At 42.4% G+C, this 144,179-nt stretch overlaps 1 protein-coding gene, 1 long non-coding RNA gene and 1 pseudogene across 4 annotated transcripts; 1 reads left to right on the top strand and 2 right to left on the bottom strand.

The window, feature by feature from the left end:
- The first annotated feature begins 32,155 nt into the window (after window positions 1-32,155).
- Window positions 32,156-37,810, top strand: LOC147452599 (uncharacterized). The gene is made up of 3 exons (XR_015188910.1): window positions 32,156-32,981; window positions 33,089-33,181; window positions 37,212-37,810. It is a non-coding gene; the product is annotated as an uncharacterized LOC147452599 (long non-coding RNA).
- LOC147452600 (uncharacterized) lies at window positions 33,208-37,199 on the bottom strand (annotated as a pseudogene).
- Window positions 37,811-52,711: 14,901 nt separating the features above from the next.
- LOC147452598 (carbon catabolite repressor protein 4 homolog 5-like) lies at window positions 52,712-110,206 on the bottom strand. Of its 3 annotated transcripts, none has more exons than XM_086518232.1 (17): window positions 110,074-110,206; window positions 109,797-109,947; window positions 109,549-109,721; window positions 59,793-59,959; window positions 59,647-59,712; window positions 59,514-59,566; window positions 59,356-59,437; window positions 59,238-59,281; window positions 59,000-59,081; window positions 56,709-56,807; window positions 55,188-55,220; window positions 55,034-55,116; window positions 54,868-54,954; window positions 54,646-54,775; window positions 54,452-54,537; window positions 53,429-53,513; window positions 52,712-53,126 (listed from the first exon to the last, which is right to left on the bottom strand). In XM_086518232.1, the coding sequence occupies exons 2-17, from the start codon at window positions 109,889-109,891 to the stop codon at window positions 53,073-53,075; spliced, it is 1,419 nt and encodes a 472-aa protein (XP_086374358.1). In that variant the 5' UTR covers window positions 109,892-109,947; window positions 110,074-110,206; the 3' UTR covers window positions 52,712-53,072. The 3 variants fall into 3 exon arrangements, with proteins under 3 accessions (XP_086374358.1, XP_086374360.1, XP_086374359.1); XM_086518234.1 differs by having other exon boundaries at window positions 54,452-54,528; XM_086518233.1 differs by having other exon boundaries at window positions 56,709-56,801.
- Between the last annotated feature and the right edge of the window lie 33,973 nt (window positions 110,207-144,179).

Genomic DNA, 144,179 nt, shown 5'->3' with positions numbered 1-144,179 from the left:
TCTTACCATGTCGTAGTACCTTGTCTTCATGCCGAAGGATAGCTTCGGGTTGTAGCACCTCTTCTTGGTCTTCAACTTCGGGAGGGTCTTCAATAATTGGTTCACTTGGTGGCTCGACTTTGTAGGGCTTAAGTAGGCTTACATGAAAGGCATTGTGTATGAGCCAATGGTTGGGCAACTTGAGTTGATAAGCTGGGCTTGAAGATTTGGAAAGGACCATAGTATCTTTTTGCTAGTTTAGCATAATACTTTTGATGGCCCGTAAAATTTTTGCCCGTCGTTTGCCTTAATCGAGCCTTAAGAAACTTGAGTAAGACCCAATCATTTTCTTTGAACATTAAGGCTCTTCTGTGCTTATCAGCAGCAACTTTTTGCCTTTGTAGAGAGATGGATATAGTCACGGCTATACTCATCGGCGGCGAAGATCTTCCCATGTACTTTGAGTAAAAAGGGACTTTTAGGTCTTCCCTCAATGATCTCAAAAGGTGCTTTTCCCGTAGAAGTATGTACAATATTCTTGTAGGCATACTCTACAAGAGGTAAGTACTTTTCCCATTGTGAGCATTGATCTACTTCGGTAACATAAGTCTTGAGTAGATCGAGTATTGTAAGATTGGCTATTTCACTTTGGCCATCCGTTTGTGGGTGATAGGCCGAAGAGAAATTCAATCTTGTTCCTATATTTTCAAAGAGACCTTTCCAGAAATTACTGGTCATTCTAGGATCTCTATCTAACACGATGGATGTGGGTAATCCATGGTGCTTGAAAATCTAAGATATGAAGAGAGTTTCCATTTGATGTGCCTTAAAAGTCTTTTTGATAGGAATAAAATGTGCTTGCTTGCTAAACCTGTCGACTATTGTCCATATTCTTGTATTCCCATGGATAGACTTGGGTACTCCAAAGATGAAATCCATGGATATACTCTCCCATGGTGAATTTGGGATAGGCAATGGCTGGAGTAATCCAGGTTGCTTCCCTCTATCATACTTGGTCTTTTGGCATACTACACATTTTGAAACATACTCTTGTATGTCCACTTTCATGGTAGGCCAATAGAAGTACGTCCCTACTCCTCGGAGAGTAGGTTGATTACCTCTATGCCCCGCATATGGAGGAGCATGAGATTCATACATAACTTTCTCATGAAGGGAATGGGTAACGCGTAACCTATTGCCGTGGAGAAGATAACCATCCTGCACTTTCTTCCCCAAAGCAAGGGCTGACATTATGTCTTTAAAGTCAGGGTCAGTAGCATACTCATCTATCATAGAGGATAGATCATTGTGAGTAGCTATAGACACCGCATTAACTCTTGGTCGTCATGAGAGTGCCTCGGCACTTGATTGTACTTACCAGCTATGTGAGAAATATGGAAATTAAATTGCGAAAGAAAATTTGCCCACCTCATTTGTTTGTCGGAAAGCTTGGTTTGCATCAAGAAATACTTGAGACTTTGGTGGTCAGTTCGTAGGATAAATGGAGTCCCCAATAGGTAGTGCTTCCATGTGTCTAGGGCATGTAGAACAGCTAAAATCTCTTTCACATAATGTCCAAGACTCGTTCATCAGTATTGAGCCTTCGCTCTCATATGCTATGGCATGCCCTTCTTGAAGCAAAACTGCTCCAAGGCAATCACCACAAGCATCACATTGGACCTCAAATGGCTTTGAAAGATCCGGAAGCACGAGGATTGGTTGGGAAGTAAGCTTCTCTTTGAGCTTATCAAAATCATTTTGCTCCTTAGCAGCCCATACATACTTAACGTTCTTCTTAGTTAAGTCGTGTAGTGGTCCTGGTACTTCAGAGAATTTTTCTATGAAGCGTCTGTAGTATGCGCACATACCAATAAAGCTTCTTAGCTCATGTAGATTTCTTGGGTTAGGCCATGATTTTATTACCTCTAACTTTTATGGATCCATACGGATACCATCGTGAGAGATGATATGACCTAGGTATTGAATCTCTTGAAGGAAGAATTCGCTTTTCTTTTGGTTGAGAAAAAGCTTGTTCTCCCTCAATTCTTGAAAAATCACTTGGAGATGTTGCTTATGTTCTTCCAAAGACTTGGAGTAGATGATGATATCATCAAAGAACACTCCAGTGAATTTGCGATAAGGTCTAAAAATTTTCTCCATCATACGATTGAACGTAGCTGGTGCATTAGTCAAGCCAAAAGGCATGACTAGATATTCATAAAGACCAAATGTTGTGCGAAACGCGGTCTTTAAGATATCTTCATCCACTATCCTTATCTGATGATAGCCACTTTTAAGGTCAGTCCTACTGAAGTAGGTAGAGCCTTGTAGCTTATCAAACAGATCTTCTACCCGAGGTACGGGAAATCTATTTTTGATAGTGATATGGTTTAGTGCTCGATAGTCCACACACATACAGTATGTACCATCTTTCTTTTGCACTAAAAGGACTAGAGAACAAAAGGGAGAGGAACTAGGCCTCACCATCCCTTTGTCTACCAGCTCTTGTACTTGCCTATTGATCTCCTCTTGTTGAGTTTGTGAGACTCGATAAGGAGGCTTGTTAGGTGGTGAGCTTCCAGGAAGGAGCTCAATGCGATGGTCATCATCTCCTCTTTTTGGAGGTAAGTCCATAGGGATATCATCGATGAACACATCTTGGAATCTTTTTAGAAAATTAGACAAGTCTAACTCTTCTTGATTCCTACCATTTACATTTGATGAAACATTAGTATCTTTTAAAGACTCTTTGACAAAAATCATGTACGCAGAAACTGATCTCTTCATTGATTTATCAAAAGCAAGAGGATTTACAAGTGGAATAGTGCGACCACGCTCAATAGCATCTATATACATGTTCTTTCCCCTGTAGGTGAAGTAGATTCTCCTTTCAGGGAACTTCATGTTGGCAGCCATGCGATCAAACCATGGCGCCCCTAGGATAGCATCCTCATGTTGGAGAGGAGAGATGAAGAAGTTTTCTTTGTCGACATAGCTTTGGACATGAAGCCTCAACTTTCCAATCAAGGGAGTATCAGAGGCTTGTTATCCCTTGAAAGATGCATCAGCCATTACCATATCTCCCATCTCAAAAGCTTGAATGCCCAACTTGGTGGCCAACTCCATTGATATGAAGTTCAGAGTAGAGCCAGGGTCAAACAAGATGAAGGCATCATGCTCTCTTACCTTTCCCCAAGCATAGGAAAGTGATGATCCTTTGCAATGAGCATCCTCTTTTGGAGCTTCGATGGTGGAAGCCCTAGGAGTCTCATTGCGAGTATTCTTCTTGGGGCAAGAATGATAGCCATGTCCTTGCTCCCCGCACTTGAAACACTTATGGTCCTTGCGAAAAGCTTCAAGCTCTTCAGGAGAGAGTTTGTTTTTACTGACTTGGGAAGTATTTTGAACATTGGTTTCCCCTTTGCATCATTTTTGTCTTTGTTTTCCATGGGCTTGAGATTATGTCTAGCCCCTTGATGGAAATTGATGCGTGAAGCAACCATGGTGTGATGGATTACTTCGCTAATAGTACCAGGCCGTTGAGATTTGATGTATTCAGCCATCTCTTCAAGTAATCCCGCACAGAATTGCTACCTTTGCTCAGCAAAGTCTATCTTTTGAAAGACGGTAGTCTTGAGATGTAAATTCCAAAAATTGTATACGTACTTGTGGATAGACTCATGAGAGAGAAGCTTCAAGCTGCGCCATTCGGTAAGCACTTTGTCTTTTGCATCACTTGCAAGGAATTGCTTCATGATGGAAACTCATAGAGTTTTTGATGTCTTTGGGGCTTCACCATTGCCATGAAGGCTAGCCCATCATTGAAGAGCTGATTTTTAGAGCCCTCATCTCCAAAGGCCGCATCAAATTGTTGGATGAAGGCCAACACTTTGTCGGTAGCACCAAAGGTTCCATCATAGGTGAGAAAAGAGATACTCTTTCCTCCCTCCTTGAACTTCTTTAGCTTTTGTGACCTCCGCCTTGCAGGAAATGATTTCTTGTATTCTCTAGGAGAATAGCCATAACTTTTGTCGGAAGAGGAATAAGGTGAAGAAGAAGGAGAAGAGGGTGACCTCTTCCTAGGCCTTTTCTTCCTTTGTTTCCTCTCTTGCCTTTCAGAGTGATGAGGAGAAGGACTATGTGTTGATCTTTTCCTCTTGGGAGGAGTGGGCGATCGTCTAGACCGCCGTCTTCTTGGAGCCACATCTTTAGAGGAACTTAAACTTTTATTGCTTTCTTGCTCTTTGGATTCCTCCTCTCGAATGGGAGAGGATCTTCTTTTTGGGGTCTCTTCAAGAGACCTCCTAAGCTCTCTCTCCTCTTGGAGAGGAAGGGAAATTCCATAAGCACGAAGTTGTTGAGTAACTTCAGCTTGCAAAGTAGGGTTGTCCATAGCTTGTTGCTGCAACCTAGTGACGAGATAATTCACAAAGATGGGAGCATCATCATTAGCATCTTCATGTGCAAAATCAAAGCTATCAATGTTCATTCTACTCTCTTGATTATTGTCAGCCATGTTAACAAAATTTATGTAAGTACTTAGTGTATGCTTGGCAATTCAAAACCTTAGTTGCCACTCCTCTTAGCCTTTGAAAATCGGCTCTTAAGTATCTACACCCACAGCTCGAAGTGGTTAATTATAGAGAGTAGAGGAGTAGGTATAACATAGCAGAGTTTCCCCGGGCTGGCTGCTTTCGGACTTCTTATGGCTCAATAATGGTAAAGCCATAGGCAAGTCTAAAAAGACTCCAATATTAAGTCCAAAGCTCCCGAGGTGTGCACCATCCCCCACATAGTGGGCTCAACAAAACCGATAATAGATCCCAGCTCCACTTACCCTAATATAATTACAACATCAACCATTTATAGGATACTTAAGGAACTCTCTTCTTAACACTAGTTTGGTACCAAAAAAGACACTTTAGTGTCCTTTTTTCGCGAATTTAAATAAAATGGTACATGAAATCTAGAGCACATCTCAAGAAATGCTTTTGCAAACTTATAAAATGTTATTCAAAGTACTCATAGAAATCATAATCCCTCACTTTTGATCATAACCTCAATAGTAACTACACTCATGAAAAGAACCTACACAAACAGCATTCAATGTTTCATTAAAACTCATACTCTAGCCTAAGAAAAAAATGAGCAGGGTGCATGTAATAATCCGTGGTAACTACTTATATATGTGTTTGATACTTTTGCAATTGTCATGTGAGAAAAAAATCCTTTGTGACTAGAATTAAATATAGAAAGTCCTGTAAGTCAAATATGCAACGTTCACAAATTCAATTAACAATCACAAAAAACATATAGTTCATCTAAATTTACAATGTCTTATGATGCATATATACTAGATCTATGACTCCATTACATAAAGTGATAATTTTTAATGGTTATGCAAGCCACATTTGGTGATTTATGGCATATTCAGAAAACTGTGCATGTTGTAATTATGATTTTTATTTATTAAAAATAAGCCTTAAAATAAAGTCCACTTTTGGATTTTTCCATTCATCTCACTTATTTGTATACAAATACCTCATATGGACACAATTGGGGATTTCATATACACACTTTCATTAGTTTTTCATAGCAATGTTTTTTTTGCAAGAAATTATACACCACAATTTTTTTTAAATGAGCTTAAATTACAAGATTCCTATGAGTTTGAACCCATGAAAAATGCTTAGTTGATGGGTATTGACGTATAGATACATTATACACCTTAGGTTCTGTCCCATGACCTCATTATGTTAATGAAAGAGGCCTTGAAAGACCAAAATTTCCCTCTTTGTCAGCATTTTCAAGATTTTGGTCTTTTGATTATTAAAAAAATCTAGTCCCATAACTAGGTTACGAAGCTCAATTTCTTGCTATAATAAGTTTTTTCCTATTTGTACACCTTGAAATCTATGCAAAATCATATTTTGATGAGAAGTTATGTTCAATTTAAGAAAATTTTGTTAAAACTGCACTAAATTTCTATGATTTTTAATCTTAAAACTTATCAGTATAATCTTAATTTGGTATTAATTTTGATAAAAGTAAAATTTGGCTATGTTCTTCACCTCATAGCTGACCTAAGATATGAACGTGACCTATTATCTTTTTTTCTAGATTCACCAAATAATTATGATAAGTTGCTAAAAAAGCAGGACACTTTAGTGTCTCAGGACATTTGAGTGTCCGATTACAGAACTAGTGTTAAGCAAGAAAAGAGAAACCAAATGCTCTGATACCAATGTAATGGAATTGGCCTATTTAACTTGAGAGTAGCGGAAATTAATGAGAGTACTTTTGAGAAATGACTTTGTGAGCATATCAGGTGAACATAATTGAAGATAGCAACATAATCATATCAATTAGTTAACTTGGCATGAACAATACTTTTGCAAGAGAGAGAATTTAGAGAACATGACAACAATTAAGGACCGGATTTATGTGGAGCCGGTCCCCCCTCCAATAGGCATTTGTATTATGGTTTCTCCCATTAAGAGAGACTTGTTACAATACAATCTTTGTGTTCCTTGTGACCTAGGTAATGCAATGAAGATGGAAAGCTTCATGCATCACAAACATAACATAAACTTGAAGAAAGCTTTAACTATCCCAAGCCTCAGTCCCAAGACCTCAAACACCTTCGAAGGTGGAGAGAGCTAGCAGTGAATGAGGGTAGGGAAGAGGAAGAAGAAACATTTCGTAGGAGAAAGAATTAGTTCCTCACTTATCATAACTCTTGTTGCTAGCATACATAATAGAATTAGTAATGAATAAGAAGGAGATGGCAAGCTTAAGCATTGAAGCATGGCTCTTGGTTGGATTTGCACTCCATAGCCAAGAGTGTTGGTGTAGGCTCTCAACCTCTACTTGCTTGGAGAAGGAGAGGGAGCTCTTGCACTTTGCATAGCACACAATGAGAGTGTTTGTGAGTGTGTGTGGGTGAGTATACCCCCTAAGCAACCCCCTAGCTTGCTTGGGTCGACCCCCTCTTGTAGCTGATGCTTGAAGCTCATTGGACCCCTCCAGGCCTAGCCAGTCACAAGCAGGAGGCATTACAAGCAGCAAGGGTAGACTTGAGACAAGTGTCCCCCTTTCCCCTTTGAGAGAGAGGACTTGATAAATGCAAAATCAATTAATTAAATATCCTAAATTATCATTGGACCTCTTGGGTGACAAACCAATAGGCTTCAAGCACACCATGAGGGCAACATGAGGAGGAACTTGACAAGTTTCCCATTTGCTTTCTTTTTGCCATGCATGCCTTGTGTGAGTGTGTGGGTGTTCTCTCTCTCATCCCCCCTCATGTAGGGCTCGCCCCCTCCTTGTAGGGATTGAATATTTGACTTTTTTTCACCTCAAGCCCCTCATACATAGGCCCAATTCCCACCACAAGCTTGGCCCTTAAGCACTTTAAGCTTGGGCTGGGTTCTCACCTCAAGTGCAACTTAGCATCTCAAGCATGCCAAGCACCTCAAGAATCGCAATCATCAAGCACCTCAATCATCAAGCACCTCAAGCACCTTAGTCATCAAGCAGGACAAGCAGGACAAGAACCTCGAGCTGGGTCGGGTTCTCGCGTCTCTAGGTCATCCCTAGCTTACCTAAGGTCAAAGGACTTTTACACACATTATTGGAGGTCTTCAATGAAGCTAACGCTAAGGTATTATGCTCCATTGGTTAGCCTTGCTCTTTTATAGACCATCTCTCATTTGGGCCCCTTTACCATTGGCCCCGTGTTGAGATAGATCTATAAGCACATGTCTATATCTTAACCCTTGTTCCCGTTTATTCTCCCACATTAAGTGATCAATTTAATATGAGAGAATCATTTGGGTTGGTTAGATATTAGATATTAAATTTTATGACAAAAGAAAAGCGATGAAATATGTGAGAAATTAGTTCAAAAATCTTACAAATTTATGATAGTATTTTTGGTTCGCTTCTTTGTGATGAGGAGGAGATTCGGCCAACGGTCGATTAATAAAAAATGCTTTCTCGAATATTGATTAGAATTAATTTATGGAATGCAAGAAAAGTTAAGCCATGTGAGGCTGTGAAATATAATGTGAAATGAAAAGAACTCATCAATGTGTGTGTGTGTGTGTGTGTGTGTGTGTGTGTGTGTGTACACAGTGTATCTATAGAATTTACTAGAATTATGCAAAGATGAAGCTTCACTTTAACATTCTAAAACAATAGAATGAAAGAAAATTCAAGACCTAGCGAGATGTGAAATGAAAGGTGAAATAAAAAGATTCATGTACGATTTTAAAGCTGAAATAATATTCAAGGTATGTCTCAATTATCACATTTAAGGTATGTTTCAATCACCACTAAAAACAATGAAAGTATGCCTAACCCAACACTACTCTAAAGCTTCTTTTAGAAGCCAAAAGAAGTCCCTAAGCCTCCACATGTATGGCAAAAACAAATATCAATTGTCCTTCTATTGTTTTGAGTGGTTTCTCCTCAAATCATGCAAATGTTTCATCCTTGAGTCCTAGTACGGTCACGACCCTCCTAATAGGTCTACCGATGTAGCCAATATTTTGAGGGGGTGCACTATATAATCATGTTAATGTACCACTTGAGTTCAATAAGAAAGATTTTTTAGTGTAAAGTTTTTTGGCAAATCAATAAAAATTTATTGAAATTTTATTTTTGGGTATAAGATCCTCTGGCTTGACAAATTTCTTTTTCTTGTGAGGAGAGAAGACGGAATTCAGGGTTTCTAATCTTCTTCGTGCCGCTAGTTGAATGATTTTTTTACATATGAACACCAGAGTTTGTGCTGATTTATCTAGTCCACATATAAAATATTATAAAATATATGTAATTTCATCCATCAAGTCTGTGTTCTTATACTTGCTAAGCTCTTTTATTATTGACTTAGGGTTTACAGGTACTAATGGTATGTGGTTTAAACCTTTCCTGATAAATTCTTGGAAAATTTTTGTCTAGCTGCTAGGGTCCGTGGTGATTACATGTTTTTTGAAGGGTTTTAAGTCTATTAAAAAATTAGAGAACCGCCTATGAGTTAAACATCCACATGGTTGTGTTTCATTTTATTAGAGTTTAAACGAAAAGATTATTTTATTCATTCAAATATAGTAAAAAATGAGTTTTTTAATTATGTTACGAGCACACGTTATATAAAGGGGTTTTGGATAGTGCACCCCTTGAGCCAAATTTATTAAAATCATAGACCTAAATAGCTTGGTACATTGGTGTGAGCATATTCATTCTAAATGCCCTAATGTTCCATATGCAAGCTGTCTCAAATCCGTTTTGTGGAGAGAGAGAGAGAGAGAGAGAGAGAGAGAGAGAGAGGAGAGGAGGGAAAAAGAATTCAAGAGTGCATTCACATAGGCATAATATAGTGGCAATGTTTTTTGAACATAAGTAAGCTTTTATCGTCTTCTGAAATCGTTGCTTTCAGTCCTCCACTCTGCCAATTTTGGCAGTGTTGGAAAAACACTACCCCTCTCTCTCTACTCTCTCATGCAAAGTCCAAAAAATTAGACAAATACCTGCAGAACCCTTTACTCGTAGCGACCAAGACTGTTGCGCTCACCCAAAATACTGGCTTTTCAGCGTTTGAATGTGTCCTAAGATAAGAGATAACTTCGAATACTTTGTCTTTTCCTACTCTATCTTATCCTCTTACTGGCTCTACTCAATTCATTACATGGAATCTCGCAAGATTTCTTCTAGAGCTGGACTCTCTTAGAGGTGTATTAAAATTCCTATACAGGCGGCCGTATTCGAACTTAAAACCTCACAAATAGACTCAAACCACTGGTGTGAGCTAGATCATTGCAGTGGACTCTATGCTGACTATGTGACGAGGACTACATATTAAAAAAACCCTATTGTTATCTTATGATTGTTGTTGGTTGCCATTCCAACCTCGCCCTAGGGAGTTCACTAAACTTTAAAGTATATGTAGCATAGCAAGTGAACAGAAGGGATTTTAATTTTTGTAAATTTACGCATTCACCTGTAGAAGAGGGGTATAAGGGGTAGTTAAAATCCATTTTGGTGAATGCACATGATATAAGAAAATTTTTCTTAGCGAACGCCCCAAGAACCTACTGCACAAATAGCGGCTCTTGTGGCCCCTTGACTTGTCGCCCACCACCACCCCTCACGTCCACCGGGCGCTGCATTCCCACAACCTTTGTGCAGCATTTCCCTTTCATTTTGGTTTGCTAGACAATATCCTCCTAGATACCCGCTAATAAAACATTTGTGCCAACCTATTAATACTATTGGGTCAATTCATTCATTATACGGAATCTCATGAGTGCCAATCTTTCGCTCGATTTGTTTATCTCTACCCCCTCTACTATGTCCATGTTCCACCCACGTCCCCTTTTGGTTTGTGCTATTGTAGTGGGGCTACAGGGCTACACATGGCTCAGCGTGCATGGCCACCTTGGTGGATGCACTCCAAAGGATATTCTCTTCGAGTAAGACCATACATGGTCCGGGCGACCTAGCACTCTTGGACTGTCTGCATGGCAGGTTCCTAGTGTGGACACACTAATCAGTCAGGGTGGGTCTCAGGTCACCTTGGCTAGAGAGGTAGCATTCATCATTCAGAGTGTGTCCAGCCTATGTCAACCCTTTTGAGAGCACTGAGGAGCTACCATACAACACATCTTTAGTAGTCAGGGTGATTGTGGACCAAGCCGGGCTTGGATCGTCTAGTAGTGTCCAGCCAGGTGACTAGTGGGTAGACTCACAATGGCTTCACCAGGCCATTAGTAGTAGATATTTTCAGTTTCCAAGAGTTTCCTTGGCCATATATTTCCATTAGCACCGAATATGTGGTGGTCGTGCAGTGGCCTTGGCTCGTGGATATATACGTGGGTTAATCTTGAGAGTCTAGCCAATGTTTTTGAGTCTTTCCATAGTCTTGTCATTTCCTTACCACCATCCCGAGCACTTGCCTTGCATTCTTGGAATTGGCCTTTGGGTACCTCATTTTGGTAGTCTGCAATCTAGCCTAGTGCCCTTGTAGTCCTGTCATCTAGTTACATTGTGGTTTTCAGTGGTGTTGCACCCACTTCACTCTCCATTGCACCTCAGCCTCTACATCCATCTGCTACCTTGTTGTGTAGTCGTGGACTGGGTAGAGGTGGCCAAAGCTAGACTAGTCTTGTATGCCGGTCCTTTGGTTATGTACAGGGTGTTGCCTTGGAGGGCTTATGGTTGTCTGCTATATTGTTTCAATTCAGTTTATTGTTTAATTTTATTTTTGATTTTTTTCCATTTTTTGTCAGTTTTGAGCTAGCTTGTGCGTCCTCATGCATACTACATCCACAACACCTCACTACTAGAGAGAGCACTATGCACCATTTCGATCTACAATTGCTCTCATTGTTTACAAGCCCGTTGAGACAGCTCTATCGGGTATTGCAAGCTAGCCAAGTCACTTGGGAGTTACAATAAGGCAAGCCAGTAGTGTGGCACATTCTAGGATGATATAGGCATGTGCAGTGGCTCCGACCACCTATCCTATTTTTTTGTGTAAAGTTTAGGAAACCTCATTTTCGCATCTATGCATCCTGTTACTTGCTCTAAGTCAAGTGGAGCACGTCAAAGAAGTTCCGTGAAGGTTTAGCATCATCATCACTTGTACTCGCCGTCTAACACCTTGCCTGCGCCATTGCCTCTACCTTCACCCAAGCCTTGCCATCAGCCATAGAGGTCACCTTCAACATATCCACCATCATCACCCTCTCCAAACTCTTCTCTAAAACCACCTTCCACCTCTTTCATCAAGCCTGCCATGGCAGAGGAATTGACAACCCTTCTCTCAAGAGTCAATATCAAGTTTAATCCTACTTTTAAGGGATTGTCTCACGAGGATGCAATCAACCATGTGAGGTAGGTCTCGTCACTTTGCCAAATCCGTGTGCTAGACCGGGAAGATGCCTATATGGTGGTTTTCTCCTCCACCCTGGAGGAGCTGGCCAACAAGTGGTATAGTCAATTTGCAAATCAGGGCCACTTTGCCAACTAGAATGCCCTCAAAGAGGCCTTCACTACTGAGTTTCAACCAAGGAGACTATAGGGACAAGACCTTGGACCAACTGGAAAGCTTAGAGTTGGAACCTCAGTAGAACTTTGTCAAATTGATGACACGGGCTAGATCTACCCCAAGAACCAGGAGATTTCATGATTAAGAAGTGGGTAGAGAAGGCCTTGCCTACTTGGACTCAACGGAAGCTTCAAGAAACCAACTTGCGGGCTGAAGCTACCATGGATGATTTTGTTGCAGCTTCCACAAGAAATAAAAATTCCAGATGACAATTAGCCAGCTCACCAGGTAACTCTTTGCCCACTATTCTTATGAATGACCCTACTGCTGACACCCTCTCTCAAATAGAGTTAGAAACCCTTAATCTACTGAGGGCACTACCTTAATCTACAGAGGGCACTACATTAAAAGACATCATTAGCAAAATCGTTTTGGTCGTCTCAGTAGACAGATATGCTCGGGGGGTGCACCTTTATGAAACTATTCATATAACATACGTTTAAAGGGTATTAAAAAAAAACCCTTTACTTACATACTTAAGGTAATAAAATGACCCCTTTTTCTTCAAAAAACTTACGGATTTTCTCCAGAATGAATTTTAAAACCCTTTCTATTGATATAATCCTGTTAAAATTTTAAAAATTGGTAATTATAAACTCCATTAATTTGAACTCGCATGGTAACTTACATGTCTAGGAGGTGAACCCCCCTCGTAGATATTGTGGCACAACTCAAAAGGGAGCTAGAAGAACTCAAAGCATAGTAAGAGGCCAGGGCCCAAGTATGATGCAGAAACTGCAACAACCCCAACCACTCCCCTCATGAATGCCTTATGATGGCCACTATCAATTTGGTGGTAAATAAGGTTATGATGCTAATGATTGCTACCATATGAAGGGTGTCCCTCATCTGCACCAAAACTTGGTCTCGGCCATGCACATGAGCACTGCTCTTATGGTGCCCTCTGCTAGTTCACCTTGGGCTACCCACTTAGGCCCTAGTACATCCCCATTGTTATTACCATCCCCCTCTATACCTACAGTGTCCCCCTATGGTGGTCCTTTGATATAGAGCTTCTATACCACCCCTAGCCCAGAACAAGTTCTTGCTCCTATGACACCTCGCACTCCATGCCCCACCCACCTAGGCTAGTCAACCGACCTGCGATGTGCTATAGGTGTGTGGAATATGTTCATTACCAAACCAAATGCTTTCTACCAAAAGGATCTCCACCATGCAGACATTGTCCAGATGCCAAAGATCACTACACAAGAGACTGTCCAAAGCAACGCTAAGTTCTTTGCTTTTCTTCAAAGGAGCCCACTGTGATCAGTTTTCCCCCACCATCCACTCATGTCCTCACTCATCACCCTTCCCCTTCACCTGCTACATCTTTGGCTCAAGAAATCTTATGCACCACTAGAGTACTCACAAGAGCTCAAAGAATAGTGCACAACCTCCCCTTGCCCATAGAAAATACTTTTCCTACACGACAACCTAAGAAGTCAACTCGATTGTAGTCGATAGTGGAAGGAGAAACAGAGACCCAGAAAGTAATGTCGTCGGCATTAGAGCAAGCCTATACTAAAGCCCTACACGGCATGGAATCCCAAGCTCTACCACAAGGAAATTGCACAAGTTGACATCGTTTCCAACTGAGGAGATTCTAAAGACCGTTTACAAAATTGTCTCCTTGTACGAACTTCTCCAAATAGACCCTACTTCTAGGGGTGACCTTCTCAGGAAAATCGAGGCTATCTACCCCTCATGCCCAGATAGTGGGGGGCACTTGCTTACACTTTCCTTGAAAGAGTCCTACATTATTTTCTACCCATCGGCACCCCTCACTAACTACAAGAGTCCTCGCCTCATAGTGTGCATATATGGCCAACAATTTATAGGTGTCATTATGGATGGTGGCTCAAGCATTAACCTCATGTGAGAGTTCATCATGCGACAGCTTGGCTTGGTGTCCACCAAGACGGCCACTTTTATTGTCACTTTGGTCAACCAACGCAAAGTCTGCCCAATAGAGTAGTGGAACAAGTCCCAATGGTAGTAGAAGACTTCACTTTTTGGCTCAATTTTGTGGTGGTCCACCTACCAAAAGTGGATGGCGGTTTCCCTTTACTAATTGGTAGGCCTTGTCTATGACATACACGTGCACTTCATGACTAGGGTAATGATCAATGTGGATCACCACGCTAAGCACAGGGCATAGGAAGATCCAGCAGGAAAGTGGAGCCTCCCAATGGTGATCTTTGTACTCTTTTCTGCTCTCTCTAGTATGTATGAACCACAACAAGAGGGGCATTCTTTGATTTCACTTCAAATCCCTGGATATGGTACCAAACACTATTCATGCTTTTGCCTTGCAAGCTGCATCAACTCTAGAGATTTGTTTTGCCAAGGTGCAACCTCCACTCAACAGCTCACAGTTGCATGCAACATGCTCAACCATAGCTACCCTACAACGCCTCCAAACTTCATACAAAATTTTCCCTTTGCAAATGAGAGGTTTGAGACATGGCCAAGCATGACTTGAGGTCTTGAATTGAAAGGTTCTTCCTACTCTGCACTATCCATAAGAAGAAATGAGTACATCAAACACAAGTTAGATCAAGTAGAAACTCTCTATAGACGAATTTACAATATTTTTCTCACTATATGTACACATGATGATGAGAGGAGCCGAGCAACTAGAAGAAGGGAGGCAGCTTTCTCTTCCCTCTCTCACATGTGTTTATTGCTTTAGAAGTTTCGAATGCCAGTGCTTCTTTTATGATGCTAATTTGGACAAGAATGCATGAAGCACCCTACCCTACAAGGCTCTTCTCTTCAAGGTTGGCACTTGCCAGCCCCACTCATCATTGCTACCTTCATCGTGTGTATGTCCTCCTTAGTAGCAATCTACGGTGGAGTTTTGGTATTACGTCGTCGTGCTGTGACACGTACATAGTGGGAACGCATCCTACAAGAGTGATCTTGTAACTTTTTAGATACATAGTTATATTTTCTGTAATGTACATATGCATATTTAAGCATAATAATATGCTTTCTATCTCATCCTATTAATTATCTCAAGGGTAATCTATTCTTACTTTACCATCAAAAAAAACTATGGAAAAAGCGTCAATAGCTCCGCCTCTTTAACTTGGGGCAAAAAGCATTGATTCTTTATTTCTACTATCTCATTATCATCTCACACCTTAGCTAGATCCTATATCTAGGGTAAACTCCAATATATATATATTCTATGTATTTTTCTTATATTTCTTTTTAAATAGCTACTAGGAGGAAATCAAATCCTAGTGGGACACTAGGTGGCATGATTTCAAAGATACTCTTATTTTAATGTATTATTGCAAGCATGATTACAAAACTTTGTCAAGGAGCAATGTCATGCTTTCATATGGCATGAGGTGTCCATTGGAATCAAATGAAAGTCTAGGCTAAGGGGACCACAGGAAGACTTTTGCTGCCATAAATGGACCCTATTTTGATGAATTTTTTACACAAGGTTCCAATCCGAATTGGAAAATGATTTTAAAATGAAAATCGTAGCTAATGAGCTGAAGTTTTTGCTCATATTTTTACTTTTTTATTTGGAGCCAAGGTTGAGGAGATATGATCAAAATACTGGACCCCAATCTGCCCACATCATGCAGGTACAGCTCATTTCCAACTTTTCCAGTTTCTGTTCACACTGGCTCTTCTCTTCTTGTGTAAACCCTTGGGGGTTCTCTTCACCTATAAAAGGGAACCTCTTCTTTCTTGAAAGGAACTCAAGCATTCAAGCCATTTATGAGAGGAATTCTTGAGGGAGTGAGTAGTAATGCCTAATTGTACTTAGCCATTAACATAAGCCCAAGCCTACACTTTCTCCTAGAGGGAGACTAGCCATTCTTGCAACAAGCTAACCTTGGAAGATCAACTCTAATCAAAGAAGGTCTTGCACTTGGTGTATCAATCAAAGTGGAATTATCCACTCTTCTTCTCTTTCCATCAATAATGGTGCCGAAGGGTTTGTCAAGTAAGATGTGTTCTACATTGATGTTTTCTTGATTTCTTGTTGTTTTCTTTTTCATCCCTAATCTGACATATATATATATATATATATATATATATATATATATATATATATATATATATATATATATATATATATATATATATCTAATCTCATCTCCTTAACCAAACCTATCTCTCTCATTCTTAGTAATTCATCCTCTCTGCAAATTCTAGGTTCTCTTTTCTACAGGTACATCTCTCCCCGCAGTATCCTTATTGCCTAAGGGCAAGAATAGGGCTTGGGAGGGAAACTTCTCATCTCTTCACTTCTCTCATATCTACATTTCTCACATACTATCTTAGATGAATAACCCACATGATGATCATTTCTATCGCTTTCACTCTGTACGATCTATTAGAATTAACGTATGGATTAGCCGAAAAATACACTTTCAACAACGTATAGTGTTTCTCTTTGGCCCAGAAAGGCTTAATGAAATACTTCTATCACCGGATCCCATTATACTACCTCTCATAGACTATAACTTTTCTTTTGACGTAAGCGTAGTTATCTTGCTATGAACCAAGAGGTTTTGTACACACAATTAATCCCAATCACTAGACAAAATATATATATTATGGTAAGCACAAAACTACAATTCCAAAGAACAATTCGTAGCCTATTTGGTCAGCCAAGATTAAATGCCATTAACTCATCTATTAACCCTTTCATACTACCCATGATACGATATGACCATAGCCTTGATGTTTTCATCTTTGTGTTATTTTGACATTCTCTTTTGTGTTCTTTCTATGTGTGTGTGAGTGCAAGAGAGAAAGAGTGGGGCTTCTTTGATTGCACTGCTTTCCAAATCCTAGTCTTCATGGCATCTATGGTTTAACTCCTTCATATAGTTTTTGTTGAGTTCTCTCACAAACTCTCACAGCCATAAGCCCGGTGCTTTCCTGGCAAGACTGCAAATTTCTCGACAACGTATTATGCATCCTCTACCCTCCTTTCAGAAAAAAAAGATTTTGGGTTGACGAAGTAAGTTTGACCGTCAACGTGGCTCACATTAGGCTTACCACGTAAAAACTTATCCTTCACACCAAACTAGTATGTCACCCGCATGTTGCAATGGCTAGTTGTAAGCTTCCATGCACATCACATTGCGCACATTATGGGCCTCCATGCCCAGATTTTGCATCACACCATGCACAGGTTTTGAGAGGGGATGTTACTATCTGTCACATCCTTGAGAGCCAAGTGGAAGCCTTGAAGTGCTTAGATGGCAGCAAGTGACGCGTAGACGGCCTTATCATTAACATTGTCATAGCAAGGGTCCTCATGTTTTTAAAGTATATTTTTCCCTCATCTACTATGAGTAACTACTTGTAAGAGCACTAAAAATAGAATTGACAACATCTTGGCAATGCCCTCCTATTGAACCCATTGAAAGTAGTCCAAAAATGTCTCGCTGTTCTCTGGGAAATTGAAGGCATCAAATCAGAGAGAGAGAGAGAGAGAGAGAGAGAGAGAGAGAGAGAGAGAGAGAGAGAGAGAGAGCGGGGGGGGGGGGGGAATGCAAGTAGAGTTAATGCATTGGAAGAGATCATATCCAGGAGATGAAGCACATATGAAGCTCATCCACAAATGGTTTGTCCATTTGTTCATAAATTCTACCTTCTTGCATACTATCAAATGTCTTCAAGATGCAAGAATAGGCAATCACATTTAGAGAGTGGCCCTCACCTTGCATCTGATTAAAACAACTTAGATCTCCTTTGTTATTCCCATGTGTTGTCCATGCTAGACATACCTTGCAATAAATGGAGTTCAAGAAAACAGCTCATCTAGAGACCTAGTTGCCCTCATTCTGTAAACATGAGCAACACATGCTTTTAACACAATAAACAAAAGCGATTGTATATGAATGAATCCTGTCATCCCACAAAAACAACCTAGAGCCTCCTTAGATGGATTTTTCTTGTAGCTCCTCCCATATGTACATTCAAGGAGACTAATATTCTTAGCATCCCTTGATCTACATCGTTCAAAAGAGTAAACCTTCCTCACCCGCAGACCCAGTTGCTCTATATCACTAGAAATAGAGATTCCTAGGTCAGACATTCCCTAAAATAAGTAGAGTCCAAAGAGGCCACTTCCTAGATAAGAAGCTTGATGAGTACTTTTTCGTTCAACTATACATCACTCTTGGCATACATGTCTACAAAAGCATTGTCAAGCAGGACAATGTTTTTCAACAACCCTTGACTACATATGTCTACATGAATTTGTGTTTTCCCATGTCTATATCCTACATAATGCAACACGCCTTCAAAATGCAAGCAGAGATGATCACATTTGAAGAGTCATCTGCATTTTTTGAAATGGCCAAGATCTTCTTGGACTCTTCAAATTGCAATCATAAATGAACCAAGGTCAATGTCTTCAGTGATGCCACATGCCTCATATAGACATTTGATCACACAAAAGGAGTTGCTTGTAGATTCTCTACACTTTGTGCCTTGCTCCACCTTTGTAGTCTAACAAAGTGCAAGCCGTTGCATGTAGGTGATATAGTTGACTCTCTCTCTCTCTCTCTCTCTCTCTCTCTCTCTCTCTCTCTCTCTCTCTCTCTCTCTCTCTCTCTCTCCCCCCCCCCCCCCCCAAGAGGTTGTGCCTCTTGCCTCCCACCCATAGGCTCTTCAACTTCCATAGGTCACCCAAGCTCCCCTCTCACCAACCCCATCACTTCTTGAGTCCACCAACTATTTTGTGCCACGTGGACAGATTTTTCTAGTGCTATGTGGCAAGCTTGAAAAGGGCTTGCCATTATGAGAACTGATAGATGTGACGAGAAGAGTACAGAGGAAAAATTAGCTATGATTTTGTACAATCTTTGTTGGTTTTGAGCTTTGAAGGTGTGGGTTCCCGAAAAAGGAAGCCACTAAACTCGACGTTTGTTCACATCGCATGCTGACTTGGTGGGGGTAGAGCGCAAATCAGCAAGCATGCTCCTAGTGGACACCTAGCAATTGGAATCACAACTCTAGTTGACACCTAGCAATTGGAATCACAACTCCAAGTCTTCTATTACCATATTTTCTATGTGGAGAGCTATTGTGGACCTAATGCTTTCAACCCCACTTGATCTCCGTAGCCTCCTCGACCATTTGAACTCTAAGTGTGTATCTGATTTGTGACTTGACAAAAGATTGGGAGAGAAGAAGAAGAATCAATTAACTTAATTTAGCATCAATCAAACAATGCCAAGAGACCTCAAAGATTTACCACACACACACCCACATATATTAGCCTATCAATTTATTCACTCTAGGTTCGAGAAAGTATCGAAAATGAATTCAACTCCATCAAAGAAATTGAATCTTATTTCCAATCTAAGATAAGGTGGAAAATTACTAAGTGACTATAGTCTGGTAGAGTTACCATTTCCTTGTGCAACTGAAGGGGAGAGAGAGAGAGAGAGAGAGAGAGAGAGAGAGAGAGAGAGAGAGAGAGAGAGAGAGAGAGAGATTAGGCGATAGCAAGGGGTCGCTATTCTCCAATTATTTTTTTCACTCTTCAGATGGAATTGTATTAGTAGGGAGCGATCATGGTGGTAGCAGTTGGACTTGGAGCTTTCATTGCTGCATCACCCTCAGATCTCGAGCGCCCCACAACTCCATAGATAAGTATATGTGTGTGTGTGTGTGTGTGTGTGAGAGAGAGAGAGAGAGAGAGAGAGAGAGATTGAGTTTGTGGGCTGATATCTACAATAGAGAAAGAGTGCTCCGGTGATCCGGTCCTGTGTAAGCTTCACGTGCCTCTTTTCCTTCCACCCAAAGGCTCTTTTGATTTTTTTCTCAGATGGTCTCTCATTCCACCAATGTCATGCGAGATGGCTCCATCCTCCACGTGGACTCCATGAATCCACTTGAATAAATAGATGGTTAGCCTAGCCCTATTTCAACATAAAAGAAATCTTTCTACACACTTTAGGTGAAAGGCATGCTTGCGTTTGGGAGGAATTTGGAGGATATTTTGGATGCCAGAGATCCAAACAACACATTCAAGTCCTTCCATGACCCCATGAAGGGATGCAAACGGGAAAGTGGGAGAATGTTAGTGATGGCACCAAAATCATGTCCTGGACATACATCTAAGGAAACAACAAAAAATGAGACCCAAACCTACATTAATCTATAAACAATATATTGTTTGTAAATATAAAGGTGCCATACATGGGGGAGGGGGGGATTGGGGGGGGGAGAGAGACGCGGGACTAAGAGTGCTTGATTTTTTTTAAAACCATTGAGCACGGTGGCGGTAGTAGGGAGAAACTTTAGACATATCATGTATTTACAATTGTACATTGTTGTATGTTACACCCTCGAGGGGGGCGACGATGGGAACAACATCCCCAATAGGGAAGGAGAATACACCCAGGAATTCTTGCTTTAGTTGCACCTGGTAGCTTGCGTACATTAATGCCCAGCTAAAAGCTAGCATCATTGCCTTAGAAACGGAACTCAAGTTTAACACTAGGTTGGTAACCTAACAGGACATAAAAGTGTCCTTTCAGGGTTTTGAAAAAAACCTCCAAAACCATAGTAGATCCACTCATTTTGTAAAATCCTTTCATGAGGTTATACTTCAAGGCCTACTACACATGGAAAAAATAAGAAACTTGTAAAATTTCTCATCTTTTGGTCACACCAAGCCTCCAAACTTGATGGACCAGTACATTTTCATCAAAACAGTCATTTCTTACGTTTTGTTACATAAAAATAAGATTAGGGATTTTTGTAGGACTTGAGATAAATTCCCTGGTTAACTTCAACGGGTTGGTGATCAGAACATATGATTTATTCTCACTCACTATTGTTTGTTTTGCCAAAAGAAATAGGTACAAAAAAGTTGATTTTTTTCCATTCTGCAAACCTATCATCAAAGTTTCTATAGCCACGCTCAATACAAATAATATATGCATGTTTTCTTAGTTCTTTGTTTTCCTTTAGGTTCATAAGGAGCCATGGAGCATGTCAAAAGAATAATACATCTCTTACCAAGGGGAATCATGGGGACAAAGATGAAGTGCTAAATACGGCAAACATGAAAAAACTGGGTTCAACATTATGAGTTGTAGAATCCCATAGAAATTATTCAATATCTAGCCAAATTTGATGCTTATGACTAGATATGGTTACTACCTACAAAATGCATATAGTTCTCACAAGAAAATAGTAATATTGAAAAAGCTATACTTGATATACTAGAATGTTTTGTTTTCTTTTATAATTGAAAAAATCAACCATCATTGTGTACTATGCAAAATAGGGTATTAGGTGCCCCAAAACTCAAGGAATATTAGTTTTATGTTACAATATGCAACATACAAAATCAAAACTGCATTTGGATATCATGAAAGCCACCAAAAAAATCATAGAAGAGCTAAAATTGGCTAAAAGACAGGATTTGACAATTTTTGTATTTTAGTCATAACTTACAACTTTAACATTTATTTCTCCCTAGAAACATGAGGACATGTTGAGGACTACTAAGATAGTTTTCTAGCATTATAGACCTCACAAACATGAATTCTAGAGTGGTATAGTTGCAAAAAGTTGGAAAAAGCCAAAAAACAGGACTCGTTTTTTCACACAGTTTAGGTTGTGAAATGTTGTGCAAGGACAAGGTTAAAGATGGAATTGATATTTCAAAAAAATGTCAAGCTTTTTTATGCTCATGAGACAACTTTCTGGATATATCGCACCTCAAAATTCATTTTGAAACTCTTGACATAATTCAAGGAAAATCGTCACTTAACAGGACATAAAAGTGTCCCATTACCAACTTAGTGTTAAAAGACCTCCCATTGCCTGCAATGCTAGATGGCATTCATGTGAGTGCGGCAAAAGAGAAAGATCCAAATTGAGAGCTACAATTTGACCATGGCTAGTAGCTGTGGCACACATGAGGGAGTTGCAGTAGTAGGAAACCCTTATGCTTTAGACAGTGAGGGGCTAGTCTAGACTCCATTTAGAGATAGACAATCGGAGGCTCTCTCTCTCTCTCTCTCTCTCTCTCTCTCTCTCTCTCTCTCTCTCTCTGTGTGTGTGTGTGTGTGTGTGTGTGTGTGTGTGTGTGTGCGTGCACGCACACACACATACGTGTGCAATAACCAACTTTTCACCATATTTTTAGAGCACAATATATACTAATCATGTAATACGTAAATCCATATGTGTTTTTGACTGCAAAATGCTCCATAATAAGCACCTTGCTACCCAAAACAACTTAAAAGGCGTATCAATAGTCTTGGCAATGACTTGCATCCATCTGGAAGTCAAGAAAGTGATTTAAAAAATTGTAAACCACTTCAAGATTGTAACAGTAATGTTTTCAAAAGTTAAACAAAATCTATAGATCATTATAGAAGTTATAAGGTATGATCGTCAATGTTTTTGCTTACTAAGTACTATTTAGTGACTAGGTTTGTGTAAATTGTGATATGTTGCTCACTACATCGACTTCTAAGTGGCCTCTAGGTAACTGCATGGACAGTGGGTGCTATTTCTGTATTCAATCTCTGGCAAACACTCTTCACTCTTCGCACTTTTTCGCTCCGAAAAGCTTTCTATTTTCGGCTTCAAACTGATCATATAGTGTGTTGTTGTGAGCCTTATCTGCTTTAGACTGGTCAAGACTTTCCATGAGCTCCCACTCCAAACACATTACCCTTAACCTTAATACACATATCATGGCACATATTCTTGTCAATCTTCTGCAGCTTGAGAGATACCATTGTCCTGCATTCTTATAAAACCTTGGTGAGGTGAGGGCTATCCTCTCTCTCTCTCTCCTCTCTCTCTCTCTCTCTCTCTCTCTCTCTCTCTCTCTCTCTCTCTCTCTCTCTCTCTCTCTCTTCGTTAACCCTTTGTATTGATGCATCTGTTTCTTTTTGGTCAACCAAGTTGACCAGTTCTTGCACCTAATGCTTAAACGGTGTCTGAAAGAGTGCAGAGAACTTAGAAGAGTGAAGAAAGAGGAGGGGCTTCTCACAAATTGGCACAGTGAGAAGCTAAGATCCTAAATTTCTAATTCGACAGAAAAGTGGAGTTTATTGAGTCCCTCTCTGTGCTAGAGGCTCTTTAGCTCCCCCGTGATTCCTCGCATGTTCACCTCCTACCCACGGAGGGGCTGGTCTACCACGCGAGTCCAAGCCCCACATCTCTTGCCATGACATGGCTTTTGCCCATATCAACATATCAACAGGTGTTGGTGTATGTGATTTCATTTGGAGGCATGCCCTCTCTCTGCATTTGTTGAAAACATCTGAGATCTTTATAACCCGTTGGTGGACACATCTTGCAATTAATGCACTCTTGCGAGTATCCATCGCAACAGAAAATAGCCAGAGCTTCCTGACCTTGCTGCTGGACATATCTTGCAAATAATGCACTCTTGTGAGTCCCCATCGATGGAAGCAAATGAATAAGAGGCTCAATGGCACGCACGTACGGTGTGCAACCAGTTGTGATGGAATGGCAAAAAGGCCCAAATCTGTGACTCTGAGAAAGAGGTGAGGCCAATGGCGGGCTAGGACTTGAGGGTTGTGCGAAAAGCTGACGCCCCGGGGCGGTCACTTTTTAGAATGTGTTGGATATCACGTGAGTTAACCGGAGAGGATTATTAAAAGACCAAAATGTATAAAATACAGAGGGGGGTGGGGGTTTTTTAAATAGGCTCACAGTGTAAAAATAGTATGTATATTGGGGTATTATTAATTACCTCTTGAACGCACGTGATATAGGGGTCTTTTGATAAGGGACTGCCCCGGGGCTGAGGCAGACAACTGGCGGGCTAGGAATCGAGAGCTGTGCAAAAAACTAACTATCGTACTAGACAACAAAGGAGCAGCGGCAAAGACAGCATGAGGTAGCAATGGGTGCATCGCTCATACAACATGCAAGTCGTCGTGGTGGTAGAGCACCGTGTTGTGACGTCGATACCTCTTCGACGTCCCTACAAAGGCTCTTCAGCTTCTCACCCGCCACAGGCCGAAGACATCCCATCCACCTCAGATGAGTGCACGTTTGTTTCCTCTTAGTAAGGATGGTAAGGTCCCTTGTGGCTAGTGGAGGATGTCGACCAATTGTGCCAGCTCAACACATACTGGAGGAGGAGGAGAAGAAAAAGAACAAGAAGAGAATTTTAACGTCATGCTAGAGAAGAAGAAGGAGAGAGAAGGAGTGGGCCCACGGTTGGAATGGGGGAAACGAATGATATTTGCTAAGTAGGTGTAGGCAAGGCCTCCATGGAAGCTGCAGTTGAAGCGACAACATTTGTAATCTCTTCATTGGCAAATGATCCCTCTAAGGATGTTGACAGGTATCAGTGCAAGGCACTCACAACTCCCACGTTAGACATGCAATCTGAGCTACTCATAGCCACGGAAGCTTAAAATGTAGAATTTGTTTCAGCAGTCCCATCAAAGATCACCAGCTAGCAATTGTGTGGTCTCTTGCTCCCATCTTGTCCATCTCCTACCTATTTTTTTCCCAGCTCAGCTCCCGCTCGTCAAATCCCCTCAATCCTTGATGTGTGTGCTCCTCTCTCTCTCTCTCTCTCTCTCTCTCTCTCTCTCTCTCTCTCTCTCTCTCTCTCTCATATGCATACACACAGTGGTCAGTCACAGCCTCAATCACACAGGGTCTAGAGTCTCTCTCTCTCTCTCTCTCTCTCTCTCTCTCTCTCTCTCTCTCTCTCTCTCTCTCTCTCTCTCTCATATGCATACACACAGTGGTCAGTCACAGCCTCAATCACACAGGGTCTAGAGTCTCTCTCTCTCTCTCTCTCTCTCTCTCTCTCTCTCTCTCTCTCACACACACACACACACACACACACACATACATACATACATACCTGCATACACACTAATAGAGTAGGCATACTCCATCCCACTCTCTCTCCTTCTGGTGTTCTCTCTCTCTCTCTCTCTCTCTCTCTCTCTCTCTCTCTCTCTCTCTCTCTCTCTCTCACACACACACACACACACACACATATACACACACAAAATGTGCATGCACTCAAGCAACTGCTGTAGATTGTGGGAAAAGAATGGTGAATGACGAGCAATGTTTGGGAAAAATCATTTTTTCAAACATACAAAATTCCTTTCCTTGAATTAGCCAAGAGGAAATTTTAGAAAATTAAGTTTATTTTTCAGGTTTCTACACTACTTTCTCTATTTTGGGACGGAATTTCTCGCATTTTTGAAATTGAAAATGGCACGATATTAAGCTGAGACCTCGGGGGGTTCACTATGTGTAAAACTACCATATCACGTGCGTTCAAGACATGTTGTAAAACCCCTTATCTGTGAATTTTGATAAAAAAATATAATGTATTTGAAAATCTGTAAGTTTTTTTCAAATTTGAAAAAATAATGCCCTTCTGTATATATATTTATGTAAGTTTCAAGAACTTTAAATAGCATTCTGTTGAACTCACGTGATAGGTTACATTTTTATTAGGTGACCTCCTCGGGGCTGAGACACATTTTTTCCCGAACACTAGCAAGGAGCATCAAGGCAGTGTTCGGAAAATTTATTTTTCCAAACATACAAAATTCCTTTTCGTGATTTTGTCAAGAGGAGATTTTTAAAAATTAGGTCATTTTTTGGATATTTACACTATTTTTCTCTCTAAATTTTGGGCCAAAATTCTCCTTTTCCCCTTGCCCTCAACCGGCATTTTTAAAATTGAAAACGGCACGATATTAAGCTGAGACACATTTCTCTCGAACACTGCATCAAGGTCGTCGAGATGCATTTATGTGATGGAAGCTAGTTTCAACTTTCAATGCTCAAGGTCCTTACATTGCACATTGCTTCAATTGAGAACATCCACTTTATGTGATGGAAACCCATTTCAGCTTTCAAGGCTAAGGTCTCCATCATATATAGTATAGAATAGAAGTATAGATGTTTTTTTTCCCTTCCTAGGCAGAACTCACTCAGAGTGAGATTTGACTTTATCAATTTATTTATTTTTGTTACGAAAGGTTCTCTCTCTCTCTTTATCTTATTTTTGAGTTGAAAGGCCTTTATTGGAGTTGAAAGCCCTTGGAGAAGTAATGATGGAGCAACATGTGGAGGGGCTCTTTGAGCTTGAAAAATAATTGTTGCAAATTGCGAGAAAAGAATGGTGAGCGACGAACAGTGTTCAGGAAAAGTCATTTTTCCAAACATACAAAATTCCTTTCCTTGAATTTTCCAAGAGAAACTTTTAGAAAACTAAGTTTATTTTTCTGGTTTTTACACTATTTTCTCTTTTTTGAGACGAAAATTCTCCTTTTTCCCTTGCCCTCAATTGTCATTTTTGAAATTGAAAACGGCACGATATTAAGCTAAGACACGTCAAGCCTCAAGGTCATCGAGATACATTTATGTGATGGAAGCCCATTTCACCTTTCAAGGCTCAAGGTCCTTACACTGCAAAGTGTTATAATTGAGGACATCCACTTCATGTGATCGAAACCATTTCAACTTTCAAGGCTAAGGTCTCCATTATGTATAGTATAGAATAGCAGTATAGATGTTTTTTTGGCCTTCAGAAGGCCATAGGAGAGTGGGTGGAGATTTGGTGCACTTTTTCGACCGTTGATTAAGAATCACGGATTGGCGACACATGTCAGGTGAGCTTGTTTTATAATATATATGGGTTTTTCCATCATTTCAACTTGGTCCCTTCTTTTAATGCTCAATTGACTTCTTTGTTTAATAAAAGTTATGTTTTTTTTTTAATGTAAATGGATCTTTCCATCATTATAATTTGGTCCCTTTATTAAATGCTCACTTGAAAAAAAAAAAATTGTTTAGTTTATAAGTTTTATAAAGCTTATATTTTTCTTTTATAATGTAAGTGTCTCTTTTCATCATTGTAATTGGGTCCCTTTATTTAATGCTCACTTGAATTTTTTAAAATCTTTGTTTAGTTTATAAATGCCTCTCTTCATTTAAGGATCTAATTACTTTCTTGTTAGCTTTTTTATTTTAAACATACTTTTTTCTTTTAAATTTCCTTTTCATTTACAGACAATTTCTAACTAGAAATTTATAAATTGTCCTTAAATGAAACAACCTTTTTTACCTATACTAAGATTTTTTTTCCAGCTTTTGGTTTTGATATGAAAATGTCTCCTTATTACTTTAGTGCATGTATTATTATTAGGGATTAGCTTTTAAAAAAATCATAACTAAGATTTTTTTTCAACTTTTTGTTTTGATATGTAAATGTCACTTTGTTACTTTAGTGCATGTATTGTTATTAGGGATTAGGTTTAGACATTTTCAATATTTATTTATATCCTAAAGATATTATGTATTTATTTCATTTAATAGCATGCATCATTTTATTGTGTAATTTGATATATTTATACAAGAATTAGATCAATTCCTAAACTCTCACTAATATTTTATATGCTTTATGTTTTCATGAGGTCAATTAATATAACACTCATACATAAGGGCACAAGGAAAAACAAAGATTTTTGGTGCAATTCCTCTATCATTGAATTGAATTGTTGGATGGTCTCCATGTGGCATTTGAATGTTTTTGGATTTTAATGTGTGCATATGGGAGTGCCCCCCCACTCTCTCACTTCATTGGAGTCGAGATATCTCTCTCTCTCTTCCTTTTGTAGGCCGTCGTAAAGCTTTACCTTGTTTTCTTCCTAAGCAGAACTCAGCATGAGATTTGACTTTATCAATTTATTTATTTTTGTTATGAAAGGTTCTCTCTCTCTTTACCTTTTTTTTTATTTGAAAGGCCTTTATTGGAGTTGAAAGCCCTTAGAGAAGTAAGGAGGGAGCGACATGTTGAGGGGCTCTTCGAGCTTGAAAAATTTAAGCTCCATTATAAAGAGTATAGATTTGATGGGTAAGCCGCTCATTGACAACTTGCTCTCTCTGAATTCTTGCAACTGCACTCTTTCTCGTAAATTTGTGCTGCTTTTTCTTGTCACTTCTTCTTTTAATGATGCTAGTCGGTTCCTCTTTGGCTACGTGTGGACAAATTTTTCTCCTCCCAAAATATGCTCGCACGATGCCTTTTTCCACTGCCGCTGCCTACTATTTTTCCCCCTCGATGCTCTTCAATTCCCCTTTGAATCTTCTCTTCTCTTGCTCGGCCTTTCTTTCTCTTTCAGATGGACCCTACTGTTGCAGACCAACCTGCTTTTCTTTCCCTGAACGTTCATCGATGGCGCCCCCTTCTTCATGCTGCTTTAATGCCAGCTTTCTTTTTGGCTTTCCAAAAGAAACCCTTAGTGTTGTGTTGGGTTAGGGAGACTTTCATTGTTTTCAGTGCATGATGGAGACTTAAGTACCTTTCATTTCACATCCTGGTTTTTTTTTTTTTGCAAAACTCACAATTGTGAGTGGATAGTATTAAGAACATCAGAAATATACACCAACCTTGAGCTCAGACCAAGCCTTGAGGGTCAAAGAATTACAAGTTTTCTACTTGACAGAGAAACCACAACTACTCCTAGGCTTTACTTATTACAAGATGTCATCATGACATGTATTATTCTAGACCAGTCCTCTGAGGCTTCTTTGCCTCTGATCTTGTGGATCGTCACTCTGCTCTCTTGTATGATTTCACAAAATCTTTCCACAACCAGATCCCCCTCAAACATGGTGTAGGTCATGCTTGCCAAATATGGTGAAAGAAGTAGTACGTGATTATTTGAGTACAGACAAGAAGAGCAGGACTTCCCAACCTGTTACTACCAAAGAATAGATCAGTCTTGAAGAACTTAATTTGCCATGTCCTTTGAATCCACTTGCATATTTTCCCAGCCATGCCACTGATTGCCTGGCATCCCATGAAAGGGTGGGCTAGGTCTTCACTGGCTATTCTGCACCCCGAGCAACGATCGGACCACCCGATTTCTCTTTCTTGTATCTTTACGCCCGTCAAAAATATCTTCATATACTGAGGCCACCTTGGCTTCTAGATGTTCTCCATGACTCTCTCCCATCGTTTTTCCGTCTAGTGCCTCTTCCAAAATTTGTTGAGGGGGCTACACCAATTAGCCTCGTGCATTAATGCATGGTAAATGCCTTTAGAATGTGGTTTCCAAAAGAGGCTACTCCCGGGCCCTCTCCAAGAGTCCCATTCAAAGTTGGATTCACAAATTGGCATCACCACCTTATCAAGCTCTTTCATCACTCTGTAGACTAGTAAGATCTCAAAGCCATTCAATTGAAATTGGATGGCTAAAGAGTCAGCAGTTTTCCAGCATTTCATGTTGCCAACCCAGAATTGCTCTAGTCGAGCGAGCCCCTTATTATTCACATTCCTGGCCATCTCTATCCAATAGGGGCTTTGCGGCGGCCCCAATATTTTAGAGATCCAAGGGGACATTGCAAAATGGAGTTCTTAAAGTATCTGGTTGCTTTCCCCCATTCCAAAACCTCAGCTGCTCTTTTGCAATTCCTCATTAGCTCCCTAGAGAGTCCACTAGATTTAAGATAAGACCACTTCGGGGCGAGAAGTTTGTCGTGCATCACAACCCCTTCCACTTTTCCCTTTCAATCTCAGTTTTATTGCCTCAAGAATTTCCTTGGTCATGATAGCCCAAGCTGGGTCCTGTTTAGCCGATGAGACCATAAATTTGGCACAAAGGGCCTCAGCGTGGGATACAGGGCTAAGAATGGCGAGCCCTCCTTGATCTACCGGGCGAGCAACTACCTCCCATCTAGCCCACTGCCATGGCCGGGAGGTTTTCGTGTTGTCCTTCCAAAGAAACCTTTTCACAGGTTTTAAGGATTCTTTCTAGTTACACTTAGCCATCTTGAGCACGGGGCTTAGGAAAGTAATATACGGCATCATAAAAGCATTTCACATCCTCACATGTCTTTACTTTTCTTGCATTCTATTGTTTAGAATGCTAAAGTGAAGCTTCACCTTTCATAATTTTAGTAAGTTTTACACACACACACATATATATGTTTTTTTTTTTTGCATTCTATTGTTTTAGAATGCTAAAGTGAAGCTTCACCTTGCATAATTCTTTTTTTTTAAGAAACTCACAATAGTGAGTATAATGTATTAAATAGAAACAAAAAATTACAATAGAAGCCCTGCTCCAACATCCGAGCCAGGGCACCAGCCTTACAACAACCACAACCAATAGATACATCAAAAAGAAACATAAGGAAACCGGCTGACAAGGGAGCCACCCAACAGATCCATCGAAAGAAGGGAGCAAGCTCACCTCAGCTGCCACGGAAGTAACCCCAACTGCCACTTGAAGCACTTCCTCCGACGACAGCCACACCAATAGAACTACAATGTGCAGAGAAGAACGAGAAGACAGTAGAGCCGCAAGGGCGGGGCCCAAAGTGCCCATGACCAGAAGATCACCCAGGGGAGATGCCAATGCCATTGACACCCATGAACCCCAAGTGAGCCGAGCAACATCGCCAAGAAACAAACCATCGAACCATCATGGATGAAAGACCACCCGAACATGCTGAAATAGGGAGCCATGCCCTAGCATAGGTCGCCGCCTGCTGCCACAGATGGCCCCTCAAACTGCCACTTGCAGAAGCCCTCGCAAATGGCATCAAATGGATCCGGCCGCCGATTGTCCTCTCCAAGAGTAGGCAAGAGGGGCGACAGCTCCTCGCCATCCAAAAAGAAAGGGTCTCTAGCATAGGAGGAGCCAAGGCGAGAGAGAAGACACCACCCGACAGAGCATCCCAGATCTACCGTTCTCTGCATCCTCGCACCGCACTCCCCAGCGGCCCATGCCACCTGCCTCGCTCTACCGCAGCGTCCCCTTGCATAATTCTAATAAATTCTATACACACACACACACACATATATTAATTAGTTCTTTTTATTTCACCTTTCATTTCACAACTTCACATGGCTTTACATTTCTTGCATTTTATAGCTTGATTCCAGTCAGTGTTACTGTTCGAGAAAGTCTCTTTTATTAAGCGGCTATTGATCGAGTTTCCTCCTCACAAAGAAGAAAACCGAAAATACTAGCAGAAATTTTGAGATTTGCAAAATTTTTGGACGACGACTTTCTCACATATTTCATCAGTTTTTCTTTTGGTTACCATGGTTTGTAGCTAGCTAGTCTCGATTTTCAATCAGCTCACTAGACTAAGATGAGACAATCCTTTCCCAAACACTGATACCAATTCAATTCAACCTAACAATTTTATCACTTTCTTATTGTTTTTGAAAGCCGTCGTGATCCTTTCACTTTTTTTTAATAGCTCCTCAAACTTCTTAAAAAATTCCTTAGCTTGATTTTATTTTTAGCTATGGTAGTCCTTGGGTGGTTCATCTTCAAATACATTATATTTAGCTTACATGATATCAACAAAAGCATTTTGACAGAACCAAAAGCAATCTCTTAATTAATTCTCTCTTGCCTATGTAGAAGGCATTTGCTAGACCACTTGCCACGTTGGACATGATGTCACAATCAATATGTCCTGGGCAATAAGCTCCTAAACTCCTCATGCTTTCCGAGAGGCACCACATTCGGCTTTTCTATCAACCAAAGCATCGCTAACCACAATATTCTTTCCAAGCTGTTGTTAAAAAAGGCCCATCCCAAAACTCTGATCTCTAGGCATACTTATAGATCAAAATGCCCTTAGAAGCTTGATGTGCTCCTTGAAATGTACCTCATTCGGCATCCAGGATAATAAAAGACTCAAGCACACATTGTCTTGTGAACTTTCCCGCTTCTAGCATACACGTTGACTAGGGTAGAGGAGCCAATATAGAGACGATCAAATTGGGAGCTAAAAAACAGGTTAAAATTGTTGGATGATTTCATATCTGAGGTGTCAGGTAGGATTGCCATATGTTGGTGAACATGTGGAGGTAAGATGATGATTTGGCACTATTCATTAGAGGTTTTTTAAAGCTGTTTTTTATTTTCTTTGTAACTAAATTGGGGGTGAGAAGTGAGCCGGACCCGCCCCTCTCAGATGGTCACTAAATCTCCAAAACGTTTTTGGGCAGGTACCATTATACGGCTATTGCATTTCTTAAAGAACCCTCACCAACTGCCTTTTACGAGCAGTTGCTGACCGAATTATGCACGCTCCTACGAGAAGAAAGCAGCGGCGGCATTCCTTGGTGGCAAACCTGTCGACTCTGCGCCAGCTACACCCCTGGTACTACCGCATCCCTTGCACCATCCTGAGCTTCAACATCCCTTTAGCTTCACCTTGACCGATCAGGTCATCTACCAAGCGGGGTGGATGGACAAGAGCCTCATTGTCATCGTCGATGGTGGGCCAGAATGGTGAGTGAATGGGCAACATGCTGGCCAATTCTTCCTACTAGGCTGGAATGGGATCATCAGGGAATGGTGTGCTTCACATTTGAGTGGGCGCTATCAATTATTACACCCAACCCTTAGCATCATCTTCCAGGCGGAAACATCAGAGGCTTCTCCACTTTGGTTTTCTGCCAGCTTTGTGTCTTCTCCAACCAACAACCCACTTTGGGAGTCTCACACTACATTGCAAATGAAGTTACTGACCATCACTGAAGATTCTTGAGACTTTTTGTAACACATAGTGCAGAAAGAAGGTAAAAACGCAAATGCTCTCTTCTCATAAGGCCTTTTCACAGATCCCATTGTCGCAATAATGGTGCAAATATGCAATTCCTTTCGTGGCATCAAAGGCTGGAGCTTCAGCTTCAGCTGAGAAGTAGGCCTACAATCATGGTGCAAATACGCAAATGCTCTCCATGACACCCCAAAATCATTCATCGATGAAGCTCATGTCGGAGACTTCGGTCTTGCCAAACATGTGGATGCATCGAGGGTTACACAATCAGCTTCAATGGGTTTTGGAAGCTCATATGGCTACATTGCACCTGGTAAGTGAATAACCCTCACAAATTTGCCTAATTTTACACATTTTAGTCTCATTTTTGCATAATTTTCACTTGAGGATAGTCTAATTTGCACTTCTCTGTGCATACAGAGGTAGATGGTAATCAGTTTCGCCGATGCACTCAAAAGAGGAAGATGGTGCAAAACTGACCTCCATGACATGCCTTTGCAATACTGTTTCCAGGTGAGGCTTTGCATTATAGTAGCCTCACTCAGTACTCGTACATGCTAATAGTACATTATACAATATACAACAATATGGCAACTCAAGCTACATGGATTGAGCAGCGATACATGTCTTGGACATTATGTAAATGATTTTTTGATTCATCATAAAAAAGAATAAAACAAGAGAGGAAAGAAGATGTAAACTTTCTTAATTTCATAGTTAGTATATGTGGATAAATTAACCTCCTAAAAGATTACTCAAAATGGAACTTCTTACATGAGGGGTTGTATCGTTTACAATTTGATTTGTTAATGGGATAAAACAAAAAGTAATTCTTGCATACATGTGGGGCTGAAGGAAGACAAAAAACTGAGCCTGTAATGTCATATTGTTGATGAGCTTGCCGAAATCTTCTCCACTTCTCCATGCAGTTCGCTTTGCTAAAGGAGATAAGACAAAAAGGGTTTTTTGCATACATGGGCGTTGAATCAAGACAAAAATTCAGGCTTTACTGACTTCTTTGTTGATGAGCTTGTCAAAATCTTCTCAGCTTCTCCATACGGTGCTTGCGGGAAAAAGCATGATATGGCATATCTATGTGTAGTGGTCTTAGTTGCAAACCCTCTTGGGAACCTTGCTCCCGTAGAATGGAACGCATTCTACCTTGAAATAAGGTCTGTTGTGCTTCCCATTCTTTCCTTGCATGCTTGTCTTGTTGAGCATCCACCCTTCGTTGTCGTGCTACTTCCTTCTCAACAAGCGAGTTGAGTTTTTTCTTCTCCTTTTCCAATATCTTCTCCTCTTTAATCACTTTGGCAACTTCTTCTTTCTTAGCATTCTTTGCTCTCATACTTTCAATGTACTAAGAAGATGTAAAAATAAGGCTATTGGTGTAGTCTATGAATGCTTCTCAATTTTCTTGCCTGACACACACTTCTCTCATTGGTACTTGTAGTATATCAATAATCCAGTTGTGTTCTTCGGAAGCCTTTTGTTGTATGGTTAATGATGGAGGTTGATTCTCATCCCCAAACTCTTTCTGAGGTTGCACTTCTGATGTTGGAGGCATATTTTCTAGTCTACTTTTTTGCACTTCTGGTCTTGCTCTGACTGATAGCTGAGCACCTCCAATGTGTTGGTGAAAGTGTCCCCCCATAAGCTTAGATTGCGGCATATTCTCACCTCCACTTTCATGCGCTTCTGGTCTTGCTCTGGCTGATAGCTAAGCACCTCCAATGTGTTGGTGAAAGTGTCCCCCCATGAGCTCAGATTGCGGCATATTCTCACCTCCACTTCGATGCGCTTCTGGTCTTGCTCTGGCTGATAGTTGAGCCCCTCCAATGTGTTGGTGAAAGTGTCCCTCCATGAGCTCAGATTGCGGCATATTCTCACCTCCACTTCGATGCGCTTCTGGTCTTGCTTTGGCTGATAGCCGAGCACCTCCAATGTGTTGGTGAAAGTGTCTCTCCATGAGCTCAGATTGGGGCATATTCTCACCTCCACTTCGATGCGCTTCTGGTCTTTCTCCAGCCGATAGCTGATCACCTCCAATGTGTCGGTGAAAGTGTCCACCCATGAGCTCAGATTGTGGATCATCCATGCCTCTACTTCGATGCGCTTCTGGTCTTCTCCAGTTTATACCTCAGCACCAGCTTGTAGTAATTGAGTGAAGCTCAGGGAATTGGCTAGCTCCTCTTCTAGAGGCATGGTTGCTCCATCTTCTTCTAGGATTTCATTGCCATGGATTTTAGGGCAAGAATAGTGTTTTCTTCAATGGTTCCTTGCATGGGTGTGCTAGGAACTTGAGATAAGTCATCATCCATTTCTATTGTTCCCTCTTGCATAATGTTGATGTGATTACACGGCATTCTGTCAAACTTTACTGTTGATGCATTAAGTGGCCATATACCTGTTGCACAGAACCCAGCCATGATGTTGGCCGGGGTTAAGGATGAGTTTAGAGCTTTTGAGACAATCGAGGCCAACTCTGACTTGCTGGCATGAGATGAGGCTGTCCTATGCTGCCAAATAGCTCTCTCCTTGCGGAAATGAACCTTCAATGATTTGAAAACAAAAACATCTAGGGGCTACAACTTATGTGAGGTATGTCCTGGTAACGTTATGATATCTATGCCTGCTTCGTGTGCTTTGGCCACAACCTCCAAAGAGACATGACTCCCATGTCCATCAAGAATGAGTAGATGTCTATTTTGTTTACCCATTTGTTGAGAAATAGCATCGTCAAAATGTTGAAGCCAAGCTTGGAAGAGTTCTCCTGTCATCCATGCCTTCCTTTGAACGGCCATTGCTGCCCCATCTTCACAGTGTTGAATGTAATTTCCATTAATCCGACTGCCCTTAAATATGTAATATCCTGGAATAGCACTCCCAGCTGCATTGACACAACATAAAACGGTCATCCACTCGCGAGAATCGCAAGTGATGCCATAGATAGATTTGGTCCCTCTTCTTGCAAGTATCTTCATTCCTTTGTCTCGAGAACCCTGAAACCCAGTCTCATCTGCATTCCAAATATGTGAGGGAGGATAGTGATTTTGATTATACAACTCTTGAAGGTTTTCATGCAATGTTTTGACTATCTCCGGCCAAAATCTAGTTGCTCTTGACTAATCCAAGCTTTCAGAGACTCGAAAGACCAGCTTTGGGTGTCTTCTTCTGAATCCTTCCCACCAACTTCTTTCAGGAATGCCGTTTGTAAACAATGTTTCCTTGGTTTGGCAAATCTCCGCTACTTTTAGCTTCACATCCATGATTGAGACTCCATGCCCGGAATCACACTTCAAAAAGATCCATTGTAGTAATGCTTCCTCCTCTTCCATGGAGAGTACCATTGATGGTCCTTTCTTCTTTTTTTGCATCCTGCCCTCTTCCCAATTGGATATGGCAGCTCTGCTTATGCCGAATTGCATTGAGCATTTGTGTAAGGAGAGCCCATTTTCACGTGCTTGAAGAGCATTCGCCATATCGTGTGTTGTCCACGTTAGGTTGGGACGATTCTTTGGCTTCTTGGGTGTCCTTGCCGTGTCTTCACTTTGCTTCCTGAACTTGTAGGGTGGGGATGGAAATGTTTGCAATGGTGGCTTTTGGGAAAGCCGCTTTGGCTTGGCGTGCAAGAGGAGGACTTCTTTTTGCTACTTTGCTGGGTCTTTTTCCTTTGTTTTTATCAATCTGCCTAGCTGATGAAAAAACATTGGTGGGCTGATTTGCTGAAGCGTTTTGCTTGCTAGCCCTTGTGCTTCTTCCATTGCTTTTTGCCATAGCTAACCTACACATAAAAGAAGTGGTTTGAACTTTGAAGAAAGACGTTGGCAGGCATTAACAAGATCTAGACAAGAAAGAGGACTTCCCATGTCCAACAAAATGACTAATCAAGTTTGCCTTGAAGAAGATGTGACTATTTCTTCATGGAGAACTTTCTCTTTGGGGCAGGTGGAGCGATTGCTTTAGGACTTGGACTCCTCTTTTGGGGTTGTGAGGTAGAATCTACAAGCTTTGGACTAATGAAAGGAGGCTTCTTCGTGGGAATCTTGCATGTAAAGGTAGGCATCACATGAACTTTTCCACAGCAGCAAACACGTCCACCATTCCTACGTAGAAGAAGTGATGTACATAATAAATCAGCAAGTTGGGGATGCCTTTCTATCAAGCAAGTCTTACATTCGCAAGGAGCTACACCAGGATTAAAAATGTGAAATGTCTCCTGTTAGTTATACCTGGAGTGGCCTATGATGGTGCAACTGTAGGTTCGATTTGGCATGAGAAAATCTGGACATTGGATTGAACCCTTTGCTTGGTTTAGGGTGGCTGAATGTTGTATTGAATCGTCTGTTTGATAGTGACTGGCTGAACTTGTGTTCTGTGTTTTATGAAAATCTGGAAGCCTTGAAAGAAATGGGGTGTCACGTTTGATAATGAGAATTTGTTTAGTTAATGAGCTGATCGTGTTTTCTTTCATAAATGTTCTGAACTGAGAGGAGAGTGAAGTGTGTACGAGTACTGAGAATCTCTCTCTTTTTGTGTGCAGGTGGAGAGCCGATTATGAGACGTGCCAGTAGGAAGACTCAACTATTTGCCCTGTTGAGTTTCTAACTACTATTGGAACACACTCATATTATTTTAAGGGTAGTAGTGTCTCAAAAAAGTGTCTCTCTTTTGGGGCCCGCCGGCCACCTTCTGGCCCTCTACCCTACAATGTTCTTAAAATATTATGTGCTTCTCAAAGTGCACCACATTTTTTGGTCATTGCCATACCGAGTATATCTCCACAAGCATAGTAATCTGTTTGAGGGATAATGTTCTGTGTGAGCTTCACCTTGTGGACGCAGAGCATCACAACACCGTGTTGGACTGCCGCTTGTTGAGCTTGATGCTAGAGGAGGTGGTGTGGTGTCATCATTATTATTATCATCCCCTTTGCTGTTGGGACCCTAACCATCATCCTCAGGCTCCTCTTCACACCTCATCAGTCAAATCCTGATTCTTCATATACTCCATGAGTGCTTTATTGACCAGGGGCAGTCATGTATTCTTTTGTCGAGCTTTCTTTTAAACAAAAAGTGTTTTTCAATACTATGCAGTGGTGTATTCTTTTGTTGAGCTTTCCTTAAACAAAAAATGTTTTTCAAGCCTCAAAGATGACCGCTTAAGAACTTTGCAATTGTAGTTTTGTTGAAAATTGTACGAGTCGTGCTTGCCAAATTTTTACAATTGCAGCGAACCGGTGGCTTGTTGAAGGTGTGCCAAATATATGCCAAGATTCCGCTTGCCAAGTTTTGGTACCTTGCCAAAATCTCCCAAACCCGTCGAGGATACAGGGTTAAAAGCCGTGGGCACTTGCCCCTATTCAAAAAGTATCTTTGTCCTAAGGCCAAGGGCCTTTGGCCGCCTTGGTATGAAAAAAACACTCCACAGTGTGGCCAAGGGCAAGAGAGAGAGAGAGAGAGAGTGCAGTGGGTTGCTCCCGGATGTGAGCAGCTGTGTCGAGAACTTTTTCTCTCAGCCTCGCGCACCTGCCAAGCCCACCCGTGCGGTGTTTGGAGTTGGTTGACAACTTGTCTCCCCTCGCCTCAAGAGGCTCTCTTGACACACAAGCCCAAGAAAATATCATTTCTCTCAGCTTGTATAAACAGCTTGGTCAAGATGTAGAGCTTCAAACAACCTCCCAGGATGCAGAGCTATATTGACCACCAGATCAAAGCATTAGGTTTGTAACCTTATTTGTTCAAATCAATCAATATGTCTATCCACACAGATTCTATGTCATCGAAGACCATCAAAACCAACACAAACCATTGTTAGGACAGCCATGGCAAAGGATGTACAATGTTTAGATAGATTGGAAGTCAAATCTGGTACAAATTCAGAATGAAACAGAGAGATAAACGGTCTCATTGATTAAAGTCACAAAAACAGGGACAACAATGGAAAACACTACTTACAAGGGTAAAAAACCCTTGCCTACAAGAACCATGCAATGGACTCCCACAGAATCTTCACAAAAGCCAACATACCAAGTCAAGATGGCATCAGTCCCACCCACAATATCACCGACCAAAAATCCGGCAAAACAAAAGACAAACAATAGAGAGAGATGGTTACCAAAGCAAACACTCAAAACAAAGCAGGTTTGGGTAAGGAAAGATGAAATAGATGCAAAAGAACCACTTAAAATCCATAAACTAGTAAACTCTTCCATACCATCTCACATGCCGATACGGACCACCCCTTTATCTATCACAAAAATATGGGTACCAAAGAAGTTGGTTCAAGCTGAGAAAACACGAGAGTTTATTTGGATTCCAAAGCGCAGCAAGTTGAATAGCTTTACGAGGCTAAATAAACCAACCAAGCACCACTTGGCAAATCAACGACCAACCAAGAAAGTCTGCCATAGACAAAGAGTTATGCCAAGCACGAAAAAATAAGCTTTGCATCTGGATTCCAATGGCAAAAACACCACGCAACCATCAAAACTATAAGTAGGGTAAGGAGCTGCGGAAACACCAAGTATGGCAGACAAAACAGCCCAAACAAGTCATCAACACGGCCGCTCTTGTTGAATTTTTCCAAATGCCTATGAAAGCACAAGTTGCAATACTCCAACAGAGACTATATGGCTCCACCTACCTTGAACCCATAATTGCCAATTCATCTAGGTGGACTCCGACACGGGAGGGGGGATACATGACGGAGCTTAGGAAAAAGGTTTTATATATTACCAGGCACTGTTTTACAATGGTTTAAACCTTGTGCTTTATTGTAATTCGATTTTTCCAAAAATGCTAACTAATGCTTTAAAAGTAAGTAAAAGGGGATCAATTCATGACAGGGCAAAAATAACCCCATACTCTTGTATATACTCCATACACAAAAGCTATTCGTATTTTGTTTCTAAGTATATGGTCAATCTTGGTCAAAAACTGAGAAAAGCACAAAAATTGACCAATTGGCTTAGACACACTGTACATAGCAAAAAGCTTTTCTTAAGCCAAGAAGAATTTACCTAATTTTGGATGGCTTGATTTTGCTAGATTATGGATTTTACCACAATTTTTAAGTACCTTTTAGAAATTTCTTTCGAAAAATATAATGAAAAATCCAAAAAGCAATGGAGAATCTGAAGCCAAACGACAAACTGCCATAATAGAAGGAACTTACGGAAGAATTTTGTAAGCAAATGGAAGACATCAAATTTTGACCTAAATAGACGGTGGCTCGAAAGGTAAACCTGTCGTATCTGGGACATATGAAGTCCAAACGCAGAAATTGAAGAACCGTCAAAAATTTAAGGTATGCATAGGGAATGATGGGATCAAAAAGAAAAACGGGTTTCCTGAAGCACTAGGCACATATACTAACCTAGGGGGATTTTCTAGTCATTTCCACCTAGCGACTTTGTGGAACAGAGCGAATGAGCAAGCATGCACGACCTTCAAAGAGCCCATACTCACATATCAAGCATTCCCATGATGAGCGAAGCTAGCAGTGAGTTCTATACTGCTTATAGAACATGTGCATGCAGGCAGAAAACTGACCCACTCACCAAAAACACAAAAACAGAGTCTAGGCACCGAGTGACATAGAAAATTGAGCTACTGCACAAGGTAGAAAAGTCCAAATGACAGGCACAAGGCATCAAAAGAACCCCAAATCATGGGGATTGCAAAGGTATGACCAAGGTCAGCAGTAGGTCCCAGTGACAACTACCTCGGTAGCTACCACCTGGCACCAAAACAAGAAAAAGGCATACCAACAGGAATTCCACCACCAGAGGATCCTAATGAGGCTATGTTCACCTCAATTGGATGCCTAAAACTTAGCACGAACATCAAAAGTGCCCAGGAACCCAGATATTGCCCTCACGCAGAGTCCAGGTGGCCAAACTACAAGTGCATGACCCCTATAGGATCTCCTTGGCATAGGAAAACCAACCATATGATTTTTGTGCAAATTGGCCTCACTTGACACCGACCGCGGTAGCTGCCACAAGGCCACGACCAGGTAAGTTTTGGCACCATTAGTTTCTACAGGTGAAAGGGGATCCCAATGATACCTCATTTGCTCAAATTGGACCCACAGGGACTTTCACTAAAAGATTTACAAATTTCAGACTCCAACATCCAAAAAATTTGCAAAACTAGGCCAAACTTGTGCAAAAGCCTCGAATTTTTGAATCATAATCTCCACCTAGCCAAAGGGAATCAATCACCATAATAAATAGGGAAAAAAGTAGCCCAAAGTTCAATTTATCATAGAAATTTTATTTTTTCTAAAAACAAGTAGATTGGCCAGCCCATGGGACAAAGTTTACAACCCAAAAGTGCCAAGGAATCAACATCACTTTCTTAGAAGAAATGGATCTCACTAAATGTACTTAAAGGCCGGATAACTGATCATAATAGGCAGCTTTAGGCATTTACAGAAGATCCCTTGCTCATCCCAACCAATGGTTTTCAGTAGACTTCCATTTACAAGAAGCAGATCACGGTACTGCAACAAGCCCTACAGGTTTCTCAAACAACCCGAATCACATTAAAAGAGGCTCTACACACAAAGAGAAAAGCTATGACAGAAGAAGGAAAATCCAAAGACAAAAGCATCGAGATGCACATGAAGGAAGTGGAGGAGTTAAGAAAATAACTATCAACAATAGAGTTGTTCCAGAACCTCCCACCTAGAGAAAAAGGACCCTTGGAAATAGGGCCCAATTTTGAGAAAACAAAAGAAGAGACAGAGCAAGAGGACAGGTAGTTCGAAGGCCCGGTAGATGTGGGTACTTCAACTAAACCCCACAAATTACATCAAGAGTACTAGCATCTACCGTAGGAACATTGGGAAGTGACTAGGAAAGTTGTGGCCAGGACCCTCCGCTACGAGCACCATTTATTGAAATCAAATTTGTTAAAGTACATCACTCCAGAGCAGCTACAAGAGGAGGTTCTTGAGCCAAAACTTCACTATCCACTACTCAAATGGCTAATAATAGAGAAGAAGAAAGAGTTGCTACCAACAATTCTATCAGATGCTGAGGGGAGCTACAAAGAAGCCGATCTTTCAAATTGGACCACAGAACATTCAAAGAAGGCATACCATAATGAAAAATTAAATTCATTGGGGAGAACAAGTAGGTAAGCACAATGAACTCCTTTCCTCCAAACCACCTTCAAATTGACTCAACATACTGCCCGATCATCAAAAGGAGAAGGTGGGTAGATTTTGAGCAATTGCTTGTCTCTCACCCCACATGGCTACATTGCCCAATTTTCCTCAAGCCAAGAGAGACACCTTCACTCGCCTACATGAGGAAGGACATCAAGCAAATGATCATACTGGTTCGAGGAAAGCCAGATATAGCGTGCAAGATGATGTTGAAGATACATGCATCAACACTTCCAGTAACATTGAGGCCATCAAAGTCAAATGGACTTCATTCTTAGAGAGCTACAATGACCTAATATTCAATCTAAATGACACCCCCAAGATGAAGGTAATTTATGGATTATTCTCTAGAATCATATTCCTGCCCATCCACTACATGTAGACCTTCGAGGGGCCTTCTGCTTTGAGATGGACTCCACCATGTTCATGCCAATCGGCAAAGATCTCAGATCAAGGTTTGTGGCATACACCCTACACAAATGAGAAAACCCCTAACAAGAATCTACAAGCCACAAGAAGAATACCAAGTGCAACAAATGATGTTGGCTTTTGAACAGTTCACAGATGAACAAAAGCAAAGAAAGCCCCTCCTCAAATGATTGAACTCTTGTCAGGGACGACAAGAAGCCAGGAGGGGGGAATGTTGAAGCAAGGAGCCCAATCACGCCAATCCGGATGGGCAAAACCTTTTTCCCTTACTCATTTATTTTTTGCCTAAGCTGGAGTTATAAATCCTAAACCCAAAAGAGTCTAATTATTTCCATACCATTTGTACAAAATGAAGAGGCTAGATGCCAGCGCCCACCACATTTTTTAATTAACTATCATTTTCTAGCCAAAAACCCAAATTTCTACCTTAGGTATGGTACGTCTACGCTTGCACGCTCACTACTCTTTGTACAGGTAAGCGTTGCTAGTGAAACTTCATGTGTTGCTTTCCCATATCTTGAAATCATGCACATCTTCATTGTGCTATGTTTGAGTGTGTGTGTGTGTGTGTGCGCGCGCGCGCGCGCGCGTGTGCGTGTGTGTGTGTGTGTGTGTGTGTGTGTGTGTGTGTGTGTGTGTGTGTGTGTGTGTGCACGCGCGCGCGACGTAATGAGCGGTTTTAGCTCTAGGTCACCTAGTGTGTTAAGTGCTTCTTTTGAGTTTTTGATGTGATTTGAGTGAAACTAAGCATGGACAGATGTAAGTAGGCCTTAGGAGGAGCCAAACGACCCCTCATTCCTCACTTTTGGTGAAGTTGAGAGGTGGCAATAAATGCATCATTCCTCACTTTTGGTGAAGTTTCGGGTAGGTTGCTTACCTACCCGAAAATTTGACATTTTCAAGTTTTGATGTTGGAAACCTATTGCCTATAGCTTAGAGACCCCCAATCTCCAATTCCATGTCATTTGGAGTTTATTTGACACCTCTATGACCATTTGAGTGTTAGCTAGACCGCACGGGAGACTTAGGCTTTTTCTACTTAGTTGCTTCCTTGCTTGAGAGTGACACCTCTCTCCTCAGTTCATTGTCATTTAGGACTTTGCATTCAACCTTTCGATGCACTACTTGGGTCACAGCTACGTCCTCGGATCGACATATTTTTGTTGGTTTGAGTTCTTGCTAAGCTGCATCGCCCGATTGTAGCGATCCGCCAACATCGACTAACAAAGCTGGAGAAAGTGAGGCAAGTGAGTTGAGACCCCAAAACGATTGAAACCCTTGGCAAACACTTTCTTGCTCGAAGGGTATTATGAGCCAAAGGGATCTTTTATTTGTTCATTGTATGCACCGGGATACCATCTATCACCGTCAACGACAAAATCATATAGAAATGCAATCCTTTGTGCAAGAATTGAATGATGATTAATGATACTTATTGGTCTGACTTTTTTGGGAAAATGCTATACACGTGGGATAAAAACCATAGATTGGCCACATGGATGGGGTTTTGAAAGATGTCGGTTTTTTAATATTGTAAGATATTGCGAGTAGACAGAGAGGCAAATGCATTCCTCTTATGGTTAGTCTATTTTTATAATTTCAAGTTTCACTTACGAAAAAGATATTAATGTGCACCCCAATTTTTTGGTCGAGCTAATGATGTTGGACTCCCAAACGAGATAGATACGCTAAGTATAGTGATGCGTATACTAACAAGTATGTTACACTTCATTTATTGAATCATTATTTAAATTAAAAAATGAATGTATAGCTTTGCCTTTTATTTCCATGTTATTGCAGATTGAACAACATAGGCTTTATGGCCATGTCTTACATAGACATGATGTGGATGGTGAATGCAATGGGGGATGGTGCATGCAATGGGACTAGCTTCTAAAGAAGCTGTCATGGCTAAGATACTATGCGTTGTCTATCGTTCGATGCAAGAATACATAGACAAAAGAGTTGGGAGAAAAGTGTGGTACAATGTTCCCGTAGTTGTAATGTCACAACTATTACATCTAGTAAGTGATATCATTCTTTGTCTATAAAAGACGAAACATTTGGTGGTGATCAAAAGAAACATTGTGTTTGTTGTATGTAGGACAAGTAAGCCCTATCTCTAAAGAATATTATGACCAAAAAGGAGTCAATGCTTCCATCAGAGTTCCAAGCCCAGTATAGAAAATTGTTCTTTGAAATTGATGGCCCGTCTCAAAGAATAAAATAACACGCTTTGGCCATTGTTGACCGAGCCTTTGGAGATGATTGATGGAGGTTCATAATGATTGCTAGGCCCTTATGAATTGCATATACTATCATGGAATTCTAATTCAGACCTACAAGACTTTGCAAACAATCAAATGGAACTCCTGACCGAAGTGGGTTCAAGAAGAGCAATTGTACGGATTGTCTTGCGTAGACCTCCCTGCAAGAAAGAAGACTTACCTTATGTAGTCTATGGCTTCAACTGATCCTGCTAACATAAAAAGTTTAGAAATCCCTCAAACTAGTAATTGCACTAACTATTATATCCTAAAAAGGATTTGCAGAATTTGACAATTCCTACAATCTAAGACGTTTTGTGAATCAGGGGAATCAATTATCTTTCAAGAGTGGTTATTAATCAGGGATTTGTAATCACCAATTGAAAGGGAGGCCCCAAAATGTTCATAACTCAATCAGAAGCCTTCATTTGAAATTGATTAAAGGTGCGGATCTTGACTCGTTCTTGGAAGATTCCAAGCAACAACATAGAACCAAGTCCTTTGCTTATGAGCTCTGACTAATGAATAAAGGAGCATTGGCTGAGGTGAGGAAGGCATTGGCACACACACGGAAAAGGTGTCTATGCAGGAAGGTACAATTCAATGTAAGGGTGCTATACTCACAAGTTCATTTGGATAATTGAAAAACTTGTAATTGTTTCAAATGGCTAAATAAACATAACTTCAACATTAAAAGTGTTAAAAGTCTATACATGTTGCTAGATGATAAGAACATGGATTTCATGTTCACCCCTATTCAGCTGGCACGTAACTTCAAGAAAATTGTGTACACAAGTATGTCATGGTTCCTAGAGTATAGTGAGGGCTCCTTCCCTTTAAATGAAAAAATGACACACAATGACATGGTGAAGGAAAGGGAGGATCACGCTTGAAAACCAACACAGCATATACCTCCCCCAGCAATCTCGATGTTTATTGTGGCTCAACAAAGCCCTCCGATGCCAACAGCTACTAAGTCTAGTGTGAAGGTATCACAAAGAGAGGAGACAGCTACTACATCTCAGATGTTGATGACTACTATATCAAAACTCGATTTCCAGTTTTATAGTGGATATTTTTCCCTAACAACACAACTTTGGATTTGTAGTTAGAGAAAATTGGAGAAGCTAGAGGTACACAATTGCATACTTGCACAAAGAAAAACAGTAGATTATGGTGCCTGTTTTATTTTGTGAATGCTTATAGGAAATGAGAGGATACTTTGCAAGATGTATCATTGCTTTCTTTAAAATTTATATCAGGAAAAAAGTTTGGATTGACTACCAAGGACATGATTGACTTTGGAAAAAGTCTTGAAATAGAAATAATGGATGTGCCTGACTTGCCAATAGTGACATACTCATCATCCGGTAAGTCTCCCCAAAATCGAAGTTATAGAGGTCTGAATGAGACAAAGTGGAGTTTGAATTACATGACTGATTTTTATATTTGAGTTTCATGAAGTACCAAAAGGATAACAAAGTGTGATCTTTGAAATTTCTCAAATAGTAATGGTGATCGTACCCAAATTGCACATTTCAGTCTAGAGAAGACAGAGGAAGACACAAAGAATGCCCTACTCAGCCTTGTCGAGCCATATATAGTCAAAAAAGCTCTTTGTCGATATTCTGAAGAGATTCCATTTGGCTTTCTGGTGCATGCATCGATTTTACTTTTGCCCACAAATACTCATTTGCATGGACTTTCAGAAACTAATGGTCTGCAATGGAACAATATGGATGTATGCCAATTCCGAAAACAAGCTTAGCTCATGCATACAACGGCCGATGACAAAGAAGTATTGGTGGTTGTATGTCAAGCTGATGATCATGCCATGGTTGAGATATCAGGTGATGCTAGATGGCAAGAGGACCACGTGAACGTAGTGGTTTTTAAGACACCAATTTGCAAGGATCATAACAAAATTGTGTGTTCATTGCTTGTCTCTGTAATGAAGAAGGGGCAATCATCATTAGTTAAAGTCGTTAGCAAAATCCATTGAGTTTCCATGAGACGAGCCAGTCCAATCCGATGACTAGAAAAAAGTAGAAGATCGCACACCATTGTGAGGCACAATGTGACATTTTGAAGCCATAAGAGGTGTAGTTTCACAATTTTATTTGAGCATATCTGATTTTACGAGAGGTATGGAACGCGGGCATGGGTTCGTTTGGCAGTTTCTTACTCAGTACACAAATGAGCATGACATTGTGGTGCAGTATGGAGGAGACTCTAGGACAACATTACTAGGGAGCCAAATGGGTCAAATGGTTACAATATTTGAAGAGAATGAAGAGTATGCCAAGAGACTTCGTCCCATCTAGATCAACAAACCACTCATTCTTAAAGAGATGCAAGACCGTGAAAAGAGAAGTGATAAAGTTGGATCATGCAATAGGGGAAGGATCGTTGGTGGGCCCGAAGCCAAGTATCATAGAGTTGAACCGCCAACCCATGGCTTAGAGTAGGAATGTCTACTTAAGCCCAATAACCTATGAACTTTTTGTAAGCCAATGTGGACGGCCGCATATTTTTTGCAATTGAATGGAAATATATTCTTGTAAGATTCTCAATGCTTAAAATTGTTTCGATTTCTTGTCTTCAAATGAACTGTTTGTAAAGAGAGAGAGAGAGAGAGAGAGAGAGAGAGAGAGAGAGAGAGAGAGAGAATTCCACTAAAGAATAAACTTGTATGAAGTTGGTATAGACTTCTAGAGATAGAGAAAGAGCGAGATAGAGATGTTCATGCACATGCTTAAGGGTTAGGAAGATAGTGTGACATTTGTATAGGAGGTGCATACAACTAGAGAGACATATGTAAGAGAAAGATAGATAAAGATAAATAAAGAGAGAGAGAGAGAGAGAGAGAGAGGGAGAAAAATAAATAGAGGGAGGGAGACATGACTATGGAGCAAGCTATTCGAGAGAGATTTTTTTTTTTAACTTTTTTGGAGCAAGCTTTCTCATTAGAATTGGTAAGTCTAGCAATATCCAAAAACAGCTCCCTCTAAAGCTTGCTCCAAACTTGAACTCCAAACAAAGAGGTTGTAATCGCAGTCGTGGTCATTCTAAAGACCACAAGAATGGTTGCAACAAGATCTATGGACATGACGTGTAATGTGGAATGCTACTATTGCCACAAGAAGGGCCATTCAAAGAAATATTTCCATAGTTTGATGCATGAGAAAGGAAAATCCATTGTGACAATGGATTCTCCAAAGAGTAGTGTGAAGATTGAGGATTCAATGCAGTTGAGTCCCCACTAGTTGAAATTGTTCCTGACGTACCACAACCGTCAGATATGTTGATTTTCATTGTTCATTTGAGTTCCCAAATGCATTGTTTTCTCTAGACCATTAGGAAGACAACGTAGACTTTAGGAGGGCCTCTTTATTTGGAATTTTAAGAGAATCGAGCTTTTAGTATTAAGAAAGTGATCAAAGGACAACTTTTGAATTGAAACACGCAAAATGGCTAGTTTATTTGAGTTCATTTTTTTTCCAAAATGAAGTTTAAAATCTAATGGATAAAACCATATTTGTAACATACCTCTAGAGGAGCTTGGTATGTAGGTACTAGATCTATATTCTCCGCTCAAATGGAAGATTATATGTGGGAGTTATGGAAGGTCAAAAATCATAAAATTGGCCACCTTCTCATTTGGGGAGAAAAGCACATCCTTTGGCCACTCTTACACCTCTCTTACACGCCCACTGTTCTTGCAACACATGGCGTGCACCTATTTGTCAAAATCTTAATCACCTGTATAATCTAATGGCAAATAATCCTCTTCCCAATGCGAGTGTTATGTGCAAAACTGGATCATTGACTCAGGTGCTACTTTTCATGTTACTCCACATAGAGAGTGGTTCGCTAGTTATGCTCCCACACATGGTTTGGTCAAGCTTGGTGATTCCTACTAGCTTGAGATTTGTGAAACTGTATATGCATAATGGAACTGAGGTGTCAAGTTGTCTAAACGTTTGGTGTAAGCTGAACAGCTTGATGACTTAGGCTACACTACAATGTTTGGAAATGGATCTTGGATGATTTGCAAAGGCAACTTGGTTACCTTGAAAGGAAAAAATTATGGCTCGTTGTATTCTTTGTATGTCACTTTTGTGAAAGAGAATTCTATCTGTGTTTTGAGCTCCATTCTATGTGTCTACCTCTTGAATTCTTTGCTAGTTTCCAAAAATTCCTCGCATTGATTGAGAACCATCCAAACAAGAACCTTAAGTCTTGCGCATTGACAATGGAAAAGAATACGTCTCCATAGAGTTCAAGGATTGCTATAGCAAACAAGGCATTAGACGGCAATACTGCTATACATACATTTTCATAATGGGGTAGCAGAGCATATGAACACAACCATGAATAAGAGTCACTATAGTCTTATCTATGCAAAAATTATCCATAGAGTTTTGGGGAGAGGCTATGCTTACAATTGTTTACATTATCCAAGATCACCTAGTATGCCATTGAATTATAAGATTCTAGAGGAGATGTGAACTAGCAAGAATCCAAACTATGATAGACTTTATGTTTTTTGGGTGTGAGGCAATCTCATATGTGCCTAAAGATTCATGCAAAAAGATAGACCCCAAATCACACAAATCTTCATTGGTTATGGTGTCAATAGAGAAATGGAATATCGTCTCTAGCATATAGAATCTCAGTGACTAATTCGAAGATCACAATGTTATCTTCATGAATCAAAGATGCACAAAATATCTATCAAAGAGGTGAAATATCAAAAAGTTAAATTCAAAGATGTAACCTTAACTGAGATTAAAAGGAGAGCTCACTCTAGTGGTGATGTTCCTACCACTAGTAGTGTGTAGAGCTCGCAACATAAGCTAATGGCTTCTATTGCCTTCCCTCACGAACATGGCCGTGGAAAAGCTAATCTTCGTGAGGGAAGCTAATGAGCTTCCCTCACGAACATGGCCGTGGAGAGGAAAGTGTACACAAAGAAGAAAAAAGGGATAAGATAAGATTTCACGATTGTACATAATAGAAAAGGGGTTTTCATTAGATTTTTGTAAAGCCTTTATAGGCACTTACAATATGTTCACAAGTGTTTACTCAAGTTGGACTGACCCCAACAATTGCTCCCTTCATCCAAACTTGACATAATCTTCATGACGACCCCCCCTAGAACTAGACTCGCACTCTCATGCACATAGAGTTTTAGGTTTACTCTCAACCACGAGTTTTTGATATACTCGTAAACAGTGAGTTTTAGGTTTTATCACAACGTGGTGCTACTACTGAGGTACCATCATGCAATGTTTTTGGTTTACGACCAAACCCTAGGGTTTTTTGTTTACTCTAGCTAACCCTGGGTTTAGGTTTACCCAATAACCTCATGAGATGTGGCATACACAAAAGTAGGACTTTCACTAGGATAGTCTTACCGTCGAGCTGATCTCACTTGTCGAGGCAATGTCTAATACATCGACACCGTTATTGACAAGTAAACATCATACAAGCGAATGTGGGCATTTGTGCCCAATTTAAGTCATCATACATAATATGTAATCTCCATAAAGTAGAATTTGTGCGGCGATCATTGTTTGCACAAAATGAGAGTGCAAAATGATGCAAATTTAGAGAGGTTTTATGCAAAATTGCAATGGGTTAAATTATTGCAAAAACTTGGAAGTACGCCTTGTTGTGGTAGGCGCCGCCTTGAGCAAGATTCGAGTGCTAAGAATCCTAGAGAATAAGATCCTTTTGTAAAGAACTGTTTTGCAAAAAACTTGATGATACCGATGAAGCTAGGTGGGAATGAGGCTAAGCTACAAATGTTTCAAGACATTAAAAGAAATAATTTGACGAAGTTATTATTGGTTATGCCGACTTTTGTTGAAGCAGTATCATCAAACAGGGTCGCCAAGAGCCATCGGGCAGTTCGAGGGAGTTGGCTAACAATAGGGTCATCGAGACTAGGTTGAATGCATAGGTGATGATAAGGCTATAGATGGGAGTTGTCCACATTGCCAAAGCAAGGCTCGAAAGGCAGAAAATGGAGAGAGTGCAAATTGTAGGTGTCTATGGGCAGTGATTGAAGAGATGGTGGCTATGGCGGTGTAGCAGAGGGACGCAACACAAGCTTTAACAGTGGCAAGCACGTGTAGGGCTTGCATATATAGATTATTGATGCAAAATCTAAGGGTTGTTGAGGTGAGCAAGGCTTACACTCTATTGATATTGAACCTCTATGGTAACAAAAGAGAGAGGGCTTGAGCCTCTTCACAAGAAGAGGAATGAGACGATGCCACAGAGGAAGCGATGGCTTGCACGGGTCGAATAGAAGCAACACCACAACATGAAGCTCCTTGATGATGATGGAGGCCTTGAAACCTCTTGCGTTGGTGTGACCAAGGTTAGCTGCTTCTCCACCAACGTGGAGTTACATTTCTAATAACTGCTTGCCATTCCTACCACTACGAATTGAATGCTCTTATACCACTTGTAAAGCACGCATCAAAAGCTAACGGCTTCCCTCAGGGACATGGCCGTGGGGAGGGAAGTGTGCGCATAGAAGAAAGAGGGGATAAGATTAGATTTCATGATTGCACACAAAAGAAAAGGAGTTTTCATTAGATTTTTCTTAAGCCTTTATAGGCACTTACGATATGTGTTTGCTCGAGCTGGGCTGACCCCAACATAGTGCACGGATTCCAGATAACAGGTAGTGATAAGATCTACAAGAGTCTCTTGTGAATCTAAGCGTTTTCAACTAGGGTTATCCTATCTATTAGTCATTGATTGTGATAGTGCTAGAAAGGAATCTGTATGGTTAGCTTATCTAGTGGGAGATCTTGGCATTCATAACAATTCACTCCACATACCAGATACTTGCTTTTCTATGTGGTTCAGTGTAGAGTGTACATAGTTTTCAACCAAGGATGGATGTGCAAGCACCAAAGCCAAATGCAATGGGAAACCAATGTAGGGCTTGTGGCTAAAATGAAACAGTAAAATTCCCTCATGCACACAAAAGCCACTTGCATATTCATGTAGCTATGTGATTCACTGGCCCTCAACCGCACATTGCACATGTTAAAAAATGGGAGCATGAAGCTTGGACAACGCTTAACCATCCATAATTTGTGGTAATGGATGGATTGCACAGCCTTAAAACTTAAATGTGGGGACCCATCATGTTACTACTCCAAAGTAGGTAGACACCCTCATATATGATGCTCTTGGACATGTGTACAAATTTGTGAGGTCAGACTTCCTTGCGTCTAGGTTAAATACTCTTATCAATAGTTTCTTATGACCAAGATTATGCCATATCAATCGCATCACACACGGTGGTCTTCTCAAACCACCAAAAAAAGGGGGGCTCCGAAAGAAACGTGACATTAAAAAGGTATAGGGCTAATGCGAACAAGTTGGTGAGCATCCATCTAATATCTTGCACCATGAAAGCTAAATTGTTCTTTCACCATACAGGTCAACCGAAACAAAGAAGATATGAGTGCGTGTGTAAACATTTCCAAGTCAGCTTTCACCTATAGACAAGCTCATACACTCATCATTGTTCCAACTAATCCAAGGAAGAGTCTCCTTGGAGCCTCCACATGTACTACGAGAGCATGCAAGTGCTCTTGGTTTGCCAATCAACATCCTATTAATGTGCATGAGATCCCTCGTGGGTTTCCCAACTCTCCAACAAGCTCTCGTTGGAGAGTATCAAAAGAATTCAACTCTAATAAATTGTATCAACTAGAGAGGGTATCCTAGATGGACTTTATAATGCTATTTGAATTATTTGCAAGTCATTCTATCCGTTGGGCATGGAGGACTAGTATTTATTAGGGTGATCAGATACTATAGATTTGATTCCGAACCGCCCCCATGACAAGAAAATCGTAGTCGATAATCAAGTATCATCGAACGTATCTATGATTGTTAAATATTTAACCTTTAAACCCTGTCCAATAAGACCATTGAGGATGCCATACCCATTATCCAAAAATAGCAAATTACCTCATTCTCCAAAACTAGTCTCAGGTATTCATGTCTACTTTTCGCTGTAACACCTCTACTCTCAAGAACACATTTCAACTTGGGTGAGCAATTGTTCCATCCTCTTGCACATAGAGTGGAGGAGCCGTATTGAAAAAGCTAAGATTGGGTGAGGCCAGATATTCAAACCTATCCATATGATAGTACAAAGTTAAGGCAAAAGCTCATTATCAGCATAACATATCCAATCATGATTATGACCATTGTAACAGCATTTTTTAACAAAAAATTATCGATAGTTTATCAAAGCATTTATCTCTATACTAACGACGTCAAGGTCACCCAGGAAAAGATTCCCATTAGATGCCAACAATTGGTGAATGGATGTCACTGCCCTGTCCTAATGCATGTCACACATTGAATGAGAACTTAAAAACCTGACCATTAAAAGGCTATCACACATGAAACAAGCAATGAGAGAGGGCAATGTTATTATTCAGAAACAATCCATATAAAAAGAGTTTTTTATCTAGTGCTTCTGCCTTCTATTGTTTAAAGGCAAACTCACAAGCTAACGCCAAGTGGTCGCTGCCCCATTTCTGTCCAAAAATGAATATGAAAGATCAGTAAAAGAGTGTGTGCGCGCGCGCACGCGAGCGAGCGTGCACGGGTGCACAGAGAGAGAGAGAGAGAGAGAGAGAGAGAGAGAGAGAGAGAGAGAGAGAGGTGCATGTGTAAGAGTATGTGCCTGTGCATGTGCGACTGCACGCTTGAGTGAGTACACATGTGGGGCACAGTGCAAAAGCATGTGAACAATCAGGTTCCAGATATGCAGTCAACCTAAACATAGTCTTAAGCAGAAAATCTCACAGACTTGATAGATTATGCACAGTATAAATACCTTTGAGGGAAGACCCTTGATTCTTTGTAGGACACGTACTGGCAAAAGTTCCAGCACTCTTACAGGCATGAGACCATCTGTGAACCTGTCAAAATTTGCAACATCTTCAAATGCTCAAGAGAGGAAATGCTTTATCGAGCAAAACATCAGTCTCCCCTAGCCCATAACATACATAAAAATATTTGAATCGTAGCCCAACTGGGAAAAACACAGGATCTCGAGCTCTTCAGCACGAATTGAAAAATGAACTCGAATTGGTACTTTCTACAGATCCTACCTTGGCACCATCCACACCAAGAAGAACATCCTGTACTGAAGATATTGACCAAAGGAGAGAGAGGTCTTCAAGAACGCATCCCAAAGACACAGAGAAGCCTCCAGTCACCTCCGTGAGAGCAAAGGCTCCAACGACCATCTAGAACTACTTGCCCGAATTCAAGCAGGAGAGATAGGACTGAAGAGTGGGAAACTGTGTCCCACCTTCTTTATGTTCTGGTAAACTTTTTTCCCAGTAAAACCTTTTAAAGGGGGAGTCTAGCCCGTCTTCTGGTCCCCAGCCTGTAGTTGGCTCAGTTAATATATAGCCCTTTGCAACAATAAATAAAGATTTCATTTCTATCTCTCAATCTGGCTTTTAAATAAGTGATTGACAAATTCATTTCAGTATTTTAATGTTGTTATGCGCACCTGTATCAATTCCCGATGGTCGGATAACCCCTTCCTGATGTCTAATTACCTATCCTATGTGACACATCAGGACTACCTGTTCCAGGGCCTAGCAGATATATTCCACATTACGATGCTTTAGACATTCAACCCGAAATTCTAATGATGCAATAAGTTACAAGAGTGACTGTTCTAGGATGATCTTTACGAGCGATGATGCCCTAAGTCACCCCTCTGATGCAACATTCGTATCATCCCTTCTACTTGGACATCCGATACTCTAATCTAACAATTAAATTGAGCACATAGAAAAAACAAAAACAAAATTCATTAGGCTACACAAAAATAGAAAAGTACCAAATATAGTCAACTGTGCCCATAAAGTTTCCATGATAAGTGGTAACAAGGGGCTCATTGCTCGAGTCTCGAGTTTCCTGCGACCCCTGTAATAGATAAATATCAACAAAAGAAATGTGTATCCTGTAAACAAATATGTTGATTATTTTCTATACAATTTAATTATACACACTGGCATGACTTCACCACTTTACCTCTATACTAGAGTAAGCACTTTGTAGTTCCAAATTGTGCTTCAGAAAACTTTCACTAGCGATCCCTGTTGCTGTTTCCAACTCTTCTGAGGTCCACTTAAACGATGGCGCACATGGATCTTCGAGTAGTCTGCTTTCCCATGCAGACAATCTCAATGCTGGTTCTCCGGAGACTGAACTCTATCGTCATATGAGTACATTATGTTTTACACTGTCCCGTACCTGTCATCTGAAGAAACAACGGATGTCTCAGTAAGTACTGTCCGTCCTTCATTTTCTACTTGGCACTGGGAAGTCGTCGATGTCCACCTGCAATCACAAAAACAGAAACTGACTGCAGATTTGATGTCTATCATTTTCCACAGCAGAAAAATTTATGCATCCTAACCTCTCCACCCTCACTTGCCGCACTCCCCGTGACCTGTCTACTTGCCCAGAGATGGCCCGTCTATCATAGTTTGTTAAATTGAGCTTTACAACACAAAAGAGATGAGTACATCATGCTAGCCTTTGCTTAGGTTAATACGACATCGAATACTCACCATTCCATTGCACAGGTATTGATACAGGGGGCTCTGCAGCCAACAGCACAAAGGATATTTCAGTAAACACAAAAGTGCATTCAATCAACTGCAAACCAAAAGAGTTAACAGACAATGAAACCTTTGAGAAAGCTCCCTGCACAATACCACATTCAGCAACAAAAGGAGATACAAGGATCTTTAAAGAAAGGACCATTGCCTCATCGCATTGCCCGACTGCGGCAAAACTGTTGCGCTCATGTTTTCTACTGATAAATTGCTTCTCTTCATGTGAGCACAGGTCAAACCTTTACCGAGTACATTTTTGCAAATTAAAAAACGTAAGTGATATACAGCCAAACCACCATGCACATTATGAGAAGCTGTATCCAATTCCTGAGGTGAAAATTATAAAGGGAAGGCTGCTCTTAAGTATTTGAGAGCTGGAATAACTACAGACTAGAGAGAGGAGCATGTTGGTATACGATCATATCATGTCATTGAATTGCATTTTTTATAATTTAATCATTCTGCCTCAGGCACCTATTCAACGTAGGTCTAAAATCCACTAGAAAATCAATTCTCACGGCTTGCATGAACAAAGAGAAGGCTACACAAAACAGAACTACTGTCCATTGACAAAAGCCAAAACAGGGCAATAGCGCCCTGACAAAAAGCAGGAGAGCACAGATAGAGTTAGCCGTAGCATTTTTCTCTCCACAGTTTTTGGTGCCAGCCTTTTGAAGGGGCAGTCTAAAGAAGGCTTTCTATTAGTAAACGATTGCTTTCCACATGAAACAACAAGTTTTGTGAAAATTTTTCTTTTCACTGCTCATTTCAAGTGAATCAAAAGAGAGTGAAAAACAAAGACATGCAAAGGGCACTTGATGCTGTTCATGCATCCTCTTTGTTCATGCTGCCCTCCCCCCCAAGCCCCCCTCCCTTTCACCCCTTGCTTCTGTTCTTTCTTACTTCTTTCTGGCTGCATTCTCAGTACACCAAGTATTTTTACTAAAGTTATTCTCCCGGTGCGTGCATGCACCAATAATCTTATAAGTCTCTCCGCCTAGAGATCATATGTTGGGAGTGCAGTTTTCTTGGAGCCACTTGCTCTAAAGAACCCAGACAAGCCTACTTTCTACGGAGTGTCGATTGCACTCCATTGGTTAAAAGGCGAAAGCAAAGCATCATAATTGAGGAAGTAGCATGAGAGAGATCACGAGAGGGTTGTATTACCACACTCGGTTATACTTGAATTTGACAACAGATGAGAGCAATAAAGGAAAACTTTCTCTAGTTCATTCCTATCATGTAACTGTGTAAGCTTGGTTGACAAATAGGCCAAAGTTGGAGAGACATCCCCATAAAATAAGATGATGAACCATTAGCTTCAAACATAAACAAAATGTGCTCAAGTCTATATTCAAAATTGGACCAAGCACTACATCAACAGCAGCTATTATTTTAGTATAATCTTCTGAACCGGTGTTTATATTCCAAGAACTTTTAAAAATAGAGCCTTAGGGCAAAATTGCACAAAACCTGGGGTACAGTGTTGAAATCACCAGCCACCACAACCGGAATTCCCCCCCATGCTTGTGATAAAGAATAAGCCTTCTCCAAAAGGTGACGCACCTGGAACTATCAAAGCCTCTATATTTTTGTTTAAACCATTTATTCTTCTTGAAGATTGAGATAAAAAATTTCCAGATGCAAAAATATACCATGAGAGCAAATAAGAAGCCAAAAATCAGCCAGGAAAACCGTATAATGAGAAGGCAAGTGATCAGACGGATTGGGGTTTCTTAGAGGGCACTATGCAGAGGATGGGCTTTCCAAGTTCTGCCTCTATATCGATCTGCTTCTACACTGTGACTAGTAGAGATCATATTGGGCGACAGTTTCATCTCTCTCGCTTTTGTGCCTCAAAGAAATTCCTGCTGGCCCGTATTTATTCCTACTCTTTGCTGAGGCCGTCTCCCTTTATTTGAGAGGCCAAACTCCTCAGCTGTGCAGTCTCCATATGCCCTCGCAAGGGCAGCCTGATTTACTAGATCAGGAGTATGCGGATAATACCCTGTTGATAACTCACAATGTCCACATATATTGACATTTACGTGCAGCTTTCGCTACCTTTCGCTTGGCCGGTGGTGCTCTCATCAACTAGCATGAATCCTTTGGTCATTTGGTGGAATTCGAGGACTGTTAGTGGGGAGTATAGGATCGATGCAGCTAGCTGGCGTGAGACGAGACTTACAGATACCTGGGTCTTCATATAGGCATTGATGTATCAACTAAGCATCAGTCTTGCAAGAATTCCCTGTGGGAACCCACTACTGTTGGCCTAGTGCAGGCCGACCACCAGGGGTGCCAAACTAGAGTGTCTATCCCTGGCGCCGACAGCCACGACCTTGCTGGAGCCCTCCTCTGCAGAGGGGGATGGAAGAGGTGGATGGGGGGGGGTTTAGCGAGGGGGATGGGAGAGGTGGATGGGGCGGTGGAGGAGGTGAAGGTGGACTCTAGAGGTGGAGTGGTGGGAATGGTAGGCAGAGGGGAAGGGGGAGGGGCTTTCAGTGGCGAAGCTGAGATGGAGGGGGTATCCGCCGGCTCATCCTGCTGGAGAGGGTCAAAATAATTCCCTGTGGGAACCCACTACAGTTGGCGTAGTGCAGCCCGACCACCAGGGGGCACCAAACTAGAGTGTCTATTCCTGGCACCAACGGCCACGACCTTGCTGCCAGACCTCCTCTGCTTGGGCACCTGCCACGCATGAGGTACCTGTCTATGCTCCCTGCGTCTCTCAAAATTTTTGAGAAGTATATTGATTCCTCAAGAGAATCAAAACTTTTTCAAAGGCGTTCAATAGCCAGTTGTACTCTAAAATCCTTTGCTTCATGATTGCAGCAGTAATCTCAGGGCAAAGACTTACTAGTCATTTGGAGAGATGCAAAATAACCTATCATAAGATGGCAGTCTTTGGAAGCAAGACATCATTATGATGTGGCAGCTCAGTTTTCCTGAGACATCAATCTTCCTAAAGGGAGGAAACATATTATGTCCACGTCATATAAGAGGACATCCAGTCTGGGACAATGTCAGGATAGGTGTCCAACGTTCACCAAAAGTCAGTGTGAATGCAGCCTACTGCGGCCATTTTTAAAAAAAGGAGACCATAGGCCCATTCATGGGGAACAACACCATAGTACAGTGCTAGTAGAGAGCCCGTGAAACTAGGTTAGTATGAGATCAGCCAGAGAGGGTGAGGCCAAGCCGTAGGGGATGGAAGGTCTTACGAGGCCCATTCATGGGGGAACAACACCATAGTACAGGGCTACTAGAGAGCCCGTGAAACTAGGTTAGTATGAGATCAGCCAGAGAGGGTGAGGCCCATTCATGGGGAACAACACCATAGTACAGTGCTAGTAGAGAGCCCGTGAAACTAGGTTAGTATGAGATCAGCCAAAGAGGGTGAGGCCAAGCCGTAGGGGACGGAAGGTCTTACGAGTGTTTAATTACGTCCTCGGATGGTGGCCATGGTCCAACATATGTTCATTGGCAGTTTAGATAATCAAGAGATCATCCTGTGTATGATTTAATAAATAAGATTTCGCACTAAAAACACTGATATTAATCTCCTATGGCATGGCACAATCCAGAGTTTTGATGAGTGAACAAACACATGATTGCATTGATTGATGCTAGTTCACAATATCAAAGCAAACAAAAAATTTTAAGAAAGGCTCACATGAGAGGTAACAAACGTTTTTAGAACGTCTTTTCAAATCAAGAACATTTAGATATGCTTAACAAAAAGGGTGCCAGCATTTCATTACCTGACCAAGCTTTATGTCCCCACGGTTTGGATTAAAAAGGACATGAATATTACAAACGACCACAAGATTGTCTTCCATCCCCCTGAATTATTAAACCACAAAAAGAAATGCTAAGAGATGAGAAATGTACTCAATTTGGTCAAGCTAAATCTTCCTGCCCTTTTCACAGAACAAATCTGACCGTACTTTTAAACATCATACATTTGTAACTTTTTTTATAAAAAGATTGAGATCTTACTTCGGTCGCTTGCCTTTCCCTCTTTTTGGCTCATCACATGTAATCTGTTTAGAATTTGACAAAGTCAAAACTACTTCATATTTGTTGCAAGTAAACAGATAAAAATGCACTTTTGTACCCGTAAGACGCAAAGCTGGGCAACATTATGCCTCAAATTAAGTTCTTGATACTCGATGCTTTCTTCTTGTAAAAGAACAAACCTGAACTTACATGCACAATCCATGAACCTCTTAACACCAAAAGATTCCAAAGACAAATATTGAACGACTCACTAACTTCTTAGTCCGCCAAAAAATTGCGCATCCATCACTTGACCCTCCAGTGCGACCCTGCACGCTGCTCCAAACATAAGGCCCCTTTGAATTAAAAAACTAAAGCCAAACTCACATGTACCATTAGCTAGGCATGCCTTGAAAATTCCCTCATAGCCTTGCCGAACCAAATCAGTTTGCAAATCGTCAAAGCGGTCAACTTCCTGTATTTTCTCATATATTACTCACCTTTTCCAACTGAAAATGCACATCACGAATACAATTTCTATGCATAAAATATTACCTGCAAGCAAATGATATCTGGTGACCACAATCCAAGCTCTAATAAGATTCTTTTTTTGCGATAGTTCCAATCCATAACAAAAGGTGGGATGTGCCAATAGAGTTCTCGACAATGCTGATTAGCATTGTCCACTCCCAATATGTTGAAAGAAACAACAACGAATCTGCCTAAGGCCACAAAAGAAACAAAATAAATTGTGTTTTCATGTGCATGCTTCTACAAGAAATCAAAAATAGTGTCCTCTTGAGTTTGATTGAATTCCAACCCTCTTGCTGGTCCAAATGACAAAAAACATACATCACAAAGGACCTGAATTAACAAAAATAGTGACAGCATTCACTAATCAATTTTGTTCAAAAACATTGGGAAAAGACGCACTTTTGATCCTTGGAAGTCTTTGAAGGTGTAACGTGGTCATAGCTTGTAGGTTAGACCTGCTATTTTCCATTTCAACAGTTAATTCGTTAAGGTTCAACTTGATGCCCACAATGTCCCCTCATTGCAAGGAATAACATTAATACTACCAGGAAGGCAAGGTCCGTGACTACAAGAGGAAAAACTTAACTCGTCTTGAAACTCGCCAATGGAGCCACCAAAGGGTGGTACAACACAAAATGGGAACAATTGTTGTTGTCTAGATTTCACTGTAGCTTTTTAGCACAAAGTTTCTGTGACAAGTCACTGTGAATGGAATCCAACACTTCACCTGTAGAGCGAAAGAAGAAGAAGAAAAAGAGAATTTTAACGTCGTAGGAAACTATCCCAAGAGACCTTAAAGATCTATCCAACAGGACAGTTGAACTCAAGACTGTTATTCAAGAGGGAGAGGAGAGAAGAGGGAGAGAAACAAAATGACACCACAGCCCGTACCGTGCAAACCATGTCACACAATCCTGGAGCTGAGAATCCTGGGAGGAATTTCAAACTCCGAGCAAAATTTTTCTAGCAATCATAAAACCGAGCAGAGCCAAACATGATTGATATAAAGGCAAATCATAAAAGGCATTTGAATAGTAAAAAACATACAATAGTTTAGCTATCCCTAAACACCTCTGCCCCCCACCCCCTTCTCTCTTCGTCCAACCTGCAACTTATTTGAAAACTGGAATATCCAACTCTACTCTGAGGTATCCCTACATCATCATTTTAGATTGGCCAACTCTACTCTAAATTGGAATATCCAACTCTACTCTAAGGTATCCCCAGGAAGATGACACTTTGGCTACTTATAGTCTACTTTTTTGGGATACCTTTTTGCTACTTGCTTCTTTTCAAAAGATCTCTTTTCTAAAGCAAATGGAAGAGTTTTGTTGTGGATTACCCAAAGAGATCCAAGGATACTGTTTAAAACAGAAGTCCAAGAGCATTCAACAACTCATGGAACATGCTACGGATGGTTTCTCCATGCACTCAAGCTCCTTGACTTATGCAACGGACGAGCGAGTGTTCAAGTAAAGGATCTCAAGAAGCAGGTAACGATAAATCAGAGTCCTGAAGACTCATAGTGATGTTCCAGTGGACATGGATCAGAGCAGCAACCACCGGGTCCTAGGGTACAAGGAACAAAAAGTGAAGGGTAAGTTGGTCCACCGATGTTTTTGGTCAAGAGCAAGAACTATTTGCCTCTTGATGTAAAGTGGATGAAGGACTTGCAAATTCTTCTCAGTTACTAGAGCTGCACCTTGAGGCTTTTTGGTTTAGCATCATCTATTTCTTAAGTGCACGTCCAATCAGCGGGTTGAGTCTGGTGTGGCGAATGTTGTGCAAGAGCAGAGCCACTCCACTCCTTTGTCACAGATTACCTAGATGGAATAAAGTTGTTGCCATGTATATGGTAGTGATGTGTGTGAACACACTTAGGACCGCCGGGGCACTGTTTTCTCTCACTAGGAAGGGTTTTTTCCTCTGAGCTTTATATCGACGCCCATCACTCTAGGGCTATCTTATCTTGTATTTGCACACCTAATAATAAATTCTCCATTGTGTGCCTTGAGCCTCTTCTCCATTTCGAAGTGTTGTGTGCATTCTTGCAACTCTAACTCCAACAATTGATTGGCATTAGAGCACCCCCTACTCACTTTCTTTGACTTGTGTGAGCTTTTGGTGAGCGTCAACAGGTCGATAAATATGTTTGTAATGTGCAGCGGAGTGATTTCCGAAGCGATTTGGTGAATGCTTAGGATGAGTGCTCAATGTGTACTCAAGGTTCCTTTACTGAATGAGAGAGTTCCTTTTACTTCACGAGAGATGTGCAAAGACTAGAGAGAGAAGAGAATGATATTGGGAGTGAAGGTCGTGCGAGTGAAGGGGGAAGAGAGAGAGAGAGAGAGAGAGAGAGAGAGAGAGAGAGAGAGAGATGAAATGAAATGAAATGATATATTAACGTCTACAAAAGGCCAAAATGACCTATGAGACCAAATTGATTACAATGGTGAGTCTAGTACCAAGTCTTGGTACAAACAAAGAAAAACTACAAACTAGAAACTGAGATAGGAATGCTACCGACTCCTATGGGTGGCTAGTAAGCTGAGCAATGGTATAATGCCACAAAGGTACAAAATGGGGATAAGTGTAACAAACTGCTGACGTGTCAAAGCCTACAGAATGGAGCCAACTTACAGATGCTGGCCGAGGGGCCTAAACCCTAAGAAGCAGTAGAAGAAGTGTCACAGAGTGAGGACGTGGTAACCCTAATTGCTGAAACCCTAATTCTGGAAACCCTAACCCTAAAACCTGCAAACCCTAATTCTAGAAACCCTAAGAAGAACAAGCAACAGAAGAAGAAGTCCTACCAACTTATGGGAATCCCATCCGATGGGGTCCCAAGTGGCATATAGGCATTAAAAATAAAGCAGAACACACTGAAAAGACTTTGCACATCAAAATATGATGATGTGGCACCTGTACGGACGTCCCGGAATTCGCGGCGGATTTTTAGGGAAATCCCGAAATTTTAGGAAAGTGATTTTTTGGAGTCAGCTTTTCATATTTGATGCTTTTAGGCTTTGGGCCTTTAAATATGAGCCTTGGGGGCCCTCTCTGGCACTCTTCAGCGCGCAGATTGCAGAGGAGGTGCTCCCCGGCTGTTGTACTTTGCGAATCAGCAGTAATATAAAGAAATACCGAAAGGGGCGCCAAGGTTTGGGGCCAATACTCTCTGGAGTGGAATTTCGCCACTCCGTGTCGCGTGTCGTCTCTCTCTCTCTCTCTCTCTCAGTTCAGTTGTTATTGAACAGTTGTTATTGAAGTGCTAAAAGTCTGTTCAGTCTGTTCTTTTCTATTGGCACGTGGTGCCCGCATTTGTGACAGTGGTATCAGAGCATCAGGCGTGTGCTTTTCTAAAAGCATACCGGTCCTACAAAAGAGCAGACAGAGCTATTGGAATTTGATTCGAGGTATCTTCGCCCTCCAATCCAGACTTACTAGCCACTCCCACCCTTACTTCATCGCGCATCGGGCGCGCTCCCGTCTTCACCGCAGTGTCTTACAGGGCATAAGCCAATTAAGATCACTTGCAAGAGAAGGATCCAGATTTGTTTCAAGTCACTGTTTTTTTTCTCAGAAGCAGTGCCATGCAGATGTTGACGTCTACAGCTACCAAGCAGCATACTCCAAGTACTTGGCAAGCTTTCAAGAAATTTTTTTGCCCGAAGTTATATGGTTTGTGACATCTTCCTTCGGAGTGCAACTTCTGGCAGAGTGGGGTATCCTGAAATGCTTGCCATGGAAACCCTAGCAGATTATAAATTGAAATTTCTCGACATCTCTCAGTAGATGTCTCTTCACGAGCAGATGACCTTGGAGGTTCAGTGTGATTGCTATCTCTTGGGACTACCATCGCCGCCAAAGAAACATTGTCTGTCCAAGAGCTGATGGACCATGTTGTGCTCGGCTACGACCTTATGGAAGAAACCTAACCCTAATTTTTGGTGCAGGTTTCAGGATGGAAAGTCAGTCGACTTTTCAAGCTCGATTGATGTCGAGATTGCTTTTTAAGTTTAAGTTCTGTTTGATCTTGTTGGGTGATCCTGTTTGGAATTTGTTTGAAATGGATGATATCTGCTTTGAACCTGTTTTGGTGCCGATTTGAATTGTTTGACTCTGGTTTGATACTGGTTTCAATGATTGGTGATTTTTACTCCCGAGTGGAGGAGTGAGAAATACTGTCTTGATATTGTTTGAACCTCGGAACGACGCAGGCCGATGCCTGGGGAGCGTTTCGTTGTATGCTTGAACCTCCGAGCGACGCAGACTGCGGTCTGGGGAGCGTTTGGTTGTACAGTCCTCTGAGCTCATGGCCCGGACCTTCTTAGGTTATTTGCGGGGGGAGTGACAAGGTAGTCGTTGAGTAGCTTCATATCGCAGACCGTTTGTCTCGGAGGAGTGCTCAGCGGCGCTGTTTGTTGTGTCTTGTAACATGCATATGTGAGCATTTGTGTTGCATTGTGATGTGTCAATTACTGAATATTCCTAATTGGATGAGATTGCCTGGGTATGTAATTTTAGTGCATCAAGACACCCGTGGAAGATCAGTACGGTCTGGGTGTGATGGCTAATTTTACTACGCCGGAATATCAAGAGTTCCAATCTGGACGAAAGGAGAAGCTAACTCCTTGATCAAAACAGCCGAAGGAGAAGCTAACTCCTTGATCAAAAGAGCGGAAAGGAGAAGCTAACTCCTTGATCAAAACAGCCGAAAGGAGAAGCTAACTCCTTCATAAAAAGAGCAAATTGAATGTCCCTCGGAAATTTTTGAGCTAACTTGAGTTGTTTTGCAGATATGCTGTAATCGCGGACGATTACTCTCTTTCAAGAAGGGGAGATGTAACAAACTGCTGACGTGTCAAAGCCTAAAGAATGGAGCCAACTTACAGATGCCGGCCGAGGGGCCTAAACCCTAAGAAGCAGTAGAAGAAGTGTCACAGAGTGAGGACGTGGTAACCCTAATTGCTGAAACCCTAATTCTGGAAACCCTAACCCTAAAACCTGCAAACCCTAATTTCTGCCAAAAACCCTAACTGCTGAACCCTAATTCTGGAAACCCTAACCCTAAAACCTGCAAACCCTAATTCTAGAAACCCTAAGAAGAACAAGCAACAGAAGAAGAAGTCCTACCAACTTATGGGGATCCCGTCCGATGGGGTCCCAAGTGGCATATAGGCATTAAAAATAAAGCAGAACACACTGAAAAGACTTTGCACATCAAAATATGATGATGTGGCACCTGTACGGACGTCCCGGAATTCGCGGCGGATTTTTAGGGAAATCCCGAAATTTTAGGAAAGTGATTTTTTGGAGTCAGCTTTTCATATTTGATGCTTTTAGGCTTTGGGCCTTTAAATATGAGCCTTGGGGGCCCTCTCTGGCACTCTTCAGCGCGCAGATTGCAGAGGAGGTGCTCCCCGGCTGTTGTACTTTGCGAATCAGCAGTAATATAAAGAAATACCGAAAGGGGCGCCAAGGTTTGGGGCCAATACTCTCTGGGGTGGAATTTCGCCACTCCGTGTCGCGTGTCGTCTCTCTCTCTCTCTCTCTCTCTCTCTCTCTCTCTCTCTCTCTCTCTCTCTCTCAGTTCAGTTGTTATTGAACAGTTGTTATTGAAGTGCTAAAAGTCTGTTCAGTTTGTTCTTTTCTATTGGCACGTGGTGCCCACATTTGTGACAATAAGTGTCACCATGATACAATATAGCAGTAGCATGAGGTCTATCCTGATCGACACTCTGGGTGTCGTGCTAGAATCCTATGGATCCTCTGCCGCAATCTCCATCTGTGCTGCGTGGCTCCCCTCCTCAGTCATGGTCGTCTCGATCTCCCCAACTCTATAGCTCGGTCGATGAGAGTACCACTGGTGAGTGTATGGGTGGGAACCGAGCCCTATGGTGGTGATGACCCCTTCGCCTCTATGGTACTCGGATTGAAGAAATCTGAGATGCGTCTCTGGGACTGTCTCTGTCTATGCCCTCTCAATAGAGAGTCTCTATGTCTCTGTATCTCAAGTAGAAATAATCCGAGACATCTCTGATCCTGATATCTCATGACTCTATCTAGCGAGTCAAAACCATCTCTAAATAAACAGTGAAAGCGTCCCGTATCTCCTATGGCACATCGTAACCCATGAGATAGATGTGTGTCCATGAGCTGGGCCGTGTGACAAATCTGTATGTCGTGAGTTGGAGAAGATGCTCTCTATAGAAAGCCCTCTTCGTACCCAACTCCCGTGATGGCTCTATCCATGTCTTCTAGTATCAAGCTGGATAAGATCCTGCCAAATGAGTCTAGTAACCTCCATCCGTGTAAGAGCCAAAGACGGTGCATCAAGAGAATACTGGAAAGGGGGCAGCCTGTCCATGCTGAAACCATGCCTCTCAAACCATGAGCTCATCTGTGCATACCAACATGATGTATCTCCCTGTAATGCCAGCTGTCTGGATGACTCAAGAGCAAGCCTAGCATATCTGTCCCTGGTGGTGTCCCATAAGCTGTGTACAAATGATACTGATATGGTAAGTGCCTCAATCTCCATAGGTGGGGCAGCCAGCTCCGCTCGTATGATGTCATGTGGAACTGAGGCCTTGGCTCTAATCAGTCTAGAAAATCATAGATACCAAGGGCCTCTCCATATTACTCCATCCAGCATTGTCAACAGATGGTCCCCAAACCTGAACCCCGTAGTGCATAACTGAAGTGACCAAATTGTCGAAGAGCCAGAGCTTTGTTCGAGGTTCCTGGAACTGAACCTACAAACAAATCCTCTCTAAACCGCCTAGGGCTACATAGGCACAAGTCAATCTAGTGTCTACCGCCACTTTCAGTGTGAACCTCGGTCCACTAAAGACCACCCCAAGATATGTGTATGCATCAGTGTACTCCATACTGTCCTGACTATATGTGAATGTAGGTGCTGATCTCCTGACCCACTGTGGCGTGGTATTAAATACCATGACCTTGGTTTTACCAAGGTTGACAGACAATCCACTATCCCCTGCAAAACTATGCAATGCGTCCAAATGTCTCTACATACCCTCTGGTGAGTCTGATATCAACACGATATCGTCAGCATACAATAAAAGAGGGATCCATGTCCCTGCAAGCTGAGCACTCTATCTCCTCCTCTGTCAATATAATCAAAGACCTCATCAACATACATACCAAATAAAGTAGAGGACAATGGGCATCCTTGTTTCACTTCGATAGTGGAGTGAACTATGTCAGATATCCCCTCTAGGGTGCGTACATGACCCATCATTGAACTGTACAATGCCATAATCCCCCATATCAGCTCTGTGGGTATCCCCAATTCCATAAGTCGGCGCATCAATCTGGCCCTCGGTACTGTGTCAAAAGCTTTGCGGAAGTCCACAAAGCTGCAATATATCCGTCTACCATATGCCTGACCCTCCTCAATGATAGCTTTGAGTGTAAAGACATGATCCAATGTGGAGAAACCCCTCTGAAACCAGCCTGTCCAGGTGCACGTATGCCCATAGTCTCTGCCCAACTGCTAAGCCTATGCTCAAGGATGGATGCATACAACCGTGCCAATGTGTGTCCTACCATGATTGTTAGGTGCAGCGGAATGAATGTTTGCGCTTTGCTCAAGATGAGTGCTCCGAACTGTGCTCAAGGTTCCTTTTGTTCTTATGGAAGGTAGAGCCTTCTAATGCTATGATCACAAACAAAGTGAATGGACACTGTGCGTGCAAGTGTATGAGACTGAGAGATAGAGAGAGAAGAGAGATACGACACCAGAGACGTTGAAAAACCCTCCTCCGAAGGCCCCACTCTCGTCGACGAGAGTGGTCTACTTATGATTGCACAATCTGGTACAAATGGTATGCATGAGACTGATGCTATGTCGATGACGACGACGGTGGTGACGACAACGACTTTAGGGCTGAAATCTGTGGTCTTCTATCTGCTGAATTTCGGGGCTGTTTCGGTGGCTGAAAATGACTGTTTTGGCTGCGTTTTCGATGGCTGAAAATGGCTATCTTCTGCAACCAACTAGGGCTGAATCTGCTGCTTCTAATGCATGCTGAAAACGCTGAACCAACTGATGCGATAAGGGCTGAAAACCGGCTGCCTCTGTCGCTAGCAAAAATGCTAGGCTGTTCTGGGTCTGCTGCTGCTAGCGATCATGGCTGAAAACGCCAGGGAATTGTGAAGGGGCTGAAGGTATGCAAAAACGCCAGGCTTGATGGGAAACCCAAAACGCTAGAGCTAGGTATCTGCTGATGGCGATCTACAACTGAAACCGCCAGGGATCTTCGAGGGTGCTGAGGATGCCCAAAAACGCTAGATTGATGGGTTCTTGCTGAGAAGGTGCCTGTTGAGCATGTGCTCCTGCTGCCTCTTTTGCCATTGAGTGCTAACTTGGGTTTGCTTATATATTAACTTGGCAAAATTACCCTACCTACTTTTGTTGAGAAGTCACTTAAAAATAATAAGTGAAAAATACCAAAAATAGGAAAAATAAGCTAAATGCACTGGAAAATTCCCCTGACTGAATCTGATGGATTCTGAAGGGAATACTGATGATCATGTTGTGTGCAACCAGAGGATATGCATCTACACTAAGTGACTGGGCATGCACGGTCTACGAATAGACTCACAAAAGTGCCTGATCACTTCTAATCTAGACTGACTAGACTGATTGAACCCTGATCATGTTGTAGCTTGTCCATGGACACATAGGGCTGGATGTGTCACGTGACATCCCCTCCTTTTCAAAGTGAGGTACTGGTACCGAACTGTATGGCGTCGAGGGAGATCGCCAATAGCATCCGGAATCCTAGAAGGGATTCTTCGCCGGCCCACTCTAATGTGTGGGTCGTGCGGTACTTGAACTTCATAAAGGTCTGCAACGCTTGCTTCTTTGGGCCACGCCGAAAGCGACACAAAGTCTCCTGTGGCTCCTTCGATGCTTCAACTTCGTCAAGAGTCATGCTTCTGAAACCACCTCCAACACAAAACCATGAACATACCTATTCCATGTAAAGTGAGTGGAAAAAATATTGTCTTTGCTAACAACTGTGTATGCAATGTAGATGAACATAGAGACGGAGTGACAACCCGTTCATCAAACACATGCAAACAATGAGATCGAATCTTTCTCTTATGATCTAGAGCAATCAACGCAATTCACAACGGAAATGCCCATGCTTGATGCTCATACTATCATGTGCTCTTTCGGAACTGTGTCATGCCAAGAAAGAGACATAGAATGTGACTTCCTTACATATACTTTTCAGCTTTTCATGAACAATCCGCATACATTCGTGCTCATCCATGAGAGAAACGTGCTCAACATACAATATGTCATGCCTAATAAAAGGGATCACATAAAGATGTTGACTAAAATACAAGAAACGATCACGAATGAAACACTCGAACAATACGTGTGTATCAATCATGCGAACACATAATACTTCCTGTGAGGGTTCTTTGGACCTAGGCTCGAGAGTCAAGATCGATCCTTCGTGACTTGATCGAATCGTCCTGTGGGGGTTCTTTGGACCTCGACTCAAAAGCCAAGATCGGTTCTTCGTGATGGATCGAATCTACAACGAGGTTAGCTTCGCTAGAAAAAACATCCACTAACACATCATCCTTGTGAACAATCACATCTTCTTCATGCAACTCATCATACTTGTGAGAAATCACATCTTGATCATGCAAATCATCATGCTTAGCAATATCATTCAAATCATCATGCTTATCTTTGTCATCCAAATCATCATGCTTGTCATTCAAATCATCAGGCTTATCATCATACAAATCATTGTGCTTATCATTGTCAATCAAAACATCATGCAAGTCATTGTCAATCAAATCATCATCATGCTTCACACAATCATGTAAATCCTGTGTGTCATGCTTGGGAGAAGAAGAGACTGAGAGAGTCTCCTTTTCCCGAATCTCTTGTATCTGTGTCGACACGGGATACAAGAGTCGCAAGAACTCTTGCATGTGTCGGCCGCACCGTTCTTGTCTTGCCTTTCTTTCGGCTTCTCTTTCTGCTTTTTCTTGGACACTCCAAGTCCAGAATCAATCGCGACAGCACCAAATAACCACTTCAAAACAATTCATAGATCACAATAGATTTGCACTGGCCCGGCGGAGTTCCGTGCCTAGAGATATTGGCCCCAAAGACTGGCGCCCCTTTCGGTATTTCTTTTTATATTAATCAGATCAAAGTACAAGAGAGTGGCAAGGGTTTCACTCTCAGACTATGCGTCCAAATGCTCTGAGAAGTGAGGCCCTCACCACTAATTTAAAGGTTACAAGGGATGCCCAAAAGCAGAGCCCCAAAAGCTTCAAATCAAAAGCAATTGCTCTCTCTCTCTCACAGAGAGTCAAAACTTGAAAGCAAAAGCATTCTCTCTCTTTCTCATTAAGTAGAGAAAAAGCGAAGTTTGCGTCGCTCATCATTTTCCAAAAAAAAAAAAAAAATTATAAAAAGCCTCTGCGATTTCCGGAAATTAGGGTTTCTGGCAAAAATTAGGGTTTGCAAGAATTTTAGGGATTCTGGCAGAAATTAGGGTTTCTACTGTCCGCCACGTCATCACTTTGTGACATACCCCCTCTTGAAAACATTGTAATCGACCGCGATTACGCCTGCAAAACCGACAAAAGCCATAAACCGTCTTAGCAGACACTGACTGTTAGTACCTACGTACTAGGAACACACATCTAGCACATGTACAAAATCAACAGTCACATCACAGGACATCACATGACATTCAACATTCATTCGGATCTTAGACCATGATTTATCGGCAATGTAGCTAGCAATCACATCTAGGTCCAATCGGGACCTCATCGTTGTCCGATTGACTAACCCCTATTACAACCATGTCTATTCGAGATCAATCAGACCAAAATGCTGCAGTCATTTTGTCTATCAGTTCCGGCACTCACAAGAAGTCAAGAACAAATCAGTATCATTATCAGGAATTCCATTTCATAAAGTCATCCAGCAAAATACTGTCAGCTCTCAGTATCCCTGAAGCTCAAAGAGACATCAGTGACTTTAGTATCAAAATCAAGGCATCTGTTGACAAGGGAGCGGAGTGACTCCCCTCTTGTGCATCCCTTTGCACCAGATCTCCGGCCAAGCTGAATTCTGGGTTCCGTTTGGAGTAGACTATGCTAAACCAAAACATCGAGGTAAAGTTTCACAATCCGAGGAGTATCTGCTAGGTCCTCCTCCTCCATCCACTTCGCATCAAATGCAGGAAAGTTCTTGAACTTAACCAAGAACCCGCCTTCGGACTTTACCTTTCTTCGTATCGTTATGTGCCAAAATCTGTTCAAGAACAAGGACTTCCTCGTTTTCTTCCACTTCGGGTTGCTCATCAGGCTCCCCATCATCAGGCACATCACCCTTAACAGGGTTCAAGAGACTCACATGCAATGCATTATGAATCCTCCAAGTATCTGGCAGTTTCAATCGGAAGGAGACATCATTTATCTTGTCATTGATCTGGAAAGGTCCGTAGTATCGCATACTAAGCTTTGGAAAAAGCCTCTCCTTTCCCTTTTTCTTTCTTAGGCGTGCCTTCTCAAAACGTAAGAGCACCCAATCATCCTCCTTCAATTTTAAGTCGCGACGATGGCGATCCACTGCCTTTTTCTGTCGTTCTTGAGACTCCTGCAAAGTCTCGCGAACCTTGGCAAAAGCCGTATCCAAATCTCGCGAATATTCATCCGCTTCAAATTTCTAATCTTTCGTTCTCAGGAACGATGGAACCTTCGCAGCACTTTCAACAATCTCACATGGCATCTTCCCCGTCGAAGAGTTTATCGTGTTATTGTAGGCAAATTCCACCAAAGGTAAGTTCTTTTCCCATTGAGTCTTCTGATCCGAGATACAAGACTTCAATAAATCAAAAACCCCTGAATTGGCAATCTCAAATTGCTCGTCAGTCTGCAAGTGGAACGATGACGAGAACTGCAACTGCGTGCCAATGTTCTCCCCAATTGCCTTCCAAAACCAACTCATAAATCTGGGGTCTCTGTAGGAGAGAATCGTCTCAGACGTGCCATGTAATCGGAAAATCATCGTGATCATTTTGTGTTCTCGGGAGATCAAAAAAATGAAATCCATTTCAATATTTTCCCAGGGGCGGGTGGGTATGGGTAAAGGCTGTAACAATCCTTGTGCCTTATGCTTGTCAAACTTGACCTTCTAGCATACCAAGCAACTGCGCACAAACTCTTCCACATCCTTCTTGAGTCTCTGCCAAAAGAAATATCTCTCTACCCCTTTCATGGTGGTAGCAATGCCACAGTGACCCGTAAAAGGTGGACAATGGCATTCAGTCATAACCTTTTCCCTCAACGGCTGTGTAACGCACAACATAGTCTTTTTCATCAAGTAGCCTTCCCGAAGGGAGTATCCAGCTACTGTCTCCCCATCCCGTATCCGTGTGAAAATATTTGCAAAATTTGTATCTGTGGCATACTGATCGACCATATCCTCGAAGCTCCTATGATGTATCGCGGAAATAGCCAGAACCAACGGTTTCCGAGACAAAGCATCTGCCACCACATTCTTCTGTCCCTGCACATGGACAATCTCGTAGTGAAACTGTGACAAGATGTTCACCCACCGCATCTGCTTTTCCGAAAGCTGCTTCTGTGACAAGAAGTAGCGCAAACTCTGATGGTCTGTAAAGACAGTAAAATCCGCTCAGAGTAGGTAATGCCGCCACTGAGTAAGAACATGGATAACCGCCAAAAGCTCTTTCTCATAGATCTGTACTGTCATCTCCGGCCTAGAGAACAAACGGCTCTCGTAAGCTATGACATGGCCTTCTTGCATCAAGACCGCACCCAGAGTACGACCACAAGCATCACAATACACTTCAAATGACTTCTGCAAGTCCGGCAAAGTCAAAACAGGTCCCGTAGTCAATTTCTCTTTCAATGTCCGAAAGGCAATCACCTCTGCGAGTCCCCACGAAAAAGATACTCCTTTCTGTGTCAAGGTATGCAAAGGGGAAGCAACCTCTACAAACTTTCGTATGAACCGCCTGTAGTACGAACACAATCCCAAGAAGCTTCTAACTTCATGGACATTCCTCAAATCGGGCCAATCACGGATACTCTCTATCTTGGCCGGGTCCATTTGCACTCTTGCTGCTGCTGACACAATGTGTCCCAAAAAGTGTATCTCTTGTAGGAAAAATTCACTTTTCTTTGCATTAATCACTAACGTGTGATCTCGTAATGCCTAAAAGACTTGAAGCAAATGATCTCTGTGTTCTGCCTCATTCCTCGAGAAAAACAATGATGTCGTCAAAGAAAGTGCCAACAAATAGCCTGTACTCTCGAAAAATCCTGTCTATCATCTGGTTAAATGTCGCAGGAGCATTGGTTAAGCCAAAAGGCATCACCAAAAACTCAAATAACCCAAAAGTCGTCCGAAAAGCTGTCTTGTAGACATCTCCTGGCGCTATCCTGATCTGATGATATCCACTCTTCAAGTCAATCCTGCTAAAGCACGAGGATCCCTGTAACCTGTCGAGTATATCATTGATCCTAGGAATCGGAAATCTGTTCTTGATGGTGATTTCGTTGAGAGTGCTATAATCGATGCACATTCTCCAAGATCCGTCTTTCTTCAAAACCAACAACACTGGAGAGCAATACGGTGAAGTACTAGGCTGGACAAGACCCTTTTCCAAGAGGTCTTTCACTGAGTTCATAATCTTTTCATTCTGTACTCGGCTCACACGATAAGGTGGCCGATTCGGTGGCGTGCTTCCAGATATCAGATCAATGGTATGATCTTCAGGCCCTCTGAAAAGCAATCGGCATGAGTGTGGAGAAAAATCTTGGCGTTCTTTTCTTCAGGTCAAAACATATTCAACCTTTATCCATCGTTCAGTTCTCCCAAAAGAATGAGTAAGAAAACTGAAGTTCATCAAGTACAATCTCTAAGCCCTTCATTTATCAAAGTCGCTTTCTCGGCCCGGTAGTCAACCACGGCGTAGTTCTTGTGGTACCAAGGGATCCCGAGTAGAACGTCCCTCGCGTGCCCTGAACACCCCTGTCATTGCAAACGAAGTTTGCCAATGCTCGGTGTAATGGCAACATCCCATCCGGGTGCCAGTCGAACTACCTCCGCCTGTAGCGTTAGTCTGTCGGGCGTAGTTCCAAATCGAGCCGCCAATTCCAAGTGAAAAGAAGTTGGCCTTGGCTCCTTCAAAAGAGCTTCCTGATCCTTCACTTTGCCCCAAAAGCAGCAAAGTTTGTACTTTCATTCATTAGATTCGGTGCAGGTCCCACGCCATGTGGTACCAGTTCTGCTTTTCTATCTGCCTTTTCTGCCACATTCCTCAACTGCTCTCGAACTCTCAGACCTGTCGTTGTCTTTATCATTTTGTTCTTTCTGTGCCTTATTAGGGCACTTCGCGGAGATATGTGCATGTTCCCCGTATCCAAAGCACTTCCCCTCTCTGATGAAGCGAGCTCTCTCCTCAAGAGTAAGCTTGGGTCGTGCATCCTTTTTCTCTGGGTTGCTCTTTTTCTTTCTACTTTCATTCCCAAAAGTCTGTTCGGCTCGTTGTGTCATGGCCTTATCTGTGGGGTAGGTCAAACTGCCAGAGTGAATGGCAAAGCCCCGCTTTGCATGACTCATCAACTCCTGAATAGAAGCTGACTTCTGTTCCAAGCAGTGATCTCGGATCTCTGTAGGTAGACCCAAGGTAAACCGCTCAATCTGTTCTCTGAACGAGATCTTCTTGAATGAAGAGGCGGGTAGAAAAGAGCTCCAGAATCTTTCACAATAAGCATCGATTGTATCTTTCTTGGTCATCTGAAGATGGTTCCAAGCAGCTCGTACATCTCGTTCATATTCTTGCGTCAACCAAGAAGAAATAAAAAGCCTCTTGAATTTAAGCCATGTAACTGGCACAGTCTTGCTTAATAGAAGCGTGGACCACCAAGTGCGAGCATTCCCCTTAAAGTAAGAGGCAGCTCTCCGCATCTTGGAGTGCTCTGAATAGCGTCCTCCCACGAAAGCAATGTCAAACTGTTGTATAAAAGACAAAGCCTTCGAAGCATCTGAGTATCTTGAAAAAGTATCAAACTTGATCGAGTGGCCACCTTCCTTAAACTCTCGGACTTTCTTGCTTTTATCTTCGAGAAAGTCATACTGGTTAGCTTTGTAAAAATTCTTCTTGTTCACATAAAACTTTCCGTCATTGGAATCTGAGCTGTCTGTAGACGAGTCCTCAGTAGAACTGTCAATCTCTGGGCGCGATGTAGCCTTCTTTGCCTTTTTCTTGCCCTTTCCGAAGCTTTGTTTCTTGCTTCGCTTTTTACCTTTTCTGTCTTCTTCGCTCGAATCCGAGGAGCTAGAAGAACTATCAAAAAAAGAAGAAGAAGAAGAAGAACTGGGCACTCCTTCTGTTTCTTTGCCTTGTCAAATGTCGACCGACGACCCAAATATCCCGGAGAGTCAGTGCTTTTCTTCTGCTTTTTGCCGTGCTTTTTGTCTTTCATTTGCACATCGAAAAGCTGAGCAATCCGTGCATCAACCACGTTCTCCAGTTCCTTCTCCGTATATTTCTTGGAGGCAGAAGGTTTCTTGAGAGCGGGTTTCGGGAGTGGTGTTGTGGTTCTCTGCCACTCCATTTGTACCTCTTCCAAAGAGGTCTGGTTCATATATTTTGCCATCTTCGGGTCCTTGGCGAAACTGAGCATCATCTTCGTTGCATCGCCGATCAATTGACGACGCGTCATCTCTCTTTGCTCCACCTGAGTAGGCCGAGGCGGGCCATACTCTCTGCCAAAATCTTCGTTGTTATCCCAGCCCGCATCTCCAGATGCAGAGGGAGTCGACTGATCATTGCCTAAAGCCATAGGTGCCGCGGAAAAAAAATTTCGGGGATCGGATTTCCCGTAGAAGAGAAATCGGCCGTGCTCTGATACCACTGTAACAGACTTGGACACTCCAAGTCAAGAATCAATCGCGACAGCACCAAATAACCACTTCAAAACAATTCACAGATCACAATTGATTTGCACTAGCCCGGCGGACTTCCGTGCCTAGAGATATTGGCCCCAAAGACTGGCGCCCCTTTCAGTATTTCTTTTTATATTAATCAGATCAAAGTACAAGAGAGTGGCTAGGGTTTCACTCTCGGACTCTGCGTCCATATGCTCTGAGAAGTGAGGCCCTCACCACTAATTTAAAGGTTACAAGGGATGCCCAAAAGCAGAGCCCCAAAAGCTTCAAATGAAAAGCAATTGCTCTCTCTCTCTCTCACAGAGAGTCAAAACTTGAAAGCAAAAGCATTCTCTCTCTCTTTCTCATTAAGTAGAGAAAAAGTGAAATTTGCGTCGCTCATCATTTTCAAAAATATATATATATATATAAAAAGCCTCCGCGATTTTCATAAATTAGGGTTTCTGGCAAAAATTAGGGTTTGCAAGAATTTTAGGGTTTCTGGCAGAAATTAGGATTCTTGTTGTCCGCCACGTCATCACTTTGTGACAGTGCGTTTCATTTTTGCCACTCTTTCTGCATTTCTTGCTTCGCGTTCTAAATTCTGTTTCAGAAACAATTGCTCCAAAGCCTCCATAGGAGTTACTGCAATCCTTGACGTAGACGGGGAAGGGTCAGAAAAACCTCCCGGTGGGGAAAATTCTTCTTCGCCTCTCTCATGCTCATCACCTCCAAGCGAAGTATCCATTCCGCTTCGAGTGATGGCCATTCTGAAGTCGTGGGTTCTTGTGGGTTCTTGGGTTCTTAAGTTCCCGAGGAGTCCCCAAAGAGTTGGTCTAACGCTAAGGCTTTGGCCTCTCAACCTACGGGTTGTGGGTTCAAAGCCCCTGTTGGGTCACACTCTAGAGGGACACCTTGTGCTCACCTGGTGTTCACGTTGCTAGGGCTCTTGCCCTTGGACACTCGAGTGCATCCTCCTCCTGGGGTGGGTCACCCGAGGAGGAGGTTCCTAGCTGGTTGCTACGAGTTCTCTCCGTCGTTCCCAGCATGTGGTGCATCAATTAGGTGGCCATGGTGATGCCTACGCGTGGCTCTTGCCCGATGGTACGCAGCCCTTGCCCGACCATGTAACATGGCTAATATTTGGAAGGGATAAGCACCTCCCCTTGTGGGCCCTATGGTGTGTCGAAAAAAAAAAAAAAAAGTTCCCGAGGAACTTGGGTTCTTGGGTTCTTGAGGGTCTTGAGGTACTTGAGGTTCTTGAGGTTTTCTTTCGCTTGCAAACCACGTTGGAGAAGGATCTTCTCTTCACCCGAGTTCGACTCTTTTCCGCGGGCGCACCCCTTGGCAGCCTTGCGCTCACACCAAGGTTGCTTTTTCCCACCTCACGTCGATTGGCCGGCCGCTAAGTGCACGGTCCGCTCTCAATGAGTGAAAAGAGACACAAGGGGAGACTGGACAAGCCCTTCTTTCTTGGGATTCCTGTCACTCTTCAACAAAACACGATTAGGAATCGACACGCCCAAGCGAACTTGGGTTCGTGCGACCTCAACAAGCAAAAAAAATTATGTGGTTCTTTCCTTGAGTGATACAGAACACTTCCAAAGCTCTGATACCAATGTTAGGTGCAGCGGAATGAATGTTTGCGCTTTGCTCAAGATGAGTGCTCCCAACTGTGCTCAAGGTTCCTTTTGTTCTTATGGAAGGTAGAGCCTTTCGTTCTTAATGAGATAATGCTATGATCACAAACAAAGTGAATGGAAACTGTGCGTGCAAGTATGAGACTGAGAGATAGAGAGAGAAGAGGGATACGACACCAGAGACGTTGTAAAACCCTCCTCCGAAGGCCCCACTCTCGTCTGCGAGAGTGGTCTACTTATGATTGCACAATCTGGTACAAATGGTATGCATGAGACTGATGCAAGTCTAGGCTATGTCGATGACAACGACGGTGGTGACGACAACGACTTTAGGGCTGAAATCTGTGGTCTTCTATCTGCTGAATTTCGGGGCTATTTTGGTGGCTGAAAATGACTGTTTTGGCTGCGTTTTCGATGGCTGAAAATGGCTATCTTCTGCAACCAACTAGGGCTGAATCTACTGCTTCTAATGCATGTTGAAAACACTGAACCAACTGATGCGGTAAGGGCTGAAAACCAGCTGCCTTTGTCGCTAGCAAAAACGCTAGGCTGTTCTGGGTCTGCTGCTGGCGATCATGGCTCAAAACGCCAGGGAATTGTGAAAGGACTGAAGGTATGCAAAAACGCAAGGGTTGACGGGAAACCCAAAATGCTAGAGCTAGGTATCTGCTGATGGCGATCTACAACTGAAACCGCCAGGGATCTTCGGGGGTGCTGAGGATGCCCAAAAACGCTAGGTTCATGGGTTCTTGCTGAGAAGGTGCCTGTTGAGCATGTGCTCCTGCTGACTCTTCTGCCATTGAGTGCTAACTTGGGTTTGCTTATATATTAACTTAGCAAAATTACCCTACCTACTTTTGTTGGGAAGTCACTTAAAAATAATAAGTGAAAAATACCAAAAATAGGGAAAATAGGCTTAAAGCACAAAATTCCCCTGACTGAATCTGATGGATTCTGAAGGGAATACTGATGATCATGCTGTGTGCAACCAGAGGATATGCATCTACACTAAGTGACTGGGCATGCACGGTCTATGAATAGACTCACAAAAGTGTCAGATCACTTCTAATCTAGACTGAATGGACTGACTAAACCCTGATCATATTGTAGCTTGTCCACGGACACATAGGGTTGGATGTGTCACGTGACAATGATAGTACAGTAATTCCCCGGCACTGTGGGGTCTCCTGTCTTGAAGATAGGTACAATAGTAGACAATCTCCAAGACTCAAGAAAGCCCTCACACATGACACGGTTGAACAACTGTGCAAGCATCACTGCCAACAAGGCCCCGGCATGTATAATGTGCTCTGCTACCAAACCCTCATGATCCTGTGCCCATCTGGTCTTCATCCTGTCAATGGCCTACTTTACCATCTCAGTGGTAAAGAAGGTGCTCAAAGCCGGACATGGTTGTGGTGGATTTAGTAGTAGTGGCTGTCCAGGTACAGTGTATAATGATTTTACATATTGCCCCCATATCTCCGTAGAAGTAATCACTAGTGGGGGAGACTGCTCATGGATTAGCACCAAGCCTCTCCTGAATCTCTACTAAGGAAGAGCTCATAAAAATCCTGCTCCATCTGGACCAAGAAAGCTCGCTTCTTCCGTCGTACTAGTCGTCGTGTAGCAATACGAGATTGTCTATAGGTGATCACTCCCAATGCAAGCTCCCGCTGGACCTGAGCTCTCCTCTGTCGACACTCCTCATCATGCCAGTTGTTCTGAGGCATGTGCCCAGAACAACGTCTCTGACCAAGCTGAGTGTGTGGGTATGCCTCTGTCTCGCTGCCCCATGTAATGTCACTGTCAGCATAGATGTGATCTCCTCCACTGTGTACACTGGCTATGATGTGCATAGAGAGAAGGCTAACACCAGATGGGGTCCCAAATCCCCTCCAAGGGCCCCTCTCTCTATCGCTAGAGAGGTATTTGCTTTAGATTGCACAAATGCTGATACAATGGTCCTAGATGCTGAGATGTTGATGGGATGTTGTTGCTGATGCTTGAATCTGTGAGGTTGAAGGTTAAAAATGCAAGACGCTAGGGATGTTGAATGGGATCCGCAAGCTCGACGAGGCTATGGGCTGATTTGCTATGGCCGATGTCGAGGATGGGCTGAAAACTGAAACGCTAGGGCTCATCTCTCTTGGAACTGCGATCTATGGAGTGAAATCTGAAAATGCTGGTTGATCTGCTGTCTTAAGTGGGCAGCCACCTCATAAAAAAAGCATGAAACACCAGCGCCCCCACTCTGCCTCTTTTTTTGGCAGAAGAAAAAGCGACCCCTCCTCTCTCTATTTGAGGCGCCCCCACCTGCCCTATTCTTGCTGGGAGGAACCCCCTATTCCTGCATGTTGCCAGAAGCTACAAAAGCAAGTTCTGTTTCACTCTCAGGCATAAGAAAAGGCCAATGCTAGCAATGCTGAGATGTTGATGGGATGTTGCTGATGATGCTTGAAACTGTGAGGCTGAGGGTTGAAAATGCAAGATGATAGGGGTGCTGGATGGGATCCGCAAGCTCGACGAGGCTATGGGCTGATTTGCTATGGCCGATGTTGAGGATGGGCTGAAAACTGAAAACGCTAGTGCTCATCTGTCTTGGAACCGCGATCTGACGATGAGGTAATGGCTGAAATCTGAAAATGCTGGTAGATCTGTTGTCTTCAGTGGGCAGCCACCTCATTAAAAAATCATGAAACACCAGCACCCCCACTCTGCCTCTCTATTGGCAGAAGAAAAAGCGATCCCTCCTCTCTCTATTTGAGGCGCCCCCACCTGCCCTATTCTTACGGGGAGGAACCCCCTACTCCTGCCAGCTGCGAGAAGCTACAAAAGCAGGTTCTGCTTCACTCTCAAGCGTCAAAAAAGGCCAACGCTAGCAAGGAGGAGAGGCTGCTGCAGATTTCAGCCGAGGACGCCGCAACTATGGCTGGCCCGAGTGTACCGGATGAGGCCAAGACTATGTAGGCGATTTCCATCACGAAAAAGACCAACACGAGATGGGGTCCCAAATCCTCTCCAAGGGCCCCTCTCTCTATTGCTAGAGAGAGATTTTCTTTAGATTGCACAAATGGTTGATCTACTATCTTAAGTGGGTAGCCACCTCATAAAAAAAGCATGAAACACCAGCACCCCCACTCTGCCTCTCTTTTTGGTAGAAGAAAAAGCGATCCCTCCTCTCTATTTGAGACGCCCCCACTTGCCCTATTCTTGCGGGGAGGAGCCCCCTATTCCTGCCGGCTGCCAGAAGCTACACAAGCAGGTTCTGTTTCACTGTCAGGCGTCAGAAAAGGCGAGCGCTAGCAAGGAGGAGGGGCTGCTGCAGATTCAGCCATGAAGATGCCGCCACCGGTAATGCCTGTGGCTGGCCCGAGTGTACCGGATGAGGCCAAGACTATGTAGGCAATTGCCGTCATGAAAAAGACTAACACGAGACGGGGTCCCAAATCCCCTACAAGGGCCCCTTTCTCTATCGCTAGAGAGGTATTTGCTTTAGATTGCACAAATGCTGATACAATGGTCCTAGATGCTGAGATGTTGATGGGATGTTGTTGATGATGCTTGAATCGGTGAGGCTGAGGGTTGAAAATGCAAGACGATGGGGATGCTTAATGGGATCCGCAAGCTCAACGAGTGTATCAGCTGATTTGCTATGGACAATGTCGAGGGTGAAAACTGAAAACGCTAGTGCTCATTTGTCATGGAACCGCAATCTGATGATGAGGCAATGGCTGAAATCTGAAAATGCTGGTTGATCTGCTGCCTTAAGTGGACAGCCACCTCATAAAAAAAGCATGAAACACCAGCGCCCACACTCTACCTCTCTATTTGGCAGAAGAAAAAGCGATCCCTCCTCTCTCTATTGAGGCGCCCCCACCTGCCCTATTCTTGCGGGGAGGAACCCCCTACTCCCACCGGCTGCGAGAAGCTACAAAAGCACATTTTGCTTCTCTCAAGCGTCAGAAAAGGCCAGCGCTAGCAAGGAGGAGGGGCTGCTGCAGATTTCAGCCGAGGATGCCACCTCTATGTGTCACAAAGTGATGACGTGGCGGACAGTAGAAACCCTAATTTCTGCAAGAAACCCTAAAATTCCTGCAAACCCTAAATTTTGCCAAAAACCCTAATTTCCGGAGATTGCAGAGGCGGATTATTATTATAAAAAAAAAAAAAAAAAAAAATGGAAAATGATAAGCGACGCGAATTTTGCTTTTGCTTTTTTTTTTTATAAAAAAAGAGAAAAGACTCTCTAAGAGAGAGAGAGAACTGATGCTTTTGATTTTAAAAGCTTTTGGGGCTCTGCTTTTGGGCATCCCTTGTAACCTTTAAATTAGTGGTGAGGGCCTCACTTCTCAGAGCATCTGGACGCAGAGTCTGAGAGTGAAACCCTAACCGCTCTCTTGTAGTTTGATGATTGATTAATATAAAAAGAAATACCGAAAGGGGCGCCAGTCTTTGGGGCCAATATCTCTAGGCACGGAACTCCGCCAGGCCAGTGCAAATCTATTGTGATCTGTGAATTGTTTTGAAGTGGTTATTTGGTGCTGTCGCGGTTGATTCTTGACTTGGAGTGTCCAAGTTTGTTACAGTGGTATCAGAGCACGGCCGATTTCTCTTCTACGGGAAATCCGATCCTCGAATTTTTTTTCCGCGGCACCTATGGCTTCAGGCAATGATCAGTTGACTCCCTCTGCATCTGGAGATGCGGGCTGGGATCACAACGAAGATTCAGACAGAGAGTATGGCCCGCCTCGGCCTACTCAAGCGGAGCAAACAGAGATGGAGCGTCGTCAATTGATTGGCGATGCAACAAAGATGATGCTCAATTTTGCCAAGGACCCGAAGATGGCAAAATATATGAACCAAACCTCTTTGAAAGAGGTACAGATGGAGTCGCAGAGAACCACAACACCACTCCCGAAACCCGCTCTCAAGAAACCTTCTGCCTCCAAGAAATATACGGAGAAGGAACTGGAGAACGTGGTTGATGCACGGATTGCTCAGCTTTTTGACACGCAAAAGAAAAGCCAAAAAGCACGGCAAAAAGCAGAAGAAAGTCACTGACTTCCCGGGATATTTGGGTCGTCGGTTGACATTTGACAAGGCAAAGAAACTGAAGAAGCGCGTCAAGTTTGAAGGCCTACCCAGTTCTTCTTCTTCTTCTTCTGACAGTTCTTCTAGCTCCTCGGATTAGAGCGAAGAAGACAGAAAAAAGCAAAAAGCGAAGCAAGACACAGCTTCGGAACGGGCAAGAAAAAGGCAAAGAAGGCTACATCTCGCCCAGAGACTGACAGTTCTACTGAGGACTCGTCTACAAACAGCTCAGATTCCGATGACGGAAAGTTTTATGCGAACAAGAAGAATTTTTACAAAGCCAACTAGTATGACTTTCTCGAAGATAAAAGCAAGAAAGTCCGAGAGTTTAAGGAAGGTGGCCACTCGATCAAGTTTGATACTTTTCAGGAGACTCAGATGCTTCGAAGGCTGTGTCTTTGACATCGCTTTCGCGGGAGGACGCTATTCAGAGCACTCCAAGATTCGGAGAGCTGCCTCTTACTTTAAGGGGAATGCTCGTACTTGGTGGTCCACGCTTCTATTAAGCAAGACTGTGCCAGTTACATGGCTGAAATTCAAGAGGCTTTTTATTTCTTCTTGGTTGACTCAAGAGTTTGAGCGAGATATACGAGCTGCTTGGAACCATCTCCGGATGACCAAGAGCGATACAGTGAATTCTTATTGTGAAAGATTCTGGAGCTCTTTTCTACCCGCCTCTTCATTCAAGAAGATCTCGTTCAGAGAACAGATTGAGCCGTTTACCTTGGGTCTACCTACAAAGATCCGAGATCACTGCTTGGAACAGAAGTCGACTTCTATTCAGGAGTTGATGAGTCATGCGAAGCGGGGCTTTGCCATTCACTCTGGCAGTTTGACCTACCCCACAGATGAGGCCATGACACAACGAGCCGAACAAACTTCTGGGAATGAAAGTAGAATGAAAAAGAGCAACCCAGAGAAAAAAAAAAGGATGCACGACCCAAGCTTACTCCTGAGGAGAGACCTCGCTTCATCAGAGAGGGGAAGTGCTTTGGATACGAGGAACATGGACATATTTCCGCGAAGTGCCCTGATAAGGCACAGAAAGAACAGAATGATAAAGACGACGACAGGTCTGAGAGTTCGAGAGCAGCTGAAGAATGTGGCAGAAAAGGCAAATAGAAAAGCATAACTGGTACCACATGGCGTGGGACCTGCACCGAATCTAATGAATGAAAGTACAAACTTTGCCGCTTTCGGGGCAAAGCGAAGGATCAAGAAGCTCTTTTGAAGGAGCCAAGGCCAACTTCTTTTCACTTGGAATTGGCGGCTCGATTTGGAACTACGCCCGACAGACTGACGCCACAGGCGCAGGTAGTTTGACTGGCACCCGGATGGGATGTTGCCATTACACCGAGCATTGGCAAACTTCGTTTGCAATGGCAGGGGTGTTCAGGGCACGTGAGTGACGTTCTACTTGGGATCCCTTGGTACCACAAGAACTACGCCGTGGTTGACTACCGGGCCGAGAAAGCGACTTTGATAAATGAAGGGCTTAGAGATTGTACTTGATGAACTTCAGTTTTCTTTCTCATTCTTTTGGGAGAACAGAACGATGGATAAAGGTTGAATATGTTTTGACCGGAAGAAAAGAACGCCAAGATTTTTTTTTCTCCACGCTCATGCCGATTGCTTTTGAGAGGGCCTGAAGATTATACCATTGATCTGATATCTGGAAGCACGCCACCGAATCGGCCACCTTATCGTGTGAGCCGAGTACAGAATGAAAAGATTATGAACTCAGTGAAAGACCTCTTGGAAAAGGGTCTTGTCCAGCCTAGTACTTCACCGTATTGCTCTCCAGTGTTGTTGGTTTTGAAGAAAGACAGATCTTGGAGAATGTGCATCGATTATAGCACTCTCAACGAAATCACCATCAAGAACAGATTTCCGATTCCTAGGATCGATGATATACTCGACAGGTTACAGGGATCCTCGTGCTTTAGCACGATTGACTTGAAGAGTGGATATCATCAGATCAGGATAGCGCCAGGAGATGTCTACAAGACAGCTTTTCGGACGACTTTTGGGTTATTTGAGTTTTTGGTGATGCCTTTTGGCTTAACCAATGCTCCTGCGGCATTTAACCGGATGATGGACAGGATTTTTCGAGAGTACAGGCTATTTGTTGGCACTTTCTTTGACGACATCATTGTTTTCTCCAAGAATGAGACAGAACACAGAGATCATCTGCTTCAAGTCTTTCGGGCATTACGAGATCACACGTTAGTGATTAATGCAAAGAAAAGTGAATTTTTCCTACAAGAGATACACTTTTTGGGACACATTGTGTCAGCAGCAGGAGTGCGAATGGACCCGGCCAAGATAGAGACTATCCGTGATTGGCCCGATTTGAGGAATGTCCATGAAGTTAGAAGCTTCTTGGGACTGTGTTCGTACTACAGGCGGTTCATACGAAAGTTTGCAGAGGTTGCTTCCCCTTTGCATACCTTGACACAGAAAGGAGTACCTTTTTCGTGGGGACCCACAGAGGTGACTACCTTTCGGACATTGAAAGAGAAATTGACTACGAGACCTATTTTGACTTTGTTGGAATTGTAGAAGTCATTTGAAGTATATTGTGATGCTTGTGGTCGTAGTCTGGGTGCGGTCTTGCTGCAAGAAGGCCATGTCATAGCTTACGAGAGCCGTTTGTTCTCTAGGCCGGAGATGACAGCACAGATCTATGAGAAAGAGCTTTTGGCGGTTATCCATGCTCTTACTCAGTGGCGGCATTACCTACTCGGAGCGGATTTTACTGTCTTTACAGACCATCAGAGTTTGCGCTACTTCTTGTCACAGAAGGAGCTTTCGGAAAAGCAGATGCGGTGGGTGAACATCTTGTCACAGTTCCACTTCCAGATTGTCCATGTGTAGGGACAGAAGAATGTGGTGGCAGATGCTTTGTCTCGGAAACCGTTGGTTCTGGCTATTTCCGCGATACATCATAGGAGCTTCGAGGATATGGTCGATCACTGTGCCACAGATACAGATTTTGCAGATATTTTCACACGGATACGGGATGGGGAGACAGTAGCTGGATACTTCCTTCGGGAAGGCTACTTGATGAAAAAGACTATGTTGTGCGTTACACAGCCGTTGAGGGAAAAGGTTATGACTGATTGCCACTGTCCACCTTTTACGGGTCACCGCGGCATTGCTACCACCATCAAAGGGGTAGAGAGAGATTTCTTTTGGCGGAGACTGAAGAAGGATGTGGAAGAGTTTGTTCGCAGTTGCTTGGTATGCCAGAAGGTCAAGTTTGACAGGCATAAGGCACAGGGATTGTTACAGCCTTTACCCATACCCACCCGCCCCTGGGAAAATATTGAAATGGATTTCATTTTTTTTGATCTCCCGAGAATACAGAATAATCACGATGATTTTCCGATTACATGGCACGTCTGAGACGATTCTCTCCGACATAGACCCCAGATTTATGAGTTGGTTTTGGAAGGCAATTTGGGAGAACATTGGCACGTAGTTGCAGTTCTCGTCATCGTTCCACTTGCAAACTGACGGGCAATTTGAGATTGCCAATTCAGTGATTTTAGATTTATTGAAGTCTTGTATCTCGCATCAGAAGACTCAATGGGAAAAGAACTTACCTTTGGTGGAATTTGCCTACAATAACACGATACACTCTTCGACGGGGAAGACGCCATGAGAGATTGTTGAAACTGCTGCAAAGGTTCCATCCTTCTTGAGCACGAAAGATTAGAAATGTGAAGCGGATGAATATTCGCGAGATTTACGGCTTTTGCCAAGGTTTGCGAGACTTTACAGAAGTCTCAAGAACGACAGAAAAAGGCAGCGGATCGCCAGACACTGCCAGACACTTGGAGGATTCATAATGCATTGCATGTGAGTCTCTTGAACCCTGTTAAGGGTGATGTGCTTGATGATGGGGAGCCTGATGAGCAACCCGAAGTGGAAGAAAACGAGGAGATCCTTGTTCCTGAACAGATTTTGGCACATAACGATACGAAGAATAAGGGTAAAGTCAGAAGGCGGTTCTTGGTTAAGTTCAAGAATTATCCTGCACTTGATGCGTAGTGGATGGAGAAGGAGGACCTAGCAGATACTCCTCAGATTGTGAAACTTTACCTCGATGCTTTTGGTTTAGCATAGTCTACTCCAAATGGAACCCAGAATTCAGCTTGGCCGAAGATCTGGTGCAGTGGGATGCACAAGAGGGGAGTTACTCCACTCCTTTGTCAACAGATGCCTCGATTTTGATACTAAAGTCACTGATGTCTCTTTGAGCTTCAGGGATACTGAGAGCTGCCAGTATTCTGCTGGATGACTTTATGAAATGGAATTCCTGATTATGATATTGATTTGTTCTTGACTTCTTGTGAGTGCAGGAACTGATAGCCGAAATGACTGCAGCATTTTGGTCTGATTGATCTCGAATAGACATGGTTGCAATAGGGGTTAGTCAATCGGACATCGATGAGGTCCCGATTGGACCTAGATGTGATTGCTAGCTACATTGCCGATAAATCATGGTCTAAGATCCGAATGAATGTTGAATGTCATGTGATGTCCTGTGATGTCTGGTGATGTCCTGTGATGTCGTGTGATGTGACTGTCGATTTTGTACATGTGCTAGATGTGTGTTCCTAGTACGAAGGTACTAACAGTCAGTGTCTGCTAAGACAGTTTATGGCTTTTGTCGGTTTTGCAGGCGTAATCGCGGTCGATTACAATGCTTTCAAGAGGGGGGTATGTCACAAAGTGATGACGTGGCGGACAGTAGAAACCCTAATTTCTGCTAGAAACCCTAAAATTCCTGCAAACCCTAAATTTTGCCAAAAACCCTAATTTTCGGAAATCGCGGAGGCGGATTATTAAAATTATTAAAAAAAAAAAATTTGGAAAATGATGAGCGACGCGAATTTTGCTTTTGCTTTTTTTATATAAAAAAAGAGAAAAGACTCTCTAAGAGAGAGAGAGAACTGATGCTTTTGATTTTAAAAGCTTTTGGGGCTCTGCTTTTGGGCATCCCTTGTAACCTTTAAATTAGTGGTGAGGGCCTCACTTCTCAGAGCATCTGGACGCAGAGTCTGAGAGTGAAACCCTAACCGCTCTCTTGTACTTTGATGATTGATTAATATAAAAAGAAATACCGAAAGGGGCGCCATTCTTTGGGGCCAATATCTCTAGGCACGGAACTCCGCCGGGCCAGTGCAAATCTATTGTGATCTGTGAATTGTTTTGAAGTGGTTATTTGGTGCTGTCGCGGTTGATTCTTGACTTGGAGTGTCCAAGTTTGTTACACTATGGCTGGCCCGAGTGTACCAGATGAGGCCAAGACTATGTAGGCGATTTCCATCAAGAAAAAGACTTAACACGAGATGGGGTCCCAAATACCCTCCTAGGGCCCCTCTCTCTATTGCTAGAGAGATTTTCTTTAGATTGCACAAATGCTAATACAATGGTCCTAGATGTTGAGATGTTGACGGTATGTTGTTGTTGATCCTTGAATTTGTGAGGCAGAGGGCTGAAAATGCAAGACGCTAGGGATGCTGAATGGGATTCGCAAGCTCGACGAGGCTATGGGCTGATTTGCTACGGCCGATGTTGAGGATGGGCTGAAAACTCAAAACGCTAGGGCTCATCTGTCTTGGAACTGCGATCCGACGATGAGATAATGGCTGAAATCTGAAAATGCTCTACTGTCTTATGTAGGCAGCGGCCAGCCACCTCATAAAAAAAAGCATGAAACACCAGCGCCCCCACTCTACCTCTCTTTTTGGCAGAAGAAAAAACGATCCCTCCTCTCTCTATTTGAGGCGCCCCCACTTGGGCGGAACCCCCTATTCCTGCTGGTTGCCATAAGCTACAAAAGCACGTTCTGTTTCACTCTCAGGCGTCACAAAAGGTGAGTGCTAGCAAGGAGGGGTTGCTGTCGATTCAACCGTGAAGATGTCGCCTCCGGTGATGCCTATGGCTGGCCCGATGGTACCAGATGAGACCAAGACTATGTAGGCGAGTTCCATCACTAAAAAGTGCCTACGGAGAGTGTTTCTATTGCAACAAGCTGCTTTTTCTCTTTGTTTTCAGCCTATAACAAACTTGGACACCCCAAGTCTGGAACCTCGCAGGACACAATACCCAAAGAACATAGTGCCCTTGAATCTGAAGAAACTTCCATGGGCAACACCTCTTCCATGGCATCCATCAGAAGGTTCTATGGCAGAGAGGTTTATGAAATACGAGATACTGTGTGACTTGGAATTTTGCTAGGGCCCCAACATGTAAGGAGGTTTGAGATTTTGAAGCCTCCACTGCTTTGTGGTAATTTTAGATGTACGACCCTTTTGTGTTGTGGTGTTCGAGCATGACATGATTACTTTCTTTAATATACCTTACATTCGCATCACTTTGTCAAGGGTGTTGCTCATATTTGCTCGGAAATTAGCTTTGCTTGGTTTTCTTTGCTCGGTGATTGGAAAGCCTCGATGCTCAGATGTTGATGGGATCTTGTTGTAGATACTTGGATCTGCGAGGCTAAGGGCTCAAATGTAAAAATGCTGGTGGACGTGAAGGGATCTGCAAGTGTTGACTGGCTATGGGCTGAAAACTGAAAAACGCTGGCTGATTTGACGGCTGAATATGGAAACATTGCGACTATGGCTGAAATGTGCAATCTCTGAAAACGCTAGGGCTCAAAATTGACAGCGATGGAAATTTGCTACTTTACTCTAAAAACTTTGGTGGGCTGAGTATGTTGATGGTAAAATGCCATCGATGTTCATGGTGGTACTGCTAGCAAAAACATTAGAGGTGCTGAGGTATTGCGGATGCTTGGTGCTGGTAGGTTACTGACTTGTGCTTGAGAAGTGACCCCTAGGGTCACTTATATATGGGATTAAAGGTGGGTCGGGCAATGCCCATAAAAACCCCATGATTTCTAAAAATGTCACTTATTGATGAGGTAATAAGATTAAGCTAATAAACTCACTTATAAGAGGTGCTTCACATGCAGATAAATACCTAAGCTTGGTACTAACGCAAGTGTATGGGAACACTCCCAGTGCCTACACCTAGTAGACACTGGCTATGCTCATGTGCAATCGAAGGGTATGCAACTAATCTAAAGTGCTTGGACATCTAGACTCTAGAGTGATCAATGATCATCAAACTCCGGAAGTGCTCGCCTGCTCAATCTCCATATCGTCCTCGTAGTCGAGGTCGCTGTTGGAATTAGGGTTGCAGAGAAACGCACATAGCGTGGAGAAGACGAAGGAAGCTCAAGGCACACAATAGAGTGTGTTACTTAGTATGCAATGGAAAGATAGATAGCCCTAGAGTGATGGGCGTATATACAATGCACGGGGGAAAAAAACCTCCTAAAGGGGAAAAAAATGCCCCGGCGGTCCTAGTGTGCTCACACACATCACTACCACATGTATATGGTAACAAATCCCCCCTGGAGTGATGCGGTGAACGAGAGCTGGCACAAGAGTAAAGGGAAGTGCCATGCCCTGAGGACAGAATCAGTCCACAAAGGGGAGTAAGCCCAAAGCTTCTCACGAGACAATGCCTTTGTGAAAAGATCTGCAAGGTTGTCCTGTGTTGGCACATAAGCCAAGCTGATCTCTCTTGCTAAGAGCCTCTCCCTGACATAGTGGTAATGCACCTCAATGTGCTTTGTGCGAGCATGAAAAACTGGGTTCCTCGCAACTGCCAATGCGCTCTGACTGTCAGAGTAGATAGTGTTGGCAGTGTCCTGTCCAACACCCAAATCAGCCATAAGGTGTCTGAGCCATACACACTCAACCGTAGCTGTGAAGACTGCCCTGTACTCAGCCTCACAACTCGAAGTGGCCACAGTAGGTTGCTTCTTGCTCAACCATGATATACATGAACTGCCAAGCATGAAACAAAAACCACTTGTGGACACTCGCGTGTCAAAACAACCAGCCCAATCTGAGTCCGAAAAAGCATGTAGGTCTGGCGGCAATGATCCCCCCTTGGGATAAAACAAGCCAAGATGTAAAGTGCCACTAAGGTAGCGGAAAATCCTCTTGACAGCCTGCCAATGCTTAGACCCTGAGCTATGCATAAATCTGTTGACCTGTGAGACTGCAAACTGAATAGTTGGCCTCGTGTTGCATACATAAATGAGGCAACCAACAGCAGTTTGGTAAAGAGTGACATCAGCAGGATCGCCAGCATCATGTAGACTCAACTTCAAACCTGTTTCCATGGGAGTGGCAATAGGTTTGCAATCCTCAAGTCCAAACTTACATAGCAATGTCTCTATGTAACTTTTCTGACACAAGGCAATACCACCACCACACTGCTTAAACTATATACCCAAGTAATGATACAACAGCCCCAAATCTTTCATCTTGAAAGTAGCATTCAAATCAGCCTTAAATTCAACAATATGTCTCTCATTTGGTCCAGTGATCAGCAAATCATCGACATAAAGAACCACGATGAGAAGTACATCACCCTCACGCTTTACATACAATGTGCTTTCTGTTGGACTGTTACGAAAGCCTCGTTTAACCAAATGAGTGTCAGCTTTCTCATACCAAGCACGAGGAGATTGCTTCAACCCATACAAAGCCTTCTTACATCTGCACACTTTGTCCTCTTGTCCTTTTATGACAAAACCGCGAGGCTGCGTTACATAAACTTCCTCAAATATGTCATCATTCAAGAAAGCAGTAACAATGTCTAATTGATGTACATCCCAACCAAAATGAGCTGCCAATGCACATAGAAAACGCATAGTAGTCATACGACAAGTGGGAGCAAAAGTCTCTTCATAATCTATGCCTTTTTGCTATGCATAACCCTTTGCAACAAGTCGAGCCTTATTGCGATCGATCTCACCATCCAACTTGCGTTTCAACTTGTAAACCCACTTTGTACCAATGGCCTTTTTTGCCAGGAGGCAAATCACATAAAGTCCATGTGTCATTTTCTATAAGTACATCATATTCTGATTGCATGGCAGCCATCCAATTTTCTGAATTTTGTGGTTCATCAAAAGACAAAGGCTCCTCAACATCATGTAAGCTAGACACAGCCAAAGCATAACAATTTGATGCATAAGATGCATGGCGAGAGCCTGAACGAGTACAACTAGACAAAGGTGCATCCAATTTAACTGTCACGCAAAGTGTGCACAAGCCATTTTGGCATACCTCGAGCTTGCTCATTTTCAGCCCTTTCCTCATCAAGTACATCATGTACATCTGCATCAGTAAGGGTGCCCATAGTACATTTAGAGACATTTTCAGCCATAGCCGGAAATTGTTTGAAGCGCATAAAAACTTCGGACTTCGCTTTAAGCGGAAATACCCATGCATGCTTGGAGTAATCATCAATGAAAGTCACGAAGTAAAGGTAATTGCCCAAGGACGGAGTTTGCATGGGCCCACAAACATCACTATGCACGAGCTGCAACCTACATGTGGCTGAAACAGAACCATCCTTTGGAAACTTAGAACGCTGCATCTTACCCAAAATACAGCCTTCACAAACATGTTTGACAGGTGCTTCAAGAGGCGGCAAAGGAGCAACCATATCAGATTTTTGCAAACGCAGCAAACTGACAAAATTTAGATAACCAAAACGTGCATGCCAAAGTTTTGCATCTGAAATAGCCCTTGAATCTACAACAGCATTTGCAAAATTTTGTCGACACTTGTCATACAAAGTGAGCTTATATAGCCCAGGCACAAAAGGCCAGCTGCAACAATTTCATCACCAAAACTGAGATCATGAACTGTACATCTGTCATCCACAAATTTGACTACAAGTCCAAGTCTAGCAAGTGCGGATACAGACAAGAGATTCTTCTTGATCCCAGGTACATAAAGTGCATCAACAAGTGTGAAGGAACTACCATTTGCAACAGTAAGCACAATCTTTCCAACTCCCTGAACCGGATAAGAGGCATTGTTGGCACAAGTGACTGAACTCCCATGAGGGACAAACTCGAGAGAGGTGAACAATTCACGATGTGAGGTAATGTGCTTTGTAGCACCACTGTCGAAATACCATACGTGAATCTGCAGCAACTGACAAGCATGCATCATGGACGGCACGATTGTAAGTGCACTCTGCGTTAAAAGCCCATTCTGCATCAAAATCAGCATTACAGTCTCCTTTCATAGAAGCCTCAACAATGGCTGCATTTGTAGTGGAACCAGCATTTGCAGTGGAACCACCCTCTTTCTTCTTAGCCTCTTTGGCCTTCAACTTAGGACAAGACTTGATCAAGTGATCATTAGCTTTACAAGAATGGCAACGCATCTTCTTTTTGCCCTTATCACCAGAATTTCCAGACGAATTGCTGCCAGCAAAAGCATTAGGAACAGAAGTTTTGCCACTCGCAGCAGAACCATAAGAAGTGGCCACATTGTTGTTACCACCCTTTCTTTGAGAAGCAATAAAAGCCTGTTCAACTGCACGCTGCCTAGTTCTGTTTTTTTTGGAAAGTGACTCTTGCAACAGCAATGTGCATAACGCATCAAACTTGACAACTTCAGGATTTCCTTGGGTCATCAATCTCCAAGTACTAGCAAAAGTCTGGTAGGAATCTAGTAAGGCATCAAGAACAGTCTGCACAAGGGAACTATTTGAAATGACTTCACCTGCAGAAATAAGTTGCTCATTGATATCCTTGACACCGGCAAGGAAAGTATCCATATCATCTTCCTCATGCATAATCTTCGACTCTAGCTCTTTACGCAACAAAGCAATTTTAGCCTCATTGCGGCTTGCGTAAGACCTGCTAGAAAATCCCAAGCCTATTTTGCAAATTTTGCTGAACGAATGTGAGGAACAATGGTGCGCTTCACAGACAACACAATCAATGCATGAGCCTGCGCATCCTTTACATCCCAACGACCTTGTTCTGCCGTAGGCAAAACAACTCTAATAGCAGCAATCCTTGCAGCAAGACCTGCAACATCCTCAACATCGCCTACATCCTCAGAACCAGGACGTACATCAATGCCCTGCACAATGTTACAGACGCCCTTTGACACAAGAACATGTTGCATCATATAAGCCCACATAGGTAGTTGTCCCCATCCAACCTATCCTCAGCAGCAAACATCTTGAATACATCTGTGTTGTTATCAGCCATGGTAAATGCTGCACTTGATGTGAAATCTGCCCGAAAATCGGAGAAACGGAGCGGGAACTATCACAAAGTGATGACGTGGCTACGGACAGCAAAAACCCTAATTTCTACCAGAAACCCTAAAATTCCCGCAAACCCTAATTTTTGCCAAAAACCCTAATATCCGAAAATCGTGGAGGTGAACAAAAAACAAAAAAAAAAAAGAATTTTGAGCGACGCAAATCTCAGCTTTTTGCTATGATTTGGGAGAAAGAGAGAGAAAAAGAGAACTTGCTTTCAATTTTGCCAAGGACTAGAAGATGGCAAAATATAGGAACCAGACCTCTTTGGAAGAGGTACAGATGGAGTGACAGAGAACCACAACACCACTCCCGAAACCCGCTCTCAAGAAACCTTCTGCCTCCAAGAAATATATGGAGAAGGAACTGGAGAACGTGGTTGATGCACGGATTGCTCAGCTTTCGACATGCAAAAGAAAGACAAAAAAGCAAGGCAAAAAGCAGAAGAAAGGCACTGACTTCCCGGGATATTTGGGTCGTCAGTCGAATTCGACAAGGCAAAGAAACAGAAGAAGCGTGTCAAGTTTGAAGGCTTACCCAGTTCTTCTTCTTCTTCTGGCAGTTCTTCTAGCTCTTCAGACTCGAGCGAAGAAGACAGTAAAAGCAAAAAGCGAAGCAAGAAACAAAGCTTCGGAAAGGGCAAGAAAAAGGCAAAGAAGGCTACATCTCGCCCAGAGACTGACAGTTCTACTGAGGACTCGTCTACAGACAGCTCAGATTCCAATGACGGAAACTTTTATGCGAACAAGAAGAAGTTTTTTACAAAGCTAACCAGTATGACTTTCTCGAAGATAAAAGCAAGGAAGTCCGAGAGTTTAAGGAAGGTGGCCACTCGATCAAGTTTGATACTGTTTCAGGATACTCAAATGCTTAGAAGGCTTTGTCTTTTATACAGCAGCTTGACATCCCTTTCGTGGGAGGACGCTATTCAGAGCACTCCAAGATTCGGAAAGCTGCCTCTTACTTAAAGAGGAATGCTCATACTTGGTGGTCCACGCTTCTTTTAAACAAGACTGCGCCAGTTAAATCGCTGAAATTTAAGAATCTTTTTATTTCTTCTTGGTTGATGCAAGAATATGAAGAAGATATACGAGCTGCTTGGAACCATCTTCGGATGACCAAAAAAGATACAATCAATGCTTATTGTGAAAGATTCTGGAGCTCTTTTCTACCCGCCTCTTCATTCAAGAAGATCTCATTCAGAGAACGGATTGAGCGGTTTACCTTGGGTCTACCTACAGAGATCCGAGATCACTGCTTGGAACAGAAGTCAACTTCTGTTCAGGAGTTGATGAGTCATGCGAAGCGGGGCTTTGCCAATCACTCTGGCAGTCTGACCTACCCCACAGATGAGGCCATGACACAACGAGCCGAACAGACTTCTGGGAATGAAAGTAGAAAGAAAAAGAACAACCCAAAGAAAAAGGATGCACGACCCAAGCTTACTCTTGAGGAGAGCGCTCGCTTCATCAGAGAGGGGAAGTGCTTTGGATGCGGGGAACATGGACATATCTCCGCGAAGTGCCCTAAAAAGGCACAGAAAGAACAGAATGATAAAGACGACGACAGGCCTGAGAGTTCAGAGCAGCTGAGGAACGTGGCAGAAAAGGCAGATAAAAAAACAGAACTGGTACCACATGGTATGGAACCTGCACCGAATCTAATGAATGAAAGTACAAACTTTGCCGCTTTTGGCGCAAAGTGAAGGATCGGGAAGCTCTTTTGAAGGAGCCAAGGCCAACTTCTTTTCACTTGGAATTGGCGGCTCGATTTGGAACTACGCCCGACAGACTCACGCCACAGGCGCAGGTAGTTTGACTGGCACCCGGATGGGATGTTGCCATTACACCGAGCATTGGCAAACTTCGTTTGCAATGACAGGGGTGTTCAGGGCACGTGAGTGACGTTCTACTTGGGATCCCTTGGTACCACAAGAACTACGCCGTGGTTGACTACCGGGCCGAGAAAGCGACTTTGATAAATGAAGGGCTTAGAGATTGTACTTGATGAACTTCAGTTTTCTTTCTCATTCTTTTGGGAGAACAGAACGATGGATAAAGGTTGAATATGTTTTGACCTGAAGAAAAGAACGCCAAGATTTTTCTCCACACTCATGCCGATTGCTTTTCAGAGGGCCTGAAGATCAAACCATTGATCTGATACCTGGAAGCACGCCACCGAATCGGCCACCTTACCGTGTGAGCCGAGTACAGAATGAAAAGATTATGAACTCAGTGAAAGACCTCTTGGAAAAGGGTCTTGTCCAGCCTAGTACTTCACCGTATTGCTCTCCAGTGTTGTTGGTTTTGAAGAAAGACAGATCTTGGAGAATGTGCATCGATTATAGCACTCTCAACGAAATCACCATCAAGAACAGATTTCCGATTCCTAGGATCGATGATATACTCGACAGGTTACAGGGATCCTCGTGCTTTAGCACGATTGACTTGAAGAGTGGATATCATCAGATCAGGATAGTGTCACAAAGTGATGATGTGGCGAACAGCAGAAACCCTATTTTTTGCCAGAAACCCTAAAATTTTTGCAAACCCTAATTTTTGCCAAAAACCCTAAATTTCGGAAATCGCGGAGGCGGATTATTATAAAAAAAAAAAAAAAAAAATTTGGAAAATGATGAGCGACGCGAATTTTGCTTTTGCTTTTTTTTTATAAAAAAAAAGAGAAAAGACTCTCTAAGAGAGAGAGAGAACTCATGCTTTTGATTTTTAAAGCTTTTGGGGCTCTGCTTTTGGGCATTCCTTGTAACCTTTAAATTAGTGGTGAGGGCCTCACTTCTCAGAGCATCTGGACGCAGAGTCTGAGAGTGAAACCCTAACCGCTCTCTTGTACTTTGATGATTGATTAATACAAAAAGAAATACCGAAAGGGGCGCCAGTCTTTGGGGCCAATATCTCTAGGCACGGAACTCCGCCGGGCCAGTGCAAATCTATTGTGATCTGTGAATTGTTTTGAAGTGGTTATTTGGTGTTGTCGCGGTTGATTCTTGACTTGGAGTGTCCAAGTTTGTTACAGTGGTATCAGAGCACAGCCGATTTCTCTTCTACGGGAAATCCGATCCCCGAAATTTTTTTCCCGCGGCACCTATGGCTTCAAGCAATGATCAGTCGACTCCCTCTGCATCTGGAGATGCGGGCTGGGATTACAACGAAGATTCAGGCAGAGAGTATGGCCCGCCTTGGCCTACTTAAGCGGAGCGGCGAGAGATAGAGCGTCGCCAGTTGATCGGCGATGCAACAAAGATGATGCTCAATTTTGCCAAGGACCCGAAGATGGCAAAATATATGAACCAGACCTCTTTGGAAGAGGTACAGATGGAGTGGCAGAGAACCACAACACCACTCCCGAAACCTGCTCTCAAGAAACCTTCTGCCTCCAAGAAATATACGGAGAAGGAACTGGAGAACGTGGTTGATGCACGGATTGCTCATCATTTTCGACGTGGAAAATGATGAGCGACGCGAATTTTGCTTTTGCTTTTTTTTTATTAAAAAAAAAGAGAAAAGACTCTCTAAGAGAGAGAGAGAACTGATGCTTTTGATTTTTAAAGCTTTTGGGGCTCTGCTTTTGGGCATCCCTTGTAACCTTTAAATTAGTGGTGAGGGCCTCACTTCTCAGAGCATCTGGACGCAGGTCTGAGAGTGAAACCCTAACCGCTCTCTTGTACTTTGATGATTGATTAATACAAAAAGAAATACCGAAAGGGGCGCCAGTCTTTGGGGCCAATATCTCTAGGCACGGAACTCCGCCGGGCCGGTGCAAATCTATTGTGATCTGTGAATTGTTTTGAAGTGGTTATTTGGTGCTGTCGCGGTTGATTCTTGACTTGGAGTGTCCAAGTTTGTTACAGTGGTATCAGAGCACAGCCGATTTCTCTTCTACGGGAAATCCGATCCCCGAATTTTTTTTCCCGCGGCACCTATGGCTTCAGGCAAAGATCAGTCGACTCCCTCTGCATCTGGAGATGCGGGCTGGGATCACAACGAAGATTCAGGCAGAGAGTATGGCCCGCCTTGGCCTACTTAAGCGGAGCGGCGAGAGATAGAGCGTCGCCAGTTGATCGGCGTTGCAACAAAGATGATGCTCAATTTTGCCAAGGACCCGAAGATGGCAAAATATATGAACCAGACCTCTTTGGAAGAGGTACAGATGGAGTCGCAGAGAACCACAACACCACTCCCGAAACCTGCTCTCAAGAAACCTTCTGCCTCCAAGAAATATACGGAGAAGGAACTGGAGAACGTGGTTGATGCACGGATTGCTCATCTTTTCGACGTGCAAAAGAAAGGCAAAAAGCACGGCAAAAAGCAGAACAAAGGTCGTCAGTCGACATTCGACAAAGCAAAGAAACGGAAGAAGCGTGTTCGATTTGAAGGAGTACCCAGTTCTTCTTCTTCTTCTTCTGACAGTTCTTCTAGCTCCTCAGATTAGAGCGAAGAAGACAGAAAAAAGCAAAAAGCGAAGCAAGACACAAAGCATCGGAACGGGCAAGAAAAAGGCAAAGAAGGCTACATCTCGCCCAGAGACTGACAGTTCTACTGAGGACTCGTCTACAGACAGCTCAGATTCCGATGACGGAAAGTTTTATGCGAGCAAGAAGAATTTTTTTTTACAAAGCCAAACAGTATGACTTTCTCGAAGATAAAAGCAAGAAAGTCCGAGAGTTTAAGGAAGGTGGCCACTCGATCAAGTTTGATACTTTTGAGGATACTCAGATGCTTCGAAGGCTTTGTCTTTTATACAGCAGTTTGACATCGCTTTCGCGGGAGGACGCTATTCAGAGCACTCCAAGATTCGGAGAGCTGCCTCTTACTTTAAGGGGAATGTTCGTACTTGGTGGTCCACGCTTCTATTAAGCAAGACTGTGCCAGTTACATGGCTGAAATTCAAGAGGCTTTTTATTTCTTCTTGGTTGACTCAAGAGTTTGAGCGAGATATACGAGCTGGTTGGAACCATCTCCGGATGACCAAGAGCGATACAGTGAATTCTTATTGTGAAAGATTCTGGAGCTCTTTTCTACCCGCCTCTTCATTCAAGAAGATCTCGTTCAGAGAACAGATTGAGCGGTTTACCTTGGGTCTACCTACAGAGATCCGAAATCACTGCTTGGAACAGAAGTCAGCTTCTATTCAGGAGTTGATGAGTCATGCGAAGCGGGGCTTTGCCATTCACTCTTGCAGTCTGACCTACCCCACAGATGAGGCCATGACACAACGAGCCGAACAGACTTCTGGGAATGAAAGTAGAATGAAAAAGAGCAATCCAGAGGAAAAAAAAAAGGATGCACGACCCAAGCTTACTCCTGAGGAGAGACCTCGCTTCATCAGAGAGGGGAAGTGCTTTGGATGCGGGGAACATGGACATATTTCCGCAAAGTGCCCTGATAAGGCACAGAAAGAACAGAATGATAAAGACGACGACAGGTCTGAGAGTTCGAGAGCAGCTGAGGAATGTGGCAGAAAAGGCAGATAGAAAAGCAGAACTGGTACCACATGGCGTGGGACCTGCACCGAATCTAATGAATGAAAGTACAAACTTTGCCGCTTTCGGGGCAAAGCGAAGGATCAGGAAGCTCTTTTGAAGGAGCCAAGGCCAACTTCTTTTCACTTGGAATTGGCGGCTCGATTTGGAACTACGCCCAACAGACTGACGCCACAGGCGGAGGTAGTTCGACTGGCACCGAATGGGATGTTGCCATTACACCGAGCATTGGCAAACTTCGTTTGCAATGACAGGGGTGTTCAGGGCACGCGAGTGACGTTCTACTAGGGATCCCTTGGTACCACAAGAACTACGCCGTGGTTGACTACCGGGCCGAGAAAGCGACTTTGATAAATGAAGCGCTTAGAGATTGTACTTGAAGAACTTCAGTTTTCTTACTCATTCTTTTGGGAGAACTGAACGATGGATAAAAGTTGAATATGTTTTGACCTGAAGAAAAGAACGCCAAGATTTTTTTCTCCACGCTCATGCCGATTGCTTTTGAGAGGGCCTGAAGATCATACCATTGATCTGATATCTGGAAGCACGCCACCGAATAGGCCACCTTATCGTGTGAGCCGAGTACAGAATGAAAAGATTATGAACTCAGTGAAAGACCTCTTGGAAAAGGGTCTTGTCCAGCCTAGTACTTCACCGTATTGCTCTCCAGTGTTGTTGGTTTTGAAGAAAGACGGATCTTGGAGAATGTGCATCGATTATAGCACTCTCAACGAAATCACCATCAAGAACAGATTTCCGATTCCTAGGATCGATGATATACTCGACAGGTTACAGGGATCCTCGTGCTTTAGCAGGATTGACTTGAAGAGTGGATATCATCAGATCAGGATAGCGCCAGGAGATGTCTACAAGACAGCTTTTCGGACGACTTTTGGGTTATTTGAGTTTTTGGTGATGCCTTTTGGCTTAACCAATGCTCCTGCGACATTTAACCGGATGATGGATAGGATTTTTCGAGAGTACAGGCTATTTGTTGGCACTTTCTTTGACGACATCATTGTTTTCTCCAAGAATGAGGCCGAACACAGAGATCATCTGCTTCAGGTCTTTCAGGCATTACGAGATCACACGTTAGTGATTAATGCAAAGAAAAGTGAATTTTTCCTACCAGAGATACACTTGTTGGGACACATTGTGTCAGCAGCAGGAGTGCAAATGGACCCAGCCAAGATAGAGACTATCCGTGATTGGCCCGATTTGAGGAATGTCCATGAAGTTAGAAGCTTCTTGGGATTGTGTTCGTACTACAAGCGGTTCATACGAAAGTTTGCAGAGGTTGCTTCCCCTTTGCCTACCTTTACACAGAAAGGAGTACCTTTTTCGTGGGGACCCACAGAGGTGACTGCCTTTCGGATATTGAAAGAGAAATTGACTACGGGACCTATTTTGACTTTGCCGGACTTGCAGAAGTCATTTGAAGTATTTTGTGATGCTTGTGGTCGTAGTTTGGGTGCGGTCTTGGTGCAAGAAGGCCATGTCATAGCTTACGAGAGCCGTTTGTTCTCTACGCCGGAGATGACAGCACAGATTTATGAGAAAGAGCTTTTGGCGGTTATCCATGCTCTTACTCAGTGGCGGCATTACCTACTCGGAGCGGATTTTACTGTCTTTACAGACCATCAGAGTTTGCGCTACTTCTTGTCACAGAAGCAGCTTTCGAAAAAGCAGATGCGGTGGGCGAACATCTTGTCACGGTTTCACTTCCAGATTGTCCATGTGCAGGGACAGAAGAATGTGGTGGCAGATGCTTTGTCTCAAAAACCGTTGGTTCTGGCTATTTCCGCGATACATCATAGGAGCTTCGAGGATATGGTCGATCAGTGTGCCACAGATATAGATTTTGCAGATATTTTCACACGCATACGGGATGGGGAGACAGTAGCTGGATACTCCCTTCGGGAAGGCTACTTGATGAAAAAGACTATGTTGTGCGTTACACAGCCGTTGAGGGAAAAGGTTATGACTGATTGCCACTGTCCACCTTTTACGGGTCACCGCGGCATTGCTACCACCATGAAAGGGGTAGAGAGATATTTCTTTTGGCCGAGACTCAAGAAAGATGTGGCAGAGTTTGTGCGCAGTTGCTTGGTATGCCAGAAGGTCAAGTTTGACAGGCATAAAGCACAGGGATTGTTACATCCTTTACCCATACCCACCTGCCCCTGGGAAAGTATAGCGATGGATTTCATTTTTGATCTCCCGAGAACACAGAGTGGTCACGATGGTGTCTGGACTGTTATTGACAGATTTAGCAAACAGGCTCATTTCATTCCAGTGAAGAAAACAGTCAAGCCAGATCACTTAGCGAGACTGTTTGTGGCCGAGATTTTCAGATTACATGGCATGCCTGAGACAATTGTCTCCGACAGAGACCCCAGATTTACGAGTTTGTTTTGGAAGGCAATTTGGGAGAACATCGGCACGCGGTTGCAGTTCTCGTCATCGTTCCACCCGCAGACTGATGGGCAATCCGAGATTGCCAATTCAGTGGTTCTAGATTTATTGAAGTCTTATATCTCAGATCAGAAGACTCAATGGGAAAGATATTTACCTTTGGTGGAATTTGCCTACAATAACACGATACACTCGTCGACATGGAAGGCGCCATTTGAGATTGTTGAAACTGCTGCGAAGGTTCCATCCTTCCTGAGCACGAAAGATTAGAAATTTGAAGCGGATGAATATTCGCGAGATTTGGATACGGCTTTTGCCAAGGTTCGCGAGACTTTGCAGGAGTCTCAAGACCGACAGAAAAAGGCAACGGATCGCCATCGTCGCGACTGGAAACTGAAGGAGGATGATTGGGTGCTCTTACTTTTGAGAAGGCACGCCTAAGAAAGAAAAAAGGGAAAGGAGAGGCTTTTTCCAAAGCTTAGTATGTGATACTACGGACCTTTCCAGATTACTGACAAGATAAATGATGTCTCCTTCCGATTGAAACTGCCAGATACTTGGAGGATTCACAATGCATTGCATGTGAGTCTCTTGAACCCTGTTAAGGGTGATGTGCCTGATGATGGGGAGCCTGATGAGCAACCCAAAGTGGAAGAAAACGAGGAGATCCTTGTTCCTGAACAGATTTTGGCACATAATGATACGAAGAAAGGTAAAGTCCGAAGGCGGTTCTTGGTTAAGTTCAAGAACTTTCCTGCATTTGATGCGAAGTGGATGGAGGAGGAGGACCTAGCAGATACTCCTCGGATTGTGAAACTTTACCTCGATGTTTTGGTTTAGCATAGTCTACTCCAAACGGAACCCAGAATTAAGCTTAGCCGGAGATCTGGTGCAGTGGGATGCACAAGAGGGGAGTCACTCCACTCCTTTGTCAACAGATGCCTCGATTTTGATACTAAAGTCACTGATGTCTCTTTGAGCTTCAGGGATACTGAGAGCTGACAGTATTCTGCTGGATGACTTTATGAAATGGAATTCCTGATTATGATACTGATTTGTTCTTGACTTCTTGTGAGTGCAGGAACTGATAGCCGAAATGACTGCAGCATTTTGGTCTGATTGATCTCGAATAGACATGGTTGCAATAGGGGTTAGTCAATCAGACATCGATGAGGTCCCGATTGGACCTAGATGTGATTGCTAGCTACATTGCCGATAAATCATGGTCTAAGATCCGAATGAATGTTGAATGTCATGTGATGTCCTGTGATGTCTGGTGATGTCCTGTGATGTCGTGTGATGTGACTGTCGATTTTGTACATGTGCTAGATGTGCGTTCCTAGTACGTAGGCACTAACAGTCAGTGTCTGCTAAGACGGTTTATGGCTTTTGTCAGTTTTGCAGGCGTAATCGCGGTCGATTACAATGCTTTCAAGAGGGGGGTATGTCACAAAGTGATGACGTGGCGGACAACAGAAACCCTAATTTCTGCCAGAAACCCTAAAATTCCTGCAAACCCTAATTTTTGCCAAAAACCCTAAATTTCGGAAATCGCGGAGGCGGATTATTAAAAAAATATTTTTTTTTTTATTTTTTTTTTTGGAAAATGATGAGCGACGCGAATTTTGCTTTTGCTTCTTTTTTATAAAAAAAAAGAGAAAAGACTCTCTAAGAGAGAGAGAGAACTCATGCTTTTGATTTTTAAAGCTTTTGGGGCTCTGCTTTTGGGCATCCCTTGTAACCTTTAAATTAGTGGTGAGGGCCTCACTTCTCAGAGCATCTGGACGCAGAGTCTGAGAGTGAAACCCTAACCGCTCTCTTGTACTTTGATGATTGATTAATACAAAAAGAAATACCGAAAGGGGCGCCAGTCTTTGGGGCCAATATCTCTAGGCACGGAACTCCGCCGGGCCAGTGCAAATCTATTGTGATCTGTGAATTGTTTTGAAGTGGTTATTTGGTGCTGTCGCGGTTGATTCTTGACTTGGAGTGTCCAAGTTTGTTACAGATAGCGCCAAGAGATGTCTACAAGACAGCTTTTCGGACGACTTTTGGATTATTTGAGTTTTTGGTGATGCCTTTTGGCTTAACCAATGCTCCTGCGACATTTAACCGGATGATGGACAAGATTTTTCGAGAGTACAGGCTATTTGTTGGCACTTTCTTTGACGACATCATTGTTTTCTCCAAGAATGAGGCAGAACACAAAGATCATCTGCTTCAAGTCTTTCAGGCATTACGAGATCACACCTAGTGATTAATACAAAGAAAAGTGAATTTTTCCTACCATAGATACACTTTTTGGGACACAATGGGTCAGCAGCAGGAGTGCAAATGGACCCGGCCAAGATAGAGACTATCTATGATTGGCCCGATTTGAGGAATGTCCATGAAGTTAGAAGCTTCTTGGGACTGTGTTCGTACTACAGGCGGTTCATACGAAAGTTTGCAAAGGTTGCTTCCCCTTTGCATATCTTGACACAGAAAGGAGTACCTTTCTCGTGGGGATCCACAGAGGTGACTGCCTTTCAGACCTTGAAAGAGAAATTGACTATAGGACCTGTTTTGACTTTGCCAGACTTGCAGAAGTCATTTTAAGTATATTGTGATGCTTGTGGTCGTAGTCTGGGTGCATGTTGCTAAATTGGCTTTATCTGACATAAAAATCATTCTAAATGAATTATTGGATTTATAAGTGAGAGGGTTTTCTCGCTTGGAACATTAGGAAAAATAATTCTAAATGAATTATTGGAATTTTAAGTGAGAGGGTTTTTCTCACTTGAGACATCCGAGTACAGAGTATTCCTAGTGCGTCATTCAAAGTAATGACGGGAGCACTGAGAACGGGAATATCTGTAAGGCCACCAGGAACGGATACTTCTGATGCGTCACATTGGATGGGTGACAGGGAGCATCAGAAAGAAGTATCCGACCATCCGGGAACGGACATCTCTAATGCGTCATAGGATGGGTGACATAGAGCATCGTGAAGGAGATTGTACCGTAAGTTCGGTAGGAAAGGACTAGGTAATGGGTATTCCTGATGCGTCACAAGGTGGGTGACGGTGCATCGGAAAGGGGATATCCATAGTCAAGAGGAAATTCCGAACTGTGTTGGAATTGTGCACAAGGAAAAAGCAAGCACTTGAATGAAGATGGGTTCAGAGGAAACTTTGAGGAAAAACAGATGCTTTCTGAGAAAGCGGGATTGCTTTTCGGGAAAGAATCTGCTTTCCGGCGAGGAAGTCTATGTCTGCATTGCAATTGTGTATGTGATGCATCCACGGACGCCTGGGAAGTGCTGTGAAAGCATTGTTTTTTAATTATAAGGTTTTATTGAGTTTTTGGGCAGGTTCAGACTATTTTTAAAATACGCCGGCCGCCCACTTTATAAGTGGGCAGCCATCTGATAAATAAGGCAACAGATCAGCCAACGTTTTCTCTCTCTCTTTTTATGGCAGAACAGCGGAAAAAAAATTGAAAATTTTGAAAAAAAAAAAAAAAAAAACGGCCACGATCTCTATGCGAGCAGCTATTTGTGCCCGTGGCTAGGAGCTATAAAAGCATCACATGCCCTCACTCAGAGGGGAGGACCAATCTTTGCAAGGAGGAGATGCTGCTGCAGATTTCAGCCGTAAAGAAGACGTTGCCGGTGATGCCCATGGCTGCCCCAAGTGTACCAGATGTCGCCAAGACCCAGTGCGCGAGTTCCCTCGCGAAGAAGTGCTTACGAAGCGTGTTTCCATCGCGAAAAGTTGCTGTTTTTCTCTGTTTTCAGCCCATAAACGTCGTAGATGGGGCTGATTTACGAGAAGGAACCCGAGAACACACCTCTTTTGTGTGTAGGATTGGAAGAGAGGATTTTCTATGTAAAGATCTCTTCCGGGGAATTGCTTTTCGAGAACGGAGTTGCGTTTCGAGCGTTGAGACTTTGAAGGTAACGATTTTCATGTTATGATCTTTGAGTATTTGATTGCAGGTGTACTTCCTCTTCGTGAGGGAGTAGCAGCAGAGGAAGGCATGAGCCTCTGCAGGAGAAAAGCGCTCTGAGGAACTAGAGCCAGATCAGCCCAAGGGTTTCGTACCCGAGTTTGGGAAGTAGATCCGCGGATCGGAGAGAGGTAGTCTATCAAGTTGCGATCCGGAAGTTGGGATTCCCAAGTAAGGACTTCGTGTCCGGGAAAGCAGAGTTGTTCTGCGGGAAGAGGACTCTGGAAAGAGAGTTGGAAAAGAGTTGCAGGGATGCCATGCCCTGAGTCTGGAAGGTGAGATCCAGAGGCGAGAACCTTGATTCTCGAGGAATTGGAATAAGGAACGGAAGTTCCTTGGAATAGGGTTTTGCCCTAGGAATCGGAAGCTGAGGCTTTCAGGAACCATCAAGTCTTATTCTAGAACGAACGTGGTAATACGTTCGGTTCAAGTGCTTGTATAGACTTCTCCTCAGTAATAAAGATACTATTAGGGGGGGGGACTTGCCCATCTTCTGGTCCCCAGTACTGTGTCGATCTTCTCACTCTCTATCTCTCTCTCTATTTATTTCTCTCTATATCCTCTGGCTTCAGTAATAAGTGATAAATCCTATTTATCCGATGTATTTTATATTGTTATGCGCTCCCGTTGTTGACAGGTGCGGTCTTGATGCAAGAAGGCCATGTCATCGCTTACGAGAGCCGATTGTTCTCTAGGCCAGAGATGACAGCACAGATATATGAGAAAGAGCTTTTGGCAGTGATCCATGCTCTTACTCAGTGGCGGCACTACATCCTCGGAGCGAATTTTACTGTCTTTACAGACCATCAGAGTTTGCGCTACTTCTTGTCACAGAAGCAGTTTTCGGAAAAGCAGATGCGGTGGGCAAACATCTTGTCCCAGTTTCACTTCCAGATTGTCCATGAGCAGTGTGAGGCATAGACTGCCCAGGGGCCTGATGTGTCTCAGAGTAGAAGATGATGTCTCTCCCGTTAAAATTATCCTCAAAAGCACCCACATCAAGGCGCAGAGAGAGAGAGAGAGAGAGAGAGAGAGAGAGAGAGAGAGAGAGATGTAAGAGCTGTGGCAGGGGGCTGATGAGTTCCCCCATAACCACCATCAACCATGAACAGCCAATAGGCAACTAATACAACTAATAGAGTCGTGCCGAAACCTCACGCATGTTCCTACCTATATAGGGGTCAAAGGTGGAAGTATGGCAAATGACCCAACCACCCTACAAAATAAATAGGGTCGCCCAGAAGATAAATGGGCCAGCATGAGCAATGGGCATAAAACAAGTGATCAAACAAAAGATGCAGCATAAATGCTATGCAATGGGTGGCTAGCCTAAGAGGCGCACTAGCAATACAAAGTACGCCCTAGAACAAGGTGAAATAGCACGAGTGCCAATACGCTAACATCATTATGATCATCATCAAGATCTCCAAGTAAAGGAAAATCCGGAGATGACGTGAAGGACCTAGGAGCCGAAGCCTATATTGATGCTTGGACTAACCATGATCTCCTTCCACTCTAGATCATAGACGAGAGCCCTTGGAAAGAGAGTTGTAGGCAATAGAGATATTATGTGGGAAGGGAATCAAACTTCCCTCTCTACTTTTTGAAAAATGGACATAAACTTCACTCCAAAATCTGAAAATAGGAGGCATAAGGGGATTCTACCAAAATATGCCTCACATGGAGCCTATCAAGGAAGCGAAGTAAAGAAGACATAAGGGAAAATAGGAGACATAGGGGAATTCTACCCAAATATATATACCTTCATAAGTTCAAAATAGTCTGAACTCATGAATTTAAGAGGGGATAAAACACTCACAAAACTACAAAAGCAAGGGAACAAGAAAACAAGAAAAAAAAAACTAAATCACTTTATTCGCTACTAGATAAAACAAAACATTATTAAATGTTTTTAGAAAGGGAAAATTACCAAAATACCCCTCTAATTTGTTGAAATTCCCAAAATACCCCTCAAATTTCAAAAATTCCTTGTATCTATTTTAGCTGGATTGTTCAAGATTAGCTAATCTTTATTCTTTTTTGACAATGTATGTCCATTTTTTAGTGCTTAACATGTAATTTGTTACAAATTACCTCCCAAAAAAAGACAAATATGTCTAAAAATAATGAAGCAATTCATCTCCAAAGCCTACATAACCAGCTCAAATTCTAGTTTTAGTATCTTTATTCATAGATAATCAGTCTTCTTATGAAAAGCTAATTTTTTTTTAATCTTTGGATAAATTTACTCCCACAACCGGGGGTATTTTGGGAATTTTGAAAATTTGAAGAGCATTTTGGGAATTTATGACAAAATATGAGGGGTATATTGGGAATTTTTTAAATTTGAAAGGTATTTTGGGAATTTCCACAAATTAGAGGGGTATTTTGGTGATTTCCCCTTTTAGAAAAGACATACGCAAGATAAGTTGAAACAGCTTACTTGGCTAAGCCTTGAAACCACTCAACTTTGAACTACAAAGGATAAGATATTTCAAAGACTAAATCCTAAAAATCAGACTCCACGCAACAACTTCTAAAGGAACAAATTTTGAAGTCCTAGTGTAAGCTCAATACTAGAAATGAATACTACTACAAACCTACGAATTCTACCAAAATATGCCTCACATGGAGCTTATCGAGGAAACGAAGTAAAGATTGTTTGAGGAAGTGACCCCTATATAGGGGTCATAGGTGGAAGTAGGAAAAATGACCCAACAACCCTACAACAACTTCCACCTTTGACCCCTACCTATATAGGGGTCAAAGGTGGAAGTAGGACAAATGACCCAATCACCCTACAAAATAAATAGGGTCACCCAGAAAAATAAATGGGCCAGCATGAGCAACGGACATAAAACGAGTGATCGACAAAGATGCATCCTAAATGCTATGCAATGGGTGGCCAGCCTGAGAGACGGCAATACAAAGTATGCCCTAGAACAAGGTGCACGAGTGCCGATACACTAACATCATCATCAAGATCTCCAAGTAAAGGAAAATCCAGAGATAACGTGAAGGACCTGAGAGCCGAAGCCCATACTCATGCTCGGACTAACCATGATCTCCTTCCACACTACATCACATAGACTATAGCCCTTGGAAAGAGAGTAGTAGCCAAATATGCCCCACATGGAGCCTATCGAGGAAGCGAAGTAAAGAATGTTAAGAGGATGTGAACAGTTGTGGCAACAGCTCTTCCCAAAAACTCTAGGTAGCTCACAACACTCAAGTATGATTCTGGCCATCTTAACAGCCTGCCATGTTAACAGCTAGCCATTAACTACCACATGGCACTTTGTCCCATCAGCAAAGCATGGCTACTCTGCTGCTGCTGCCATGTCGTAGGAGCAACAAACATCTAAGAATATGGACCTTGATTACATGAAGAGTTTGGAAATAGCCATAAGAATAAGTCCTAAACGTAAAAACAAGGTGATCTCAGAAGATCGTGTAGGCATTTTTAAACTAAAAACCTCCGCAAAATAATGAGTATCTTGGCTTGCAATTACATCCTCTTCTAAAACTCTAAATCTATCATCTAAGCAAAGGGAGAAGGAATGATATGCTTGCGTTAAATTTTCAAATAAAGTACAAAATTACAAAGAACATGAATAGAAAATTGAATTTCCTACCTGAAGGAGCCTTAAAGACGGAACAAAGGAAAAAAATTACTAAGACTAAACTAAGGAAAAGTGACGTCAAAAACTATGGAAACCTTGGGAGGTAGCTCTTAAAGTGAAGAGCCCACACTTCCAAAAAAGCTGAATGAGTCTTCAATATCTTGAAGCCCCAATTGAGGGACACACATCCAAAATTAGAAGATGTGCGACCTTTGAGAGGTTCTACCGTAAGGCTTGTTTCAACAAGCCTTGTTTCAACAAGCCAATTACAGTCAGCATGCTTAATTCTGCTTGTCTTTCCCAAAAAAAAAAACTCTGATCATATTTCAATATTTGAAGTTCAACAAATAGCAAGGACCTGCTGACAAAGGGGGAGGAGTGCTGTTGTGAATCCAATAGCGATGTTCGTCAGTATTGGAGTGATCTCTCGGGGGGCCTCTAGCCCACCGCTGGGGCGGATTGTGTTGCTGAGCGCCTCCTGAAGGGCCATCACTTCCACTTGTTGCAGAAACCCTTGCCGCAAATGCATATCTGCTTGCCCAAACGAACTTTTTGACCAAAGGACTCTTCTCTTTTGATAAAATAAATCATTCCCCAACACCTTGCCTGTAGTTATTCGTGTAAGTGCCCATCACCGCATCATGTCTGTAGTTACGTGAGTTGCTTCTACTGTCGAGGCTGCCGCAACTCGTCACAAGCATGTGTGCCGGCACCGGCGACCCTCAGTGAATTTTGGCTCTGTTAAGCTTCACGGACCCTGGGTGACAAATTTTGAGAAACCAGGAGATAAAAGCTATAAAAGCTTGTGCATGTGCGCGCGCGAGAGAGAGAGAGAGAGAGAGAGAATGCGGGAGAGAGCGAGAGCGAATTGAGGGAGACTCACATTGTTGAGAAAATTACTGAGTGGTAGAAATCACAGTCGAAACTTGAAAGCTTCTGCAACCCCTTCGAACCAACGGGCACGACTTAAAAATGTGTTCGTAAGGTCCTCAGAGCACTAGTAAAGTGTGGTCAGTGGTCACCCATTGTTTGATTTGATTTAGTGGTACTTGGGAGACAAGCTCCTTGAAAATCAATGCTACTAGGGTAAAACCCCCAATGGTGTACCACCTAAGAGAGCGACAAATTGCCGCCATTGCTCCACATTGTTTTCACCTTAGCCCGAGAGATGAATGCAAGGGTTGTCTGGGGTAGAAGCGGCATCGCGAGCGGTGAGGCACTCAGGATGCAAGCCATGAAACAAATCCTTCCATGTAAAAAAATTGGCCACCAATAGGAAGACAACGGGGGGTTTAATTTGAACCACTGAGCCAACGCACTTCAAACCTAAGATCGAACGACAAGCATCTCATCATGACTCATTGTAACCAATCCACCACCCGATTGAGTTTGTCCCATAACTGGGGTAAATTGGGTATATTAAATGGGGCAGACGAGTGCGAGCATAGGGGTCGATTTTCTATCGACCCCTCTATCCTAATATCTAGCTTTTTCTTTGTATTTAGAGACTTATAAGGGGTACTAACCAATCATAATTGTCTCATTACTCTCCTCTTTTCATGCTTGATGCACACGACGATCTCATTTCCATTTAAGTTTAGGAAGTTCTATTAAAGGGAATCTTTCCTCTTTATATTTTAATGTGAACATTCCACTCAATTTAATATCCTTAAGGTTACTAATTTTGTAAGCCCATTGGGGGATAGGACTCTTAGGTCTTGTAAAGCTCGTTAAATGGTGATGTGGCACCACAAGTAGGGGGCTTGTGTACGATGACACTCCAACCAAGATGTCCAGACATCAAGACGCATAGATGCAAGCAAGTTAGGACATGGCCCAACCTCACCCATATCTCTCATACACATAGCAGGAGATGGGAACTACATTGGGATGATTGAGCACCGTAGATCTTAGGTAAACTCTGGCAAAGTAAACTCAAGTACCCAAGTTTACTTCGCCCCTCTTGGGCCCCCTCTCCCACTTTGAAGGATTGAACCCACAACCTAGGGGATGAGAGCCACGTGCCTTAACCACATCGCCCGCACACGCTGCTTGTGAAACATAGTCGTCTTCCTCGTATTTTGATGTGCAAATGTATCAAGGAGGGAGAAAGTAAACTTGGGTACCCAAGTTTACTTTTACTTTTGTGACAAGATCTACATCAATTAATGTCGAGGCCCTAAATTGATTGGGGCCTTTGATCCCATCTTCCATGTGTGTGTGAGACATCGCCTAGGTTGTGCCAAGGATGCCAAGCTGTCTAGACATCACGATGCATAGATGCATGCAAGTTAGGACCTTAGCCAAAGGACCTGAGCCAAGGGAGCAATAACAGTTGGTGTCAAAGCTTCAGTTCATCCTCAATGGAAAAATTTGCCTCATCTCCATCTTGGCTAGCCCTTTCAATAGAAATCTAAAGGCTCTTATCCAATCTTTAGCATCTAGAAGAGGTGGAACAAGCATAAGAACATCATTAATTTTTACCATCATACTTTGCCTCTTCTCTCCATCATTGCTAGCCCTTTCACTATAAATGTAAAGGCTCTTGTCCAATCTTTAGCATCTGGAAGAGGTGGAACAAGCATAAGAACATCATCATAAGTCCATATGGGCATATGCCCTCCTCTTGCAACCACAAAAAACAATCGAAGTCTTTCCCTTTCTGGCACATATTACTAGCGTAATTTTTAAAAGTATTCCCAGTTACTCAGGAGATTCCCCCCTCCCCAAAAAATACAAAGGCTTTTGTAATGGAAATTGGCCCATGAACTTTGAGAATAGCGGAATTAGGAGAATTAAGGAGAGCATTTTTGTGAGACTACTGTGCGCGTCTACCGCACGTGTCGGAGCTAGGGACTTGCCGAGCACCGTGTGCGAGCCACGAAGGCTGCAAGCACACAACTAGCAGGCCTAGCGAGCTCACAGAGAGCAGGGGTGTGTCACTCACCTCCCTGCGCTTGTCGCCGTGAAGGATTCCTCGCCGCGAAGAAGAGGGAGCCGCCGCCGTACTGCGCTCAACCGCCTCGCCACCGCAGGTGCCGTCGCAATGCTCGATTACACACACACACTCTCTCCCTCAAGCACACACCACACACACACACCTGTGAGCACACAATGGAGATGGGGATGGAGATAGGGCAAGAGCACTTCTTCTATTGCACACTGAGAGAATGCGTCAATTTTAGGTTTAGGTGACTTTTATATGAGCTCGCCCCATTCACATTTGGGCGCCCATGCTTAGCCAACTAACCCTTGCGTGTTCCAGTTAGAGTGCGCCTCTCATCGGCGATCACTCTACCCTTTTCCTATTGGACTGACAAGCCCGGTGCCTGGCTCTCCTAAATAAATAATACGGCGTCCATCGTAGGCAATAGGGTGTCCGTGAGCCATGAGGGTTAACATGCCCCCCTTCCTGATGTAGATTGCGTCCTCGGAAGCTATTGAGTTGAAGCTTGTTATGTCCATGTTGTAGAGCATCTGGATTTGAATCTGCAAGGCAAAGTCGTTGTTTTAGCAAGCGGAATTATATGGCCATAAATCATGAGGGGAATGTAAAGTACATGTGGAAATGAGTAAATGCAAGATTTATGAAATGTTAGACTGCCATTAAGGACAAATGAATCGCACTTTGAGTAAATTAATTGATCAAGAGTTTTGGGCTTATGGGTGAGTTTATCAATTAGTTAGCTATGACTAAGGTTAAAACAACTACTCTAGTACTAGCTAAGCTAAGAAGATTATCTAAATGCAAGATTCCCTAATTGTGCTTTTCAGCTTTGATTAGCCAACTAGCTCTCACAACTGCAAACAAAAGCTTGAAATGTTAATTGTAAGCTCGATGGAAGTCTTTTAAATGTCATTCATTTTTTTTCTTTTTTTCTTTTTTACTTTGGTTCACAATCATTTGACGTGTGTGCTTATTTTGTATGTCCGGGGCTTTTTGCTTCTCAAAGAAAAGCGCCCACATTGGGAACCTGTAGGGCTCTAGTACCATAGACAATACATGTGAGTGAAGTACCAAATCAAGCCAGGATTTCTCTTCCAGCATTAGATTTTTCATTTGTGGCACTTATGTTTTTTGCTTCCATTTCCTTTGTATTCTCACTAGTGTTTTTGTTGTTTAAGTGAACAAGCTTCTCTATGCCTTAAACATTCCGAAGGTCTCAAATACTCAGATAATTTTATCACCTAGGCCTAGTGGTCAAGTAAATGAGTTAACCTAAAGTCACGGTCTCCTAATCTCAAGGCTCATCCATGAGATTAAACTCTAGTTCCATCAACTTAAGCAAAGACAAATTTATACATCTATAATGGCAGATAACAAACATAACTATTACACTCAAACAAACCATGAAAAATCATTATTAGCAATTATACATATCCACCAACATGAATCATGGAAAGTAGTACACCTGGAGGTATGGAGTTGCTCATTTCGTCGAAGCAGATGTCCTCAGCCATGTGGATGGAAATCCATATAAGTCCTACCTAACACATCCAAAAAACAAGCACTATACCTCTAGGGGACATGTCAGTGTGAAAAAATTAAAACTCCTAGGAAACAAATTCAAAACACAATCCAGACCCCTAACCTACCTATCTGTCATCCCTTTTAGAATCAAGGAAAGAGGATATTATATAAACCGGGTCCACCCTAAGGCTAGGCCTCTATCCTCATCATCTAGATAAACGAAATCATTTTCCGTGAGGCCATAGTCTTCCTTGGTCTCTATTATTTCTTCTTCATCATCCTCTTGCGCAAGCGTGTTAATCAAGAACCTCGCGATGCGTGGATACTCATCTTGTGCAAAAGAATAAGCATGTGCCACCGGAGAAACATTCGCTACTGGGTAGGGATCACTAGTTATCCATAGACGTATCAGCCATTCTAACTCCTCAAAATTTCGCTCACGCGCAAGTCTCTCTACCAAATCCCATTCGCAAGAAAGTTCAGGGTAGCAGATGTGAAACACTTGAGAAAAAGAAAAAGGGTACCTTTCATCAAAAATAGAAGCGCATGCCTTTGGTGAACTAGCCATCTCTGAGAATACAGATAGATTTGGTTAGGTCTTTAAAACATGAGTTGTTTTTGTGTGTTGCTTCATGTGACATGGTGAATTTAGACTTAAGTGTAGGATATGATAGGGTGCTCTCTCGTTGCTAGTCGCTCTTGCTCTTTTACTTTTTTTTTTTTTTTTTAAATCTTTTTTTGTTTGTTTGCTAGAACTAGTATAAGGCTTTATATATACATTCCCTAGGATTGGAGATTGAGAGGTCAGGGAGGAAGGTTGAGAGGGAAGCAAGTGAATGATGGATGTCAGCAAACACTCCCCCCTTCCTTGGGTAGATCATACCTTTTGGAATGATGTCGTCACCTTTTGAAACCAATTGTTCCAAGTTGTTATGGGTGAAGGCTTTAACCAATAGTTTTCGATCGCCCTATGCGTTTCATCTAGTTGCAAGTGTGGTAAGGTACTCTCCCATTATTTTATTTGCAACATCGTTGTAGGTGGTGAACTTACAACGGGAGGTGTAAACTCTTTCTTGCTTGTATGAATATGTACAATGGTAGGTGGAGGTTGTGTCGAAGCTTCTATTTCCGTATAGGAACTACATGAAGAACAAGAAGCTTCATTTGCTTTCCTTGTTCCTGAGCTAGGTGGAACAAATCATTCTTTCTTTGGTACCCAAACTAGCTGTGGAACAAGTGTGTCGCATTCTGTGATTTTTTCCTTTCCAAGATCTTCAATTTGTTTTGGAGCCACAGGATTGAGCTCACATTGGCCTGGTGACAAGTAAGAGCACAATTTACATTTTGGCACCCAGATTTGATCATTTCCTTCATAGTAGTCTTGGGCTTCCAATAGTTTTTTAGGAATCCAACGTAACATGCCTTTACATTTCTTGGGGCGAATGGGACGTCTCTTACCAGGCTGCTGTCTTTTAGCATTGGCTATGGTTGCTAAAGAAGCTTTAGGGACCCACTTGTATGTTTTATTTGTTATATTGGGATGGGTCTTGTGTGTCTATTTCAGCTACATCAGTTGAAGCTCTAGAGACTTGGGCTATGGGGACATATGGTTCAACCTCTTGGACATGCAATGTTTTGGGTTTTATTTCCTTAAGAGGCAATATCTTAGTGACTATGGCTTGCGTGGCAGGGCTAAGAGTTGGTTTTTGCGTTGTGACACCCCCACTCCCCCAATCAATAGTGCATTTGGTGGGTATCATCCACGTGCGTCCTAGGTTTATATTACCCTCCATAGTTCCAGTAGGCATGACCAAAAAGTCTTGAGCTACAACCCCGTTGTCATAACTGACAGAAGTGTGCCAGATTCCAAAAACCGTAGTTTTTTTCTTGTTGACACCCTTGACTTGGATAATACTCTCAGATAGAGGTGGCTTCCCTAACTGACACCACACCCCATATGATAGCAGATTATATTTAGCACCCGTGTCCAATAAGGCGTTATATAGCACTTTTCCATAGGCACTATTTAACTCAATAGGGTATCGTAGAGGCGTGTCAGAGTCTAGCCAATCATCCTCTGTTTCAACGTGGAATGCATGTGTAACTCCAAGGTTAGCCTCTCGCTGGCGTCTTATGCGTTGTTGGCGCTCTTTCACCTCAGCTTGAGCTTGTATCTTTTTCAATTATGTTCGAGCCTTGGCTGTCTTTTTCATATGGATGGCACGTAGCTCCTCTTGGCTTAAAGGATCATAGTATCTTTTAAATTTGCTCCCATTGAGGAATCCAATGGTTTCAACTCCATCAAGAGTCTCCACACGAATGGTTCCTTGTGGGGTGATCTCACATACTCTATATGGTCCTTTTCCCGCATATTTCAACTTTTTCTTTTCGTTACGCACTCCATACATAAGGACTTTATCACCAACATTGATATCTTTGTTCGTTAGATGACGGTCAAACCATTTCTTCCTCCTATCTTTCTCCACAAGTGCATTTTGCACAACTAATTTCCTCTCTTCATCTAGCCTTTCAAGGATATATAATCGCTCAACTAAAGGGTTACCATCCCAACCTTCTTGAGAAGCTACTCGAAGACTAGGAATGACAAACTCCCACGGCATAACCGCTTCTTGGCCATACACCATCTTAAATTGTGTGCAATTAATGGCAACTTTGTACGCAGTACAATAAGCCCATAAAGCTAAAGTTAACTTTAAATCCCAATATGTGCGATGAGCTTCCACCGTTTTGGTCAAGATAGAGATTAAGGTTTTATTGGTGCTCTCAGCTTGGCCATTTGCTTGCGGATAATAAGGTGTGGACTTATGGTGAGCTATCATGAAGTTAGTAGTGAGTTCTTTGATTACTCCATTTATAAAATGAGTACCATTGTCACTCACAATCTCAAAGGGACAACCAAATCTTGTAATAATGTTCTCAAAGAGAAACTTGGCAGTTGACCTCGCATCCGCCTTTTGTGTCGCCCTGGCTTCCGCCCCCTTTGTTACATAGTCAGTGGCAACGATAATATATCGAGATTGAGTGCTACAAGCTTCCGGACTAATTGGACCTACAAAGTCCAAACCCCATTTTTCAAATGGTTGAGTCACTTTAACAGGATGTAAGGGCATCCTATCCTTTCGTTGAGTGATCTTGTAACGTTGGCATTCATCACATCCTTTTGCAAAAAGTGATGCATTCTTAAATAAGGTTGGCCACCACTAGCCTGATTGCAACACCTTTCTAGTTGTTAGTCCCCCCGAGAAATGTCCTCCAGGTATACCCATGTGGGCTTCTTGCAGTATGTACAAATACTCATCCTCACGGGCACAACGTCTCAGAATATCGTCCTTCCCTAGCCTGTAGAGAGTTCCTGCAATGAGAGAGTAAGGTTCACATCTTTTAACAGTTTTCGAGCTATGTCCTTACGAAGCTCTTTGGGTGGAAAACCATTAATTAGAAAGTTCACAATCTTCTCACTCCATTCAGGTATGGTTTCGACTAGGAATAGAGAAGTATCGGGTAATTCATCATCGACTCCAGTAGGGGCTTCACCATTGGGTATGCGAAACAAATGATCCGCCATGACATGTCTTTTACCAGGTCTCACCACAATGGTAAAATCAAACTCAAGGAGAATTAGCAACCATCGTGTAATTCTTCCCGTGGAACAAGGTTTATTTACGAGATACAACAAGGCTTGATGATCAACATAGAAAACAAACTTGTTGGCCAGAAGGTAGTAGCGAAATTTCTTCACTGCATAAATCATACCTAACCCTTCTCGCTCTGTAATGGTGTAGTTTCTCTCGACATCATTCAATTGACGACTTGCAAAGCTGATGGGGTAGTCCAATTTATGTTCTCTTGGTTGAGCTAGAACACACCCAATAGCAAAGTTTGATGCATCAATATGCACATGGAAAATTACATTCCAATCGGGCACTCGTAGAATAGGAGCGCTAGTCAAGGTCTTTTTCAATGACTCATAAGCATAGTCACACTCCGCAGTCCAGTGGAACTCAATAAGAAGCTTGTACAAAGGACGAGCTATCTCGGCAAAGTTTAAAATAAACCGTCCGTAATAACCAACATGGCCCATGAATCTTTGAACTCCCTTATAGTTTGTAGGTGGTGGCAATTCAACAATGGCTTTAATTTTGCTCTCATATGTGGAAATCCCATTTTTGGACACTATATGCCCTAAAATGACTCCATGTTTAACCCAAAATTGGCATTTGAAAGGATTTAAGGAGATGTGATACAATCTGCACTTCTCAAACACTTTTCGTAAGCATGATAGATGTTCTTTCCAAGAGGAATAAACACAAAGGTCATCTAAGAAAGCTTCGCAAAACTCCCTCAAATATTCTCTAAAAGCAATGTTTATTAATCTTTGAAAGGTAGCAGGGGCATTGGTTAAGCCAAAGGCCATAACACGGAATGCAAACACTCCAAATTCGATTATAAAGGTTGTTTTAGCTTGGTCCTCTAGTGCAATTGTGATCTGATTGTAGCCATAGTACCCATCTAAAAAGCTATAAGCTTCCTTCCCTGCAACTCTTTCAAGCACATGTTCCGATTATGGCAAGGGGTAATGGTCCCTCCGAGTGGCGGCATTGACCTTCTTGAGATCTACGCACACTCTGAGTTTCTCATTCTTTTTTGGCACAATCACTATTGGAGACACCCATTCTGAGTGCTCAATAGGGTATATGAATCCGCATTCTATAAGCTTTTCAATCTCTTCTTGAACGATCTTTGCATATTTAGGATTCATTGGGTATGGTCGTTGTTGAACTGGTTTAGCCATGCTATTCATGGGGATTGTGTGCTGCACCACGAAGGTGGAACACCTTTCATATCATGATATGTCCAAGCAAATATATCCCTGAATTCCTTGAGAAGTTCTTTAAGTACACACTCCTCAGTCGCTGTCAGATCTTGGGCAATGAAGACAGGTTTAGACTCTTCTCGTGGGTCTGCTAACTCTATTTCTTTAACTGCGCTGGACCATCATAGACTCCATTGCTTTCATCGATAGGTTTTCTTTGGGCCTTTGTATACACAACCTTACGTTCCTCTGTGGTATAGGATTTGAAATGTTCAGGTGCAGGGTGTAAGTCTGTGGGGTCCTGTTGTTCTGTGGATTGTGATTTAACTTCTGATTCCTTTTGTTGTTGAGCTAACTCTCGATTTTGTCGTCTCCTTACGGTACGGCTCAACCTTGGCTTCTCTGTAGCCTCTAGTTGTGCGATGTCAATGGGTTGTGGACTACACCACATAACGCTTTGAAGGTATTCACCCTAGTTATCTACCAAATTTCGATGAGCATCACATGCCCCCATATAACTAAGCCATTCTGCGGTAGATTTCTTTTCATTTATTCTAGCACGCACATTTGCTCGATACCGTCGCCTCTTATATCTCTTACTCTTCTTGTTTAATTCTCGATTACGGTCGATTTTTAGTGAAGACTCTCTAGATGAATCACTACTTGTGTCTTCTGCTCCCTTGGATAGATTATCATCTAGGTTACCACTGGGCCCTGAATGGTTTATCTCCACATTTGCACTAAGATTTAACTCAGATTCTTCGTCCTCAGAGTCAATTTCAACTGATGATTCTGACCCCAAATCGTGTGGGCTATAGTCTTGTGAGGCGCTACTGGTTTCAATGCCAGTCAAACTTTCATCTTGTAGATCATCAGAAGCTATATGCATTGCTTCTAGCATGTTTAAGGGTACAAGTGGTGGTATTTCATCCCCCTCATGTGTTATCCGGGTCGTCCCCCTATTTCCCCAAGTGTCTATGGTTGCTGCTAGGTGGACCCAATCCACATTGTTCGACTCAGTCATCCCAGGTAGTACATCCATATAAGGAGAATCTTCCCCAACAGCAGTGTATGCTTTACACGTGTAACAATACTGCAATGGGGCCGAGTGAACTGTGGTGTCAGATATATGATCAATTATAAACATGTTTCCTAGAGGATGTGCTCGACCCGTCACAAGATCCACTCGAATGACAGAATCTTGGAACTGCAAGTAGACATGGTTTTTAGACCAGTCATACACCATTTTTGCTTCCCTCATGAAAGGACGTCCTAAGATCATCTCTGATGCCATAGTGTGTTTGGAGAAATCCATAACAATAAAGGTAATCCTTATTTTATGTCCAAAGACCTTGATCTTGAGATCTTCTAGCATCCCAATAGGTTTAACAATAGACCCATTGGCCATCTTCACTACTATGGTTGTGGTCGCAAGGTGAGGTCTTCCCATAGTTTCCTAGCAATTTTTAGTCACAATGTTAACCCCAGCGCCACCATCAAGGATTCCCTTCACAATTAATCCCTTAGTAGTGATTGGTATGGTCGCATTGGATTCATCACCCTCAAAGTATTGTCCCAACTTGTTAACAGGTATTTCTATAACAAGGTTCTTATCTAGGTTGAGTTGTGGATCTAAGTGTTCCTCCTCTATTGGCATCTCCCCAGCTCCATCCATCCGTGAAAATTGTGGTAGCCCAAACTTCAGTTCTCCATTGAGGAAGGCTCGAAGAGCTGAGACTAACTCGGGGTCTTTATATAGTTTGGACATGATGGTGGTTCTAACTTATGAAGACATGAAATCCATCAATTTGGCAATGTTTAACGGCACCTTTTGGCCTTGAGTCCCTTGACGTGGGGAAGATGGGATCTCCATTTCTTCGATAGAATCAGGTAGTCCCTCTGTAAACATTCTTTCCATCAAGAAGTGAGTACGCCCACTTTCCCATGACTTTAAGTCACTTTCTTCTTGGATGACACTAGGTATGTCCAAGGGTCTATGGACTTGGTGAGGTTGTTGTTGCATAGGGAACACGGTGTCTGTAATTTGGATCTTCCTAGGTGTTGGTTCTAAATCCCTTTGGGTATCTTCTACCAAACTCCTTAATTGCTTGACTCACTCAATCTCCTCTGTAGGGTTTGGGTAAGTTCCTATCTTCTTTTTCGATCCTGGCCATTGTGGCTCATGAAGATCTTCCTTGTTGGTTTCTATGTTAGTGGTCGTTTTAGTCTCCATGGTTTCACCTGAATCAGAATCTTCTTCAGCATCGTTCATATATACGGGGTCATCACCAGTCCCTATGTTGGTCTTTGAACTGGGGTCTGACTTCGCTGCTTTTTGCGATCTCTTTCTTCGTGTTTTCTTCTTTTTCTGAGATTGGGCAATTGATGCCGTGTCTCTTTCCTCAAGAATATAATTTTGTTTTTGGAGCATCGATCGTGTGAGTACGTTTACTGGTACCACGGGTGTACTTGGTGATGGCTCCTCGGTAACTTCAATCAAGTTTAATGGCGTGATCTTCGGTGCATTTGGATTATTTGGACATTGGGCAATCAAATGATCTATGCCACATCGATTACACATGAGTGTTGGCATTGTAGACGTACTCGCTTGATTGGTTTGCATTAATGTGGCATTCTTTTGTAGCCTAATAGGACACTCGGCTACACGATGTGGACCTCTACACTCATAGCATTGAAGAGGTGGTCTCTTGACAGTGTAATTGATATTTTGGCCTCTTGTAGCAAGAGCATCTACTTGATATACAGGTTTGACCTGTCCCCAATAGTCCTCCATGTAGTATTGTGGAATTTCTTCAAGCACATCCATCCCATAGGCAATATTAGGATCTATATCTTCCTCACAGCCTTCCAAACAAGCAATAGATGACTCACAACCCACTTGATTCACATAAGTGATTCTCGGATGTGGTGGTTGCAGTCCTAGCACTAGAGGTGGTAAGTGTGTTGTTTGGACAACATTTTGGGCCCTAGGGACCATGTGTTGTGTTGTTTGTTCAAGAGGTGGGGCTGGCATCAATGCAGGCACTCGAGGTGTGTCTGTCCATGCTAAGGTTGGTCTATTGGCCATCGCACGCTTAAATACTATGCAATCCTTAGCTTGATGAGCATACCTTCCACAGGCATTGCAATTCCCATTGAATTTTACTCTAAAAGTAGGGCACTCACTGGTACTATGCGGTCCATAGCATACTGAGCACCATTGTTGCTCCCTTCTTGGATACATATGATTATTTTGCGGAGCACGATTGTCTCTAAGACTCTCTTGAATAGCCTTGGTGAGATCTGCTAAAGTCATCTCAGATATCTTTGGCTCCTTAGCAATAGGCTTTAGGGTCATTGGCTAATGCCCTGATGCTTGCGAGCTAATAGATTTAGGCTCAACAGACACTCTTTCTCCTTGAATCATTAAATTATCCTCCAATTGGATCGCACTCGTGGTGACTGCTTCCCAAGTGGTGATACCTCTAATGACTAGGCCATTGTAGATATCCTCATGTCGTAATCCCCTAATGAATCTATCAAGCAATTGATTATTATTGAAGCGCTCATTTGGATTACAACGAGAATTCAAATGCTTTAAGCGACTAATAAAGTCTCTCACCGACTCTCCTTCCTCTCGTTCGGCTTTTTGGAGCTGAGAGGCTACACCCCAAAGCACTCCCTCTCGTATGTATTCTTTTAAGAACAGTCTCCTAAGAGTAGGGTAAATCGTTTTTTCTTCCACCCTTAGGGTTCTATACCAATCCCCAGCCTTTCCACTTAAGGTTAGGCTTAAAGCATTGCTCTTATGTAGGTCGTTGTGTTCTCCTAGAGAATCGCATATTTGTTCAAACACTTTGATATGCTTTCTCACATCCCCGTCTACACTAAATTTTTGTGTGAGCTTGGCTATTTGTACTGCCTTACTTCTAGGCTCTCTATCAGGCGTGTTACGCATATTCTTAGCAAATAGATCGACCAATAGCTTGAGCAAATGTTGCCAAGTCACCTAAGTGAGCAGACACCGTGGGTGAAGGCGCTCCAGAGACTACATGTGGAGTAGGTATTGGCATTGGGCTTGGCGCATAGGAAGCCCTTGGGTTACACGTTGGGTACGATGTTGTGCCATGTGGTGGTCCATAGTTCGTATGAGTGGCCCTAGGCATAGCAGACGTCGGATGTGACATGCTAATGCTAGCCGGTATAGTCCCATGGAAATAAGAACTTGTGTATTGTGGTTGTGGAGCATAGGTAGTTGAAAAAATGGGAGGGGTAGGGATTACATGAGTACGTGGACCCATAGGTGCATACGATTGGTACGCACTTGTAGGTACTATTGCAGGCATTGAGCTACCATGTAGCGGTGCTTTACTAACAAACGAGGTCCATGGTGTGTTTCTTGGCATGCCCATCATTGGGGTAGGCATGGTATCCGTGGTGTCATCCAGGGAAAGATGAGCTAGACTTGGAAAAGTAAAGCTATCACTTGTGGGCTCAGATTGCATTGAGACCCCTGGCGAAACAACATATGGGGGATCAATGGGACTCATTGGGGGAGTCTCCATTTGTGATAGAGTGGGTTGTTTCCCTTTGCCCGTGTCTAAAAATCGCATAGGACCCGTCGAAGGTATGTTCATTCTTCGATTTTGCCTCTTGGACTGGATAATCCTATGGATGACATTGCAGATCATGTGTTGTTGTTCCTCTAGACTAGTGGCACTAGATGTGGATTGTACAACTTCTAACCAACCCACATGGTATGTGTAGCCCATGTATAGGTCGGTCAAAGTCTCCGTGTGTAGGTCATATTCCCAATTTTCATTGAGAAATACCCCGTCCAAACTTGGTGTACTAGAGGGTTGCCAGGAGGTGGATGCAATGTTGCTTCCCGTGTTTTGACTTTTAGTCACCGCTACCTTAGAGGCGACTTTGGAAGGTGGTAGCTCGGTAGGGCCCTCATTAAATGAGGTAGGTAGAATGTCCACGTGGACACTCTGAGGGAGTGTGGGGTCTAAAGAAGATGTGAATGGTGATTCTACTTCCCCACCCCCTTCGTTTACTTCACTAGCCGCAGGTTCAAAGCGCGTAGCTCTACTAAAAGTTTCCATCAAACGGCTAAAAACACTAGTTCCAGGTTGTTGGGCCCAGCTAGGTACGGTTTCATTTGTTCCCCCGGGGCTTTGTGTAAGATGCTCTTCCATAATATCGTAGTCAGAGGAAGAGTCGCTAGCCGCTATATTTGGGTCTTGGGTTGCACTACCTTGGGTCCCCGCCAAGGGCGTAGACCCTAGCGTGGAAGGATAGTGGGTACCCCCGTAAATCGAAGCACTAGCTAGTTGTTCGAACTCTAGCACACGACCAGAGCGTAGATACATGTGCTTTGGGTGCCCTACAAGTGTCGGCAAGTACCCTCAAAGGTTACTTGCTTTGTTTTGTGGGTGTTTTGCACCTCGTTTTCTACTTGATTTTTTCTTGTTTTTGATGTTTTTTGAGGTTCGAAAAACGGATTGGGACGTGTGATAGCTCGAAACAAGCGTATCGCTTAGGAGATCTAGGCGCACTTTAGAGAACATTGTTTGACTATCGGAAGCTCCCAAAGTCCCTAAAACAGTCAATTTCTCTTAGTTTCTACTTGGGCACATGGCTTAAAATAGAAAGTTGAAGGGTGACTTGTGGAGGGAAAGGTGAAGGCTTTGCCCCACATGCTTTCTCCTTTCACTTGAGCACTAGCCTATATATAGTGAATAGCATTTACCTTATATCATAAGATCAAGCCCAAGCCCAAGCTCAAGCTCAAGCTCATCAAATGATCCCGATCTATCTTTTTGGGACAAACTTACAACTAATTTTTGTGTGGAAATAAATATTCCCCTCACAAGAGAGCCTTGCGCATGAAATCTCACCCAATTTTTTTATTTTGTTTTTTTTTTCAATAATTGATTTTTTTTTCTGTTTTTTGAAGATAATGTTGACGAAAACGTGCTGATCTGTGGGCTGTGAAACTGCTGCGCACTGAACTGAACTAAGTGTGGATAACAGGATCGTGCAAACCAGATCTGAGCCGTTTCGACTGTGCAGAACACAAACTGAACTAGATGTACCGAAAACGAACTGAATTGACTGTGCTGAACCGAACTGTAAGCAGAAATCGAAATGTACAAACTTGCTGTGAGCTCAAACAGAACTGTGTGAGCTGCAGCAGAACTGTAATAGGCTCTACAAATGAACAGACCTTTCGTACACTAACCCACAACACAAAACTCTTGCAAATCTACACTAGATCTGCACACACAGTCACCAGGCTTCTCTTTCTTCCTTCCTACTTAAGCTTAGTGGCTCCACGGGGCAGCACAGAGTGCTTCCCGGAGCTTGGTGCAGGGCAACTCCCCAGCAGCGGCGCCAAAAATGTGCGCGTCTGCCGCACGTGTCGGAGCTAGGGACTTGCCGAGCACCGTGTGCGAGCGACGAAGGCTGCAAGCACACAACTAGTAGGCCTAGCAAGCTCACAGAGAGCAGGGGTGTGTCACTCACCTCCCTGCGCTTGTCGCCGTGAAGGATTCCTCACCACGAGGAAGAGGGAGCCGCCGCCGTACTGCGCTCAACCGCCTCGCCGCCATAGGTGCCATCACAATGCTCGATCACACACACACACACACACACACTCTCCCTCTCTCCCTCAAGCACACACCACACACATACACACACACACACACACCTGTGAGCACACAATGGAGATGGGGATGGAGATAGGGCAAGAGCACTTCTTCTATTGCACACTGAGAGAATGCGTCAATTGTAGGTTTAGGTGACTTTTATATGAGCTCGCCCCATTCACATTTGGGCAACCATGCTTAGCCAACTAACCCTTGCGTGTTCCAGTTAGAGTGCGCCTCTTATCGGCGATCACTCTACCTTTTCCTATTGGACCGACATGCCCGGTGCCTGACTCTACTAAATAAATAATACGGCGTCCTTCGTAGGCGATAAGTGAGCCGCGTGGGTTAACAACTACTTTGAGAACATAGAGGGTAGACTTAATTAGAGGTAGAAACATAACCATTATGCTTAATTAACTTGGTATGAACAATACTTTTGCGAGAGAGAGAGAGAGAGAGAGAGAGAGAGAGAGAGAGAGAGAGAGAGAGAGAGAGAGAGAGAATTAGAGAACTTGACAATAGTTGAGGACCGGATTTATGTGGAGTTGGTCCCCCCTCCAATAGGCTTTTGTATTATAGATTCTCCTATAAAGAGAGACTTGGTATAATACAATCTTTATGTTCCTTGTGAACTTGGTGATCCTATGAAGATGGAAAGCTTCATGCGTCACGAGCATAACATAAACTTTGTAAAAGCATTAGCCATCCCCCGGCCTCAGTCCCAAGGCCTCAAATACCTTCGAAGGTGGAGAGAGCTAGCGGGGGAAGAGAAAGAAGAATCATTCATAGGAGAAAGAAATAGTTCCTCACTTATCACTACTCTTCTTGCTTAGCATAGCATAATAGCATAGTAATGAAGATGGAGAATGTGGGAAGCTTAAGCATTGAAGCATAGCTCTTGGTTGGATTTGCATTCCATAGCCAAGAGTGTTGGTGTAGGCTCTCAACTTCTCAACAAGCTTGGAGAAGGAGATGGAGTTCTTGCATTTTCACCAAGTGAGATGTTTAAAAAATGAGTGTGTGAGAGGTGTATACCCCCAAGCACACCCCTTTCTTGTTTTGGGTAACCCCTCCTTTTGCCTCAAGCTTGAAGCTCATCGGACCCCTCTCATCCTAGCCAATCACATGCATAATGCATTTCAAGGAACATGGGTAGCATTAGGACAAGTGTCCTCCTTACCTCTTTGAGAGAGAGAACTTGAAAATATCTAGATATTTGTTGAATTGAACTAGAAGCTCATTGGACCCCTCTTTAGCCTAGCCAATAGGATTCAAGCACACCATGTGACTAAGCATAGGGAGAGCCTGACATGTGTCCATGTGCCCCTTGAGAAAGGGGGTGCCCTTTGGGTGAGTGGGAGGTTAAGTCAAAGATTCCCCGAACTTTGGGGCTTTCCCCCTCCTTTGTAAGGTCTCTTTTTTACTCAAGCACCTTACCCCCCATGCATGGGAAGCTTCTCAAGCACCTTCCTCGTCAAGCATGACAAGCACCTCAAGCACCTTAGTCAACAAGTATGACAAGCACCTCAAGCATCTTAGTCAGCAAGCACGATAAGCACCTCAAGCACCTTAGTCAGCAAGCACGACGAGCACCTCAAGCTTGGGTTAGGTTCCCACCTCAAGCTCAATCCTAGCTTGCATAAGGAATTTTAACACTAACCATTGGAGGTCTTTAATGAAGCTAACCCTAAGGTCTTTTAAGCTCCATTAGATGCATGTTGCTCTTTAATAGACTATCTCCTTTTGGACCCCTATTGAGATTTAACGATCTCTCCTCTAGGTCCCCTTATGAGATAAGTCTAGAAGCACTTATTGCACGTTGCTCTTTGATAGACCGTCTCCTTTTGGACCCTATTGAGATGCAACCATCTCTCCTCTTGGTTCCCTGCTAAGATAAGTCTAGGAGAACTTATCACACATTGCTCTTTGGTAGACAATCTCCTTTTGGACCCCTATTGAGATGTAATCATCTCTCCTTTTGGTCCCCTACTGAGATAGGTCTAGAAGCACATGTCTCTATTCTAACTCTTGTTCCCGTTTATTCTCCCACATTAAATGATCGCTTTAATATGAGACAATCATTTGGGTTAGCTAGATATTAGATTTTATGATATCTTTCACCACCACTATTAGACCGCCTATGCTCCGGTCCCCATCATTGCCTCTGCCATCTGACTTTGCCTCCTTTATCACCTCTCTATCGTCCCTCTAAGTCGGATGGACATCCTCTTGTTGTTGCGGTTTGATATTGTGGCAATGTATGTGTGTGTGTAGCTGTTTTAACTTATATAATAAGACATAAATGAACTTTTACATTCAAAAGACAGGTGGCTTCAAAGAAAAGGTAAATATTAGTACAAAAACAACCGAGTCTTAGAATTATCTTTGTACATGGCATATGAGAATGAAGCCACATTCTAGTGTAGAATGATATTGATCCAATAAAAAATTACTTCCCAAGTGGTAGAAGCAAGTGTACAATTAGACAGACGATAACTTTAAGCCCAAAAAAAATCCAAGAAAGGATAGAGTCCTCACTTGTATTCATCCAAATAAGACAACAAATTTGTTAGCCTTGGATGTGTATTACAAGTGTTAATGGACTATATCAGTTGTTATCCATGTTTAACTTACAACCCTTTTTAACTTAAAACCAATGTCCAAAGTGTTCATGTCTTTCAGTTCTTTAGTTTTTTTTAAAATAAATATTATCTCATTTATTGGCAGTAATTATATGTATGGTTTCTATATAGCCCAATGTTTTATAAGACCTTAAATAGATATTTAACATATATATCATTTTGACCAAAAGGGCATTGCCCCTTTTGATCCAAGTGTCCTATTTTAACCCATAGGTTAGTTTATCAAATATTGTTTTGTCATATTGTCAGGCCCAAAATCCTAAGTACCATAAAGCATAAAGTAACCTAATTAACAACATGAGATATGTACCAAAAAATCCCCTTTTTTAAGAAAGCATCAATTTTGTCTTAAGTAAAAATCAAAACTTGCAGGCCCACATGGGCATATCTAAATCAACGTACCTTCTTCTGTATGTGTTGTGATAGAGAGAGAAATCTGCTAAACCTATCCTAGCTTAAAGTAATTTTCACATTAGTAAATGACCTTTAAAAATGGCATTTTTTAAGCGGCAGAATAGTCGGTTATGAACCTGGTATCAATGTTCTATCAAACCATATTCCCACAGCTTATTTCACATAATATTCGTCCTTCGGGGCCAACTTTACCATTACTAGTGTCAAAGGAAAAAACCAAAACTATAAGCTGCGTAGTATCAAGACAGACCAGTCACGGCAATATCCAATACCAAAAGATCTCCTTTATTTTACTGATCAACCATGGCATTACCTAGCCCCAGGATTATGTTATGCAAGGGTATCTAGCGGCCTCAACCATAAGGCAATACAAAAATTTACCCATTGTTTTTGGGTCATAACCCACATTAATAAAAAAAACTTCCTACCATAAATAGATGGATTACAAGGCCATTGATCCCCTCAATGAACATCACTAGTTTTATCAGAAAAAACAAATACTGCAAGCCATATTTTTACTAACCATCGTACAAATACTCAGTTCCTTCATAGTATGCAGTCGCGATATAATATCCAAAAAAACAACCCAGTCGGTAACTGCTTGGATAGCAGAAAATAACCCATCCTAGTTCATGCACAATATGCGATTGCGGTATAGTATCCAAAAAAAACACCTTCGTACAATCAATCAATTCATGCATAGTATGTATTCCCAACATAATATCCCCAAAGAAAACCAATTAAAAGCCAGTCGATAACTACGCGATTATCAAAAAATAACCCAAACTCATCATAGTAGTAGGACCGACCTGAGATGGTAGTTCAACAACCTCCATAGCATCCTAGTATCAAAGCCCTCACACCTCACTTGACATACACACACAGAGAAAGAACAGACTAAGTGAGGGGCTCAAAGCACCCTCACCTTTTATAGGCCATTTGATTCGCTCAAAGTGAGAAGACACCCCACGATCTGAGTCTTTAGTGGCTGTAGGTTCCCAAGCCGCCTCATGGCCTATCCTGATCGCGTACTGGGGGTTGAGAGGGAGAGAGATTGCATGTAGGTGTACGCAGTAGGTTGCGGTGTATAGTAGTATAGTCAAGCGGAATAGAGAGAGCGAGGGTGTGAAATGTTAGGATAGTAATGAAGGCAACGTTTTATGCATAATAGGCATAGGGGTGGATACCCATGTGAGGATAGAAAGGAGAGGTATATCCGCTAAAATAAACCATACTATATTTTTAGAAAATTAGACTAAGGTAAATAGTAACCTTTGCAAGGAGTTAATTTTTTTTAATATTTTGATTGCTGTATAAGTATACATGTGTGTGTGTGTGTGTGTGTGTGTGTGTGAGAGAGAGAGAGAGAGAGAGAGAGAGAGAGAGAGAGAGAGAGAGAGAGAGAGAGAGAGAGAGAGATTTGTTATCGCAGCAAGCCTTTCCCTTGTGTCTCCTCCCATATTTTCTCACCCTCTTGCATGTTTTGTGTGTTCTCGCCCTCCCTTGCCCTGTTCCTTTGCAACACCTTGCGTCCCCCACCGCTCCCCCCCCGCGGGGCCCTCTACCTCCACTTGCACCCACCCTCCCTCATGCCTGCAAGAAGCCTGTTTGTAGTGCAGACATGACACACACACACACACACACAGAGAGAGAGAGAGAGAGAGAGAGAGAGAGAGAGAGAGAGAGAGAGAGAGAGAGAGAGAGAGAGAGAGAGAGAGAGAGAGAGAGAGAGAGAGAGAGAGAGAGAGTGTACCCTATCCCACCCCACGCTCATGCTTCAGTTGTTGGCTGCACCTTGCGAGCTCTTTGGTTTTGATCAAGATCCTTCATGGCAAGATCTTAGCAAGCAAAGGTGCTTTTTGGCTCAACTATGGCGAGTCAATACAAAAGCAAAGGTGGTTTTTGGCTCAACTATGGCGAGTCACTACGAAATCTGAGAGAGAGAGAGAGAGAGAGAGAGAGAGAGAGAGAGAGAGAGAGAGAGAGAGAGAGAGAGAGAGAGAAAGAGAGAGAGAGAGAGAGAGAGAGAGAGAGAGACTCCTCCCTTGCAGCCCCCCTCAACTGAGCCTCGATTTCACCTCTCCCCATACATATCAACCAAAACACAACCAAGAAGGTCATGCAATCTCTCACCCACGTCAACGGCTTGCAATAGATCTTCAAGGTGAAAGGATAGGTATTACATCTCAGGAAGGCCTTCCTTGTGCATCTGCATTTGCCGCTCTGTGGACACAAAATGGTGACACTTACATGATATTCGTCAACCATGAATACTGATCACTGGCCTTCTCTTCATCTCTCGTGAAAACAAAACTCTATGGAGGAAAAGAATTGTGTATATACACAGTGGCTACCCCACTACTGTATTAAACAATGAGAGGGACACAAAGAGAATCTCGTTAGATTCCTCTCCCCCCATCTTTTTCCAAAATCATTACTACGTACTTTAGACTCATTCAAATTTGATATTATCTGGTTGTAGACTGGGGTTTCCTTACATGAAGGTTCACAACCACGCCTTGTTGAAATACCATACAAGAAGGTATTTACATGAAAGATCTTTGGGAGTTCTACAACATGAGATGGTTCACAGATGATAAGCTAGCAACTATGTTTCTCGTCATCTACATAGTGTGAGGGCAAGGGCCCTGGCACTACCTAGTGGGAATCAGCATAGGGACTCTTCTATTCTTAGGGGATGGTTGGGTGGAGCATCAGTTCTCACACTGTCTCACACAAGCATCATAGTAAGGTGTTGCAATTATTTTTTGTGGTGCTTTTTGCATGCATGCACAAAGTCCATGGAGAAAATGAAGAAGAATAAGGTCTCGACTCTGTGCCAACATGGGTACAAAGTACTACCAACCTTAGCACATATATTGCCTTGCGGCTTCACGTGCACCAAATAGCATGAGGTTGCCCTCTATGGACTCGCGTTGGTCAGAGGGGTAACTCTTGTTTCTAGAGGAGTTAGAGCCAGGCATTGCACTCATAGTTCTCTCTCTCTCTCTCTCTCTCTCTCTCTCTCTCTCTCTCTCTCTCTCTCTCTCTCTCTCTCTCTCTCTCTCTCTCCAACTCTTTCTCCAAAAGCCTGCATCGCTGCCCATCATCGCCCACCTTGGTGGCTTTGAGTTCATACTCAAAGCCCACCACACGTTGATTTTTTTGGTCTTTTGGTGGTCAAGAACGGTTTTCCATCCCCCCCCCGAGTTGTAGCAAAATCAATTGAACCTCAACACTTTGACACAGAGTTTTGGTTTTAGCAAGCTCTTGAGGCTCTCCAGATTGTAATTCAGACATCTCTCAAAGCTACTTTGGGGCATCAAAGCTCAAGGCTTCACCTTTGTAGCTAGCAAGATAGTTCGACATCAAAATTTTCCTCAACAAGGTATTTCAGCATAAAGAATTGATTCAGCAAGGCCAATTGAATTTCATAGCTTGCTTTTCCCACATTGGCAAGAAATCCAATAGCTCTGCATAGCCTCAAAAACCTTAGCGTGTGTTGAGATGTCAAGCTCAACATGTACGTTTGCCGGATGACTACCACTGATAGTCATCATCCGTGTGACACGCCTTGGTAGATACACATATCTTCACCAGTGATACTACAATTGTACTACACCGAGCTAGTCTACCTACCAGAGTGATGGCACACTTATTGTTGGGGGAAGAGGGGGAGATCGACTGCTTAAGCTATTCAACACATGCTCCCAAACATCACCATCAACCTGTCCACCTCTTTTCCCAATTTCCAAGCGCACACACACACACACACACACACACACACCTAGACTATCACACACACACACACACACACACACACACACACACACACACACACACACACACACACACACAGAACATAGAATTGACATAGACATGCTTGTAAGAAAGTGTAAGAGATGGAGACTAGATTAGAGAGTACACAACAAATAGAACATAGCATAAGAGAGTAGAGACGAGAATCTGCAAGAGAAAGGCCAAAATCTAGCTCCAAACTCCACGGCACCTCTCTTGTGGAGTTGGTATTTAATATATTATGTTTGAGTTTAAGGTGCCAAAAATTGAGCCCCTTTTTTTACAACCACTTCACTTTTGTAAATGAGTGAAGCTCATTAGTTCTTGCATGACCCATAAGGGGAGTTCCCACTAGAATTATTTACAGAGCCATAGTGGCTTATTGAAATGAGATTCTAAAATATTGTGCAAATATAAAATGGCCAAGAGTAATTGCTGGCACCTCTTCATCAACTCCCTGCATTCCACTCTACAAAATCATCATCAACTCAATTAGAAAATAAATAGACATCACATAATTAACCATTACGTCAGCTATCTCAATTGCAGCTAACCACTACAACAGGAGGGTGCCCAGTCTCGTAACATCCCTCCGACCAAGGATAGCAACTGTCCTCAGTTGCTCAACAGAGAAATCAACTGGACCGTGAGTGATGGAAAGTGTGGAGAAGGTCGAGAAAGTTGCGAAAAAACTTTTCAGGCATCCATTTGGCATCCTCTCTAGGGTGGCCCTTGAAAGTCAAAAGGTAACGGTTATAAACCATGCCAGTGCGTGTAGTGGTGGTCTTGTGATCAACTATTTTGTCAGGGATGAGCTGCTCTTCTTGGTCTACAAGTGAAGGTGGGTCTTCATAAATGTGGTGTGTAGGTAGGGGTCCTCTGAATGGGCGTAAAAGACTAATGTGAAAGGCATTGTGAATGTGCCAATGTGCAGGTAGGTCTAAACGAAAAGAAACATCATTAATGATAGCTAAAATTTTAAAAGGTCGATAAAAACGAGGAGAAAGCTTAACAAAGACATTGGTATCAACACTTTTGATCCTTCGTTTTTCAATGCGAAGTAAAACATGATCACCTTCTTTGAATTGGTGTGCCTTGCGGTGCTTCTTAGCATGCTTGGTGTAAAGTTCTTGTGAGTGTTTAATGGTAGAATGCACACTTGCATAAATATCATGAAAGTCAGTAGTGAAATCATCAGTGGTGGGGCAGGCACAACATTAGAAAGACGTGAAGCAGGAGTAGGAAGAGAGTGACCATATACAACTTCAAAGATTTACCCGTGGTAGTGTGAGTGGTGTTGCTGTATGTAAATTGTAGAATATACAGGTAATCATCCCATTTCTTAGGTTGAGAAGAAACATAAGCCTTTAACAAGTCAATAATAGTGCGGTTGGTGACTTCTGTTTGACCATTATTTTTAGGATGAAATGAAGAAGTGAAGTCAAGTGTAGTGCCAAGATTTTCAAACACAGTAGTACAAAAAGCACTACATCTCGATAAGAAATAATGACTATAGGCAAACCATGATGTGGGAAAACAGTTTTAAGAAACAAAAGTGCAGCTTGATGTGCTGTGAGTGTTTTCTTACAAGGAATGAAATACGCTTGTTTCGAAAAACGGTCAATAATAGTCCAAATCATGTCATGTTTGTGCACTGTGAGTGGGAAACCAGTAACAAAATCCATTGAAATGTGTTCCAAGGTCTTTCAGGAATGGGGAGAGGATGTAAAAGTCCTAAGTTCTTACCTAGCTGCTTTGATTTTTTGACAGATCAAACAAGTTTAAACATACTGTTTAACATCCATTCTCATAGTAGGCCAATAGAAATCATGACATAAATTTTGAAAAGTTATAGCAAATCCTCTATGTCCAGCATAGGGTGGTTTGTGCAATTCTTCAATAATTAATATACGAAAAGGTTTACTCACATACAATTTTTGTTTGAAATAAAGGAAGTTTTCTTGAATAGTGTATTTGAGAAATGTGCACACAAAATTATCAAGCATATGCAACCATGTCGTTTTGAAGTCATCATCATGTGCATAAGTGTCAGGCATAGTGTCAAATGAAGTTCCCGTAATGGTTGATAGATGATTAAGTGAGGGTTTTCTACTCAAAGCATCAGCTACAACGTTTTCTTTAACAGGTTGGTATTGAATGTTGGGCTGAAAACTTTGAATAAATGCGGCCCACTTAATATGTCTATCATCTATTAAGGGCTGAGAAAGTAAATATTTGATACTTTGTTGATCAATTTTTATGATCAAATCAGTACCCATTACATAGTGTTTCCAATTTTTCTATGCATGTACCACAACAATCAACTCTTTATCATAAGTATTGAACCTTAGTAAATATTTGATACTTTGTTGATCAGTTTTTTATGATCAAATCAGTACCCATTACATAGTGTTTCCAATTTTTCTATGCATGTACCATAACAATCAACTCTTTATCATAAGTACTGAACCTTAGTTCAGAAGGTTTGAAGTTACGGCTTTCAAAAGCAATTGGATGGTTATCTTGCATAAGGACTGCACCGATACCTTTTCCATTAGCATCAGTGACTACCACAAAGAATGGTCTTTCAAAATCAGGCAATTGCAATACAGGTGCATTAGTCAAAGCATGTTTAAGTGCATTAAATGAGCTTTCTTGTAAATCAGTCCATTCATAAGGTGTGTTTTTCTTCAATAAGAGAGTGAAATAATGTGACTTGTAAGCAAAATTACAAACAAATTTCCTGTAATAGCTACAAAGACCAATAAAAGAACGTAGCTCATGCAAGTTTTTAGCTCTAGGCCATGACTGAATGGATTCAATTTTCTTGGGGTCTACATGTATTCTTGGAAAAATGAACTCTTTTCAGGATTCAAATACAAGTGATTTTGTGCAAGCAGATCAAATACACGTGTTAAATTTTGTTTATCCTCTTCTTCAGATTTACTGAATACCAGAATGTCATCAAAATACAATCACAAAATCTTGATGGTCAATGAAATTTCTATTCATCATGCGTGTGAAGGTGGCTGGTTCATTTGTCAAACCAAATGGCATGACAAGGAATTCATAGTGTTTAGTTTGTGTTCTAAAAGCAATTTTGTAGACATCATGTTCAAACATTTTGACTTGATGATACCCTGATTTAAGGTCAATTTTTGCTAAAGATGTTTGCCCCTTTTAGTTTGTCTAATAGATAATCCACTCTAGGAATAGAAAACCTATTCTTAACGGTGATCTTGTTTAAAGCCCTGTAGTCGATACACATACGAAAGGTTCCATTTTTCTTCTTGACAAGAAGTACTGGAGCTCCGTATCGTGAACAACTAGGTCAGATTAGGCCTCGGTCAAGTAAATCAGTGATTTGAGTTTGTATCTCCATGTGTGCAGTTGGATTTACACGATAAGGTGCTCTACAAGGAGGTTCACTACCCGTTATAATGTCAATTTTGTGGTCTTCTGGGCGTGATAGTGGAATTCCAAGTGGCAGATCATGCATGAAACAATCTTAACCTGTGAGAGAAATTCATCGTGTGTGGAGTTACCTTAAGTTTCAGTTTCAGCAGAAATTTGATTTACCAATACTAGATATGTTTTTCCCTGTTTTCGAATTGATCTTTTGGCTTGAGTGTGAGAGAGGAGTGAAATTTTTTGATGTGCTAGTGTTGCTTGGATGGAGAAATTTTTATTATTATGAGTGAGAGACATTGTACGTGTTTTATAATTAATCAACGGGTCAAATTCATGACGAAATGGCATTCCCAAAGTCATATCAAGACCATGCAAGGGTGCTACCAAAAATGTTCATGCTTGTGTAAATTCACCAATGCAAACTTCAACAGTGACTTGGGTTTTACAATTAAAATGTTGATTATTAAAAACAGTTTTGACTTTGTGAGGTGATGAGATTTCAGAGAGAGATAGTTGCTGTGCCAAACGTGTCGAAATGAAATCATGGCTACTACCATCATCTAACAAAATGGTGACACTTTCACCCTGTACAGTGCCTTGCAATTTAAACAAAGTGTGAGGAGATATATGAGTACCTGAGGATGGGTTGTCATCGTTATCATAATCAGGATCATATCCCTCACTGTAGTTAGCTTCCACTTCATTGTCGTCAGGAGTAGCATCTTCGATGAGGTTAAGTGTAGGGAGCTCCGTTGGGGCGGTTGTTGTTGAAGGGTTTTTGACTTGAATTTCTATTGACTCCATTGGAGTGGCCATTGGATTGACCATTGCACTTAGCAAGACCATTTGGGCACTTATCTGCATAGTGACCATACTGAAAGCATTTAAAACACTTCACCTTTTTGTTACCATTAGAATTTGGAGTAGAACGGTGGTTGAAAGAATTTTGGTTGCCTCATTGCTGCGTGTTGTTGTTGTTGCTGCTTGTATGAGGTTGAGCAATTGTAGGAGAATTGTCAAATCTATGTCTTTTGAAAAAAGTACGGCTTTGGTGTTTGTTTCTGTCAAAGTTAGTAGAGAAAGGAGGTCTCTTGTTACGGTTAGTGTTAGCAGGTTGATCAGTGTGAGAGGGTTGTCCACCTTTCTTCTTTTTTGCATTGAGAGCCAAATTAATAGCCTTTGACAGAGAATTTGGTTTGAACATATCTACCTCAAGACCAATTTGTATTGCCAACCCTGATATGCATTTACACTTCAATTTCTTGTGACTAACATGTTCAATAGCTTGCAATTGAATTAAACAATTCCAAAAACGATCAGTGTAACCATGTACATCTTCATTTCGACCCTGTTGAATTAAATCCCATTGATGTCGTGCTTTAGCTTTGTAATACGTGGGCCAAAATTGGGGTAAAACACTTTTTAGAATGCATGCCAGGTACGTGGTCTTTTCCCATGCTGTTTGGTGGTGTTCCACCACAATGCAGCGCTGCTAGTGAGATGATTTGATGCACATTTTACCATTTCATGCTTGGGGAAGTCTTCATCATGAAAATAGTCATCTAGTTGACTACCCCATGCTAGAACCGTGCTAACATCTTTAGTGCCATCAAAATCCTTGAAAGTGAAGGCTTTTCTATTAATTTTGTTTTTCTTGGGTGCCGGTGCAAATTCAGTGCGTGCAGAATGCAATAATTTATCTTCAAGTTCTTGCCTTCACATGCGTTCATATGTGAGGGACTGCTGCAGATTTTTGAAGCTGTTCCACAATCGTGGGTGCCTGAGGAAGGTGTGCCATGATTGTGTGCTTTTTATATTTTTCTCTTTTTTTTTGTTTTTAATGATAATGCTTAAAAAGGGCTATTTGGATATTTACAGATACAATATGCGGAATAAAAGAGTAAAATAAATAACAGAAATGTAATGTACTTAACTGAGAAATTGCGGTGGCGTCCAGTCCGGAATGGCGATGCGCTAGGAAATTGCTAGAAAAGGGAGTGGTCTGACGGTGCGTCAGCGAGCCGGTCGAATTATCTCCCTTACCCCAAAATGATAATACAACTAACAATTTTACAGTATGGTCACCGCCTGATTTGCGCCCTGCGTCGTAGCAGATAGTCGCTAATGATGCGCGGCCTTTGATTGTCGCATGCTTTGATCTCTGGATGAGATTCTTGAAAGACTGTGAATTAGAAGCGATGAAAAATAATCGTTCCTAAAATTAAGGGCGATGGCAATATCAAATGTTGCGAAAAGCAAATTGAAGAGTAAATTTATTGTCGTCTTCAGTCGGTTGCTTTGACTTTTCAGCGGCCGATCAGTAGGGAGGTATGACTGCCCACTTGAAGTGATGAGGAGGTTGAATTTAAAAGGGAAACTGAAACTCTGCACTGGGCGGCCAAAGTAGCAAGGGAAAGACTTTGGAGATTTATTGTTAAAAATGGCTTGAGGACTATAGTGGGCGGTCGGCCAAATAATGCATAACCATTAAATTAAGCCACACTTGTTTTTAAAAGTGTGTAAAGCCTTGCATGGTGGTGGCATGCAGAGAGTCAGCCGACAACACGCGAGCAAGGCAAGGACGAAGGCGACTCGCAGGAGCAGTATCTGTCGGCATGCATGCTTAGTGAAACAACCCCAAGGCCAGGGCGATCAACGTTGTACAGTTTTTGCATTGTTTGACTGAGGTCGACAGGAGTGGGTAGTTGCTATCAAGGGCTTGTTCCCACGACGGTTGGAGAAACTCGTGCCTCTTGGAGTTTCTAGTTGAGGTCAAAATTTGTTCATATTGAAATCTCTTGGAATCCTCTCGGATACCTGCAAAATTTCCTCTTCTCTTGTTCGCCCTTATTTCTTTCTTTCAATCTTCGAGTCTTCATGGCAAGCTTAAAATTTCCTCTTCTCTCCTTCGACCCTTCTTTCTTTCCTCTCTTTCTCGCCTTCACAATCCGCACTGATTAGGCATTAAATTTGAAAGTTGAGACTCTACCTACCGTATCGGAACCATCATGAAGACGAAGTTGAAAGCCGCTTGCCGATAGTTGTTGATTTGCCGCCAATTAACGACCAAGTAGAAATTCTTCTGCAAATTCGATCGATGAAATTTTGAATTTCCACGGATCCTTGAATCGTAGAATTGTAAATTCGATGAATTGCAATTCGGAGATTGTCGATTTGAGGAATTCCTTCTTGAAAGTTAAATCTGATGCCGATTAAATCGAACCTTGTTGCTCTGCAATTGGGAAGAGGGGGAGATCGACTGCTTAAGCTATTCAACACATGCTCCCAAACATCACCATCAACCTGTCCACCTCTTTTCCCAATTTCCAAGCACACACACACACACCTATACTATCTCTCTCTCTCTCACACACACACACACACACAGAACATAGAATTGACATAGACATGCTTGTAAGAGAGTGTAAGAGATGTGTAAGAGATGGAGATTAGATTAGAGAGTACTACACATCAAATAGAACATAGCATAAGAGAGTAGAGAGAGAATCTGCAAGAGAAAGGCCTAAATCTAGCCCCAAACTCCACGGCACCTCTCTTGTGGAGTTGGTACTTAATATATTATTTTTGAGTTTAAGGTGCCAAAAATTGAGACCCCTCTTTTTACAACCACTTCACTTTTGTAAATGAGTGAAGCTCATTAGTTCTTGCATGACCCATAAGGGGAGTTCCCACTAGAATTATTTACAGAGCCATAGTGGCTTATTGAAATGAGATTCTAAAATACTGTGCAAATATAAAATGGCCAAGAGTAATTGCCAGTGCCTATCAACTGCTTAAGCTATTCAACACATGCTCCCAAACATCACCATCAACCTGTCCACCTCTTTTCCCAATTTCCAAGCACACACACACACACACCTAGACTCACACACACACACACACACACACACACACACACACACACACACACACACACACACACAGAACATAGAATTGACATAGACATGCTTGTAAGAAAGTGTAAGAGATGGAGACTAGATTAGAGAGTACACAACAAATAGAACATAGCATAAGAGAGTAGAGACGAGAATCTGCAAGAGAAAGGCCAAAATCTAGCATTAAACTCCATGGCACCTCTCTTGTAGAGTTGGTATTTAATATATTATTTTTGAGTTTAAGGTGCCAAAAATTGAGGCCCCTTTTTTTACAACCACTTCAGTTTTGTAAATGAGTGAAGCTCATTAGTTCTTGCATGACCCATAAGGGGAGTTCCCACTAGAATTATTTACAGAGCCATAGTGGCTTATTGAAATGAGATTCTAAAGTATTGTGCAAATATAAAATGGCCAAGAGTAATTGCTGGCACCTCTTCATCAACTCCCCGCATTCCACTCTACAAAATCATCATCAACTCAATTAGAAAATAAATAGACAGCACATAATTAACCATTACGCCAGCTATCCCAATTGCAGCTAATCACTACAACATGAGGGTGCCCAGTCTTGTAACACTTATTTACTCACCTCACTTACTAGCGGTTTACTCTAGACCATTATACTAGTTTTCACTTTATGTTGTATTTTCCCCATATGTTTCGTGGACCTCTTATCTTGAGATGGTGAAGAAGAAGAGGTACAGTCTCTTTGCCTCCATCTTTATGTGTATGTGACTGTGTGTGCTTGCAAGAGCTCATGCTCTCTCTCATTGTCTATCTCTTAATATGGTATCAAAGCTCAATTGTGTCTAAAGAGCTTGGAGCAACAAGCAAGAGCAGTAGAGGAAGCGGTCTCTAGATTCTTGGGAGCCATTGTCCCAATGATCTCCGATTGAGGTGCTTTATTTTGGAGAGTGTGCATCTCAGGAATGAAGCTATGCAGCCAAATTTCCATTTTGGGTGTGTTTCGACTCCCTTCTAGAGTTAGAGTGCGTTCGCATGCAAAAATGGTAAGGTTCGAGATTTTGCAGATCTACATTTGTGAGGTGCAGAAAGCTTCGATTTGGCTACAGTATTCAAAGACATTGTTTGGGAGTGTGGAACATGTATATGTATGCATATTGTGGCCACATGTGATAACTCACTATTTTTGGTAGGCTACTTAGAGGGTACAGGGTTGGAACATGTCATCCAACAATGATGGACAACCAGATTGTTAGTGAGAAGCTGGACAAGAACAACTTTTCATGCTTGGAAGTTCAAACTGATCAATTTCCTTATGGGTAAAGGTTATTGGGACTACATTGATGGAGAGCATGAGACAACACCACCGTTACTAGAGGAAGATGCAAGTGCTGCACAGATAAAGATGTTTAGAGATTGGAACCAGGGAGTTGAAAGGTCATGTACTGGCTTTCTCTGAGTGTGCAGGACAGTATGATTGGACATATACAAGATGCTCAGACTCCGAAGGAGGCTTGGGACAACATGTTGTCATTGCATGTGACCAACACAAACGCAAGGAAGCTACAATAAAAGACTGGGCTGAATAAAATGCAGCAGAAAAATCTATTGATCAATGACTATTCTTTGAAGGTAAAGAACACATGTGAGTCACTTGCATCAATTGGTGTTACAATCGATGATCATGACAAAGTTGAGTGTATCTGTGAGGCTTAGGTCCAGAATATAAGTAGTTGAAGACATGGATCCATCTTCGAGAGAACATTCCCTCGTTTACAAATTTTGTGTCCCTATTGATTATGGAAGAAGAGAAACTTGAGAAATGTTGGGGTGGTAAAGCCCAATGTGATGCGCCTAAGTGTTGGGCGGCCAGAGACTAAACAGGAACTAACGCTGACCATTTATTCTACATAAAAATAATAAGGATTCATAACTGTAACACTATTGTGTTTGGAGTCCATTCAAACATGTGTCTCCTCTCTTCTTCTCTCTTTTTTATTTTTGCATACACACAGATGCTCTCGCACACAAATGGTATGAGAGCTCAGGGATTGGGAGCACCATTGGAGATCAACAGGAAAGCAGGTAGAGAAGCAGTAAAAACTGCAGCACGTTGTCGAGAAATTTGCGATCTTGCCAGGAAAGCACCGGGCTTATGGCTGTGAGAGTTTGTGAGAGAAATCCAAAAAACTATATGAAGGGGTTAAACCATAGATGCCATGAAGACTAGGGTTTGGAAAGAAGTGCAATCAAAGAAGACCCACTCTTTCTCTCTTGCACTCACACACACAAAGAAAGAACACAAAAGAGAATGTCAAAATAACACAAAGATGAAAACATCAAGGCTATGGTCATATCGTATCATGGGTAGTATGAAAGGGTTAATAGATGAGTTAATGGCATTCAATCTTGGCTGACCAAATAGGCTACGAATTGTTCTTTGGAATTGTAGTTTTGTGCTTACCATAATATATATATTTTGTCTAGTGATTGGGATTAATTGTGTATACAAATCCTCTTGGTTCATAGCAAGATAACTACGCTTACGTTAAAAGAAAAGTTATAGTCTATGAGAGGTAGTATAATGGGATCTGGTGATAGAAGTATTTCATTGAGCCTTTTTGGGCCAAAGAGAAACACTATACGTTGTTGAAAGTGTATTTTACGGCTAATCCATACGTTAATTCTAATAGATCGTACAGAGTGAAAGCGATAGAAATTATCATCATGTGGATTATTCATCTAGGATAACTCTAGTATGTGTAAAATGTAGATATGAGAGAAGAGAAGGGAAGAGAAGAGAAGAGAGTTTCCCTCCCAAGCCCTATTCTTGCCCGTAGGCAATAAGGATACTGCGGGGAGAGATATACCTGTAGCAAGGAGAACCCAAAATTTGTAGAGAGGATGAATTACTAAGAGTGAGAGAGGTAGATTTGGTTAAAGAGATGAGATTAGATATATATATATATATGTTGGATTAGAGATGAAAAGAAAACAACAAGAAATCAAGAAAACATCAATGTAGAACACATCTTACTTGACAAACCCTTCGATACCATTATTGATGGAGAGAGAAGAAGAGTGGAGAATTCCACTTTGATTGGGACACCAAGTGCAAGACCTTCTTTGATTAGAGTTGATCTTCCAAGGTTAGCTTGTTGCAAGGATGGCTAGTCTTCTTCTAGGAGAAAGTGTAGGCTTAGGCTTATGTTAATGGCTAAGTACAATTTGGCATTACTACTCACTCCCTCATGAATTCCTCTCATCAATGGCTTGAATGCTTGAGTTCCCTTTTCAAGGAAAAAGAGGTCCCTTTTATAGGTGAAGGGAACCCCCAAGGGTTTACACAAGAAGAGAGGAGCCATTGTGAATAGAAACTGGAAAAGTTGGAAATGAGCTGTCCTTGCATGATGTGGGCAGACTGGGGTCCAGTATTTTGATCATATCTCCTCAACCGTGGCTCGAAATAAAAAAGTAAAAATATGGGCAGAAACTTCAGCTCATTAGTTACAATTTTCATTTTAAAATCGCTTTCCAATTTGGATTGGAACCTTGTGTAAAAAATTCATCAAAATAGGGTCCATTTATGGCAGCAAAAGTCTTCCTGTGATCCCCTTAGCTTAGACTTTCATTTGATTCCAAAGGACACCTCATGCCATATGAAAGCATGACATTGCTCATTGTTTGACAAAGTTTTGTAATCATGCTTGCAATAATGCATTAAAATAAGTGTATCTTTGAAATCATGCCACCTAGTGTCCCACTAGGAGTTGATTCCCTCCTAGTAGCTATTTAAAAAGAAATATAAGAAAAATATAAAAAATACATAGAATATATATATATTGGAGTTTACCTTAGATATAGGATCTAGCTAGGGTGTGAGATGATAATGAGATAGTAGAAATAAAGAATCAATGTTTTTTGCCCCAAGTTAAAGACGGAGCTATTGACGCTTTTTTCATAGTATTTTCTAATGGTAAAGTAAGAATAGGTTACCCTTGAGATAAATAATAGGATGAGATAGAAAGCATATTATTATACTGAAATATGCATATGTACATTATAGAAAATATAACTATGTATCTAAAAAGTTACAAGACAACTCTTGTAGCATGCGTTCCCACTATGTACGTGTCACAACACGACAACGTTTTTGTAGATTTTTTTTGGCCTATTAAAATGTCTTTATTCAAGGCGATTCCCTCGGTTTGCAAATGTTTTTTCGTCCTCTTCAGCTTTGTAGAAGAAAGTTTTCTTAAAATCTTCACCAATTTTGAGATATGTCACTCAGATTGCGCGTAGGTCGTGAAGTACAAATTGCAGGTTTTTATAGATCTATTTTGATCTGTAAAATTAGCTCATTTCATGTTCATTCCCACCATTCCAATAGTCTTTTCACGGGATACAACTTTGCAGTAGGAAGTTTCTGCAAATTTTGCAAGGTTTGAGAGATGTTCAATTCAGACATCAGGGTGGTCTACCTTCGTCGGATCTTCTGCATAAAGGTTTTCGTTGAAGACTCTTTCTGCAATCTCTATCACATGCATATTTGATGTAAGATCTTGAGGGTCTGTTAAAGGTTTTTGTTGAAGACTCTTTCTGCAATTTGTATCACATGCATATTTGATATAAGATCTTGAGGGTCTGTTAAATCAGATAAACCACCACAACGGTTACAGAAAAGGGTTTCTGTGGTTGATGTAAGTTCTTATGCGGTTTATGTATTGTGATGGAAATATGCAAAGCCTATTGTTGAGGGTTGTGGTAAGGTTTTATTGAGCAGGGGGATTCTCAAATGTGGAGATCCTTTCAGTGATATAGGTTTTGGAGCGAGCCCCCAACATCCCCATAGTCCGGCATCGACATAGGATGTATGTTTATGGGGTTAGTGCAGTATTGGTGT

This window comes from Adiantum capillus-veneris, chromosome 8, assembly GCF_014529385.1.
Source record: "Adiantum capillus-veneris isolate H3 chromosome 8, ASM1452938v2, whole genome shotgun sequence".
In the NCBI taxonomy this organism is placed as follows: domain Eukaryota; kingdom Viridiplantae; phylum Streptophyta; class Polypodiopsida; order Polypodiales; family Pteridaceae; genus Adiantum; species Adiantum capillus-veneris.
The sequence above is the reverse complement of the archived record's forward strand: the minus strand, read 5'-3'. Positions and strand labels throughout refer to the sequence as shown.

What these genes read in the sequence shown, in the direction of transcription:
- LOC147452598 (XM_086518232.1), bottom strand. Translation starts at nt 109,891, where the DNA reads ATGCTTGTGACGAGTTGCGGCAGCCTCGACAGTAGAAGCAACTCACGT. An exon ending in ACTTACACGAATAACTACAG is followed by an intron (nt 109,722 to 109,796) that starts GCAAGGTGTTGG and finishes TTGGGCAAGCAG; the next exon opens with ATATGCATTTGCGGCAAGGG. An exon ending in TCCTCCCCCTTTGTCAGCAG is followed by an intron (nt 59,960 to 109,548) that starts GTCCTTGCTATT and finishes TTGTGGCCTTAG; the next exon opens with GCAGATTCGTTGTTGTTTCT.